Genomic DNA, 121,896 nt, shown 5'->3' on the forward strand with positions numbered 1-121,896 from the left:
GAGGGAGTCTGCTCGGCAGGGGCTGGGTTCTACCGCATCGGCGATGCGGGGACCCTTAGAAACCACGGCCACGGAGGCCGTGGACATGGAGACTCGGCTTGCACCGTTAGCGCCCTCCCGACTCGAGAAGGAGCCTTTTTAAAGGCTACGGATCGGGTGCCGGGGAGAAGCGTGGTGCCTTGAGTTCTCTGCTTCCCCTGCTGAGCGAAGCCGCATGCCATTCGGCGGAGAGCGCTGACTTCTTCCATTGAAAATTCGGACTTTTCAACAACAACCCGTGAGTAAATTTGGAAATCGGGTTCAAAAGGAGGAAAAAAAAATTTTTTTTTCGAATTGGATACGAGCGGGGGGGATCCAAAAAGGAAGTCAGTCCCCTCCCTATTGTAAACTTTCCAAAACAAGGACGGGGAAACCAAGACCCAAAAAGGCTTGCATTGCTGATAAAAATCCAAAATTTCACGATGGGGAACTACAAGAACTGTGCTGGAGGAGGAACTGGAGAAGGGAAACGCAACCCCCCCCCCTGGGAACCGGGGTGACTGAAGAGAGAGCCTGGTGAAAGGAGTCGGAGATCTTGACAGCTGTCAAAATAGCTGTCAAAGTCGAAAAGCGGAGTGGATTTTATTATGAGAACTTGGCTGGTTAAATTTGATACAATTTGCTACAACTTGTTAAAATTTGGATACAAAATGGCGAATATGGATAACAAATTGACTTTTGGATTAGAGGAAACAAAGATACAACAATCCCCCTTGAGGAGTTTCGGGACATTACAAGGATTGGGAAAGTGGAAAAACACCAATGGAACTTTACAGGACTGGTTATCTTCTGGGAAAGCTGCAAAACGGAAATAACATCTCGTCTTCAGGGTGTTTTCTTTTTTGTTTTTTTAAAGGAGACAATAGATTTTTCTATTGAAGAAAGGAAGGGACTGAACGTAAGGTTTTGCCCCTGAATAACAACCATCCCTGCAGACTTACCAAACTTTCGAACTACAACGTTTTAGCAGCGGAACAAAGGGAAATCAGACTACAACCTGGAAAGAACAATGGAGGGAGTTCTATTACAGTTTTATTAAAGACTGAAGTTAAAGTTTTGAAAAATAATGATAATAATAATAATTTTGATTTTCAAAAAAATTTATTTTTAATTTTAAAAAAGAAAAAGCCAGCAAGGAGTTGGGGAAAAGTTGTGATTTATGGTCTTAAGAATTCCAGGCAGACACCAGGGGTTGATGGTCAGGGGGAAATTAAACCGGGGACAGGGGGGGGAGAACTAAAACTCCAAAGGCTTGCCAACTTGGTTATTTTTTGCTGAATTGGTCTATTATTCATTATATTTTTTTTATTCTCTACCTTTTCTGTTTCTATTATCTGGGGTGCTTCTTTTATTAAAAAATGGAAATTGTGGAATGACATGGGGTGGGTCTTGGGGAAAGAACACTGGGTTTTTTTTTTTTTTTTTTTTCTTTTTTTTTACTGTAAAACAAATTAAGTTTCAATTTGAATGGGGAACTTGTTTGGCCAACAATATGAAAGGGGAATATGGTAGGGGTGGGGGAAGGGGGGAGTCCCGTAAAGTGATATTTTTTGTATTTTTGAAAAATTTTAATAAATATTATTTAAAAAAAAAAAATAAATAAATTATTTGTATAGAAAAACCAAGATGGCTTGCTTAAGTTTGGAGCATCCAGCTTAAATCTCCATACTGGTAAGGTTCACATGGTGGAATGGGAAGAACAAAGGCTTGATAACCCTTCCTTCCAAGGGCTAACCTAGCTAAGCCTGGCAGGACACCTTACTCTATGGTCTTAACCCCCCTCATGCATTAATTAGACTTAAGCATGTTGGTTATATGAAATTGCATATCCCACACAAACCTTACCAGGTCGTTGGCCAGTTAAAAGTGCACTCTATATGACAGCACATCAATCTTAGTTTCATCTTCTTACTTTATTTCTTACTGTTATTGCATGTTACTTTACCCTAATATGCAGATATGTTTTGGGCTAGAGATCTACACTGCAAAATTCAAAGAAGTGCAAATTTGTAGGACAGCTGTGTTTTGAGTTTGCATGAAACATGAAATAATTTTCATCAAGTGAGGATGGGGTAAGGCTTGTGTTAAAATCTGAACCAGAGTAAATTTCTATCCCATGCCTACTTATGACATAGCACTATACACCATTATACATGTACTTGGGCTATGTGTGGAGGAATTATTTTAATTAGTAACATTATGCTAATGAGTGGAAACCAAGCACTGAAAATTTTAACAAATCTATCTCCTCCTCGATAGCCATTGACTTGCCAGCATTTTTCCTCCTCCTGTCTCTCCTGATTCTAGTGATCTTCTGCATCGATGCAATCAAGGAAATTCTCCTCTGTTAATTAAAAAATAATTGCCATTTATCATAAATTGCCAAGTTTTCTTAGAACAGCACAGACTGCTTCCCACATCGAAGAGTCCCACAAACTCATGCACACAATAAAGGCATCAAATCCCTTGTAAGGCTTAGCAAATTGCGCACTCTGTCTCTCATTAGGTTTTTGGTGTTTTTTTACCTCCTCTTGTTCCAGAAAAGCTGTGTTCTTGAGTCAAATACAGCACATCAGTGGCTGAGACACACTAATTAAATTTCTGCAGTTGCAGTTGGGAATAGGAAGCCGAAGACTCCACATTAACTAATTCAGATCCAAAATGTGAAGAGATGCTAATTATTTTCGCTATTCACTATTCAAAAGGGATGATGAGCTACCTGGTATTTCTGAATTTGCTGTTTTGTTGATTATGCTTCAAGTGTGCTACACACATCAGTGACTGATGCAAACCTAATGAAGTCAAAAGGTGCCCAAGTAAATTGCAGTCACAAGATGAAAATCCAAATGCAAGTGTTCATCAGCGGAAATAAATATCCAATTCTGATTTGTCAAAACAACTTGTGACTTCCCTCTCTTTTCAGACTTCTCAACTGGTTTCCCTTGCTCATTGACCTCTTTCTGCCTAGCTGAAACTCCCTGGCCCCTCTCTGTTTCCCCTTCCCTCTCTGAATCCCACCCATTGGACTATAAAGCCTCGGAGCTTTGCTCTTTAACAGTGCCCCATTCATTGAGAGGGAGGAGGAGGGAAGTGAGCGGCAAAACAGACCATCTAGGAGATGTGCATCACTCTACCTGCAAGGTTGGCAAACACAAAGCCCTCTCCACAACAGCACACAGAGACATTTCCAGCTCCCCCCTTCTGCACATCACCAGCCATTGGTGCCAACTCCAGAGGGCCCAAGGTGCCTGGGCACCCACAAAATTTTCACTGTGGGTGCCCGGCCTTGGCTGCCACCTCCACCTGCCGCCTTACCTCTGGCTTCACAGTGGTGACTGGGCCGGGCCGGGGCCTCCACCGTGGGGTCTTTGTTGGAGCCCACTGCAGCCTCACCACCAACACAGGAGCAGAGAAGTGGCGGCGGAGAGCTGCTGGAGTTGGTGGATGAAATCCTGCCATTCTGAGTTCCTTGGGTCCTGGAGCTGAAGCCTGGATACACGGCGCGAGGCAGCAGTGCGGCAGGTGGTGGTGCTGCGGTGCTGTGTTTGGCGGTCAGCTCAGTGGGATCCCACCTTCGTCACCAGTGAAATATACTCAGAGTCGAGAGTGGATTTCATGCTCTTTATTCAGCTCATAGTGGTGAGGAGGAATGGAAGTTTCCCCAAAGTATCTGCTTTATATACATTATTTACACAAGGGGCTGCATGTGATTGGCTAATTCCGGAATTCTCCTGTAGGCCAATCAGGTTGTGGATTCACTTCCATCTGGAGCTGGATTGGGTGGCTCCTGCAGACCAATCATACTGCTGCATTGTTCTAGGACCAATTAGACTGCTGCATTTTGGATCCTATTCAACTCAGTACATAACACTGGATCTCTCCACTGCTTTGCCTGGCTTTGAACCTCTAAAGTGGCATCCTTGGCCCTACACAGAGATGCCTGCGGAGGGCCTCTGCCCATAGCTTCCCCTCTCAAGGCCCAGCAGGGCAGGACCGATCCATCCTAGAGAGGGAAGAGGCTCTGGCTTCGCTCACTTGCCAGGCCGAAATTGGGCAACCATGTAAGTAGCATCATCATCATCATCATCTTAATTTATTTCTACCCCACTGATCTGGCTGGGTTTCCCCAGCCACTCTGGGCGGCTCCCAACAGAATATTAAAAACACAATAAAACATCAAACATTAAAACTTCCCTAAACAGGGCTGCCTGCAGATGTCTTCTAAAAGTCAGGTGGTTGTTTATTTCCATGACATCTCATGGGAGGGCGTTCCACAGGGCAGGTGCCACTACCAAGAAGGCCCTCTGCCTGGTTCCCTGTAACCTCACTTCTTGCAGTGAGGGAACCGCCAGAAGGCCCTCGGAGCTGGACCTCAGTGTCCGGGCTGGAGGGTGGAGATGCTCCTTCAGGTATACTGGGCCGAGGCCCTTTAGTGCTTTAAAGCCTACAGGTTTGCTGAGGCGGATGGAGGGGTGGCAGGAGCCTTGGAGGGTCTCTCGGGAGGCGGCCTGACCTTTGGCTGGCAACCTCTGCACAGCAGCGGCGCACACATGTGATGTCACAACGTCACCGCATGCATGCACCACTGGGCACCCACTGGCTGAGGCCCAAGATGAAGTCCATGATGAAATGGCTCTGCCAAATAAATTCTCTGTTCCTCCTCACGTTCAGGAAAGGGTTGACAAGCCCCTTTTTCTGAGCCTTGGTTTGTGCAGGAGAAAACAGTGGAGGTTCCTAGTGAATTGTGGTCCATGCAAACCCCTTTGATTGGAGACTTTGCTGGGGGAGGGCAGGAAGAAAGCCCTCTTAGGACTGTTGAGAGCTCTGTTCCACCTTAAGGAACAGACATGGGATTGTTACGTGTCACATGTCTGTTTACATTCCAGCACAGCTTGCTGGGAATTTCCGTTTGTGTATAGCTTTTTGCTTTTAGCTGTTCTGTCTGAGACGATAAGAGAGAGAGAGAGACAACATGTTTCTTTGCCATGATTTATGATTAACAAATCTGTAGTTGTAGTATGCTTCCACAAGCCTCACGCCTATCTGCTGATGGTGTGCCCTGGCTGAATAAGCCCGGGTCATTGATTTATGTCGGTGATGGTCTTTGCAGCGGGAGGGCTGGAAGGAGATGGCCCAGCCGGGGCTAGCCAGCTGGCCTCCTGGCCCTCTGCATGTCAACAAGGACCTGAGTTTAACTTCCAAGCTGCCAGTGGTTCATCCCAATGCTAAGGCTCCTGCCCAAACCAGGACTGAGCGGCAGAAAGCATAATATACCCTGTCGATCTAGGCATGCTCTGCTAATGAGCTGAACCCTCTAGAGGCACAGTTAGAGCGCGACTTGTGGAAAATGTAAGCCACGTGACAGGCCCAATCAACCTCAGAGCTAGTCCGGGGAAAGCTGAGATTCCAGAGGGAGCCAATCACCAGGTTTCCATCATCACCAGCTTCCAGGAGGGATTCGATGCGGAATGAAAACAGTCCAATGGGAAACAACTGAAGAGCCTGTCGCACATCAGCATATCTATGTGGCAGGCAGCTTCCTCGAAGGCGACTCTCCACACCTGGCATCTCACACAGCTTTGCACATGACTCTTTTCCCTTTCAGTCATGCTGATCCATAGCTGGCAGATACCCTCCCTCTCTGGATGGCAAGCTGCTTTCATCACACAGACGCCATTCGCTGCTTCCCAGGAGCAGGCCCGCTCTTCCCTGTTCCTCACTGGACAATACAGTAATGGGGCAAAGACCTAACGAAGAAAATGGGGGGAAGAGAGTGCCTGCCTCTTCACTGAGTGCTCTAGAGCGGTGGTCAACCTGAGAGTAGCCTCGGTTATTTATTGGGAAGCAACCAAGTGCCCCACCTTACGTTCTTCAAACAAAAACATCTTGGAGATGCCAGGCCACAGAGAGGTTAGGCTGGCCTCAACCAGAGCCAGGGCTTTTTCGGCTGTGGATCCAATCTGGTGGAACGCTCTGTCACAAGAGACTAGGGCCCTGCGGGACTTGACATCTTTCCGCACGGCCTGCAAGACAGAGCTGTTCCGCCAGGCCTTTGGCCAGGGCACAGCCTGACTCCCTCCTTTGACAGTCCTCACAGAACTCTAGCCCAATGGTTGCCATTAATCTGATTTGAACTGATTTTATAATGAAATGATTTTAGAACGTTGTATTATTTTACTGTTGTTAGCCGCTCTGAGCCCAGCTTCGGCTGGGGAGGGCGGGATATAAATAAAATTTTATTATTACGATTATACTGTCCAACATTTCTCCGATGAAAATAGGGACATCTCATTCAATAAAAATAATAATTTTATTATTTATTCACTGCCCACCTGAGTGGGTTGCCACAGCCACCCTAGGTGGCTTCTAAAATATATTAAAACATAATAAAACATTAAAAAAGAAACTTCCCTATACAGAGCTGTCTTCAGATATCTTCTAAAGGTTGTTCAGTTACTTATCTCCTTGGCTCAAGGGTGGCATAACTCCATACCCTCCAACATGAACCAATGAGTCTCCATTCAGCTTGAAGCAGCTTGTTTCGTTCCTATGCTTGTTCTGCACATACTTACGTATCTACCAGGCTACCAGGCTGGGGCACAGAGCTGCTGCACAAAAGGATATATACACAACGGCTCCCGCTTTGCAAAGACCAGGCTGGATTAGAAGGGATGGTATTATTCTCTTGCCCGCTTTGGATCAGGTTTAACGTCTGGGGCTTTCAAATTGCAGGGCTCCTGCAGCCTGCCATTATCATGCAGCCGGAAGACTCTGGTTGACTGAAGCAGTGAAAATGCAGAAAAATTAAGCCCACCCTCCATCACTCGGAGGAATCGGAGGGAAGGCAGCAGGGCAGGAATGGGAAGAAAGAACCACCAAAGCACACTAACAGTGCAATCCTAATCAAGTCTACCCAGAAGTACTACTGAATTCAGTTGGGTTTGTTCTCAGGTTGGGATTGCAGCCTAAATGGATTCATTCAGCCCAACATGTTGTGTAGACATGTGTTCCATTGAAAGCTGGAGGCAAAGGGCAGCTGCAGGCGAGGGCTGGTGGCAGGCCTGGTGGCAGCACAGATTTATGGGGCAGGGAATGGGAGAGGATCTGGGGTGAGTTGGGGGAAATTTGCCTACGGCAGCAAATAACCAGCTCATAACCAGCCACGATGGCCATGACCAATGCAGTTGGTCAAGGATGCTTTAGTTCTTCTCCTGTAGTCACATATTGTCAAGGAGCTGTCAACGAGCCAAGTCAACCACAGGACAGGCACACGGGATGCAATGATGCAATGAGCTTTTTATTAGCAGAAAATAACGACAAAGTAGGGTACTCTGGTTTGTATTAATCCAGCTGAGATGTTGCTGAAACTGACTACTCCTACCTCCACCCTTCCTATGCTAGCCTTTCACTCTGGATCCCTGCCAAGCAGACAAAGGCTGTGTCAAGGGGGTGAGCTTCTCTGGGCCTGTGTGGCCCGTTGCTCAGCAACGTGCAGGACTCTCCTCGAGTGGGGTGTCAGATGGGGAGGAAAGCATGCAGGCCTGGGGCTGTCCTGCTGCTGTGTAGCAGGGGCAACCTCTGTCTGAATCTGCACTCACACTATGACTCTCAGCCTCTAACCCTGTTTTGAGAGCCAGTGTGGTGTAGTGGTTAAGAGCGGTAGACTCGTAATCTGGTGAACTGGGTTCATGTCTCTGCTCATCCACATGCAGCTGCTGGTTGACCTTGGGCTAGTCACACTTTTTAAAAGTCTCTCAGCCCCACTCACCTCACTGAGTGTTTGTGGTGGGGGAGGAAGGGAAAGGAGAATGTTAGCTGCTTTGAGACTCCTTCGGGTAGTGATAAAGCGGGATATCAAATCCAAACTCTTCTTCTTCTTCTTTTGGAAGGGCCTTGATCACTCAAACTCCCTGCGTCTAACACGTGGGTAGGCAAACTAAGGCCCGGGGGGCCAGATCCGGCCCTATCACCTTCTAAATCCGGCCCGCAGACGGTCCAGGAATCAGCGTGTTTCTACATGAGTAGATGTGTCCTTTTATTTAAAATGCATCTCTGGGTTATTTGTGGGGCCTGCCTCGTGTTTTTACATGAGTAGAATGTGTGCTTTTATTTAAAATACATCTCTGGGTTATTTGTGGGGCATTCATTCATTTCCCCCCCCCAAAAAAAATATAGTCTGGCCCCCATAAGGTCTGAGGGACAGTAGACTGGCCCCCTGCTGAAAAAGTTTGCTGACCCCTGTTCTAGCACCTCTCAGCTTGCCCCTTCTGCAGACTGCCCAGGATCCAGGATCTAAGTCATCTGTGCCCTCCCTGGGGGGCTCTTCAGTGGGTGGCTCCCATCACTCTTCCTTAGCCAGCCTGTCCCTGGGCATCTATGTAGTACTGGCTCCATCAAGTGAAAGTAGTTCAAGCTGCCACATCAAACCTCTTCCCAGGTGAGAGCTTATATAAAGCAAAGGCAGCAGCAGTGACAACAAAAACCTTCCATTGATTTATCCTTTATTAGCTCTCCTTTAGCAATAGCAAACAGGCACTCAGCTTAAATTCTGCAGGCCCGGTAATACAGGCTTACCCTATTTGAAGCACAGATGTGCGGTGGGGGGCGGGGAGCAGGGAGGAAGGGAAAGGGAAATATGGATTGCAGTTTTCCCCTCAATCAATATTGTTCCATACTGCCAAGACAGCATGAATAACATGTCTGCTGGGAAGCACAGGGGTTAATTATCACTGGAAATGTACGAACTTCCCCGAGACAACTGGTGGGCTTAGGGATGAGGGAGAAGAAGGATTTTTGTTAGTATTTTAATGAGAAACTACCTAAATCACACTTTTTGAAACAATACATGAGCCCAAAACAAAGCTCTCTTTCGAAATTTGCAGTTTACCACATTTTGTGACGCTGTTCTACAATCAAAGAATACATGCAAAAATTCTTATATTTGGGGGGAATGTGCATGAAAATGCCTGCATTTGTGAAAATAGCACACACATTGCATTATATATGGGGAAATTGCTTGCGAAAATGCCTGTTATGAGATACACACTATGAGATGCATAAATATGGAGAAGGAAGTGTGTCAGCTGTCTCACGAATGTCACGGCTACTGCAGCAACAGCACGCCAAGCAAGAAACTTGCAAATCACGTCAACTGGAGCTAAGTTTCACTATTCTGACATCTGACAGGCGTCATAAAAGGCACAAAACCAATCTTTTCCCATCACAGCAATTATAAGTAACTGGTGACTGGGAGTGGTCACAGGGACCATAGAACACCAGTCCTAAAGAATCTACATTGGCTCCCAGTGTGATCTGGTCATTTTGACACTTTGGCAGCCTATTTGCAAATTAACAATTCCAAAACACAGACGCGCTTTCACTTTCACAAGATTGAATATACTGCCTTCGGCTGTACTTGAGGGTTGATTTTTTTAAAAATCCACTGGAAAACGGATATGTCTCTGTGGAAATGGCAGTACAGTCGTACCCGGGATCCCACTCCTATGTTTTGGCTTCCAAACACCACAAACCCAGAAGTGAATGTTCCAGTTTTCAGTTACAGGTAGGTAGCCGTGTTGGTCTGCCATTGTTGTTGTTGTTTAGTCGTTTAGTCGTGTCCGACTCTTCGTGACCCCCTGGACCAGAGCACGCCAGGCACTCCTGTCTTCCACTGCCTCCTGCAGTTTGGTCAAACTCATGCTGGTAGCTTCGAGAACACTGTCCAACCATCTCGTCCTCTGCCGTCCCCTTCTCCTTGTGCCCTCCATCTTTCCCAACATCAGGGTCTTTTCCAGGGAGTCTTCTCTTTTTTTTATCATACCAACAACAAACTTAGTTGGTCTCCAAGATGCTACTGGAAGGAATTATTATTATTATTGTTGTTGTTGTTGTTGTTGTTGTTTGCAAACGTTCTTTGGAACCCGAATGTCTGGCTTGGTTTCCGAACGTTTTGGAAGTCAAACGGACTTCCGGAACTTATTCCATTTGACTTCCAAGGTACGATTGTATTGAGTCAGTGGCTCATGTGCTTCTGACTTGCACTCTTTATAAAGATTTGAGGAGTGAGGTTATTATCCCTCTATTATTGTCCATACCAGGTCACTCAACCATTGCTACTGTGTCCTTTCTTTTGAGCAGATCACGATGGTCAGGTGACAGCAAAAACTACAAGGTTTTAGCAGGGACAGTTAGAATAAGATCTATTATTTGATTTGATGTAAAACCCCAAAATGTACTTTCTATAGTTAAGTTTTTACCTCTATCTTTAGTACATTTTATTTTATTGCTATGGCTAGTGGCTGATGCAAATAAAGAGTCTTCTGATTCTGTTTCCTCTATGTTTCCGAGCGTGAGTTGCTGGGGACACTTGGGTTTTGCTGTTTGTAAGAGATTTTCCCCAAACTTTCTGCTTTTTAAAAAAAGATACGAAATAAAAATCTCTGTTATATTTCACTGCCGCTAGCAGCCTTGCGTTTGGGTGAGAGGAGGGGAGGGTTGTTCAAACCGGCATTGTTATTAAAAACTTGCTTGATGTTCAGCGTTCCCAGCTTCAGAACATGCTGTCTGAACAGCTCCTGCAGTATTTGAAGTTTGAAAAAAGAAAGAAAACAAGAATCAGCTTCCATTTCTGAAGCTTTGGCATTCTTTGCTAATTCCAGGTCCAGGCTGAGAAAATATGCATTAGTTAACATCACAAGGCAGGAAGATTCCCGAAAGTGCCTGTCACTCCTGGCAGCTGGCATTGTACCAAGCGGGATATTTATAGCTCATGTGTTTCCTATGCACGATTCATTTCTCTCTTAATAAAAAGGAATGCCAAAAGAGGGGAGGGAATAGAATGGGCGTTGGGTGCAAAAGCATCTCTCTCCCTACCCATGTATAATGTTCCCCACTGGTGTTTATGCTGTGCTGCCTTTTACTCCAGCAGTGAAGCACAAACCGCCTTTACGATTCCCATAGAGAAACTAATTGGAATATCCCAGGCTTCTCCAGCATGGTGCCCTCTACATGTTGCTAGATTCCCGATTTTCTTCATCCCCCACCAACGGTCATGCTGGTTGGGGCTGATGAGATTTGTAGTCCAACAACATCTAATAGGCACCCAGTTGGGAAACCCTGAATTAGACTATGTGCCCAAGGCAATGTGGTGTAATGGTTAGAGTGGTGGATTATGACCAATAAGCAGTGAATGTTTTTTTTTTAAGGCAAAACCAGGGTCCTTTATTTATTTTTTAAATAATTTTCATTGAGATTTAAGATCACCAACCAACACCCACCAACAAAACATCAAATCTTGTTACGTATGTCCTACTTTATGCTCCATAGAGCCGTTGACTTCCATCCTTCCCTTCCACCAGTTTTCCTATGTCATGAAGTAATGTTTAATTAAAGAAACTGTGAATTATAGTATGGAATCGGCAAAAACAGGGTCCTTTATGGCAGTCTGGTGGGAATGTTTTGTTGTTATTTAGTCGTTTAGTTGTGTCCGACTCTTCGTGACCCCATGGACCAGAGCACGCCAGGCACTCCTGTCTTCCACTGCCTCCCGCAGTTGGGTCAAACTCATGCTGGTAACTTTGAGAACACTGTCCCACCATCTCATCCTCTGTCGTCCCCTTCTCCTTGTGCCCTCCATCTTTCCCAACATCAGGGTCTTTTCCAGGGAGTCTTCTCTTCTCATGAGGTGGACAAAGTCTTGGAGCCTCAGCTTCAGGATCTGTCCTTCCAGTGAGCACTCAGGGCTGATTTCCTTCAGAGTGGACAGGTTTGATCTTCTTGCAGTCCATGGGGCTCTCAAGAGTCTCCTCCAGCACCATAATTCAAAAGCATCAATTCTTCGGCGATCAGCCTTCTTGATGGTCCAGCTCTCACTTCCATAAAAGCTCCAGCATCTATTGACCTCTGGGGTAAGGTAAAAGGTAAAGGACCCCTGAGTGGTTAAGTCCAGTCAAAGGTGACTATGGGGTTGTGGTGCTCATGTCGCTTTCAGGCCGGGGGAACCAGCATTTGTCCACAGACAGCTTTCCGGGTTATGTGGTCAGCATGACTAAACCACTTCTGGTGCAATGGGACACCGTGACGGAAACCAGAGCACATCTTCCCACCACAGTGGTACCTATTTATCTACTTGCACTGGCGTGCTTTCAAACTGCTAGGTTGGCGGGAGCTGGGACAGAGCAACAGGAGCTCACCCCGTTGCAGGGATTCGAACCGCCAACCTTCTGATTGGCAAGCCCAATAGGTTCAATGGTTTAGACCACAGGGCCAACCATGTCCCAGGTAAAACATGCTCTATACTCACCTCAGCCAGAAGAAATACAACCATAAAATCTTCCTCCTTATTTAACCCTCAACTTCTTAGTTGTCATCTTAACCATACTGATCTATTATATCCTTTATATAATAGTATAGCAATATTATGAGCAGCTGTTATTGCCTTGTGGTTGTTAATATATTTGCAAAATATTTCATTTGAAACTCTTAATAAAAAATAGTTTAAAACTATTTGTTGAAAACATGCCTTATTAAATCCACAAAGGGTTTTTTAAAAGAGGATTTTCACTTTTTTGTTGTTGTTGTTGGTTTTGGCCAGCAAATTCATTTCAGCTGTTCTGGGAGCCCACAGGGGCAAGCAAGGGCTTCTCTCAGCTGTTTACACTGGGGGGGGCTGCCCCCCTCAAATACTTTAGAATGTAAGAAGAGCCTGCTGGGTCAGGCAAATGAATGACCCATCTTTTTTTCTATAATTTTTATTAAATTTTCTGTTTTACCTTTTAAAATATTCATTTAAACAACCTTAAAATATCAGTGACTTCCCTTCTCTCCCTGGTTCATTTTGCATAACATAAATCCTTTTTTTTAAAAAAAAATTATTAAGTTTTCCATTTAACAATCCAATCATATCACATTAATTATTCCAAATTATACCAGTACATATCATAAAGTCCAAATATTTTGCCAAATTATAATTTTTTTGTTGGGGGTTCCCATGCTTCGAGTTCAGTAAACATGCAAGGATTTATGCATAACATTACATCCATCAAAACTTATTTACACTGTTGAATTTATCTTAATGCTGCCCACGTTTTCAAATATACACAATTTCCCCCCATATATTCAATAAACATTTTCCAGTCTTCTTTAAACGTATGTTCTTCTTGTTCTCTTATTCTATATGTTAGGTCCGCAAGTGCGCATATTCCCCCAGTTTAAGTTGCCATTCTTCTTTAGTTGGGACTTCACCCGTTTTCCATTTTGGGGCTAACAAAACACAGGCCGCTGTAGTTGCATACATAAACAACATTTTTTGACACCTGGGAATTTCCATCTGAATTATCCCCAACAAAAAGAACTCTGGGGGTTTTATGCTGGGGGGGGAGTACTTTTAAACATTTTTTTCAATTCCTTATGAATTATTTCCCAATACTCTTTTACCCTTTTACAAGTCCACCACATATGCATCTCCTGCACTTATCTGATTCAGTCTTATACATCTTAGCAAGTCCACTCAAAGTTAGATACCATCTGTAAATCATTTTCAGGTAGTTCTCCTTCAAGGAATAACATGCTGTAAATTTCAGATCCAAAGTTTCCCCCAGAGATTAAAAATCTATATTTTGTCCTATATCTATTGCCCAGTGTGTCATATCATAGAGGCTTTGACAAGCTGTCTTTTGTTTCCCCTGTCTAATCCAGGATCCTGTTCTCTCACAATGGCCATTCAGATGCCTGCAGGAAACCACATTTATCCAATTAAACTTTTTATTGCACTAGCCATAGGCCATGGCATCATTCAGAAGGAGAACAAAAAGAAAACAACAACAATCACCATAAAAATCATCGGGCACAGACATACAATAAAAACACGGTCACGGCTACTAAAATTATTTGTTGCATTAAATAGAATAGAATAGCAGAAGATTCTCAGGTAAGATTGTAGGGCCATAAGAAACACACACACACACCCACGGCCTTTCTGAGAAAGGAGAGGTCCGTCAGGAGAACAAGGCTGGCATTGATGGGCCTCTCAGATGTTTATTATTCAAGGTTGTAGAAGAAGAAGAAGAGTTTGGATTTGATATCCTGCCTTTCACTCCCTTTAAGGAGTCTCAAAGCGGCTAACATTCTCCTTTCCCTTCCTCCCCACAACAAACACTCTGTGAGGTAAGTGGGGCTGAGAGACTTCAGAGAAGTGTGACTGGCCCAAGGTCACCCAGCAGCTGCATGTGGAGGAACGGGGATGCGAACCTGGTTCCCCAGATCACGAGACTACCGCTCTTAACCACTACACCACACTGGCTCTCTTGTAAAGAGATAAGGAGGACTCAGGATTGCACGCTGCCGTGGTGTGGTGGGGCCATTGCAGGGATATGTCCATGTAAGGAAATAGAAACTTACTATAACTTCCGATTTCCCAGAAATCAGGTGGTTTAGAAGAAATCAGGTGGTATTGTATTCTGCAAATGAATAAAAAGCTGGCACGCTCAGAATTGGGTGTGCAGATTGCGTGCTTATTGCGCTGCACCTTTGCTTTGCATATGCATTTCAAATAAACCCTGTTGTATCCTGCAAGGTCGTTTGCCACTTTGTATGAATCTGTGCTCCGGGGACCCAATAGCACATATGGAACAGGTCCAACAAGATGTGCCAAATTAAATATTGCAGGCAACCCACAAGCAGGACCCGGGTGCAAGAGCACTCTCTGTTCCTGCAGTTCAAATAACCACACAAGCTTTTCCTTTGCATGTCAACATTTTGTGCCGTGAGATCTCCTTTTCTTTTGGAATTTGCCGCCCACCTTCTGCCTGAAGCACTGTGAAAACAAAAAGCACAAACACCATGCATAATTTGCAATCAACCCAAGCAGATCATGTTCTAGGTAAAGGGACCCCTGACGATTAGGCCCAGTTGTGACCGACTCTGGGGTTGAGGTGCTTATCTCGCTTTATTGGCCGAGGGAGCCGGCGTACACCTTCTGGGTCATGTGGCCAGCATGACTAAGCGGCTTCTGGAGAACCAGAGCAGTGCACGGAAACACCATTTACCTTCCCGCTAGAGCGGTACCCATTTATCTACTTGCACTTTGACGTGCTTCTGAACTGCTAGGTTGGCAGGAGCAGGGACCGAGCAATGGGAGCTCACCCCGTCGTGGGGATTTGAACCGCTGACCTTCTGATCGGCAAGTCCTAGGCTCTGTGGTTTAACCCACAGCGCCACCCGCGTCCCGCAGATCATGTTCCATTCCCCACCAAAAGAAACCATGTGCCATGTCCTCCATTGCACAAATGGCAGTAAATAAGATATTGAGAGAGCGAAGGATGGTCTAGGTAAGCAGAAAGGTTTAGGGCATTCGCTCCCAAAGTAATAGTGACATATCTTTTGGCATTTCTGCTAAATCCCTCTCTTGAGTTTTCATTTTCCTCTCCTGAGATGAAGCCGTGCTCTGGCAATGCAGGAAGAAGAACCAATTTTCCCACTTAACTGTTGTTTCAACTGAAGCTCTAGTAAGAAAAATGCTCCTGCGAGCTTCTTTTATGCATTCTCACAAAGAGGATCCAGTCTTCATTTGGACGGATTACATTTACATCCTGTCACATCCCGTTAGGTTGTTTACAGCCTTATGCAACTTTCTCACCTTAGCTGCCTGTATCACATCAGCATGAAATAATATAAGGCAACTATTAAAGGGGGGAGAGAATATTCTCTATAAATCAAACTCCCATCTAGGCAACAACTGAAGCAGCCTATTCACTTTTGTGAGGCTTAATATTCTGATAAATCACAGGCTCTACCTCTTTTATCCTACTTGCCAAGTATTCTCTTTTCTCCCTCAAGTCCCTCCTCAGATGTATTTTTTAAAAAAACCATTTGAAATCACAATGGGGGCGTGCAACAAAAGTGTTCCAGTTTAGGCTTCCGGCCAATCAACCATCCCCTTTTGCAGGATACTCTATTCCAGCTTTCCCCAAGGGAGTGCTGTCCGTATCAGTGATAGTACGGCTCATGCAACACTTGCATGATTAATATACACAGAACAATAATTATACATACTTTATCAACCTTCTGAGAAAAATGCAAAACATTAAACAAAGCCACAAAGACTTGCGAACTACCCAGCCTAAAATGAACTTATAATGTCTGGTTTCAATAGATTTTTCAAATGCTTAACTCAGTCTATTAGATAAATTCATGAAGATACCAACAAAAGGTAAGTTTGGTGATATTCACAATACCAAGAGATGCTAGTAGAGTTGTACATAGATGTTAATAAAGTTGTAGACAATGAAGTTGTAGACAATTGGTGCTGGTGTTTTGCACCCGTTTTGCCCTGGCAGTCCAAGTAACCAAAAGGCCGCTGTTCGCCTCCGATGGAGCCCTTTAACTGGGGCTTGCAGGTAGCACACCCCCAAGATAGTTTTCTGGGCTTCTTCAGTGGTCTAATCTCAAAGTCTAGATATGTATATTGATATTCACTGATAATAATTCAAACCAAATCTTATTAGAAATAGCTTAATGCACTGACTTCCGGGTTGGTGCCACTGTTTAATGGCGGATTCCCTCCGAGCTCCGGGGGGAATCGGCTCCGTAGCGTCTGGGTCTGGCCGCTGCGGCGAAGCGGGGACCCTTAAAATCACAGGCGCGGATGCCTGTGAACACAGAGACTCGGCGGGCACCATTTGCGCCCCCCCAATCCGCGACGGAGCCTTTTTAAAGGCTTCGGAACGGAGGCAGGGTAAGGCGTGGTGCTGAGAGTACTCCCTCGCCTACGGAGTGAAGCCGCAAGCCATTGACAGAGAGCGCCAACTTCTAAGAGTGATTGGATCCTAAAACATCAACCCGTGAGTAATACGGAGATTGGAACTTTAAAAAATTTCTTATCTTGGATTTGGAACGAGCGGGAAGGGGCTAAAAAGGAAGTCCACCCCCCCCTCTTTGTAAACAACTTAAAGCAAAGGACTGGGCAGCTAAGGTCGAGAGAATCTGTTTCTTGCTTTTTTTTTTTTTAACTAAAGATCCTGACCTCACGGTTTGGACATTATAAGAGGATATTCTGGAGGATAAAAAGAATTTTGGGAGCTGAAACTACACCCCCCCCTGGACCCGGGAACGTCCGATGAGAAAGCCTGTTGCATGGAAGATTTTGACAGCTGTCAAGTGAGCTGCTAGTCAGCTAGTTGTCAGCTGGAAAAAGAGAACATTGTTTCTGCTGTTTTTGCTGGTTTATTCGGGATAACTTGTTGAAAATAAGGTTGATACAAAATAACTGGACTTTTGGTTTTTGAGCTGAAAGGAAGATTAAGGAATTAAATCCCCCTAGAGGGGTAACAAGGATACTACATTACAAAAATGGCTGGAGTGTCTAAATTCCAAGCAGAATTGGACAGAGCACTGGTTCTCTTGGGAAACTTACAAGATGAGTACGATGCTTTGTCTACAGAGGTAGCGCTATTACACTGGACAGTAAACAACAGCTTGGAGTCTGATAAGGATTTGAAACAGGAAGCCTATTCAACTGAACAAATAAATGAAACCGAAAGCGTAGACACGATGGAGCAATATGTTCTTTTTGAAGAAAACGAAGGAGGAGATGGAGGCTTGCAGGAGTCAAAGGAGAGCTACAATATGAGGCCTGACATGAAAAAGGACAATAAAAACTGGATGCGGAAAGCCTGGTTTGATTGGGAATTTGGAAAATGGAGAGATCCTCTTTTGAGGAGATCTGAAGATCTGAGGATTATAAATTTGTTGAAGGTGGAAGCTGGAGCTGTGGGGACATTTGGATTTGAAAGAAATTTGAAACAAGAGTTGGAATACCCCATAGGCTTTGCTTTTGCTTTTAAGTATGGAGAACTGGCTAGAAGCAACACCGATTCTGTTGGGCCGGAGCCCCTCCGAGACCTGGGGCTTAACATCAAGGTCTATCAAAGAGACCGGCAGAAAGGAACTGAGAGAGACATAAGGGCCTCGGACCTGAGATCTCCAGGCTAAATAAATAATATAAAGACTGATGGATATTGGTTGGGGACTGGAACCGGGAGAAGGGTGGGTGGAGGTTGGGAATCCAAAGGGTACATAAGGATAATTTGCATTGCTTTGCTTGTTTTATATTTTGTTAGTGGTAAGGAAATTGGGTAAACCGTGGAAGGGAAATTTTGGTCGACCTTAGGAAAAAGGTTCAAGAATAAATTAATGAGGTATAAGTATTGATGTGTAATTTTAATAAGGTGAAATTGGTTTTTTTTTTTCTTTTTTTTTTAAACTAAGTGAGAATAAGGCTGTTAAAAATAAATGGAGGAAATGGAAAAAAGAAGTAAAGTAAAATAACAGTATGTTAGAATAAATGTTTAAGTTAAGGTGAAGAAATAAGTTAAGGACTTGCTGAATTGACAATTTAAATTGGAATACAAGAAGGGGAGGTGTGAGGAGGTCTGAGAAACAAGGTTGAGGAAAATAAGTATCAGAAACTGTATGTGTTTTTTCTATTTTTTTTGTTTAGTTTCGAATATTTTGTTGTTGTTTTTTTGTTTTTGTTTGTTGTGTGTTTTTTGAAAATACCAATAAATATTTAATAATAAAAAAAAGAAATAGCTTAATGCACTTCTAAATGATCAATTAAATCAAAAATACATATTCATTATACATAAAATCAAACTTACTACAGAAATTTATACATATCAGTGATGGCTGGTGCTCCTTGGAACCGGAAGGGAGGCAAGGAGCCCTAAAAGCAGATAGGAGCCAATGGCAGGTGGAGCCAACTAATTTTGGTTTTGTCCCCCTCCACCTCCCTTCTAAGTCTCCCAAAGGGAGACACTGAGACGGAGGAAGAGGACACTGTCCATGGTGCTGTCAGGAGTGGGAGTCAGGAGGAAGTTGGCAGTAAATCATCCGGCATCAATGAAGTTAACTCTTCATTCAAGGAAACAAGGAAGACTCGGGAGGCTAGGCCTAGTGAGCACAATAACTCGTCCCAGTAGATTTTGCTGCTGGGAGGCAGTTGTGAAGACTGAAGTGTCACTGAAATTCTACTCAGTATTGATCCAGAGTAGATTCCAATGTATAGTTAGCAGAGTAAAAACTTAAACACGTTGCAGGATTCCCCCCAAAATAGACCAGAGGCAATTGTCTTTCTTCCAGCAGAGCTTTACTGCTGCTGAAGGCAAATGAGCATAATGGTCACAAATCCAATACATTCGGGATTGGCACTGTCCATAACAAATCCAGTTGCAGCAGACTTAACTTAAACTGACAATATTTTATAATAAGTCTAAAACCTTACACTAAACATACAGAACACCACACCAGAAAGAAAAGAGAGAGAGAAAGAGAGAAAGAGAGAGAATGAAACCCAGGCTCCTTTTGGCCTCACTATTATAGTTAGCGTGACCTTGACAGAAAGAGATAAGAGAACCAGTTTAAACCAGCTGTACTCAGCTTCTCTGAAGGGTTAACTCAAACAATAACCCAAACATCATGAAGTTTCTTTCACACAGAGAAGCTTCCAGGACCCTCTTGAATTAAGTAGAATAGGAAAGATCTCTGCACATCGAATCAATAATTTCTGTACTAAGAAATGCAAACTGACATAAAGGCCCCCACCTTCCCACAGTTGCCCAAGTGTCGTCCTCACCTGGGTCCTTCCTAAGCAATCTGAGACTTGGTTGCCTTGCCTCTTTTTGCTCCGCCCTTTTCATACGTCTCCCTCCGGGAGACCAGGGGAAAGGAGCTGGTCACAGCAGGAGGGGGAGATCCCTTGGCTTCTTCACCAGCCAGACTCATCTCTGCCTCTTGGCCTCCCTCCTCTCCTGCTTCAGCTTCTGCCCCTGATTCTAGACTGCTCTCTGTCACAGACTCTCCCTTCTCACTAAGTCCTGTTACCTCTTCAGCTTCTGACACCTGCTCCTCACAGTCTTCTCCCTCTTCTCCCTCTGACCACTCATCATCATCCCACCACCCATTGCCACAGTGAGTCCGCTGTGTGGGTTCTGTGCCCTCCCCTCAGATTGGAGTAGGAGCAGCAAGATTGCTTTAAAAAATACAGGCTGGGAATTATAGGTACCGAGATTCCAAGGGACCAGAAAAGACTTTTTATGTATGCAAACAACAGCCGTGTGGGTGTTGCTAGCTCAGAGATGGAAGGAAGAAACAATTCCAACCAAGGAAGAATGGCAAACCAAGTTGATGGACTATGCTGAAATGGCAAAATTAACTGGGAAGCTCAGAAACCAAGAGGACAAGAACTTCAAAAAAGAATGGGGAAAATTTATAATATATTTAGGAGACCGTTGTAAGCCGATGAAAACATTAGCAGGATTTTAATCGCACTTGCAAGATAACAAAAAATATGGACAATTTAGATGGATTAAAAAAAAAATGGATAACAAACTGATATGCAGTCGTAAACATTGTCATCAGGACCCATGGAGGGGATGGCAGTGGGTCCTGAGATTCAGAGTAATCTCTTTATATGTTTTATAAAATTGTTTTTGTTATATGTTTATGTTTTCTTAAAGTCAAATAAAAATTATTTACAAAAATAAAAATAAATTTACAAAAATAAAAATACAGGCTAGCATATAAGCAAATCGGTTAGATGAGGAAAAAGTGTCCATAATTGTGGGTGGGGAATGCAATGTCTTGAAAGGGCATTGGGGAATGAGGCTTTTGGCTGAGGGCAATGTAATGATAGGGTTTATAATTTACAGATATTCCCTTAGAATCAATGCATGGGTAATTTGAAGACTTGCCTTGAGGTACCATCACCCAGGCAGCTCCAAAGGCCTAAAGGTTGTTGCCAGAAGTTGGTCTTGGAGGCCCTGGTGAATAAAGTTGCTTTGAGCCATTTCTCGATCCTCTAGTCTGTCTGCGGGCCTGGAATCATTACTGGTAGAATCTCCTATTTTATCCCTGACGGGGGCTGCGCTTCTAGAGGTGAGATGTTTTCCTAGCATGACACGCATTACGCATGCACAGGAAAAAAAATTATGAGGAAAATCTTCCACGGTTGCAAATACCACCGTCTCTCCCTTTCTCACACCCACCCACACACGAAAGCGTCTCTGTCAGTCCCCGAAGAGATCTCCGTTCAGCCAGCCAGTGTAATCTGCTTTGCTCACAAATCCCAACAGAGAAAACGGTTGGGAACGCTTTACGTGGTTTCCGCCAAGAAAGCTAAACACAAACAGAAGAGAGGTCTTTGCAATTAAGGCCTTATTAAAAGGAACATGCTGCTGCCACAGATCAGCCACAGGCTTAACAGAAAATGTACGGGAGACGAAAAAGGGTTTTGTTTTAGATTAAGCACTCAGGTAAGTCTTAAAAGGGTTGTGGGGAGGGGGGGATAATGCAGCAGTGTCAAAGACACAACTCTGTGTTACGGGTGCCACAATTCCTGTCCACAAATTTACATATATATATATATATATATATATATATATATATATATATATATTAATTACCCTACTTTTCAGATCTACTAATAATAAAAAGAAGCATGGAGGTGGTATCTGTTGATGACACGCAGCCAGAATTTGGGCTCTTGCTCAGTAGTCATGTGTAGGCTTCTTTATCTCCTCAGACTTATCCCACCCAACCTCTCAGTGGGAGCCCAGAAGTGCTAACCAGTGATTTTTTCTGGGGGGACGAAAGGGGACGCACACCGCTAAACATTTTGTGAATCTTTGTACTTTTGTTCATATACTGTACAGTGGTACCTCGGGTTAAGTACTTAATTTGTTCCGGAGGTCTGTTCCTAACCTGACACTGTTCTTAACCTGAAGCACCACTTTAGCTAATGGGGCCTCCTCCTGCTGCCGCACCGCCGGAGCACAATTTCTGTTCTCATCCTGAGAAGTTCTTAACCCGAGGTACTATTTCTGGGTTAGCGGAGTCTGTAACCTGAAGCATATGTAACCTGAAGCGTATGTAACCCGAGGTACCACTATTTATTATTCCCAATTTGAACTAGAAAATGGTGGTTTTCTTGAGTCAAAATGAGAGTACCCCTAAACATATTTTTTTTGATGGGGAAGCACTGGAGCTAACGATGCGGAGCATTACAATCACAAAAAACCCAGTTAAAATAAAAATATCGAATAAAAACCAGAATAAAACAACATCAGCAGGATGGGCAGAATCATCAGTTGTGTCCCAAAGGCCTTTCTGGACAAATAATCAAGTGTTTAAGGTAAAGATAAAGGGACCCCTGACCATTAGGTCCAGTCATGACCGACTCTGGGGTTGCAGCGCTCATCTCGCTTTATTGGCCGAGGGAGCTGGCGTACAGCTTCCGGGTCATGTGGCCAGCATGACTAAGCCGCTTCTGGCGAACCAGAGCAGCGCACGGAAATGCCATTTACCTTCCTGCCGGAGCGGTACCTATTTATCTACTTGCACTTTGACGTGCTTTCAAACTGCTAGGTGGGCAGGAGCAGGGACTGAGCAATGGGAGCTCACTCCGTCGTGGGGATTTGAACCGCCGACCTTCTGATCAGCAAGTCCTAGGCTCTGTGGTTTAACCCACAGCGCCACCCACGTCCCTTAATCAAATGTTTGTGCCTAAATGAGGCAGGGGAGGGGGCAATTCAGCATCACTTAGGAGTCCCATAATCCCATGGCTACCACTGAGATAACGGAGTCATATAATTGTAGAGTTGGAAGGGACCACAAGGATTATCCAAACCCCTGCAATGCAGGAATCTTCTGCCCGACATGGGCTTCGAACCCACAACCCTCAGATAGATGAAGAGTCTTGTGCTCTACTGACTGAGTTACCAAGGTGGATCACACAGGAGACAAGATGGAGCCTTCCACCACTTTGCAAGCAAACAGGGACTTTCAGAGACTAGGTCCCTGCATCCCTCTATGGCTTCATTTCCACACAGTGACCTACATTAGCTGCAAGGATGTTGCTTGCCTAGAGTTGGAAAAACACTAAGATCCCTACCATGGTGGACTGGCAGATTAAACTATTGGATTATGCAGAGATGGCAGGAATGACCAGGAAAATCAGAAACCAGGAGGATCAAAACTCCAATAAAGAATGGGAGAAAATTATATTATATTTGACAGACCACTGTAAACACTTGAACTTTTTGGCAGGTTTTAAATCACTCTTCTAATGTTACTTAGATTTTGGAGACAATGGAGGATTGAAAATTAGAAGGACTTATAGTATGCAGTTGGAAAAGTTAGTTAAAGAACCCACAAGGGGGAAAGTCCTAAGATTCAGAAAAATCTCGTGTAATTTTTATTATTTGTGATTTTGAGCGTGAATGAATCTGTAAAATCAGATAAAAATCTATTTTTTAAAAAAGATATAATGATTGCTGGTATCAAAATACAACTATTCATTCTCCTAACCCTTTTTGAAATGAGTTTAGCCCAGCTCATCTACTAAGGTGTCCACTAGAAGAGGAAGAATGTGCAATGGACCCCATAAACATTTATGCAAAAATTGAATATTTATTTATTTTATGTGCTTTGTTTGTTTGTGTGTTTATCGCTGCAATTCAATGCAAAATACAAAGGCTTAAGAACCAAACTAACAGCTAAAAGGGATCATACACTAGTTCTAAGAACAGGTCCTTCGACTGGTGTAGCAATAAAAGTACTAGGACCTTTGCAAAGCTAAGCAAGATCTGGTATGGTTTCAAATGGGATGGGGGAACTATGTGTTGAGATTCCTGCATTGCAAAGGGTTGGGCTAGATGACCCTCAGGGTCCCTTCCAGCTCTAAAGTTCTGTCAAGAAAACCCCCCTCCCTTCAGCAGCATCAGCTCAGCCACCAAAAATATGGAGGGTCTTGAAACATGCTGCCTTTTCTCAAAGTTATTATTCTGCCTCTGCCAGAAATTATTCTGCTGCCTGCTATTTTACATTTTCCCCTGGGAACAAAGGAATTTGATCGTTTTGACTCCCACTCCACACTGAACAGTTCCTAAATAAATGGTGGGAGACCACAACGCAAGGCACTTAAGGCAGATTTACGCATGCAGAGAAAATCAATCGCACGCTGCATGGTGTCTCTTTCCTGGAGCTGCAACACTGCAGAGAAAGGGGGGGGGGCGAATCTGGTGTCTGAATGTTTCCCTGTGTGGTTTTTAAAAACCTGCACCTTTACACAAGGGGAGAATGTCAAGGAGAAGACAAGGCTAAACTAGACCCCTTCTCTCCAACACAGTAGCTTGCCATGCGCAAGAAGTTGTTCTAACGATAATGAAGACTTCATAGCATAGTGTGTAACCACGTCGAGTCCAAAAGGGAGTGTGATGCTCCAGGCATCCCGCAGGGATCTTTCCAGGATTAATTAAATGATCACAGTGCTTCACTTACATCCATCCATTATCTCAGTCATGTTTACAATGGCCCTGCTAGTTTAGTCCAGTATTACAATTAGCTCTATTTTTCAGAGGGGAGGGAGGTTGTGAGGGGAGCTTTGCATGCAAAAGTTCCCACCATCTCCTGCCCCGCCACCCCCAAATCAGCTCTGGGGATTAGGAGTTCCTCTGAGGAACTCAAAGACAGTGGTAATTGAAGAATAGAAGGTCACGGCTAGCTGATCTGGTCTGAACAGCAGGCCAAGTTAAAATTGCAACTTTGCTTAAAGTTCCCCATTGCCATGGCATTGTTTAATGAAGGTAGGAGCATGCTTCCGTAACCGATGAAATGTACACATGTGCTGATCATGCCTCAAGCAGCTTATGCATATTCATAACTGTGGCTATCACACAGGGTCCCCAGACGTTTGATGGTCTATTGACCCTGTGCCACCACTGTAATTGCTTTCTTCGCTGCCAGCAACCCGTTTCGCACGGGTACACACGGAGTCCAGACAGTTGTTAACATTAACAAATAATCAAGTTTATTTTTATCAGCATGAACAAGCTTATGGTTTCAGTTAATTTTTCTTGTCTGTTTCTTAATCCTAGTTTCTTTACTGTCTTATATGTTCCTAACAACTTCAAACTGATTATCCCAACTATCTATCTGACTCCACCTAACAGTTCCTCTCACTCCCTCACAACTCGACCAACCCACAGACTATTCCTCCCTCTTCCTTCTCCAACTCCCAACTCTCAGCTGACTTCCACACAACTCCAACTCTCACTCTAACTCCTCCCCTCTGTTTCCACTGACCAATCACTTCACACTCATTTAACCCTTTCCTTACGACCCACCTAGGAGGAAAACGCCACAATAACACACAGTGTTCACGTGAAACTTTGCAGATAAAAATGAGCTTCGTGACTTTGTATGGTGCGCAGAATCCCGAAGTGTTAATTCTCTGTGCCTCTTTCTCGCTTAATCTTGAAATAAACTTTTTTTAAAAAATCTCTCCACCCCTGGAAGTGATTTTATCGGCTTTTAGGTCACCCAGGAACAGGGTCCTTTGACCCCCACTACAATATCCTTTCCCTGTCTATTTCTTTTTAAGAAACAACTTATTACATCCAATAGGCCCAACCCCACCAAAAGTTATTTCACACGGCACATATTTTTGACACTGCAGAATATGTGCATCGCTGCGCATTAACGCACATTCCTAATGAAAAGTTTATATGCAGAAGTGCCTTTATGCAAATTTAACTATGGCCCTCAATGCATCCTGAAGATTATTCTGGTGAGAGAAGAGTGTCAAAATGTTAGCAGCATAGGCGACTAAATGGCAGAGGGTCGCATTTATATTTCCTTTCCAGCTGTGTCACAATTCTGTGTTGCCCATGTGCAGATTGCGCATGAAGAAAGAGAGCTGGATGACGCCACATATGGCCAGTGAATCATTGATGAGACCGAAGCACCCAGCCTTCTTTACATCCAAAACCCAGAAGCTGGATGTTGTGATTCAAGGACCCACCACCCGCTTGGGGATAAGAAAGACACATGGACGCAGTGTATTATGTTAATGGGCTAAAAAAGGCCACAACTTTATTGATTACAGCATGTGAGAGGTATTGGCTTAGGCACTGCATAAAACAACAGAGCGTGACTCTATCCCCTGAGGGAGGGTGAGTCTAACAAGGGTTAACCACCAGTGGGAGGAGCCTGTTTATGCAAATACAACTGAAAATTCCCTCTGATGTCACCGGGGGTCGTGCCATGGCCCTAGCCACCAGCAAGGGCATCAGACAGGATCCACGACCGCTGGATTCCTTTACCGGAATACCCATAAAGTGGAGGGGTAGGTGATGGCCACACCCTGCCCTCCAATACACAAACATATTCCAATGCCTAACAGCCAATACCCAAAAGTTGTGAAGATTTGCTACGCGGTAGGTGAAAAACCAAGTGGCCGGTGCCAATTTGCCAGTTGGATAAAAATTCCTACCAGACTCCTTGGACAACCAAGGCGACCAACCACAGGTCCATAGCAAGATCAAGAACGAAGCAAAGAACTAAAGGGAGGGTGGGTGGGTGATCCGACGAAAACCAGCAGCAGAATGAAAGGGAAGTGCTGTCGCGGCCACATTTGAGTGGCTAAACCCCGCCCCCAAGCCTCCACCTGATTGGTTGGCTACCTGGGGGCATGGCACAGCAGCCAGGCCAGCTGGGGAGGGGCTGGAACGCCCCCTGCCAACGCGGGAAACGGCTCCTGCTCACAACTCCTCCCCTCTGTAAGGAGGAGAAGCTTTGTGATCAAAAAGAGAACTGAAAATATCAGGAGGACGATGCACAGGCTAAAATGCCCTTGACACCCATTTTGAGCAATTGTGCACAAAGGCCTTGGGTGATGCTGGCAACCCGGCTTTGCTTTGACCTTAAAACGCTCCATTATTTCTCCAGAGCAGGACCTGCCTCTGTCTGAAAGCCCCGAGGAAGGCTATCGATTCTCATCTTGGCACAAATCAGTGTGTTAAGTACAGAGAAATTGGGTCCAGCCTTCCATTTGACCTTGCCTTGCCGGTAATTACAAAATGGTTCCATAACACAGTCTCTTTCCTATCGATTCATGCCATGTAGACATAACCTTTAATCCCGGAACAGGGACCTTCTCCTTCTCCCTGCAAACTCTTATTAAGATACATGCCACTATAGCTGTTAGATAACTAGTCAAAACATGGGATGGTCGCTGCTTAAAACAGCTTGCACGTACCAAGCGGTAACCATTTTATTGCATGTCCTGGCTGGTGAAGATAACTTATTAATGTAATGAAAAGGACCTGTAGCTGAGAGGATGCCTTTGTAATCTTTCCGTGTAGTAGAGGACCTTCCAGATTTACCATCCAATTTGACAGAAAACCCATAGCAATATGAATTAGGCCCCAACGCAAAACTTCTGAATTTCCTTAAAGTAGGACAGGGATTATCCAGAGAACATACCTGAAGGAGTGTCTCCACCCCCATCGTTCTACCCAGACGCTGAGGTCCAGCACCGAGGGCCTTCTGGCGGTTCCCTCATTGCGAGAAGCAAAGATACAGGGAAAAAGGCAGAGGGCCTTCTTGGTAGTGGCGCCCGCCCTGTGGAACGCCCTCCCATCAGATGTCAAAGAGAAAAACAACTACCTGACATTCAGAAGAAATCTTAAGGCAGCCCTGTTCAGGGAAGTTTTTAATGTGTGACATCTTAGTGTATTTTTGGTCTTTGTGGAAGCCGCCCAGAGTGGCTGGGGAAACCCAGCCAGATGGGTGGGGTACAAATAATAAATTATTATTATTATTATTATTATTATTATTATTATTATTATTATTATTACATAACATCAGGCACATGTGAAACTATGCACAAAACCATGCACCAGTTTGAACTTAGTTCTCCCTAGTCCTAGTCTAATACTCTAACCATTACATCACAATGGCTCTCCAGTGGCGGAGAAAGGGGGTGCGGTGGGGGTAGTCCACCCCAGGTGTCATCCTTGAGGGGGGTGACAAAATCCCCCCATGGCGAATCACCGCTGCGCTGATATGGATGCCCATAGGGACGGGGCGTGCTGCGGGGCCTCAGCCGCCCTACAGCTGGGGGGGAGGCAGCGGGCGGACAGTGGGGGGATGTCCCTTTGGGCACCGCGTGCACTGTCCCTATGGGTGGTTCGCCCCGCTCCTGGGCACGCCACCCCAGGTGCCCGAAACGTTTCCTCTGCCACTGTGGCTTTCACCAGATATTACCAGAATATTCTGGACCAGTGATAGGTCCCCTAGAATGGACATGTTTATCGACTTGGGCATGAAAATAATGGCAGTCATTCTGGCTCCATTTACCCTTTCCTGTCCAAAGAACATCCCCACCACCACTGGGGGAAAATTGATATGTGGTCCCAAGGAAAGGGAAGCATACTTGATTGACAAAATGACCAGATGACATGAGGAAATGTACAACTGATGCGAAGCAATATGAAAAGGATCACAAGTTGGCATGTCATTTCTTCACCATTTAATTTAAAGCCATCAAAATGGAAAGTTATAGCCAAGATGGTGACAGCTGAGCTAATGAAATACAGATCAAGCAGGCTTGCTTTATAGTTATATAAACCTAACACAACCTGTTACTTTCCTTCCTTCCTTCCTTCCTTCCTTCCTTCCTTCCTTCCTTCCTCCCTCCCTCCCTTCCTTTCTTCCTTCCTTTTCTTCCTTCCTTCCTTTCCTTCCTTCCTTCTTTTTGGACCACCAGGGGCCTTGGGTGTCCCAAAGCAATAGCCTAACATGCTAAATATAGAAAACAGACTCATTGACCCAGCAGTATAACGTTTCCAGCACTTTCCACTCATTGTGTGGAGACCACCAAAGTCCCATCATAGGAGAGTACAGCATAAACATCCATTCCTTTAATTACTCCCACGGAGTGTTTCCTCAGAAACGCCACATCTCGTAAACAGAAACTATATTTTATACCAGTCATTCTCCTACCTAAAACCAGATCAGATTTCCCCCCAATACACCAGTCCCAGCAGCTGCCCAGAGGCACAATGCACTATCATTCTGCAAGAGAAAGGATAGCTGCAAACATTGATTCAGAAGAGGAAATTTCTGGTTTACCTGTAACAGAATTATTATTTTTGCTCTGCACCCTTGACACAAATCATACAATATGCCCGGCTGTCAGCAGCACTTAACAGCAGCAAACCACTAAAGGCTCGTTAGTCACACAAGCTTAAACCTTTGAGGTTTGGGGCCCCAGGAGAGCAAACGCAGGTTTGCCACCAAATACCCTCAATGGGGAGTCAATCAATCCTGAATCTCTGACAGTGACTGCACCTGTGGTGCACTTGCTTGTCAATCATACTCTTCTTTTTTAGGTGTGCACTTAAAAAAAAAAACTTAGGTGTACACCAAAAAAACACAATTTACGAAGAGAGCTCTTAATTTTCTTTCTTTTTTTTAAAAAAAATGTTTTATTAAATCTTTTATCACTGTTACAAAAGTACATACAGCATCTCTGCTTTCAGTTCATAGAGTTCTTTCCACAGATCAGTCATATTTGATGTGAGACACTAATGTTATGGACAGTATAAACATTAATGTTATAGACAGTAAACTTTCATTCTGCTACCTAGTGTATGTGTGAGGTTTTTGTGTCAGTGTCACATGGGTAAGTCCTGTTTCTATCCATTTAGTAGTTTTTTGTTAGCGGTGAGAGAAGATTGGGGGACCCAGGCCAAAGCTGGTTGCCTTTAGTTGACCGCAGTGTATTTTGTTTGCGTGTGTGAGGGGAAAGGGGTTGTTAGGTCAAGTTAGCCATATTGATTCATATGCTGTCTGTGGGTTCCTGTTGTCTTGTTGTTGGGCTGTGTATGTAATAAAGGGGATTCACACCGGGGTGAAGGTATCTTTCTTTCTTTGTCCCCATGCTGGCTTCAGTTAGTTTTTCTAACATTTTCTGAGTCAACCTATGATGAAACTGACCAGAGAAGGTTGTTCTCCTGTACTCAGTGATTTTTCCTGGGGGGACATAGGAAAAACATTTTGTGAATCTTTATACAGTGGTACCTCGGGTTACATACACTTCAGGTTACATACGCTTCAAGTTACAGACTCTGCTAACCCAGAAATAGTGCTTCAGGTTAAGAACTTTGCTTCAGGATGAGAACAGAAATCGTGCTCTGGCAGCAGGGCGGCAGCAGGAGGTCCCATTAGCTAAAGTGGTGCTTCAGGTTAAGAGCAGTTTCAGGTTAAGTACAGACTTCCGGAATGAATTAAGTACTTAACCCGAGGTACCACTGTACTTTTGTCCATTTACTGTATTTATTTTCCCCTATTTGAACTATAGAATGGTGGTTTTCTTGAGTCAAAATGAGAGTACCCCTAAACATATTTTAGAATGTTTAGAATTTTAGAAAAAAAGCACTGCCTATACTTATATTGGAGGATGCCCTCCCCCCCACTGCCCTGCAGAAAGTTCCCCAGGAGGAAATGCAGCCTCAAGAATGAAAATGAAACCTTAATACCAACCTCTGCTGCAAAGTCTCTGCCTCACCAGAGTGGTGCATGCTCTAGTTATCTCCCCCTTGGACTACCGCAATGCACTCTACGTGGGACTACCTTTGAAGGTGACCCAGAAACTACAATTAATCCAGAATGCAGCAGCTAGACTGGTGACTGGGAGTGGCCACCGAGACCACATAACACCAGTCCTGAAAGACCTACATTGGCTCCCAGTACATTTCTGAGCACAATTCAAACTGTTGGTGCTGACCTTTAAAGCCTTAAACGGCCTCAGCCCAGTATACCTGAAGGCGCCTCCACCTCCATCATTCTTCCCAGGCACTGAGGTCCAGCGCCGAGGGCCTTCTGGCGGTTCCCTCACTGCAAGGTTACAGGGAACCAGGCAAGAGGGCCTTCTTGGTAGTGGTGCCCACCCTGTGGAACACCCTCCCGTCAGATGTCAAGGAAATAAACAACTATCTGACTTTTAGAAGACATCTGAAGGGTGCCCTGTTTAGGGAAGTTTTTAATGTTTGATGTTTTATCGTGTTTTTAATATTCTGTTGGGAGCCACCCAGAGTGGCTCAGGAAACCCAGCCAGATGGGCAGGGTATAAATAATAACATTGATGATGATGATGATTAGGTAAGTCAGTATGCTTACTCCCCACCCAGTGTTGCAAACTGAGGATGAGGAAGAGTGGAAGCCCACTTGGGGAGTTGATGGCAGTGGTAAGATTCAGCCCAAACACTTTCGCATTAAATGCTGCAGTGGTGGAGACAGCCCATTGGCACTGGTAGGGCAGGAAGAGGGAGAAACCAGTGACAGGGGGAGCCAACTAATTATTGCTTCGTTCCCTCCTGCCTTCCACAAGGGGCTATACTGAGGCTAAAGAAGTGGAAAGCCACAGGGAGGGACACCCATTGGAAATGTTGTAAGTAATAAAGCAGGCAATTTGACGGGGCCTGGCAGAGAACAGGCTGAGGTGATGGGGCAGTTTGCCCTCGTGGACCAGCCTCCACTGCATAGCTCAGCCTCTCAACCACTGCACTCTCTTTGCTCTCAAGTGGAATACAAAGTGAGCAATTGCAGCCCAAATAATACAAATGCAATGCTTAACCACGATTTGCAAACAGTGCCTATGAGCATTTGGGGATAAATGTCTAGAACATACAGCATTATCTCGCACAAAGGCAGAAATCACCCACATCCGTATTAATTACTCAGTGACAAGGGACATTGTCAGCCAGGCGAGAGAGCTCTGCATGCTGCAGTTTCTTCTACGGAAGCAGGAATCATAATGTTTTGCTCTCGGTCCCTCCTTCTCCTTTGTGAAGGAGGCTTTCCTACATGAAGTTTCCTTTGCAGGCCAAAAGCAAACAAAACATCCATTCTTTTGGTAATTAGCAGTTCCGAAATAGTCACTTTCTCCCAGTGTGAGAATGCTTTGCTTAGGAACTGGCCATTTGGGGATTAATCAATAACATTACATCCCAAGTAACACAGTGGCTTTAAACCAGGATGAAGAAGGAGAGGTTGGGGTTGTGAGTCACAGTACCGACTGCAAGGAGATGACATTGTCTGTGGGGAAGGCAGCACCATCGGGTGAAAATTTCCCACTGTTTTAATGCAGGGTTCCAACAGAGATTTTCCGGAAGGCAACAAATGCCAGGAGAAAGAATCCTCACTTTTTCTTAAGGGTATAAATTGCACAATACAGAACTGGATGCCCCTCGCACTGTAATTGCTGTGTTCACACTTCTGTGCATTCACTGCAGTCATTGCATTTCCAGTGCTGGAAAATGTTCACACAACCACCTTATTTAAAATGCATTTGTGTCTTATACCTTGTTAGGAGATACTACTGTCTGATGTGTTGTTCCTCAAACCAGCTTCATACAGACCCTCCAAGTGTCCCTATTTTCCAGGGACGTCCCTGATTTAGAAAAGCCATCCCAGTTTCTGATTTGATCCCAGATTGTCCCGCTTTTCCTTAGGACGTCCCTATTGGAGCTATCCAACCCCCAAGCTGTCTGAAGGCAATCCTGTATAGGGAAGGTTTTTTTAATGTTTAATGTTTTTTTATTATGTTTTTATGTATATTGGAAGGGACACGGGTGGCGCTGTGGGTTAAACCACAGAGCCTAGGACTTTCCGATCAGAAGGTCAGCGGTTCGAATCCCCACGACGGGGTGAGCTCCCGTTGCTCAGTCCCTGCTCCTGCCAACCTAGCAGTTCAAAAGCACGTCAAAGTGCAAGTAGATAAAAAGGTACCGCTCCGGCAGGAAGGTAAACGGCGTTTCCGTGCATTGCTCTGGTTCGCCAGAAGTGGCTTAGTCATGCTGGCCACATGACCCAGAAGCTGTACGCCGGCTCCCTCGGCCAATAAAGCGAGAGGAGCGACGCAACCCCAAAGTCGGTCATGACTGGACCTAATGGTCAGGGGTCCCTTTACCTTTACCTATGTTGGAAGCTGCCCAGGGTGGCTGGGGCAACCCAGCAAGATGTGTGGGGTATAAATAGTAGAATTATCATTGTGAAATGGGACATCCCTATTTTCATCGGAGAACTGTTGGAGGGAACGGCTTCATACCAACTGGGGTCCTTACGCCATTCCTAATTCATCTCTAGCCAAGGTGAGAACACTTTTGCATGTTCAGTGCCCCCGGTGTGAACACAAACAGGAAACAACTGAAGCTAGGACCCTCAGGTAGCTCATGTAAGCCTGTGAAATGTCCTTGCTGAATGAGTTTTAAACTGCTTTTATTACTGTAGAAGAAGAAGAAGAAGAAGAAGAAGAAGAAGAAGAAGAAGAAGAAGAAGAAGAAGAAGAATTTGGAGGCAGAAAATCCCTCAAGCACCACTCCCTGGAAGTAAAAATAAAACCCTGTAACAATAAATTAAGTTATTCCATGACACATAATATCAGCTGCTGCCAAATGACAGGGCCATCTCTAACAACCCACCTCTGCCTCTCTCCCTCCACCCCACTAAGCAGAACTCAGTGGCATTCAAATCTCTATTTAATATTTTTTGCAGCTCCAATGTGCATGACAAACTTACTTGGAACACTGCCTTTGACTTATTAGAAGGGAAGCCACATGCTGAAGAGTACAATTCCTTGGCACGGTGGTTGCAGACGTGCCTCCCTTTGGCTCCTTGGAAGGGCTGCTGTTTCTTCCCCAGGCAAATGACAGAAGCTTAGGGTGAACCAAACCCATCAGATTTCGCTGAGCAGAGGCATTCAAGAGAATCCACACCATAGCCAAGCTAAATTGTTTTGCACAGCGATTCATGAATAAAACAAGCACAATCCACTTTGCCCCCCTTTCTTTTTGATCCTGCTTTCACTCCCTGAAATATATTTACCGGATTTACTTTCATTTCCTTTCCTTTGTTTCCCAGGAACCGACGTGGAGAAGATTACTGGGGCCAAAAGGGGGCCATGGCAGGGGGTGGGTGGGAGGAAGTCAACCCCAGCAGGGTAAAAAGTCTGGTGTTTCATCAGGCTGTTAGGGTGGCAGGTGCAGAACTAACAAACAAGGAAACTAAGGTGCTGGAGCAAAAGCCCACAAAAGAGAAAATCCAACAAAATGTTTAAAAATACGATTTGCAAAAAAAAAAAAAAATGTCATTCATAATTTTGCATGAAGGGAGAGAGACACCCACCTGAAGAGCTGCTGCCAGTCAGTGTAGACTGCACTGAGGTAGCTGGACCAATGGACTGACTTAGTATTGCATCTTGCTATGTTCCTAGCCAGCTAAAACACCCATGTGCCTATGGTGATCCCAACCCACTTGGATACCAGTTTCTTCACATGTACAGTGGTACCTCTGGTTATGAACTTCATTCATTCCAGAGGTCCGTTCTTAACCTGAAACCATTCTTAACCTGAGGTACCACTTTAGCTAATGGGGCCTCCTGCTGCTGCTGCTGCGCCGCCACCGCACGATTTCTGTTCTCATCCTGGGGCAAAGTTCTTAACCCGAGGTACTACTTCCAGGTTAGAGGAATCTGTAACCTAAAGTGTTAGTAACTCAAGGTGTTTGTAATTCAAGGTACCACTGTAGAGGTGTTTGTGTACAGTTGTTGATTTGTACAACTGAACTGTACCCAAACTGTACTCAGACTGTGAACTCCTTCAACATCCCATGCAAATATAGTTGTACGTGTGATGCAGATACACACAATGTTCTGTCATGGAACGCAACGTGTTAACCCCCCTTTTGTTGACAGTGGCCTAAGGAGGCAAAAAGGGGGTGGGGGGCAAGCCTGAGCAGCAATGAATGAGCAGCATAGTTTCTGACCCACTTGAAAGCTTTCTCCTTTCTTAACATCATAACAGTTGGTCCTAATAAAAGGTATGTGACACAAAGAGAGCCAGAGCTTCAGTTTGGGAATGTGTTTGTGTCAGTGCTTCCTCCTGAAGGCTACAGAATTGGTATGCTTGCCGCGCAGCATTTTCTATCTTTCTCTCAGGCAAAAACTGGGACCTTTCAAGTGTTCATGATAAATACAGAGAATTATTTATAAATCATTTGAAAATAAACGCTGGGGAAATAATTGCACTCGCCGCTTCGCAGTCTTTTCAAATATTATGAACGTGCCCAAGAGACTTTCGCTTTTGTGCCATTGTGATTCAAAATAACTTCAGTTCAGAGAGTGCTGACAGATGCAATGCAGAGAGGGCTTCCCGTATGAAAATTAATAGCCCAACGTTGCGTTGTTTTCGGCGCCTGATTACATTGCATAATTGCTTCAAGCAGCGAAGGCTGACGTGACCAAACTGTTGAAATACCCTGGACAACAGAGTCCTTCGGATCTTTACAATGTTTCTTTTAAAACAAATCCTTAAAATCAGCTTGTACATTGAAATCAGATTCGGCACATTTTTTAAAGGGTTCAGTGGGTGCAGGAATCTGAACAAAATATTGCACCATTTCAGATCCTTCAGAAGACTTGCAAGCAAGACTAGCGTCATCAAGAGACACCCTTCATCAACATCTGCCAGGCCCCACCACAGACAGCTGCCCTTTTAAGAAAGTTTTCCCCACAATGCCTTCGATATAGTGTAGAGGTTGTAAAAACAACCCCTCTGCAGTGCCACAAATCCAGCTCAAAGTTGCAGTGTTGGAAAATGTTGACCACTTATCCTACCTGGCAGTTATCTTTCCCCAAGGGCCGACATTGATGCCGAAATCCAGCATCGCCTGAGCTCTGCGAGTGCAGCTTTCTCCCAGTTGAAGTGCAGAGTGTTTGAGGACTGGGACTTTCACAGGGAAACCAAAATGCTTGTTTACAAAGCTATTGTACTACCAACCTTACTGTATGCTTGTGGACCACTTATAAACGCCATCTCCAACTCCTCAAAAGATTCCATCAACAGTGTCTCCGAAAAATGTTACACATCACTTGGGAAGACAGGTGAACTAATGCCAGTGTACTGGAAGAAGCAAAGACCACCAGTGTCGAAGCAATGATTCTTCAACATCAACTTCATTGGACTGGTCATGTTGTGCAGATGCCTGATTATCATCTTCCAAAGCAATCACTCTATTCTGAACTTAAAAATGAAAGGCGTAATGCTGGTGGTCAACAAAAGAGGTTTATAGACTCTCTCAAGGCAAATATTTAAAAATGTAGTATAAACACCGACAACTGGGAAACACTGGCCGGTGAGCACTCCAATTGGAGAACAGCCTTTACCAAAGGTATCATGGGCTTTGAAGATGCTCAAACTCAGGACAAAAGGGAGAAACATGCTAAGAGGAAGACACGTTTGGCAAACCCTCACCATAATCAGCTCCTGCCCAGAAATCTTATGTCCCCACTGTGGAAGGACGTGTGGATCCAGAATTGGCTTCCATAGTCACTTACGGGCTCACTTTTAAAACTGTGTTCATGGAAGACAATCTTACTCGGCTACAAGTGATCACCAAAGAAGAAGAAGAGGTTGTAGCTCCAGGGCAGAGAACATGCAGAACATCCCATGGCCCTCAGCCTGGGACCCTAGTGGGCTGCTGTGAGCCAAAGTAGACAATGTGGGGAGATGGATCAAGAGCTTGCTGCAGTGTGAGCCTGCTTAACATGTCATTGAGAACTGTGCCTGTTCTGGGTTTTTAGAACACACACACAAAGTGTCTAGCCCTTACGGCTGAAAATTTTGTTTGAAAGTGTATAAGCCATTGGTTAAGGGACGCGGGTGGCATTGTGGGTTAAACCACAGAGCCTAGGACTTGCCGATCAGAAGGTTGGTGGTTCAAATCCCTGCAACAGGGTGAGCTCCCGTTGCTCGGTCTCTGCTCCTGCCAACTTAGCAGTTCGAAAGCACGTCAAAGTGCAAGTAGATAAATAGGTACCACTCCAGCAGGAAGGTAAACGGTGTTTCCGTGTGCTGCTCTGGTTTGCCAGAAGCGGCTTAGTCATGCTGGCCACATGACCCGGAAGCTGTATGTCGGCTCCCTCGGCCAATAAAGCGAGATGAGCGCCGCAACCCCAGAGTCGGTCACGACTGGACCTCATGGTCAGGGGTCCCTTTACCTTTACCTTTTAAGCCATTGGTACTCAAAGGGTGTGACACACCAAACTGGTGTGGCAGGAGAAGATGGCAAGTGTGGTGGGAAGATTCAAGGACAGTGAAAGAAACATTTAAACATTTCAGGGTAGTATAGTCAGGGATTTTTTCAGCCGGAACTCACTGGAACTCAATTCTGGCACCTCTCAGGTGGGTGCCATTGCCATTATAAGAGAACAAGGGAGGCGTTCGTGGTGAGTTCTGGCACTTCTTTTTCTAGAAAAATAGCACTGAGTACAGTACAGTATATATACTAACATATTTATTTTGCAGGAAATGGCTAGATATATTTTCAAAATGAGAGCAAGGGCATCACATGGTAGCATCTGGCAGGGCTGAGCCTAACTACGCCTAATTTTGGGGTAGCCTTTTCAGCTATGCCCCCAAAAAGATCTTCAACTCCTTACTTCCTTCCCTGAACAATTTACAAAAATGTTTGCCTGTTGACTGATATTTCCTGACACTGCCGACTCTAGCTTTCTCTCAGCCAGCTGCTTCAATTGCTCTGTTAGTGCCATGCAGTCAGACTGATTGGTTATATAGTTTTACCACAATATTACAGGGTTCTTTGTTGGCTGGGATCGCCCGTGTAGCTAATTGAGAAAGAAGAAGGAGCAACTACTGGGGGGGGGGAGGGCATGAAACACCAGCAGTTGGAAGAACCAAAATGGATTATTTTTTTAAAGAGTATTCTCACAAAATGCTGCAGTAAATATTTTTACACCACTAGCTGAAATGGCTTTCTTCGAGCTCAAAGCTCAAGTTGGTGAATGCGCTCCACAGCCGTAACACTAACACAGTTTGTGATTTTCATCCAGTGATGGTGTTGCATGGTAACCTGAGGACCTTGTTCTGGGTGGACTCAAAGATCACGAACGCAGCAGTTGGAGAAATAGAAAGTAAGTTTTATTGCTGACAGCAATAGACCCAGTGGAGTTGTCTCCTAAAAACTGGGCAATAGTCTGCTGGGCTTATATACCTTTTTCCAACCAGCTTTAGGTATTGCATATTCATATATTGCAGCAAAATTAAACCAATAAGCTTGGACATCGCCCTTCCTAAATCCTCCTATGTCCGTATAAAGATTACTTCTGCTTTCCATATAAATGCTCATTATATTAGTAATTACTCATATACTGTTATCAGCAAGCAAAGCCAAAAATCCTCTTTTGGCAGGCGAAGCCCAAAACCCCTCTTGTTATCAGACATCCTGTGTCCCATGTGGAAAGCACCCAACTTGGACATCCTCTTTCACTGAACATCGGGTTATGATGACCGTCCCATGACTATGATGGATGCCTTCCTTACAAACTGCAAACACAGCTAAATCCATATATGTTTTCCGCTAACACAGCAGTAAGCAATAAGGCACAGTGAAAGACACAGAATTTGGATCTTAGAATCAGGCACAATGGCACAATGTAAAATAAGGCATAACAAGGCAATATACTTTCAGGTGGTATTTCAGTTGGCCTTGACACAGTGGAAATGAATTTCTGTCATTGCCAAATTACTAATAGTATGGAATTATTGCCAGTTATTACCAAGATATCCAGACCCTGACACCAGTCACTTAAAACAGATACTGTGTTGCTTTTTACTGCTTCTGTTTCAACTACCTGGCATAAGGGTGATTGCATCTCACATTAGAAATCTGGATACCTTGGTAATAATAAGCTAGTGCTTAAATAATTATTAGCTGGCAGAAAGATCAAAGCGTATTAATTAGAAACTCACACATGGGAGGAATCTCTTATGAGGAATTAAAGGAATCAATCTAAGCAGCACGCAACGCTTAAACATCCACATCTATTCGGAAATGGATAGGGTGGGGAAACAAGCCCCTTCGCTTCAATTTATTGACATCTGGAGTCGCCGATCTCAGCCAAGGGCAAAAGGAAATGCAACTGATGTCGTGGTTCCAAAACCAATAGAAAAATGACAAGACTTCCAAAACCAAAAGGCGGACAGTTCTAAGCCCTTTAAACCAATGAGTGGCAACAGCGCATACAAACCAGAGTTCGAGGAGGGAAGATGGCGACGGAGATAGCAGCACAGTCAGGTTCGCCTGCTTTCAATTAAGATTTTAAGTAGTTTTTTATTCTTCCTGGACTCTAATTTTATAGTTTTAATGATTTATTGGCTGCCTTATCACCTCACCACTGCCTCTGTTTTTCTTAGTTAACGTTTTATGCCTTGTTATCTTGATGTCCGGAGGGTTTGCTCCCCGCGCTGCTACGCTCCTCAAGTTTGACCGACAATAAGGAAAACGGGCGACGGCTGATCTATTGCCAACTTCGTGTTATGCCCTGAACTACAAGCTATCAAATTATTACAAACTATAAACAGCTATCCCAAATCTTGCCTCAACTTGGATCTTAGCCTATAGCTGGGTGGAGCTTCCGACTTCCTAAGAGACATAGTTTTTGAAATAGGAAGAATAACCCTGATTGGTAACAAAGATTTACAAATGGTACTTACTAGAAAGAAATGTAGGGACCTGGGGATAGTGACAAGCCCATTGTTCCAGGAGTGTTATGAGAAACAGAGTAAAATCACGCAATACTTTCTACATACAAGGGACAATGAGAATGGAAATGGAAATGGGCAAAAGATGGCTGAGATGGTTGAGTCGAAGCAGGATGAGGCTCTTCTTTTTCCCTCTGCTGCTCAAGATCACTCAACCTCCTCTAGAGGAATACAGGACACGGAGAATAACAACCAAAATAGAAACACAATGAGCCTGGCCCACGAAATAGTCTTGGCTGAGATATTATCTTCAGAACTACAGGAAGAATCCCGAAACTCCCAGAAATCCCAGACTTCATCTATGGGCTCCCAGACGGAAAACAATGACTGCTATCCTCAGGACTGGCTGCTCTCTATAAATCTGGATCTGGCAGCTATGAAAAAATACTTAACAATAACAAATGGGCTGCTCCTGACATTAGTGGAAAATTATCCCCTTCAAGCTAAAGGCTCAGAATTTCATGGTGCCGATCTACCAACCACCCTTCAAGAGCCAGAATATACAAAGCAACCAGCAACCAGCAAGTGCACACAAGGATCAGCAGCGGAAAATCATTTACACCAAGGAAAGGACATAGGGTTGTATGTACCTGTCCCTAAAACTGAATTTCCTATCGAAGTAAATCAAAAGAGGCGAGGCATCAGTAAGAGATCCCATAAGAAGAAAGCTGAAACTAAAAAGAAAAGTAAGAACATAAAAATTGCAAGGAAATCTGTTATAAATCGACGTGCATGTAAAGTATGCTGGAAAAGACTATATAAGCTGATCCCAACAAAATCAAAAACAAACTCTAACAAACCTGCTATACATGGTAGCAGAGAGAACAACAGTGTGGATTCAGGAAAAAAGATCCAGCTGAAGTCTTTGAAAGAAACATCATCGCTGCCTAACAAAACAAGTGAGGAAACGGAATCACAACCCGGGTGCTCTATGCTGAAACCCCAAGGATCCATAAATATTAAAGAAGACTCACCCCATACCATTGATCATGGCAGATCTCAAGTTGAGCCAGTATGGAAACTGATGTTGGCAGATAGGAAGTTAGCATTTCTTAACTACCCGAAGCCAAAGGGCTTCCTTACACAGGAAGAACGCTCGGTGCATTTTGTGAATACTTTAGATGACATGCTGCCAGGGAAAATAAAATTAAAGGACATTACCTCAGTAGATTTCATATTCTACAATGGATACTCTCTGCGAGTGATTGCCTCCTTCAAAGATCAAAACTTGGCTAAATATATATATAGATCAAGACATTTGCTGTTAAAGAAAAGGATAACGGTAACAAGATTCTTTGAAAACAGCACATGTTTGAAATTGTTTCCCGATGAGTTTACGACAGCTGAGATAAGATTTTCTTGTAAACCAAAGGTGGAGAGAGGACACTCAAAAGACAAACTGGAACATACTGAGCAAGGGTCCTTGAAACTAAGACAGGAGATGAGACTGCCTAATGAGGGGACGGATAACTTCTATCCAGAAGAAAAGGCATTAATAAATCAGTTTGGATTGTTGCCTTTCCCTGCCCAATCTGAGATCTTGAGAAGATTGGAGACCCTTAGAAATAAGCTAACAGAGATGAATGCTCCGGAAAAAGAAAGAGAGAAAGAACCGGCAACGGACCAATTAAAGAAAGAGAACCTCTCTGAAAAAGCCAAGACAGACCCCATGAAAGATTACTCTTATAATACCTCTGCATCTGCAGAGATAAACCTGTTAACAACAGATCTAACACAGTGCGCAAGGGACAAACTACCATCTAAGAAGGAAACCATCCCTATGGCAACCATGAAAGACTACCTTTATAATACCTCTACAGTTGCAGAGATAAACCTGACAGCAACAGATCTAACACAGTGCGTAAGGGACAGCAACAATCTACCATCTAAGAAGGAAACCATCCCTATGACAATCACAACGCGCTCTTGGACCAGCATGAGATACCTGGATGAGGATGAACTTGGTACCAGTCAAATAGAACACCTCAAGGTAGATTCGCCAAAAAAAGGAGTACTGATCACTAATGTTAGCACGCTGCACCCTTCAATTGATTCCATTGAGTACCTGGGCGACAATACATCTATGGACATTGCCAAAATGAATGAAATCCAATTAACAGATAAAAAGATAGGCCCAAAAAATCTTTTAAAGGCAAATTGACTAAGATCAATGTTTGGCAAGACAGCGTGCAACCTTGCCTTGCTAACTTGGAATATTGCAGGTTGGCAAAAGAGGGTTTCTGACCAATCCTTTGCTAAATACATCCAGAGACATGACATTGTGTTCCTCCAGGAGACCTGGAGCACAAGTGAAGTGGAGCTAAATGGTTTTTCTGCGTTCTCCCTCCCAGGTCTTTTAAGTACTAGAGGGGGGCGAGTTAAAGGTGGGTTAGTTACCCTAATTTCAACAAGGCTAAGGGCCATATTTAAAGAACTAGACCCACTAGACCATCTGGCCACAGCTGTGCATGTACAGTGGAGAACCCACAGCTTGTTGCTGATTAACGTATACCTACCCCCACAAAGAGAGAAAAGATTGATAAGAAACACTTGGGCTCAGTTAGAACAGTATCTTGACAAACTATCAAATCAATTTCCTGATGCCTCTGTAGTGGTGGCAGGCGACCTAAATGCCAGAACTGGACAATCTGATGAGGCTTTGTATGCCCATTTCCACGAAACAGTCCCCATTATAGAGGAAACCCACCCAATACCAGCTAGAGTCTCAAAGGATAAAGGCTGCAATTATGCCGGCTTATGCCTACTACACTTGGTCAACAACTTGGACTTGGTTATACTAAATGGCCGTACAGAGGGGGAGAAGGTTGGAGAATTCACATTTATATCTAATAATGGCGCCTCCACAATTGACTATATAATCGTGTCGTATGATTTTCAAAACAAAGTTCTGGAATGTAAAGTGGAGGAGCGCTTAGACAGTGACCATCTGCCATTAAGTGCTCTCGTAGCTGCGGGAAAGGATTTATCCTGCGCTGAGAAAATCGAGCATTCGAGTCCTACAGCTCTGGAGCTCAGATATTCGCGTATCAGATGGACAGATGAACTGCATAAGGAAATTTCAAGTAGGCTATGCTCAAAGGAATTCCTCACTAAGAGAGAAAACCTTATAACTTCCTCTAGACATGAACTAAAGATAAATTTATTTCAGGAGTTAATTTCACTCCTTCAAGATTCCCTGAAGGAAAAAAGGAACAGGCCAAGTAGGCAATCTTCAGCATATAAAAACTCCAAACCCTGGTTTGATCAAGAATGTCAGGACATGAAGCTAAACTTACTGAAAAAATACAAGAATTATAGATCTGCCAATTTACCCCAACTCCCCACGGGCTGGTTTGAAGATAAACGAAACTATAAAATTCTGATCAAAAACAAAAAACTCCTGGCACAGAAAAGAGAATGGAAATGCCTAATAGATGCATCCAGAGAGAGAGATTCAGCCACCTTCTGGAGACTGGTAGCAAATGGAGTGCGATCTACTTCCTCAGAAGTGGAGTATACAATACCTGCAGGGACTTGGGAGGCATTTTTTCAATCTTTATATTCAGCTCTGCCTTTGACACAGCCACTAATACAGTGTGCGGCAGGTGATGAGTGGCCTCCGGTGTCGGTTGCGGAGATTAGGAGGCTTATTCAGGCACTCAAACATAGAAAAGCCCCGGGAGCAGATAATATCTCTCCTGAGCTTCTCAAAGCTAATATTGACTGGTGGGCCCCAGTCCTTGCCACCCTTTTCACCAGCATAGATCAAACAGCAATAATACCAGAGGACTGGGGACTGGCAATCATCGTTCCCATATTCAAGAAAGGCTGTAAACTTGATCCAGCCAATTACAGACCAATCAGTCTCTTAAGCATCATTAGCAAACTTTATGCAACTCACTTACGTGAAAAGTTTGCGGACTGGCTGGAACAGGAGCACATCCTAAAGGAAGCCCAGGCTGGTTTCAGGGCACATAGATCAACTCTAGACCAAGGACTGGTATTGCAACATCTAGTGGAGAAATACACCTCAAAGAAAGGAGGCTCTCTCTATGTAGCCTTTATAGATTTCAAATCAGCTTTCGATTCGATACCCCGGCATAGACTTTGGGAAAAATTAAATGCCACAAACATCGATAGACGTCTTTTGCTTCTTATCCGTAGACTACATGAAAATACTCGGATCCGTGTTAGATGCGACCGTTATGGGAACCTATCAAAGGAAATCCAAAGTTTCCATGGTGTCAAGCAAGGCTGTGTCCTTGCCCCTATTCTATTCAACTTCTATATAAACTCCTTAGTCGGAAAGATGGAGGAAGCAAGTACTCACTCCCCAAACCTAAACAATATACCAATCCCAGTCCTTTTGTACGCAGATGATGCGGCACTTATTTCCTTCTCTTGTGTGGGTCTAAGAAAACTTTTACGAGCTCTTACAGAGTATTGCGAAGCTGAACACCTAATAATAAATTACACTAAATCAAAAATTATGGTGTTCCCCAAGAGAAAACTCCGACATAAATGGAAAATCAATAACCAACCTATTGAGCAAGTAACATCTTTTAGATATCTTGGAATAATTTTTGATGAGAAGGGATCTTGGTGCCATCAGATTAAGAATTCCATTGCAAATGCGCAAAGATCTTTTAGAGCTATCATAAGATTCTTTTACAGAAAAGGAGGTCAATATGTTCCTGCCGCCTCCCAGGTCTTTGTTGCAAAAATACTTCCACAACTGATGTATGGCACCCAGATATTTAACTGCCAAAAACTTAAGTCCCTGGAATCTGTACAAACTAAATTTTACCGCTCCCTACTAGGGTTACCTACCTGTGTCTCCAACACTGCCATTAGGCTGGAGGTAGGTCAACTCCCTATTAATGCCAGGATATGGATCCTGAAGATTCACTTCTGGCTAAAACTCATATTTTTCCCAGTGGGAGTGGCTCCATTGACTTTATTAGACCCGTTTCAGTCTAAATGGAGATTGTCGCTTTATGAAAAATTGAAGGGCCTGGGGCTTTCCCTACAAGAACTTATAGCCGCAGGTTTTGAAAAGGCTAAAATGATGGTGAGCCAGCGAATAGGAGATGTAGAGCTTCAGGACCATATGAGCAAGATAGATAAATACCCAGCTATCCAAGATTATGGGAAAGGGTTTAATTTAACCCCATATTTGCTGGATCTACAAATCGCAAAATATAGGCGGGCGTTTACCCTTACCAGATTTGATGTACTGCCATCTGCCTTACTAAAGGGCAGATACGAGGGCACACCCTATGCCGAACGAGTTTGCCCATGTGGTCTGAAGGAGGTGGAAACGGCTTCACATGTGTTGTTACACTGCGACCTCTACGGGGATATCAGGTCACTGTTTATCTCTCCTATCGTTCAGAAATTTCCAGGTCGATCTGAATCTCAGCGGCTGAAAATCCTACTAGGAGATAAAAACCCAGAAGTAACACTGAAAGTGGCCAAGTTTTCTGCGGCCGCGATCAAGCGGAGGGCATTAGTTGTAAAAAAGTAAAAGATCTGACCCTTGGACAAGCCCCCCCCCTTTTTTTTTTTTTTTTTTTTTTGTGTGTGGGTGTGAGTGCACATGTGTATTGTTTTTATGTATAATTTTACAACTTTTAATTGACACCATCATTCCCTCGTAAACTACTGTTGTCTTTATGTTTTTTCCTTCTGGTCTATGACCGTAATAAACTTATTCATTCATTCATTCAAACCAGAGTTCAGCCAAAGGGAAGACAATGAAATTTCCTCCTCCCCAAGTGTGAAAATCAACAGTGGCTTTGGAGTAATAATCCTTTGCTTCACACCCTTCAGTAATTAACCCTGATGATGTTTAACGCTCTTCCTTACAAGCAATGAAGGCAACAAAACAGAACAGAGTAGCTGATTCACATGTCTGGAACAACCCGTCTTGATTACTGCAACTTGCTTTACATGGGGCAGCCCTGGAAGACGATTCAGAAGCTGCTGTACACCTTAAGAGAGGCACTGGAAGGTGCGACTATTCTGTAGGCACAACTGCAAAGTTTGGAAATCCTCATGCCTCAGAGAATCTCCCCACTCCCTTCTTAAGCTCCAGGCAGTAGGTTTTGTTGGTTGTGCCACCTTGGCACCAAATACAAATAATGACAGCTCAGAGCAGGGCTTTTCTGGCGGCTGCTCTGAAGCTCAGGAACCAGCAGAGGTTGGGACAGCTGCATCTTGCTGTCTTTCCTTAAGAGCTGGCATGTGGTTGAAGTCTTTGGTGGTTGCATCGTTTTGTCATTGGATTGTCTTGTTGTTTGTTTGTTTTATCTGTATTATTAAGAGTTGCTTGTCTTAAACCACCTTGAACAACTCGGAAAGCAATATATGTTAAGTTATTAAACAAATGTTGATCTTGGGCCTAGTCCTTCAGCCTTCGGAAGCCTTTTACTTGCCATAGATATTGCCATTCTGATATTGTGTCAAGTGCACTCTGATCTTTTTTCCCCTTTGTCTGTTTTCTTCTAAAAGTTCTATGCTACTGTTTAGTCCCCAGGATAGAATTGCACCCACTTGATATTGTAGCACAATCTTGGAATGGTCATCTTTTAAAACATTATTTGTAAAATAGTGTTGATTTAAAAATAAAATAAAATACAGCACTCGCAAAGAAATTTGTACAGACTTGTACAGACTTTGTACAAAGGGTGTGTGTGTGTGTGTGTGTGTGTGTGTGTGTCAAAAGGAGGGAGGGTGTTTGTAGATTTTAAAAGTAACATTAAAATAGAAATAAAAAACATGAAGCCCCAAAGAGAGATCAAAGGGGAAACATATTAAAATTAATCTTCCCGAAGTCAGCTCAGTTATATAAAATTTAAGTGAAATGCAATTTAATGATTCAGAGTTTTTCCATTTTTCAGCAACATTAAAATCCCCACTCCAGAAATGAAATAATCACTTTAAGAGAGTCGGCCTGAGAAGATTCATTTGCTGATCGAGATCAAAGGCATCCAAGTGCACGATGACAAACTTAATTTCAAAATGAGCTGTTAGATCGCAAGCTGTTATGGTGAGTTTTATCCAAATGAAGATACCTATGGCTTGACCAGCAACATGTCCATTATTATGATGGGGCAAAGAGGAGATGGGTCTGCAGATTGCAAGGACCTCTTCTGGGGGGGGGGCGTGGCAGTTTGTGTCTGCGCAACTACACACAAAGACACATTGCATTGAGACATCGGTCTCAGGGCCAAACTAGGCATGGTGGGCATCCACATCAGGAAATCTTAACATTTTAATACCAGGCATGCGGAGCAGTTTTCATTGGAATCACATGGGAGGGGAGATTTAACCCTTCCCTCCCCAGCTATCATCCTGAGATGGGTCTCCCCTGCCCCCCCCTGTCCATCCTGAGATGGGTCTCCCCTGCCCAACCTGTGCTGCAGGTAACCCTAGGAGCATTTCGCAAGCATTTCCAACCACAACAGACTAAAAATGACAGCATCGTGACAGCCAGGGCCAGCCCACCTATAAGGCAAGGTGAGGCAACTACCTCAGATGGCAAGATCCACAGGGGCAGCAAATTCCAATGTGGATCTTTATTCCCCACCCCCCTTGTTGCTGCTCAGGACTGCTCAGAACTGCAATACCTCAAGGACCTCCATATTTACCTACCCAGATCCAGAGATCATCCTTTGAGGTCCAATAATAATAATAATAATAATAATAATAATAATAATAATAATAATAATAATAGTTGTTGTTGTTGTTGTTGTTGTTGTTGTTTATACCCCGCCCATCTGGCTGAGTCTCCCCAGCCACTCTGGGCGGCTCCCAATCAAATGTTGAAAACAGTACTGCATTACATATTAAAAACTTCCCTAAACAGGGCTGCCATCAGATGTCTTTTAAAGATAGGACAGCTGCTTCTTTCCTTCACATCTGAAGGGAGGGTGTTCCACAGAGTGGGCGCCACTACCGAGAAGGCCCTTTGTCTGGTTCCCTGTAACCTCACTTCTCGCACTGAGGGAACCGCCAGAAGGCCCTCGGCGCTGGACCTCAGTGTCCGGGCTGAACGATGGGGGTGGAGACGCTCCTTCAGGTATACAGGGCTGAGGCCGTTTAGGGCTTTAAAGGTCAGCACCAACACTTTGAACTGTGCTTGGAAACGTACTGGGAGCCAATGCAGATCTCTCAGGACCGGTGTTATGTGGTCCTGGTGGCCAGTCCCAGTCACCAATCTAACTGCCGCATTCTGGATTAATTGCAGTTTCCGGGTCACCTTCAAAGGTAGTCCCACGTAGAGCGCATTGCAGTAGTCCAAGCGGGAGATAACTAGAGCATGCACCACTCTGGTGAGACAGTCCGCGGGCAGGTATGGTCTTAGCCTGCGTACCAGGTGGAGCTGGTAGACAGCCACCCTGGACACAAAATTAACCTGCACCTCCATGGACAGCTGTGAGTCCAAAATGACTCCCAGGCTGCTCACCTGGTCCTTCAGGGGCACAGTTACCCCATTCAGGACCAGGGAATCCCCCACATCCGCCCGCCGGATCGAATCCCCACGATGGGGTGAGCTCCTGCTCCTCCAACCTAGCAGTTCGAAAGCACGTCAAAGTGCAAGTAGATAGATAGGTACCGCTCCCGTGGGAAGGTAAACGGTGTTTCCGTGCGCTGCTCTGGTTTGCCAGAAGCGGCTTAGTCATGCTGGCCACATGACCCGGAAGGTGTACGCCGGCTCCCTTGGCCAATAAAGCGAGATGAGCACAGCAACCCCAGAGTTGTCTGTGACTGGACCTAATGGTCAGGGGTTCCTTTACCTTTATTCCACAGAGCTATGGTTCTCAAATGTGGTTAACAGTCAATCCCTTTTCCCAGAAAACTCTGGGAAGTGTAGTTCTGGGTGGGAAATAGCCCCCCAGCAGCACCTCTCAGGATCCACAACAAACTCCAGCTCCCATAATTCTTGGGGAGGGGAGAGTCATGACTGTTTCGTGAGGTATCGTATTGTTCTAAAGGTCCAGTGCGAATGTAGCCTGAGTAGAAAAGAATAATTGAAGACTGAGAACTTTTCTCACACACACAAATCAAATAGGTAGAAGGAATAATTACGATTTTATTTTATTTTTTGAAAAAAATATGAAGTTGCCATTCATTGAAGACACACGTATTTCACAGCTTCACAGCTAATAAGAATGCGAGTCATTCCATGTTTTGAGGGTTAAACTAAATTACCAGAAGCACCTGCATTATATGGCTATAGAGCGTGACTTCATTTAATTTCATAATACAAAGTTAGAAAGAGAAAGATACAATTACTGGAAAACTGAATACACATATAAAAATGGGGAAAGGACAAAACCAGCAATTAGTGCTTTCCTACGCTAATTATGTTGAAAGATACCATAATTTACATAAAAAAGGAAACAAGCTGAGAATAATGCACAACTGCTCTCTGTTTAAATTATATATAAATATATATATGTGTGTGTGTGTGTGTGCTCCGATGCGCCAGCAATGTCTTGGCACTGCGGCATACCTTCAGCTAGGAGGGTGGCGCCTGGGTTTTTGCTAGTAGAGAAGAGGGAGGAAATATTCTTGTTGCTTCTGTTCCTAAGCGGAGGAGCGTTTGCTGCACAGCACAATGTCTCATAGCCGATTCGCACATTACCTTGCTAGTGAAGGAACACACATGTATGTCTGAGGGCCCTTCCAGTCTAGGGTGTGGTCTATTCTGCCACATACAATTGGAAGGCCCTCGGCGCTGGACCTCAGTGTCTGGGCTGAACGATAGGGATGGAGACACTCCTTCAGGTATACAGAGCCAAGGCCATTTCGGGCTTTAAACATCAGCACCAACACTTTGAATTGTGCTCAGAAATATCCTGGTAGTCAGAATGTTTTTTAAAAAATGTTTGGAGGTTTTGAGGGTCATCTCACACCCCCAGGAGCGATATCTATCTATCTATCTATCTATCTATCTATCTATCTATCTATCTATGACCAGAAGTGTTCCACCTAATGCAAGTATTCAGCACAGTCCTGGAAATAACGGTTATGGCACCAGCGAAATAGCAAACGAAAAGTAACAAATGTGCATTTAAACAGATTAGGAGTTTTCTTTTGGAAGCTCATCTATCAACATTTATTCCACATAAGAATCTGTGCTACATAAAACTCGGCACCGCACAAACACACACGCCGTATTTCAGGCAAGTGCCATTGTAATGATTAATTGCAGTGCATCACCATGGAGAGCTCCGCAGCTCGCAAAGACCTGTTGTGGCCCATTTCACAACTGCACTTCTCAACTGTTCCACACAGAGAGAGAGAGAGAAAAAAATAACAGCCAAAGAACTACTGAGCCTATTGCAATTTTTCGCCTTTTGGGTTCACTTTGGACTATGAAGCTTTAGAAGTCCAAATGACCTCCAGCACTGGTTTTAGAACTTTGCAGGGGTGCGTTGTTTGTGCCCAGGTGCTGCAAAGGAGACTGCCCTTAGCAAGGGCAATTTCTCTGCCCAAGCTATTCTAGCTAGAAATGTCAAAGCAATTGCCTTTTCACGCAAAGGCAAACATTACGTAGGCGGGTTTGTGATCAAAATCCACCACCCACCCTGATTGCTCTCCTCCACTCCCTGCCCGCTTTGGGTTAAAACAGGAGTCCCCAAACTAAGGCCCGCAAGCCAGATAAGGCCCAAGGGACTCGTTTATCTGGCTCACAGGGACCCCCGCTGCCCGCTGCCGCCGCCCACTCTTACCAGCGCTGCACTGTGCGGCTGCCCACTTCTAGGTCGGAGGAGCACCAGAAATAGCTTGTGCGCATGTGCAAGCATTATTTGTGCATGCACAGGCATTATTGGCGGTGCACATCTGGCCCAGAGGAGGTCCGTGCTCATGTGTACAAGCTATTTCTGGTGCTCCTCTGACCCGGAGGTGCAGCAGAAATGGTGTGTGCGCACGCTATGGGCACACTCTCCCCCGCCTGCGGCCCACCATGCAATCGGAGCTGGAGACACCGGCCCGAGGCGCAGTAAGTTTGCTGACCCCTAGGTTAAAAGCAGAGACATCACCTTGCCAACAAAGGTCCGTATAGTTAAAGCTATGCTTTTCCCAGTAGTGATGTATGGAAGTGAGAGCTGGAGCATAAAGAAGGCTGATCGCTGAAGAATTGATGCTTTTGAATTATGGTGCTGGAGGAGACTCTTGAGAGTCCCATGGACTGCAAGAAGATCAAACCTCTCCATTCTGAAGGAAATCAGCCCTGAGTTCTCACTGGAAGGACAGATCGTGAAGCTGAGGCTCCAAGACTTTGGCCACCTCGTGACAAGAGAAGACTCCCTGGAAAAGAACCTGATGTTGGGAAAGATGGAGGGCAGAAGGAGAAGGGGACGACAGAGGACGAGATGGTTGGACAGTGTTCTCGAAGCTACGAACATGAGTTTGACCAAACCGCGGGAGGCAGTGGAAGACAGGAGGGCCTGGCGTGCTCTGGTCCATGGGGTCACGAAGAGGCGGACACGACTAAACAACAACAACAAAAATGATGGCATTAGTGAAATGCAACACACACAAACGACATATAAAAGGAAACAGCTTTGCAAGAATGAGTATGCAAGGCAAAATTGCATATAAAAATGTGTACATTAGGCTAAATCCACACTAACATGCTGATGAATTTTCATGAGGGTTTATTTTCAAAGAATCGCAAGCTGATATGTAAATGTGGTGAACTGAACTTAAAAGACTGGGGAAAGCTGAAACTGAAGAGAAACCAAAACCGACAGATTGCCTATCTAAATTACAGAGGCTGTTAATCAGAGGTGTTGGGATCTCTCATGTATAATAATAATAATAATAATAATAATAATAATAATAATAATAATTTATTACTTTGCCCTTCCTTGGCCCAAAAGGCTGATGAGGCTGTAGCAGGTTCCATTTCTTTCTGAGGAATAAGGCAGAATATTACCTGCATGCTTTGTTGGCAAAGTTCTTACCTTAGCTCCAGCTGGTACCTGTTGAAGTAAATTAGAGTCCATTTCAATAAAGGCTCGGGTGAGTGACAGCAGATTATCAATGGAAGACCAGCTGTGATGACCTCGTTTGTAGTCAGAATATGTTGGCGCAACCTGGGATCATTCCACCTAACCTGCAAAGGGCTTCTGGGATTACCATCTTAACCAACTGCAGCTGGATTTCATATCATGCCCTCTAAAAATTGCAACTTTTTACTTAGTTTTTGTTTCACATCAAGACAAAGCAGGGGAGGAGGAAGCCCACGGCTTTGCAGTGTTCACTTGGCCGCTAGTAAAGGTTTTACAAGACTGCCTCTGGACAGGCTTTAAATCAAATATTTCCATGGTAAGGTTCTATTCTAAAATGGTTGGAACAGCCATGGGAAGGAGCTGCAGAAAGGGATATGCAAACCAATGCATGGAATGAATGGTTCATAGTTCGTTTGTTCTCTCAAAAAGCTTTTGGGTGGAGCCAGGGAGGGGTCATTTGGGAACCTGTGGGTGCATTTGCAAACTGGGGCAATGTGTCATGAGCAACACACAACACTCCCACACTCTGGGCGGCTTCCAACATAATAGTAAAGGTAAAGGGACCCCTGACCATTAAGTCCAGTCATGAATGACTCTGGGGTTGCACGCTCATCTCTCTTTATTGGCCGAGGGAGCCGGCGTACAGCTTCCGGGTCATGTGGCTAGCATGACTAAGCCGCTTCTGGCGAACCAGAGCAGCACACGGAAACGCCATTTACCTTTCCGCCGGAGCGGTCCCTATTTATCTACTTGCACATGACGTGCTTTCAAACTGCTAGGTTGGCAGGATCCAACATAATAGACATTATTCAAAAAACTTCCCTATACAGGGCTGCCTTCATATGTCTTCTGAAGATTGTACAGTGGTACCTCGGGTTAAGAACTTAATTCATTCTGGAGGTCCGTTCTTTACCTGAAGCTGTTCTTAACCTGAAGCACCACCTTAGCTAATGGGGCTCCCGCTGCCGCCGTGCCACTGGAGCACAATTTCTGTTCTCATCCTGAAGCAAAGTTCTTAACGCGAGGTACTATTTATGGGTTAGCGGAGTCTGTAACCTGAAGCGTCTGCAACCCAAGGTACCACTGTATAGTTACTTATCTCCTTGGCTCAGGGATCACATGACCCTCCAACATTTATCCAGTGAAAATAGGGACATCTTAAGGAAAAGTGGGACATTCTGGGAACAAATTGGAAACTGGGACTACCCTTGGAAAATAGGGACAATTGTAGGGTCTGTGTTTCCCTTGGAACACACACACAGGCATACCCACTAAGATTTGCAGCAAGAGAGAGAGAAGGATAATCTAGGTCAAAGCATAATTCAGAGTGCTGTGTGCTGTCTCTGAGCAAATCAGCCATCAGCCTATAGCTGGATGAAAATACAATAAAGCGCTCCAGACATGAAATGACCCTTTGATCTGGTTGCATTACAGATGCAGGAAGAACAATATTTTCCGCAGATAGGTTCCTTATGCAGAGCATAATTGATTCTTCTCTTCCCAAGTGCACTTCCATTGGACAGGAGCTCAGGTGCTTCCATTCTGTATTTTGCCCTAATTGCCAAAATACTTTATTACAAAAACGCTCATTTCCTTTCAGGACGTTCATTGGATACTTTCCCCAAGACAGGAAGTTTAATGGAATTTGCAACGAACTACCGTATTTTTCGCTCTATAACACGCACCCGACCATAACACGCACGTAGTTTTTAGAGGAGGGAAATCCGTAGGCATGCCACCCGTAGGCATTCCATCCATAACACGCACAGGCATTTCCCCTTACTTTCTAGGAGGAAAAAAGTGAGTGTTACGGTGCAAAAAATACAGTAGATTATTTCTCTGAAGAGCAGTATGACTGAGTTTGTATAAAGAGCGGGGTGGGGGGTTGTTGTGGAGTAGGGGGTATTAGGACAAGGAATAGAAAATACCAAATTACTTTTAGTGACTGAAGTTATTTAAAACATTTTCACAACCGTGAGAAGCATAGTAGTGGAAACTACAGTCAAGACGAGGCAAAATTCATCGAAATTCATCGAAAGGCTCGGGGTGAAGGAAAACCTCCTATCCTACCCCTTCATAATATTTTTTGGGTCAATTTTAAAGAAATGCTCCATCAACCAGTGGAAAACATGTGAGGCTGTGTACATGCAGCCATTTTTAGAATGTTAAAATTTCACTAAGCAGCTGCCTGAAAAGCTAATCAAGGCCCATAGCCTCCCACTGAGCCATCATTTGTCAGATTTCGGCTTTTTACAAAGGGACACCCTTGAGCAAAACACAGTGGATAAAGACTCTCAAGAGCAGAGTTAGAGAACCCATGACTCTTCAGCTTCTGGTGGACTACATATCCCATCATCCCTGACCATTGATTGACTGGACTACATATCCCATCATCCCCGACCATTGATTGACCATGGCAGCTCAGGCTCACTGGCATAGCATGACTGGGGCTCTGGGGGCAGCAGCCTTGGGCGCATGATTCTGAGGGCGCGAGAGGCCACAACCAGGCATTCCCATGGCAAGCAAGCACCCTGAAGGGAGGCAAGCTGCGCCACCGCCTGCCCGTCTGTCTTCCTGGCACGCGCAGAGGGGGAAGCCCAGCTGGCTGATGTGGAGCCACTGTCCCAGCCCCAAAGGCGTGGCCCTGGCGTGGTTTGCCTCCCCTTGAATACAAGAAGCTACTAGAAACTTCTCTGTGTGAAAGAAGCAGACAGAAGGGTTAATGATTGTTGGGGTTATACCTTCTGGGATGCTGGTTTGAACTGGTTCTATTATCTCTATTCTATTCTATAAATATAGGCCAGAAGGCGCCTGGCTCTTTACTTTTTCTCTTCCTATCTCTCTTCCTTCTGGCGTGGTGTTTCTGTTTGGGTATGCTATAGCATTAAGGTTTAGTCTTGTTTTACGTTTATAAGTTTTCTTAGTGCTGCAACTCTGTATGGACTGAGCCAATCCTGGTTGTATTGGATTTGATAACCATTACACTCATTTGCCTTCGGCACAAGTAAAACTCTACTGGATGCAATATTGCCTCTGGTCTATTTTGGGGGACTCTGCTGAACACTGTGACGTGTTAAAAGTTTTTTCCTCCACACGTATGACAGCATGGTTGAGCCATCTCGCGCCCTCTCAGAATCTGGTGGCATTGGTGTTGGAGAGCTCCATAATAATAATAATAATAATAATAATTATTATTATTATTTATTTATTTATTTATTTATTTATTTATACCCCGCCCATCAGGCTGGATTTCCCCAGCCACTCTGGGTGGCGTCCAATCAAATATTAAAAACACTACAGCATTAGACATTAAAAACTTCCCTAAAAAGGGCCACCTTCAGTTGTCTTCTAAAAGTCAGATAGTTGTTTATTTCCTTGACATCTGGTGGGAGGGCGTTCCGCAGGGCAGGCGCCACTGCCAAGAAGGCCCTCTGCCTGGTTCCCTGTAACCTCACTTCTTGCAGTGAGGCAACTGCCAGAAGGCCCTCAGTGCTGGACCTCAGTGTCTGGGCTGGATGATGGGGGTGGAGACATTCCTTCAGGTATATTGGACCGAGGCCATTTAGGGCTTTAAAGGTCAGCACCAACACTTTGAATTGTGCTCAGAAACATACTGGGAGCTAATGAAGATCTTTCAGGACAGGTGTTATATGGTATCAACGGCCACTCCCAGTCACCAGTCTAGCTGCTGCATTCTGGATTAATTGCAGTTTCTGGGTCACCTTCAAAGGTAGACCCATGTAGAGCGCACTGCAGTAGTCCAAGCGGGAGATAACCAGAGCATGCACCACTCTGGTGAGACAGTCTGTGGGCAGGTAGGGTCTCAACCTGCATACCAGATGGAGCTGGTAGACAGCTGCCCTGGACACAGAACTGACCTGCGCCTCCATGGACAGTTGTGAGTCCAAAATGACTCCCAGGCTGCGCAGCTGGTCCTTCAGGGGCACAGTTACCCCATTCAGGATCAGGGAGTCCCCCACACCCGCCCGTCCCCTGTCCCCCAAAAACAGTACTTCTGCCTTGTCAGGATCCATTCCCCTGGATTCTGCAATTGCAGAAGTGCAGCCAAAATGGAAGGGAATAAGGCAGCCTGTTCCTAACTCCCTTGCTCTTCTGCCCCTTGGAACGAAAAGCGTTTGCAGTGCTTGGGTAAAAACTGGGGGAGACAAAGGTGGAACTGATCAAAATGAGAAGAAGCTGAAGACGGACACAGATCTGACAAAACCTCTGAGCAGTCATCTCCACTGTATATACAGACACATGCACAGACTGGAGTGCATTCAATTGCAATTGGTTTTCCCTTATTCCAAAAGAAGCATTTACAGCTCTTGAAGAAAAGGCAATAAGCAGGAATAGACTTCTTTGCCATCACTGATTCATCTCACTATTGATTCCGCTCTACTTGGGATACAAACATTGGTTAGAGACTTAATCTACTTTGCTCCATTGTTTTTATATTGCCTCTAGATCGGGGTTCTTTTATGATGAATCACAACAACAGCTCAGACTAATGCTTTAAAAGCTTTTGCAAGCATTACGCGGCATCTTTCTTGGCCTACTTCTTTCCGAGACAAGGAGGGAAAAATATTTTGAGTGTCTTGTCCTCCCCGATGTGTTGTGAAACATGGTTAACATTTGCAGAGGATCCCAACGTTAGACTTCCTCAGAAGAGGATGCTGTGAAATAAGCAGGGCCAGCCCAAGACGTTTTTGCCACCTGAGGCGAAGACAAGATCAATGCCATCGGTATATAGAAGCTGGCTGGACTGGCAGTAGAAACTTCAGTACTGACAACAGGACTGTGTACTGTTAAGGGGTGATATAATAGCCATGTTCAAATATATAAAAGGATGTCACATAGAGGAGGGAGAAAGGTTGTTTTCTGCTGCTCCAGAGAAGCGGACACGGAGCAATGGATCCAAACTACAAGAAAGAAGATTCCACCTAAACATTAGGAAGAACTTCCTGACAGTAAGAGCTGTTCGACAGTGGAATTTGCTGCCAAGGAGTGTGGTGGAGTCTCCTTCTTTGGAGGTCTTTAAGCAGAGGCTTGACAACCATATGTCAGGAGTGCTCTGATGGTGTTTCCTGCTTGGCAGGGGGTTGGACTCGATGGCCCTTGTGGTCTCTTCCAATTCTATGATTCTATGATACTCCGCAGCAAAGTCCAGATGGGACACTTTCAGCTCTGCCCGCCAACAGAAGGGTACAGCCAGGAGTTCAGGAGGATGGACACACACACAAACACACACACACACCTGTATTTGCTGCTGAGGCGGTTGCCTCATCCCGGCTAATGGTAGGGCCGGGAACAAGGAATCCCACACGCGACCAACCTTCACCCCACCCCATGCAGAAACATTGGGGGGGTATTGGGATGTTCAAGTTTTTGTTTTTATTATGTATTTCGTGTTTTTTATACTGTGATTTTATGCTGTGAACTGGCCTAAGACCTGTGGATATATGGCAGTATGCAAAATTATTATTATTATTATTATTATTATTATTATTATTATTACCAGCAACAACAACAACAAAAGATCTTGCCTGCCAACAATGCAGAAGCTTCTAATCCAGATGTGCTCATATCCACTCTTTACTTATTTGCAGTAATAATAATACTAATAATAATTTATTATTTATATCCTGCCCATCTGGCTGGGTTTCCCCAGCCACTCTGGCTGGCTTCCAACAAAACACTAAAATACAATAACCTATTAAACATTAAAAGCTTCCCTAAACAGGGCTGCCTTTTGTTGTTGTTATTGTTGTTTAGTCGTTTAGTTGTGTCCGACTCTTGGTGACCCCCTGGACCAGAGCAAGCCAGGCACTCCTGTCTTCCACTGCCTCCCACAGTTTGGTCAAACTCATGCTGGTAGCTTCGAGAACACTGTCCCACCATCTCGTCCTCTGCCGTCCCCTTCTCCTTGTGCCCTCCATCTTTCCCAGCATCAGGGTCTTTTCCAGGGAGTCTTCTCTTCTCATGAGGTGGACAAAGTCTTGGAGCCTCAGCTTCAGGATCTGTCCTTCCAGTGAGCACTCAGGGCTGGTTTCCTTAAGAATGGAGAGGTTTGATCTTCTTGCAGTCCGTGGGACTCTCAGGAGTCTCCTCCAGCACCATAATTCAAAAGCATCAATTCTTCGGCGATCAGCCTTCTTTATGCTCCAGCTCTCACATCCATACATCACTACTGGGAAAACCATGGCTTTAACTATACGGGCTGCCTTTAGATGTCTTTTAAAAGTTCGGTAGTTATTTTTCTCTTTGACATCTGGTGGGAGGGTGTTCCACAGGGCGGGTGCCACCACTGAGAAGGCCCTCTGCCAGGTTCCCTGTAACTTGGCTTCTCGCAGCGAGGGAACCGCCAGAAGGCCCTTGGCGCTGGACCTCAGTGTCCGGGCAGAACGATGGAGGTACTTCACATTCACAGTACTTTACATTCCCCCTTGATAGTGCTGAGAGGCTCTCAAAAGAACGTACAAAATAATTCTCACACTTAAAAAAGGATACCCAAGGCTGGCATCGGGAACAGAAACGTCCTGATGTCACGATTATCCGGGTGGCATTTTTCACCTTCAACCATAGTTTCTTTTGGCGAAGCTGGCAGGTCTCAACTCAGTGCATGAGGGAATCAAGCTTCCCCTCACAGGCAGTTGGCATTGCCATCAATAGTGGGACCAGCAACTTTGCATTTAAGGGCAAACCTGCCTAATTCGCACTCACCAGCGCAATACATGAATTGAAACACAGCTGCCCTTCCAAATCTGCACTTCTCAGAAATTTGCAATGCCAAGTAACATGAAAATACATATATTAGGGTAAAGGGTGCTTTGAAATGCATGTGTCTGTGAAAATAGCATAAAAATGCACTATGTAGAGGGGAAGTTGCTTTGGGGCAATGTGTTTATGATGGGAAATTCGCACTCAAATGCTGGTGTGGAGACGCCGAGAGCTGAATTTAAGACTGGAAAAACGAGGAACAGAGGAAATCCAGAGAGATCTGCCCATCCCTGCAACCAAGTGTTGCAATGCGATGCCAAACCCAGGAGAGTGAATGTTCAGAGTTTCATCCAGACTGGAAAATAAGCTTTGTAATGCTATCGAGGTCTTTGGGAAGGGATTGAAAGAGGAGGAAAGGAACGCCATTTTCCTCCCCACCCGCCAGACAACCATTCTGCCCTAGCCAGCTCCTGAGGTGCTTAGGGGCTCATATTTGAGGGTGGTTCAGTCCCATATCTGAACATTTTATTGCTCTGTAACAAGAGGGGTGGAACTTCTGGGCAGTGACAAGGATGAAATGTCTCCTTGTTCTTCTCCTTCGCCTAAAGATGCCTCCATATTGCACTGGGAGCAGAGGAGTTTTTCCTACCCTCATCGTGGCACTCATCTTCCTCAGCCCTAAAGGTAAAGGTAAAGGGACCCCTGATCATTAGGTCCAGTTGTGGCCGACTCTGGGGTTGCGGCGCTCATCTCGCTTTATTGGCCGAGGGAGCCGGCATACACCTTCCGGGTCATGTGGCCAGCATGACTAAGCCGCTTCTGGCGAACCAGAGCAGCGCACGGAAACACCGTTTACCTTCCCGCTGGAGTGGTACCTATTTATCTACTTGCACTTTGAGTGCTTTCTAACTGCTAGGTTGGCAAGAGCAGGGACTGAGCAAGGGGAGCTCACCCCGTCACGGGGATTCGAACCGCCGACCTTCTGATCAATGAGTCCTAGGCTCTGTGGTTTAACCCACAGCGCCACCAACGTCCTCAGCCCTAATCTCCCTCAAATTCATTGGATGATCTCTTTTATTATAATGGTTTTTAATTTTTTTAAAAAAAACCTTCTCCCCTCCTCTCTCGCCATACCATTCAGTATTTTATTAATCTCTGTAATATCTACCCCACTCCACAATTGCCATCATTCTTCTAACCTCAATTCCCATCTCTGTCTCTTCCAGCCTTTAAGCTGTAGCTGGTTTTTTTGGAATGAATTTAATTGGGTTGCTGAAATCAGCAGTGCTGTTTTGCTATAATGTTTAAGTTCTCCAGGGGACGGTTGCTGCTTTAATGTATTTGCTGGCTATTTACTATATTTATTCAATTTATTACTATAGTTTTAAAGTATGTTAACCATACGTATTTAGCCAAAGATTAATGCCTTTTACATGTGATTGCATTACAACCGTTTCACCTGGGTGCCATGTGAGAAAGTTCGTTTTTAAATAATGTTTTAAAGTAACTTCTGAGACATGCCTACAGGCCCAACCAATCCTCTGTGCTGGACAATAGGTGTGGTGTGAATAACACGCCCACAGGAAAATTTAAACCAACAACCAATTTTGCTTTTCCTAAAGGTGTTGTTTTTTTTGTAAGGTAGTCATTTATACATTTATTATAAAGATATTAAAGGGGGGGCTAAAACAGTTTGAACAATTAACCATAAGAGCAAATGAAAATAGCCTAAGAAAACATGTCCAGCTACACTGTTTGAGAGCCCATGCACTAACTGTTAGTTTCTGTTTTGCCACTGAGCAGCTGCGTGGAGTCACAGGACTCTGTTTACATTCCTGGGATTCCATACTATTGGAGTCTCACAGGAAAGGAGACGGGATGTGACGTTAGTGGTTTCCTGTTTCCTTTGTTCCTTTGTTCAGTTGCTCTCTGCTCTCTGAGAGAGAGGATGTATATTTCTTTGCTCTCTGTGTAGCTAGAAAATAAAGCATAGCTATATAGCTCATACTGTCTCATCCTTCCCTGTGCTGGGAACTCTGCTGGGAAGACGTGCCTTGGAGCCTCATCAAAGGCTCAAGGTCGTTAAACACGTTGGGAGGCGATTCCGAAGATGAGCCTTATCAGCTTGGCCGAGCTGAGATTCCGACACTAACTCCCCCGGGAGCCAGCCCGTAAATAAAGAGACATGACAACGATGTATGGGATAAAAATAGGCCACAACTTTATTGATTTCCGATGTCTGAAACCTTGGCCTAGGAATTGTTGGGTCTGAGGATGTGCAGGGCAGACAGGTGTTGTGAAGGGGACTGCAAAACGAGAATTTACACAGCATGCCCCCTCCACTTCATCCGACGTAGGGAGTTTGACCGAACGCCACCACTCAGGGCCAGTGACTCCTGCAATCAACCCTTTAAAGGGCCCTGCAATGGCGCCATATGAGAGTGCATAATAATGCTACCCCCCATTCCAAAGATAGACCATAGGATACCGTCCAAGGCCTAAAACAGCCAAAGTTGTGACAATTGCTACGGGGAAGGCAAAACCTGCAGAGCAGGGAAAATTCCTTCCCGGCTCTGGGAAACAGCAACCACTGTGCCACCGTAGCAACGGCCGCAGACCTGGGAAGGAAAAGGTTAGCCTGCAAGAAAAAGCACATTTAGGTTAGAGGGAGAGGTGGGTGGGTCGGTGGGTGACGCTCCAAAGACCGGATGGGTGAAAGGGCGACTGGAGCCCTACTTACCTGGCTCTCGTTCCACCCCCCCAGCCTGCAGCCGATTGGCTAGCCGGGGAGGGAGCCGAGTGACGGCCAGCACACAGAGGGGTTTCACCCTGGCACAGGAAGCCCACGCCAGGTTGCAAACCCCGGCCACTGCTTGATGTGAGCGGTAATTCCCTACTTGAGCCATTTCCAGCCCTTTCCAGTAAGCTTCTGTCACCTGGGTCCACTGCAGCCCTCTGGCCTCGTTCCTCTGATTTCCTTTTCTCTTTCTCCATTAGGTCCAGTCGTGGCCGACTCTGGGGTTGCGGCGCTCATCTCGCTTTATTGGCCGAGGCAGCCGGCGTACAGCTTCCAGGTCATGTGGCCAGCATGACTAAGCCGCTTCTGGCTAACCAGAGCAGTGCACGGAAACGTCGTTTACCTTCCCGCTGGAGCGGTACCTTATTTATCTACTTGCACTTTGACGTGCTTTCGACCTGCTAGGTTGGCAGGAGCAGGGACCAAGCAACGGGAGCTCACCCCGTCACCGGGATTCGAACCGCTGACCTTCTGATCGGCAAGTCCTAGGCTCTGTGGTTTAACCCACAGCACCACCCGTGTCCCTTCTCCAACCATATTCTAACTCTAATCCTATTGGCCAGCTTTATTCAGAGATATTATTTTCACTCTCCCTCCCACTTAAGACAGGGGCGGGTATCCTGTGGCCGTCCAGATGTTATTCAACTCCCATCATCCCAAGTCATGACGAACAATGGTCAGGGATGGTAAGAATTGGAGCCTAATGACATCTGAAAGACCGCAGGTCCCACATCCACCCTCTTGGTCAATCAGAAGGGCACTAGCGTGCCATTTCCTTTTCTCAAATCGCTTTGGATTCTTTATCTCCCTTTTTAAACTTCAGGTTTCAATGCCCCCTCAAGTGTCACACGCCCATCGTAGGCCGAACTTTTGACTTTCCCGTGCAAGGCAGTCTCCCGTGCTCTGAGAGCCAGTGTGGTATAGTGGTTAAGAGCGGTGGACTCGTAATCTGGTGAACCGGGTTCGCGTCTCCGCTCCTCCACATTCAGCTGCTGGGTGACCTTGGGCTAGTCACACTTCTCTGAAGTCTCTCAGCCCCACTCACCTCACAGTGTGTTTGTTGTGGGGGAAGAAGGGAAAGGAGATTGTTAGCCGCTTTGAGACTCCTTAGGGTAGTGATAAAGCGGGATATCAAATCCAAACTCTTCTTCTCAACCAAAAGCTACCATTCTTCAACAAAAAACAAATCTCAAAATGGTGGAACAAGTTCCTCCAACACCAAGCGACAGCAACTTGCCAAGCTCTCGGACAGAGGGTCTTTCTCATGTATGGAATCTGGAATCCTTTAACTGGATATACTAATGACTGGAACTGGGATCTTTGGTATGCAATTCATGCCCTCTGCTACTGAGCAATGGCCTCACCCTGATGCTTCTGAACCTTCCACAATCCATTCATAGCAGGAGCACTATTGGTCAATGAAGTGCTGAGTGCTCTCAAAAAAACGAATGTATTAATGTTACTTCTACGTTTATTAAAGTGTACATCGCTACCAAGTTTACCAGCGAGCTTATTTGAGCCCTCTTTGCCTATCAAACAATTGCTTTGGCATATCAGTCTTTCCAAACTAATGCTTACCTGCCCCTCCTCTTAATTTGAAATACTTTGTAAGTACCAACTTCACTACACCCTCTATAATAGGCTACAGAAATTGTTTTTGTCAATTGCCATCTTGCAGACTACTTAGAAAATATACAGGAGATTTATTCAGGCTGAAGCAGCATGAAAATGTCATAGAATATAAATTATACCCTGCATTGTTCAAGTAATTTAATTGGGTGTGATTCAGTTGGACTAAAATAGCTTGATTTGTGGGTGAACGTACACGACAAATAATCTATAACAAAGGAGAGTGACATACAAGATAAATAAATAAATTATAAATCCAGGTCTCCTGTGCAGTTCTAAAGACTAATTATGGAATGAGGCAAACGGAAACATGTTTGAAATGGACCGGATTACACACCTGCATTTACGGATGTAAGAGATTGAATTTTGCATATCCATATTAGAAAGTTGCCGCAGAAGGACAATCATGCACTATAATCCCAGGAAAGTGAGCATTACTGGTAGCCCACTAGCGCCACCATTTGGGAAAATCAAATATCACCAAATATTGCTACATAAATGCAGAGATTCCCAAAACACATGCCAGGCACACGAGCGTGCAACCAGAGGGGCTGAGGTGTTCATTTGCATAATTTTTAGGTTTCATAGAATTAGGGACCCCCTTGCCACCCTCAGATAGTAAGCAGATGTTTGATTTATTACCTGCCCTCCAGCATTAGTTGCAGCAACTTAAAAATACAATATTAAACAGTTTAAAAGCCCAGAGTGGCTGGGGAAGCCCAGCCAGATGGGCGGGGTATAAATAAATTATTATTATTATTATTATTATTATTATTATTATTATTATTATTATTATTATTATGAAGTTACTAGCTCATGGAGTACTGCGGCCAAGTTGTCTCTTGTCTAAAAGGTGCTTGAAGCTGGTGAACCAGTCAGAGATGGAAATAGCCCCTTCTGTCCACCGAGACCATATTAACCTCCAGGGACAACACTGAATGCAGGAGGAGCCCCCAAGCTAGGACCTGCTCCTTCTAAAGAAGTGCAACTTCATCCATAACATCTCCATCTTTTCAGGATTCGGTTTCATTTTATCGGCTCACATCCAGCCCATCCCTGACTCTGGTCCAGCACCTCAACCTCTCCTGATTCAGATGAAACAGAAAGATTGAGCAGAGTGTCTCCTGCATTTTGGTGACACCTCACTCCAAATCTCCTGAGGACCCTTCCCAGCAGCTTCAGGTAGATGTTGAATAGCATGGGGGACGAGGTGGAACCCTGTGGACGCTACAGGACAGTATCCACGGTGCTGAACAGGAGCCTCCTCCATACAGTGGTGCCTTGGTTTAAGAACAGTTTATGAACAACTTGGATTAAGAACGCTGCAAAGCCGAAAGTAGGTGTTTTGGTTTGTGAACTTTGCTTTGGAAGCAGAACATGTTTCACTTTCTGTTGAGTGTGTTCCATTTGAGTCCCCCGCTGCTATGGGAAAGCACAACTTGGTATAAGAACGCTTTGGTTTAAGAACGAACTTCCGTAACAGATTAAGTTCGTAAACAAAGATACCACTGTAACTACTTTCTGGAAACAGTCCTGGGGGTAGAAATGGAACCAATGAAGTATGGTGCCCCCAGCCTCTACCTCCCTGAGCTGCTCTATGAGAATACCATAGTCAATTACAGTGGTACCTCGGGTTAAGTACTTAATTCCTTCTGGAGGTCCGTTCTTAAACTGAAACTGTTCTTAACCTGAAGCACCACTTTAGCTTAATGGGGCCTCCCGCTGCTGCCGCACCACCAGAGCACAATTTCTGTTCTCATCCTGAAGCAAAGTTCTTAACCCGAGGTACTATTTCTGGGTTAGTGGAGTCTGTAACCTGAAGCGCATGTAACCCGAGGTACCACTGTATATTGCAATTCACCCAGAGGTGGAGCACACTCTCTGCGATCTCCCCATCTCTCTCTTGACAGATGTCTTCAGCCAGGATGACCAAGGTGGTTTTAGTGCCATGACTGGGTCTGAAGCCAGAGTGAAATGGATCTAGATATTATCCTCCCAAGGATGCCTCAAAGTAGACTGCCAGTACTCTCTCAAGCACCTTGTCCAAAAAGGGCATATTTGCCACTGGGCAACAACGATGATGATGATGATGATGATGATATTATTTATACCCCGTCATTTGGCTTGGTTTCCCCAGCCACTCTGGGCGGCTCCCAACAGAATATTTTAAAAAAAACGATAAAACATCAAACGTTAAAAACTTCCCTAAACAGGGCTGCCTTCAGATGTCTTCTAAAAGTCAGATAGTTACTTATTCCCTTGACATCTGACAGGAGGGGGTTCCACAGGGCAGGCACCACTACCAAGAAGGCCCTCTGCCTGGTTCCCTGTAACCTCACTTCTCACAGTGAGGGAAATGCCAGAAGGCCCTTGGCACTGGACCTCGGTGTCTGGGCTGAACGATGGGGGTGGAGACGCTCCTTCAGGTATCCTGGGCTGAGGCCGTTTAAGGCTTTAAAGGTCGGCACCAACACTTTGAATTGTGCTCGGAAACGCAATAGTTGCTTAACATTTCAGAGTCTAGGGGGGTCCTCTTGAGGGGATGCACCACCAGCTCTTTCACAGCGAACGGTAACTCCCCTTCCTCTCTGGACCCTGGGAGACCTTCAACCTTCCCTGGTCCACAATTTGGGAATCTCTGGTCTCGTTGAAGGTCTGTATGGCCATTCAGAAAATCTTGTCTCACCAGATATTGCTCCTAAAATCTAAAAGATGTAATATTGCTAATGGTGTTGATAGGTTTATTTGTGGACTGCACTGCTGACAATAACACACTTTTCCAGCTTTGATTGTGAAAAGATGAAAGGAGTCTGAAGAGCAGCATGCGGAGAGAAAAACCAAGCGGAGTCAAGAACGTTCTTTGCTCCAGGATAAGATATTTTGTGCTACATCTATGCACTGATGTAAGGCACAGCAATCAGATCCCTCAAAAAATGAGTGTTTGCCATAGAAGATACATAGAGGTCAGCAAAAATCTGTTCTATTAGGAGATGAACTTCTCAGTAAGGCTGTACAACTTGCAACACACCAAGCCAAACACGATTCATCAGTTGTGGATGGCGGCCGCGCGAGCCCTTAGCAATTCCCCCAGGATAGGTAACCTAGAATCCTTCAGATGTCATCTTCCTAACTCCCATCAGCTCTGGTCACCATGGCCAATGGTGGCCAATGGCCAATAGTCCAACATCATCTGGAGAACCACAGGTTCCCTGCACCTGGCCTTCCCTCTCATTCAGGAATTTGTTGTTGCTCATCTGCTGTAGCAGAGAGAGGAGATCAATGCAGAATGCACAGAATGCACAAATCTCATTTCTTGTGTTCCAGGAAAGAAGCAAAATTAGGCAGAACAGTAAGCTTCTGTGGGCCTCCACCCATTGCTAATGTCCTGCATTCAGCTTGGTAGCTATGCTCATAGACTCATAGAAGAATTTGAAGGGACCCTGAGGGTCATCTAGCGCAGCCCCCGGCAATGCAGGAATCTCAACTAAAGCATCCATGACAGGTGACCATCCAACCTCTGCTTAAAAACCTCCAAAGAAGGAGAGTCCCAAAGGAGTCCATTCCACTGTTGAACAGCTCTTACTGACAGAAAGTTCTTCCTGATGTTTAGTCGAAATCTCCTTTCTTGTAACTTGAATCAATTGGTTTGAGTCCTACCCTCCAGAACAGGATAAAACAACATACCCAACGGCCTGAACCATTCCTCTTGGTTTCCAGACCCTTCCTTGATCATCTTGGTTGCTCTCCTCTGCAAGCATATTAAACTATGGTGCTGAGAACTGGACACATGCAGTGATGTTGGGACGAGGGGCAAAATACCTCGGTTTTTTAATGTCTCCATTGCTGAACATTTTGGTTTTCGAACGCTGTAAACCTGGAAGTAAATGCTTCAGTTTTTGAACATGCCTCGGAAGTTGAACATGCCACACAGCTTCCACTGAGTGCAACAACCTGAATGCCAGCTGTCGGCTATTGAGTTTTCGGTTTTCGAAATAGCTGTCAGCTATTGAGTTTTTGGTCTAGTTTCTACATACATTCGCCTCTGTCCTCCAGCCTGACTGGCAAGGGACATTATCAGAGCTTACTGAACACAAAACTGGCAATAGTCACACAAGCCCAGCTTGCTTTCATTCTCAGGGGTGTGGATTTATCCTTCTGCGAGCTAAACATTCACGTTCTTGAAAAGCAGGCCAAAAAAAATAGCCTTTTTTTTTTTTGCTTTTATTACAAGCATATAATATTAATTGGCAGAACACTGAATACAAGCTTCACTATCATAAAATCAAAACATTAAGCAATAATCCCCCAAAAGGCTTATCCAGACAAAAACTAGCCACCAATAGTACAAAAGTTACACAGCAACACAAAGCGTAAAAAAAATTGTAAACTTTCAAATGAAACCAAGCCAAAAAATATGATTTATTTGTTTTTAATACGGCAAGAATTTTCAGTAACTTAATTATGCCACAAAGTGAGGATAAAGGCTTAAACGGTTGCACTGGCTTATTGTCCCGTAACCCTAAATTTATCTCGTTGCAAGCGAATGGTATTCTTGACACTTGCCCTGTCACTTGGCTATTATCGCTGCCTTTTTAAATAGGGCATTTTGCAATACCCGAAGCCCAGCGGGTGTGCACAGTGCACCTTAGGTAACTTTCCTCACCCAAGTAAATGTGCCCATTCACACAAAACATTAGGAGGAGGAGGAACCATTCGTAGCTTTGACAGGTTCAATGCTCATGGGCATTCACAGAACTCCAGACAGGTGCAGTGGTCAGAACAACGCATTCAGCAACAGAACAAGGCCTGGAACCGAGATCTGCCACAGAGCTGCAAAACAGTAGGGTTAAGGGAACCAACTGCAGCAGAGGAGTAGGGTGGGAGAAAGTGCTTAACATTTCCTGCACCATTTTCCTCCTGCAATCTCCACTTCACCCCAGCCAGGGTTCCAGAAGCATGTTTGTAGGATTGTGGAGGCAAGTGGTCTGTAAGGGAAATGGTTAAGCAACACACACCAACACCCTGCTTCCTCCGCTGCAGATCTCCATCTTCTCTGCCAATTTGCAGCTGCTCAGCAGAAACCCTGGATCGCAAGGACCTGGTAACCCTGGCCTTTGTGAGTCACCTCCAGGGCACAATTTGTGCTCAACAAAGAGGGGAGGAATTCAAACGGCAGCAGCCAGTTTTTAGGGTTAGAAACCAATTCCTGGAGAATGTGCATTCAGCCACCACTTCCACTTAAAGCGGAAACTGCGTTTCTAAGCCAGCGGTATGCATCTTGCTAAAAAGGTTGCATTTCCTGTGCACATTTTGACTATAAGGTGAATACGTCCACTTGCAATTCTGGCATGCAATGGGGTCTGCCTGCACACCTCATCTTTTTACATTTGAAATTGGAGGGCACGTGTATATATGTTAAGTTAAGGTATCACGTGAAGTGTTTAAAACTGGAGCAATTACCTGAGGAAATACAGAAACAGATTTTTTTCTGTAAAATACAGTTTTAACCGTCTGCAGTAAATGCATTTCTTATGTACTGGTTAAAATATAAAGTTATCAAAGTTATTGTGTAGATGTACAAACTGGTTGGCTTTCTCCTGTTGCATTTAAATTTACAGCTCAGTTTCAAATCATTGCAAATAGGCTATGCTAATAGAGTTGTCATCCACTGGAAAAGAAACAGGACAGTGAATCTCCCAAGACTAATTAGATTGTTATGAAAACAATAAGAGCCAGATAAGCTTTCAAAAGGCTCAAATCCTACTGAGGGGGGGAAAAAATAGCACCATCATATTTTGAAGTCTGATATTTTAAAATGATTGCATTTCCCCTCCAAGGTTACAGTTTGCATCTGGAGCATTGCACAACCACTGAGAAATAAATATTTCCAGGTTAAATGGTATACAAATAAGAGAGCAATACCAGACATATTAATGGCACACAAAAAAAGATTCGGATAGGTTGCAAGTCTTGCCAATTTCTTCCACATTTTACATTTAAGAGTTTTTTGCCAAATCTTTTCGTTAAAAAATATTGCTGACAGGTAGTTCTTTCACACAGACACAACTCCCAAATGTCACTCTTAAAAATCCCAGGAAGGAAGGAAAAACAAAAAACAGAAGAGCCCATTTGAATGTACACTTAAACCCACCTACATTCCTTTTCAGATCTGTGGTTAGTAGATGCTACATTTAAAATCTTAAAGTTATGCCTAACAGAAGCATGTTTCAAACCTATTGCACAAAAAGCATAAAGTAATGCTCTTTATCCATACAAAACAAAAACATACTTAAAAAAAAAAAATCAAAGAAGGGGCCAAACTAAATATTACGCTAAATATGCAGCTGCTGTCATACATTATCACAGCTGTATCCTCCCTCTTTACTGCTCCGAAATATCTAGTACAACTTACCTGTGCCTCATGTAAGAGCATTCACCATTTCTCATATCATTGTCTGCCTCCGGAAGGGTGCAAAGAGATGCGAAATGGCAGGAGAGCACAAATAAGTAATCATAAACATTACAGAGGTGGGGAGAAGACTTGACACACGGCTGCCATTTTTGGTTGCAGCCACCCATTCAGCACAACATCCAGCCTGGCCCTCACAAAAAGAAGGAAGAAGCTTGTAAAAAACATCTCACAATTTCATTTTATATGCCCATAAATAAAGCTGGACCATCAAAACCAAAAAAATACTTAGATGGTAAAAAGTAAGATAGAATGCTTAAAATAGAATAAATAATTTTATAAAGTTAACTTTTAACCCCCCCTGCCCCAATCTTATTTAAAATTCAATATTATATATTCTGATTTCTCTATTTTAAAAGAAAATTATACCAAGCGAGAACATGAACCTGCGTTATGCTCGTCTCTTTTGTTGCTGAGGATAATGCAACAAGATAATTTTACTGCATTTATTTACCAGCGGTAAGCAGTCGTTTGAAAAAAAACAACAACAAAAAAAAAACCTCGAAAACCAACTTCACAGTAACTTTTATAGATCACTTATTCAACCAAATTGTGTGGCCTGAGCCACTCAAGCTGAAAATGATTCTAAGACCTAAAGCCAGAAGATCAACAGAATGTTTTGCCAACATAATCATTGTGCAACCTGCCCCTTAAAAACTTCACAGAAGAGAGACAATTTCTATCACAAGGATCTGCTCTGTTGGTATTCACTGTGGTTGTGTTTTTTTCTGATAAAACAAGTCAGCTAGGTCTTTGGAACAAACACACCCCAAGGAACTGAGTTTCCACAGAAAAAAAATGTATTCTAAGAAGCTGTTGAGAAAGAAAGAAAAACCCAAACATTTTCTGCCAAGGTTGTTTTCATCAGGCTGTTATAAAAGCAGAGATAAATACTCGCTGAAGAGCAGCAAAACCAGCTTAGGTGTCAACTGCTGGCTTTGGTTCCATGCACCTGCCTAGATATATATTTAAATATATTTATATAGCACCGTATCAAATTCAAGTGATTCAAAAATTTGCTAGAAACTTAGCAATACAGATTCTGTAGACTGCTGCAGTCAAGAGTTGTGGGGTTGTAGTTTGCATCTTGATACTATTTAATCCCTCAGTTTTAAGTTACACAGGATAACATTTATATTCCGTATTTTAAGATGGCATTGGTCATACAATTCAGCTGTGTATCTAGTCTGAGGTAGACTGAATAGTTGTATATGGTCATTTAACCCTCTAAAAGATTAATTGAATCAAGTGGGTATTGGACAAGGCTCCAAGCTTAAGGCTCACTAAGCAATGTTAGCCAATATGTTTTCAGATAGCACCATACGGCCTGTGAAATTGGGGAAAACCTTAAAGTTAAGACTCTTCTTTTTCCAGGGGCCTCACACAGTCCCATATAGTCCTCCACACTCCGCAAATCCATAGTCTTCCATTAACCAGTGCTTTCATTTTTAATATTGGAAGATACTTTCTGAACAATGGCAAGCAATAGCTTAACGTGAAATGGGAAATTGCTTTTCACAGAAGTATGGCCTTATTAAGAAGTAGAAGCTACAAATTTAAGGGAAATTATCCAGTGGAAAATTCTCCTGTGAACAGGATAAGTGCCCTAAATGTTTAGTGTAGTCTTTTGTGGTGCCCATTCATTTCAACAGGGCTTGCCCTGGAAGACCTTCCACAGAAAGAGTGTCCAGTGCCGTCTACTGCTAAGCCAAATCTCATCTAGTCATCTCAACATTTCCTACTTGCTCCCATTTCCACTTCGTTCCTCTAATTGACTCCTTTGACTTCCACCTATTCAGATTTGCCATGATAAAATCTGAGGTAACAAAGGCCACACTGCTCACCTTGGAAAGCTGGGCTCCTATCACACTGACGGGAGGAGCCAAAGGCATAGAGGAGGACAATGGCTGAAAGAAGCTGGGTGATGAATTTTAATTCTAGTTGATGACAGTAGAAAAATCAGGACTAGGGAAGGAAATGACTTAATTCCTAACTGAAGAGGTGGGGGAGGTCTAGCGGTGCGAGAATCATCCATTCAAGAAGATGAGAACAGTATTTTAACTTGAGTGTATGCTATTAACATAGATACTTGATCTCAATGTTATCCAGCAACTACCTGTTTTGGACTTCCGTTTGGTAAGGATTTGTTAAATGGTCCACATGTCATAATACACCACCCCCTTGTTGCACCCTATCTGGGCTTCTTCCACAAAGGAAAGTCATTAACCTGCACCCATTAATACAGAGCAAGAATGCTCAGAAAAACAAGTAGCAAAGATGGGCAAATTGCTATGGGCTAAGCATATTGGCTACTCAAGCATGTCTCCCTAAGTGGGGGAAACATCATCTCCCCCTCGACCTTCTTGCCGGTCTCTCTGAAACTCACCGCCTGTACATGACACTTATTCATTTGGCCGTTCTGTGCTTCTAGTCAAGCCCAAATCCCACCAGTAGCGGATTTTGAAGCAACAGAGATAGGAGAAACCTAACTCAAGGCAGCGTACTGCAAAACGGCAAAACATCATGGAAAGTGATGTACCCTCTTCCCTACCAGTCCCTGGGACAAATACAAGTCCCAGCCAAGCTGGTGCCTGATGGAGGAAAGGCAGGTTTCTGTACATGCAAAGAATACACATGGCTCTGTGCATGTATGTGCATGTGGGAGAGGGAAAACATGCCAGTACGTAGAGTTACGTGCAACAATGAGAGTATGCACACATGTTACTGGGTGCAGCCCAGACTGGACCATTTAAATGGCCCCCGATGAAAGGGCCTCACGTGCCCTTGACCAATGAAGGCTAGCATGCAGTTTATCACACACCCACTTTGTGCGTGGTGCAAACTTGCAGAAGTCACATCCGAACGCAAACTTTAAAAAAAAATAAATCTCAAGTTGCTTAAAGTGGAGCAGCATTTATCCTTTTTTAAGCTGTTCAATCCTCTATTGAGAGAGACAGTACTTACATAGTTTAGAGGGGCTAATGCATTCCTAGGGGCCTGGATTAAAAAATAAATAAAGATTTATAATTAAGGCCAGGAAGTACCACATTGCCATCTAAATCTGACCCCCATAAAGTTAATTGAGCAGAGAGTCAGGTGGACAGAACTGACTTACTAGGGAAACCAGAAACCAGAAAGAAAGTCAATGTACTAACGCATGTCGCCAAAGTGTGCTGTAGCATTAGTATTAGAGTGTTGTTCAAAAGGAACAAGACTGGAGTTCAAGTAGTTAAGGCTGCCAATGGCTTATTTCATTTACTGAAAGGCAAATCCCTCAGTCCAATATCAGCCCCAGCTCCGCAAGATCTATGTTCTAAATGCTCAGCACTTTTGATGTGACTGATAAAACCACGAATGGAAACAACTGAAAGTCTTCCGATAACCTCATCCAATGCATCAGCAAAGGAACCAAGGAGAACAGTCTAGAACAGTGAAACATAGGAGATTCACTGCCAGCCATTAGATCTTTGTCAATGTTAAATAATCTAGGAATGGCTTACTAACAGACAAGATGGCCGTGAGGTATAAAGAGACGGAAAATCTTGCAAAAAAAATTTGCCACATTTAAGTTACGTTGTGAAGCAACACAAAAGTGGCTTGGGGCAACAAATTCGAAATTCATCTCCTTCACAACACTTTAAACCTATTTTGCGTCTTTGCAAGATGATGACCAAGAACTGAGCTACACACAGGGAACTGTGAAGTGTTTTCAATGTCTGTAAACTTCGTGCTGGTAGTGTCCTCTCGAGTTGCGATATCCTTTTTTTTTTTTTGTAGAAAAAAGTATAAATATTTTTCTGTCCAGAAAGTCAGGTTAATGCATCCCTCAGAGAAAGATTCAGGGTGGTTGAACAGGAGAGCACTACTGTTCTCGGGAATGATTTCTGCTGGTCTGTGTCACGGGTCAATTGCGTGATGCACTAAGAAGGTGCCCGATGATAGTCTCTGCAAAAAACCGTCCAGAAGGACAAAATAGTTCTTACAGCAAGTCCATTTTGGGTCTGTAATGTAGCAGTAGAGGTGCTTTCTGAAAGATAAAATAATACACCTGCTTTTAGTAAATAGCTAATGCAATCAAAGTTTAGTGTAGAATGTAAGCAATTTATGTATCAAAATGGAAATTAATTTAAACCAATCATGGTCAACTTCTTTTGCATGTGTGTGTAGGGAGGTGGGTTTCCTCCCCAGTAAGTTTGTTTGGAGGCTTTAATCTCAAAAGTTAAATGCATCAAGTTAACCACAAATATAGCATACCTTAAATCTCCATCTCGTAACAACTACAAATTTGAGAGTGTGGTCCTTGCCCAGAATTTCTTCATTGCATAATATATCCAGCTAATAAAAACAGAAGTATTTCATTTACTTATCAAACACAAATTGGCACAAATCCTGACACAATTTTAAACAGTAAAATTAAAGAAAATGGCGGTTTAAATGTAAACTGTAATCCCTTTATAGGCAAAATAGATGTTGCTTCAAAGAATCCCTATAAGGATCTTCAGAAGACAATTTGGAAGTCTTTTCCAATACAGTAAACCCATTTAGAGCTCAAACTCTAGGCCACAGGACAAATTACATAACAAGGATATGTCTCTATCTGTCTCTATCACTGAGCTTGCCAGGCAGCGCAGGGATAATATTTGGGCACCCACTGGGGTTGCATGACTCAGGGCATGAACTGCATTCTATAGTCTCTGTTGGTGTGCAGAACAATAAAGGGATAGGTCACAATCTGTGTTGTGCTCTACAGCAGACCAGAAGCTCTGCCCTTGTGGAAAATAAACAAAAGCCAGAGTGTGTGGAAGTTATCAAAATGAGCATGTGCAAAGTTATGAGCGTGCCTGCTTGAAGCAACTGTGAAAGGAAGGGATGAGGGAGGTCTGAATGAAAAAGCAGATAAAAAGAGTGTCATTTTAGCTCCCAGACAGGATTCACTAGGAACAAAAAAGAAGTTTGCAGAAGTCACCAGTAAATACCCAATTGTCCAGGGGCAAACTAGACCATTACTAAGCATTTAACCCTATGTATGAAGCAGTTGATAAGAAACAGCAATAAAAAAGGGAGGGGGAGGAAAATGGCAAATTGTGCCTCATTAGATATTTGATGGCCAATTTTGATTGTCTGGCTGCCTTCATCAGAATCAGAGCGTCTCATACATCCATATCATGAATATTAAGGTGTAAACTATTATATGGTCCCAAAACATCCAGCTTTAGATGTCTCAACATAGGTCTGGTTATACCTTCTACTTTATCCTTCTGTCTGTCACTTTTGTCTAGACCTGCAAGACCAGACACACAGGGCGTGCACACAATTTATATAGAGACCACCTCAGAAGTAGCCACCCAGCCGCGGGGAAAATCTTGTTCAACAGGTTTATCCAATGTGAAGCAGGAAATCCATTCCCACACCCTAGGAGCTGATTGGACAAGCTCAGCCACGCACTTTCCCCTTGTCAGGTTACCTGCACCTCTCACACCTGATCTTGACTCTGCCCTTAGAGCAGATGGCTCTCAAGGGATGTCCAGAGCACTGCCTAGTCCTGTTCTGTTGGATGAGTTTTGGTTGTTAAGGCTCAAGGATGTGGACAAGATGCTTGGACTGGTCTGGGTGACCGCTTGCGCTCTGGACCCTTGCCCCTTGTGGCTGATAAAATCTAGCAGAGAAGGGGAAGCTGGCTGGACCAGGGAAGTGATTAATGCCTCCTTATGAGAGAAGGTGATCCCTGCCTGCCTGAAGGAGGCAGTGGCAAGACCACTCCTTAAAAAGCCCTCCCTGGATTCAAAAATCTATGCAATTACCGGCTAGTTGCCAATCTCCCCTTCCTGGGCAAGGTTCTTGAGCGGGTGGTTGCGGACCAGATCCAGGCACTTTTGGAGGAAACTGATTTTCTAGATCCATTTCAATTGGGGTTTAGGCCCGATTTTGTCACAGAAACTGCTTTGGTCGCCCTGGATGATGACTTCTGTCAGGAGAGAGACAGGGGAAATGTGTCCTCTTAATTCTCCCCAACCTCTCAGCAGCTTTCGATACCATCGAGCATGGTATCCTTCTGGAGCGACTGTCCAAGTTGGTGATGGGTGGTAGCACTGCTTTGCAGTGGTTCTGGTTCCCTCGCTGCGAGAAGTGAGGTTACAGGGCCTTCTCGGTAGTGGCGCCTGCCCTGTGGAACGCCCTCCCAGCAGATGTCAAGGCAATAAACAACTATTTTACTTTTAAAAGACAACTGAAGGCGGCCCTGTCTAGGGAAGTTTTTAATGTCTGATGCTGTATTGTTTTTAATATTCAGTTGAAAGCCACCCAGAGTGGCTGGGGAAACCCAGTCAGATGGGCAGGGTATAAATAATAAATTATTATAATATTATTATTATTCTGGTCCTACTTGGATGGTCACTGCTAGAGGGGGGTGCTTGGAGAGTGCTCTTTGGCCCTGTAGACCCTTCAATGTGGGGTTCATCAGAGTTCAATTTTATCCCCTATGCTGTTTAACATGAAACCACTGAGTGGAGTTATCCAGAGTTTTAGAGTCCACTGTCGACAATATGCTGATGACACATGGCTCTGTTCTTCCTTTGCATCTGTAGGTGGGGCAGTGAATGTGCTGGACCCTCGTCTTGCCTTGGCAATGGACTGGATGAGAGCCAACAAACTGAGGCTCAATCCAAAAAAGACTGACACACTGTTAGTGGTTGTATCTCTAGGCCAGATGGATGGGAGGTGGCCTGCTCCTGATGGGCTTACACACCCTCTGAAGGAACAGGTATGTAGTTGTCATTTGAGGCTCAGGTGGTCTCGGTGGTGCGGAGTGGCTTCCATTAGCTTCGGTTGGTGACCCAACTGCTCCCCTACCTGGACAGGGATAGTCTAACTTCTGTGGTCTATGCTCTTGTAACATCTAGGTTAGATGAGTGCAACACAGTAGGGCTGCCTCTGAAGAAAGTTCAGAAACTTCAGCTGGTGCAGAATTCGGTGGCCTGGTTGCTCAGTGAAGCAAGACGGTTTGAGCGTATTACACCGACTGCAATGGTTGCCAATTAGTTTCCCGGCCCAATGCAAAGTGCAGGTTTTGATCTATGAAGCCTTAAACTGCTCAGGACTACAATAGCTCAAGGACACCTCTCCCCATATGAACCAACTCGGACCCTGCCATCACCATGAGGCCGTTCTTTGAATGCCCCCTCCACAAGAGATCTGGAGGGCAGCAACACAAGAATGGGCCTTTTCTGCGGTGGCTCCCCATTTGTGGAATGTTTTCCCCAGAGAGGCTCCATGGCCTTTTAAATGTGTTTGTGGGAGGAGGGTTATTGGTTTGGTTTTGTTCTTATTTTATTACGTATTTTGTCTTTTCGTGTATTTTTATGTTGCGAGCCACCTCGTGAACTTCGGATGAAGGTTGGTAAACAAATTTAATAAATAATAATTATAACAAGCTACAAAGCCACCTAAATTCTAGAGGGTGAGGTATCAAATTGTGGCATTCAGCTTGCACAACAGACTTCCACTCATGCAAACATTACTTCCCTTCTCCCCACCCCCCACAGCACTCTGTGTGCCCCTAAAATCTGCTCCACAAGTTTAGGGGACCTGCTGGAGCTGATTTTTTTGTTTTTAAAGCACATTTCTAAGCTGCACAGTATGAATGAAAGCCTGAGGTTATCTCCGCTGTTTTTGCTTAAAAAAAACTTGAAAAAGTAGAAGGCCTAGGACTTCAACAGTCAGGACAGGTTGTCACTTAGTACAAACCTCTACCCCAAACCTCTTAACAGCCAAGTCTCCCTATAGATGCTAAAAAGAATGGTTCAAATGGAAATAGCAGGTGAAGGAAGAATAGTGAAATATGACTAATACCGAAAAGCTTCAGAACCAATTCTAAGAGAAAATCTCATTTGTTATACCTATAGGAACTATTTCAAGATACCAACACTTTCTATTCATCAAGCTATTTCTGTCTCAGAAAGAAAAGAAAAACCTATCATTTGTAAAGTGATGTTCTATTTTTTCAAAAAAAAAGAGTTGCAAGATCATTTTAAGAACACAACACAATCGTATGTTTGTTCTTTGTATGGATAATTTTTTATAAAGTTTACCTCATTAAAAGAAGAAAGATTAAGCTTTTTGGCAATGAACTTCTTTAGATGTAAGACTGTAGCTTGTGCAGAGCAGCGAATCCATTTTCTCTTCAATCCACGCAATTTGCTGCTGTTGCATTCTAAGCAGATGCTTACCTTTGCGGGGGGGAAACAAGCAGCCAACACAAGTTAATAGGGGTTCCCTTCTAAGTCCCCCTTTTTTCAGTGGCAAAAAGGTTGAGAAACTGAACTAAGCAAGGATTCATTTTACATAAAATGAAGGTACAAATAAATCAGCTGTAGAGCACATTCTTGGAACACAGGAGAGGTCCCAGTTTCAACCACTGACATCTCTTGCTTTAGAAGAGTCAGGGAGCAGGTGACGACAGAGAGCTCAGTCTGAGAGCATGGAGAACCACAGCAAGGTGGAGTAGTGAATACTGGGATAGATGGAGAAGCAGTCCAACCTCCCTATGTTCCTAGGGAGCAGCTACATCATGGGTACCAACTGACAGGTACCGATGGAAGCATGCAACTTCCACATATCAAAGAGTCATGCAAGAGATCTATACCTTCCAAGACCAGAACTGCTGTTCACCACCAAACTGGGACAGGTATGTGTTTTTGTTGGTGGAGGCTCCGCATACTGGAGGCAGCTTCACATGGTGATGTTGTTCAGGTGGTTCGGTGAAGACCGTGCTGGCCTCCTACCTAGGTAAAGCACTGCATCTTTAGTTTTCCTCTACAGAAACCAAGTAGTTTCTTACACTGGGATGTGCAAACTCCAGGACCAGCTCCTCTACATTTGCCCACTCCCCTACGGTGTGCTGCTAAATCCATGTCCGTTTGGATCTGTAACTCTTCCCAGGATTTATAGCTGTCTTGTACATCTAAACAAAAAAACAAACACGAAATGGCCCTTCCAGTTCTACCTCTATGATCCATGGAGTCGAGGGATTTGGCTTTCAGCAAAACCCTGAGCATATGAGGCTGCCTTATGATACCAGACTACTGCTCTATCTAGTCAACTGTTGTCTGTTCTGAGCAGCAGAGGTTATCCAAGGTCTCAGAAGGCTATCCTTCCTGCACCTGCTGCCCAAGGATCTATTTCAGCAGGAGACGCAGGGGATTAAACTCAAGACTTCCTGTGTGCAAAATGTGCTCTACTGCTGAGGTATGGCCTCTCCCAATTTCAAACATCAGAGATACTCGAAACAGTCACATCATTGCCTTCTTCAAAACGAACTCAAACAGCAAAATTATGAAATGCTTAAACAAAAAGATTCATTGTTTTTCCTTGCAGTAGGAAATGCTGAATTTCATTAACAAGAAATGAAAGTTAGGGATGAAATAACAGTTTATCTAAGTAGCTACATTTCCACAGCTGCTGAAGCCAGGTGACAGACCAGCTGGCAGGAATAAACTACACGTGTAGAAACAGTCCTAAAAGGCAGTGATTTGAAAAGCCAACTTCTCCAGAGCAGAAACAGAAGCAAAGTGTACAAAGAAGATTGCATCAATTATTCAACTGGTATATGGAGTTTTCGGAGCCACAACCAACCACACTAGGATGACAGGAAACAAAACCTGGCTACAGGTGATTGCAGCGAAGGGTTCAACACTTTCAAAGAATCATAATACCCAGCAAGCATAGCCTGCTTTCGTTTTAGAAACTGAGTACTCACTCGATGAGAAACTTTTGAAACTCTGGGCAGTATCCAAATAAGTGCTCCACTAGCAAAAGGATTAATGTGTCTGCAATGGAACTTCGCCTCCTCTCCCCACATGCCTTCCTGTGCCCTTCCCAAATTTGCTCTGGAAGATTGGGGGGGGGAACCCGGAATACATGCAGGGGACACACTGAGCAGATGGAAAGGTAGGGGAAATTCTACTGCGCAGCATCTTGTTGGACACCACTCTCTCTTAACAATGAACACACCCATCGTAGCATCTCTAGCTACTCACACAAATGCCTTCTTTGAAAAGGTACAATGTTATCTCCTAGCTGGTTCTATCCTGAAACCAAAAGCTAAACATCTACTTAATTGAAAGGATGTATTTAAACAGTACCTGCTCATCACTTCTATGATAATCATTATCTTCTTCCTGTTTCTCTTCCGACGTTTCTTTGTTTGTACTCTCATCTGCTTTTGTTTCCCCTTATGAAAAAAGCAGAGAGCATCTGTGACAAAGTTGAAGACTCTAAAGATATCAAATTCACATATGAAATAAATGCAAGAAGTCCTCAGCCCTTTCAGATGTAGCTCTAGCAGCTACAATAAATTCATTGAAAGTTTTTTTTAAAAAAAAACTCTCAAGATTCTGATAGGTTATAAGATCTTTAGATAATTCCACCAACAACCTGATTGTGCTCTTGCTGCTTTTAATGAAAACTGTTTACCAGCAAAGCCACCAAAACTCAGACTTTTCATCCCAACATAACATTTACACATTCTTCTCATTGCAACACCTCGGATATTTCAAAAGATCAGGCTAAACTGCACACAATTTCCATTTCCTGTTTCTGACTGAAACATCTGGAGATTTAAAATTAGAGTATACCAGAAAGAGAGAACAGGAAGCCAGAAAACAAATCTGGCCACACTTTGCCCCTGATCATAACCACTATCAGCTAATTTGTCCCCAGCAGAGATGTAGGGAAAGGGTTCTTTATTCTGCTCCTCTTCAGAGTCAGAGGCTGTGTAAGAGTTCTCTCCTTACACTCAAGCCCTTCATGAAGCTAAATCGTTTGGGGCGGCATATTTACCTGCAAAGCCATGAAGGTCCTTGCAACACTGGCGTTCTGTTTTGACAAGCTGTACTGGAGCAGCACAATCAACCCCAAACACAAGGTTATATGGCACAGCCAATTTTACATTAGATTTATTTTAGAGCTTCCCAGTTAGTGAGATGCGGACAGCCAACTCTGCCCAACTGCCAGGAACCACACACACACCTGGCCCCTAATGCCTTGAACTTGTGTCGCATAAGAACATCCCACAAGGTGAACACAGAGAGGAACTCCACTATGCCCACATCAGATCTTTCTGCAGTCCTGTCCTCAGATGCATCAAGAGCATGTGGCATCCACTGGCACTAGGGCACTAATGGACACCCCCACACTACTGTCAAGACTAATATTAGGATACCACTTGTGTCTTTGAACCAGTAACACATTCCTTGCTCTGGATCCTAGGCGTTTTATTTCTTTAAATAAATTTCTGCATTCTTGGCTGATGCATCTGAAGTAGGTTCTTAACTACAGTGGCTCATGTCACAATTATGCCACTTAAGGACTGTAAAGTTCATTCTGCAACAGCAGAAAAACGTGCGCCACTCAAATTCGCTTTGATGACAGCAGCTCGCAGTGAAGTGTTGTTTTATTGCCTCTAAAGACTTAAAAATTGGCTACTGATCCGGCATCCTTAGTCAAAGCTGTAGTCATCTTTATAAATCACTAGGCATTCTGAATGCCTGCACCACAGAACCCATATATGTGCAGGTGATGGGTCCACTTCCTACATTACACGAACAGGTGGACCATACAATAGCCAGTAGGGAAGATCATAGGTACCATCAATTGTGGAAAATGGCATGAATGTAAAATTTGTTGCAAATATATAGGTCAGCAGGCTATAGCCTTCCAGCTGCTTACTTGTGGGAAAATATATATTTGTCCCACATTTCACAAGCAACAGCGTACATATTCTTTAGGAAACAGAATATATTGGTAATAAACATACTATAAATCAATAAAGAATGTTCAAACAATTTCCTTTCGCAAGCACAGGTGTAGCAAATACATGCAATGTCTATTTACCATTACGGTGGGAATCTAAATGTTGCTTGGCTGAGCACGTCTCCCCTTTGATGTCACCTGGTACTTCCATGCCCAATTTGTGGTAGAAATCCCTCTGCTTTCTCATTTCCGCTGTTTAACATTTTAAAACAGTGTCTTTAGCTAAGATCAGTGGACTTCATCAACTTAAGCAAACAATTTACTCCTCTCACACTTTCAGCAAAATGTATCAAGAGCACCCTCTAATGTCCGACAGCTTTTCTGTGACTCATTACACATCATCTTAATACGATGAGAAATTTCTTAAACGATTGAATGCTACTTTTGGATTTCAGTTTCTACTTTAAAATGGCCCAGCACTTGTTTCATGCACTTGTTAGTGACTCTAGGCAAGATTTAGGATTGAGGCGGGCACTCATGTTTTACAAACTGTGAAATAAAGTTGTACCCACCCCCCATGCCTGATTCATTTATGAAATAATTTTCAGTCAGAAGTAATGATGGTATTACTGTACACACATCGTATGTATAAAGTATCCATATTAGTGAAACAGGCAACAGCAAAATCTAGGCCTGCAAATTGCAGCACATCCACAAGGAATTTTATGTTAGTATGCATTGCAGGAAATGTAAGCAACTATGTGGATATGGACATTTACTGGTAACTTAGGAAGCCCGCTGGGAAATGTTAGAAATGCCTGAATCATGAGACTTGTTCCTGAAATTTACTCATGTGCTTCTTAGGTAAGTGTCCTTTATCAGTTACATGATAGAAATGAGGGTGACATTTAGACATTTAGGTGCCAGGCAAAAACATTCCTCTATAACCAGGCCTTTGGCTGATTAAAAAAAATCTATGGTCTTCCAGATGTGTTTGTGGGAGGGGGACTATTGGTTTGCTTTTGTTTTTGGTTATATATTTTGTGTTACATATTTTCAGGTGAAGGGTGTGAGATACACACACACACACACACACACACACACACACACACACACACACAATAAATTTCCCAAAGGCATTTAGTTATCCTGTCATTTCTCTCTGGGCCCATTCAAATATCAGTAAATACCAGTAAACATCCCCACTTGCTATAATTTCTCACATTCACATGTGCAAATATGAGGCACCCACACTGCAATGAATTTTCCTGCCTGCAGTATCTTGAGGGCCAAACTACATATTACATTGGTGCCTCATGTCTGGAGCTCCCAACATAACTTTCTGTAAAATCAACCAAGAGATTAGTTTTCTCTTCTACAGGCTAACAGCAGCTCTGCAGAAGTGATCTGACTTGGGGCCACAGTACCAGGGGGACCTCCCCTCTCTCCCAGTCCAAACTTGAAACCACCAAAACCATCCCAGTAACTTTTACAAGCATGGAGCTCCACTGTAACATGCCAATTGGCCCTTAGTTGCCAAAGCAACCCCATAAAAACAACCTAGAACTACATCATGCCATCCATTATTTCATGTTACTTTATTTTTAAAAATCGAACCATTACATCCAAACACCACATTGAAAAGTTTTAATCGTATGTAAATGTTTACCGAAGAGTATATTGTTCACTTACCTTCCTGAAGACCTGGAACAAGTTTGTAAACAATATCCTGCATTGTTCTGTCATGACTGGCCAAAAAGAGAGAGAAAATAACAAGAAGTAAATTTCACTATGAAGCACTTCCATGCTGAATTTGTATCACTTAACACTGGAATGGTGGGATGAGCATTGAAATTTCCCTTGGGATGAGTGCTGAAACATCAACTCATCCCTCACATAAAAGTAAAGTTAATGAAGGAAGGCTGGATGGCTCCCCATAATTTTCATTGTGCTATGCAATCAAGTGATGTGCAGCCAAATTATGGACATGCATTTCTAAACCAGCCCACTGATGGAAAAGGCATCTCTGTACATATTACCTTAAAACGATACTTACCCAATATATTGTAGTGGATGGCTCTGGTGTATAACTATCCTGCATGTGGGACAGGTGTTATTTTCTTCCAAATACTTTACCAAGCAACTCCTGCAGACTGTTTATAGAAAGATTTGGTTACTACCGTCCTAAGAATAAACGTGGCTGTTGCATATTTAACACTGTTCACTTAAACCAGGGGTGGAGAACCTGCCCTCCACCCAGCCAGAGGGCCACATTCCCTTCGGGGTGACCTGCTGGGGGCCACATAGAGGATGTGGGTGGGCCAAGGCAAAAGTGAACAGAGCCATAAATGTGAACATCACCTTTGCCTAGTTTCTTCACACTCACACATTCCTCTCTATCCTCCATCCAAGCAAGTAAGCAGCATTATTGGGGTTCACTGGACACTTTCCAGCCAGTCAAAAAAACACTCAAGGGGGGGTGCAAAGCTGGGCCAGGGGCATGGATCTCCAGGGTTTGTGACCTAGAGAGATTTATGAGGGCCAGAAAGCCCTGGAAGGCTCCAAGCATTTGGCCTCCAAGCCTGAGGTTTTCCATCTCTGACTAGAACATTTCATTCTTTGCAAAACTGCTTTCTCAATACAAAAAAAGTTAAATGTAATCTAAATGCATTATATATTTTAGCATCTATTTGTATTCACTTTCCAGCTTTAACTAAATAATGCCCAATAAGGATGTATTGTCTAACATACAAATGTTAAGGCATAAATTCAGGCACTTCCATTCATCTTCAGAGGGTAAAATTCAGAAAGTAAAATATAGATAAGAAAGATCAGAAGAGCAGCAATATAAAACTCGGAGGGGTTTTGTTTGCTTGCTTTTCTGGCATGTGTTTAGAATTCTAAACTGATTTAAATTTTAAAGTACACATTTATTTTTAGGTTGTTTGAATGCAGATTATGAAGTTATGAAAAGTTCTTTCCTGCTTAAGAACAACATGGTGTTTAGAGCCAAACTGAGGTCTGTATACATAGGATGTTCCTTATAAACATATATTTATTACATATCTGACAGTGTGCCATCATTGATTTAGGGTTGTCTAAAGTTGAAATTGAGGTTATTTCAGTGACGTTAACAGCAGAGTGGTAGGTACAGCAAAAGGATACCTAGAACACCATCCGCTTGCATATAGCCAACTGCCCTACAATGGCTTTGAAACCTTGGCAATACTGGTGCCTGGCTTCTGCAGTTAAACAGTGCCATCTACATCTCACAAAAAATGATGCACATTTTAGCAGAAACAAGCTCAAGGTAGTGCTTAATAACAGCCAGGATGAGGCACTGTGAGCCTTTAGAGGGAAGCCTGGTTTGCAAGGAGGGAGGGCAGAGAGATATATGCAAAGCAATGAGGACCAATTGACATAACAAAGATTCACACCCACATGATTGCATTAAAAGTCAACAGAAAGCATATGACTAAAACCATGGAAGAGGGACAGCGAGGTGACAGTCCAGATAGACCAAGATGATGGTTCAGTTTTATTGTTTATTAAAATAATTATTGCTCTCTTGCAAAGAGTAGAAGTTCCTTTGGAGGGAAAGGAAATGGGGAAAGAAGAGGAGCTTCTGAGTAGAATAGGGGGGAAAGTTCAGTGTTTTGGAAGAACTCTATAAATGGCAAATTCTATGAAGTTTAAATGCACTTATAAGCCATCACCTATCAAAGGGGGGGGGTCTTTCAAATGTCATAAGGACCTTAGCGCTGAAATGGAATAAGCCACAAGCACCCAAACTGGGAATGATTGTGACCTAACAAGGGGCAGGTGGCTACATGAGCAAGAGCTACAAACCTATTTTGTCTCCCTCTTGTCCAGAGTTATGCCTTGTACAGTTTCACACAACAGTTCCTGAAAGTCTTCAGTTTAGGTTTCAATTAGGAGTATTAATCTAAGGCTTACAAATCGGCACAGCAATCAACTCATAATTTAGTACGTATCACATGAACTAAATCTCCATGTTTCATTTTCTTTCAAATACCACTTGCAAAATATTAACAACCCCCCCCATCCTTCCTTTTAGATCTTCACTACTGGTTTGTATGAGGGAAAGAAAACCCTGATTTATTACCAGCAATAAACCTTGGATTATGTGCTGCTTCAAACATCACCACCATCATTAATTCTCCAATACACCTTATCTTTCAAAACAATCCCACTTCTTAGCATTCCTAAAAGCCTACCATAATATACCATTGCCCTCACCTTCAAAGTAAAGCAGAAGATTACTTGGCATCATTCATTTACACTCTCCCCTACCACTAAAAGAAGGACCATGGCATATGCTTTGTATTCACATGAGAGTTAGCCTCGGGCTTATGGGGACCCCTGCTATGTCCTTCCCAGCAGAAAGTAACATCTGATCCAGCCAGAATATGGATTTTATCTGTAATCAGAATCTGTCTTCACTCACGATCTGATCCTGGATGGGGGCATGGGTGGAGAGTAGCTTGGTATTTGACATTTGACTCTGAAACATTACAAAGCTAGAAGAAGCAGACAGAGAGGATGTATCGAACAATGAAAAATACCCAACCCACTAATCTTACATCTGATGAAACATCACTATGGGTAGATATATTAATACTCACAGGTATGCAAGCATTCCGTTACAGTGGTAGCATCAATAAGATAACCATTGCAAAGGCGGCAGGTTATATGGGCATTGATGTCCCAAAGCTTAATCTTCCTCGTCAGCATCTTTGGTGTCTGCAAGAAAAACAGGGCCATCAGTTTTTCAAAGTGTGGATGTAAGTGGCCTTTGCAAATTTAAATATTTGACGTTCATGATAAGCCTGCAATACAGAGAGTGATTAGGTTTTTCAATGTAGCTTTCTTCCTAACAATATTTTACTTGAAAAGAAGGGTCCTGCTTTAAGAAAATGAGAATGAATATCCACTGAACTGTCCAATCCAATTACTAAAGGCAAGTTCAACATTTGGTATTCTAGACCTAATGCTGCAATATTTATTCGCAACTAAGTTTGTGACATTCTACACAATCAGGTTTAACTGGGGCCTAGTTCTCAGAAGTAGCAGGTAAGGTTACTGGACTGCACCACTTCAGATTGCAGTTGGGGGCAGTGATGGAAGTATGGATTGTAGGATCCCAAATTAGAATGAATTACTAGCATAAATTTCAAAAACTTCCAAAAATCCCCACGTTACTGGGTAGAGTCTCACATGATTCTATCACACAAACACAAACCTGTATTTAACCCTGGAGAGTCACTGGCAGTCACAGTAGACAATTCTGAGTTAGGTGGGTCATGATGTTGTAATGGAGCTTACCTCTGAGTAGGAATGTATACGATTGAACTGTAAAAGTTCATCTGTTGTTGAAATGACCTTAGACTGATATAACCTGCAGCTGACTTCAGGTCAGTTAAAAAGCAGCATGATAGGAATCCAGTATCTAGGAATTTGGAGTCGCTGGGTCTGCAAGGAATTGTTGAAAGTCTGCCTCAGGGGACAGATGTTACATATTTTATTATCTATGAATCAAAAGTCTGTGTAACTTTGGGGGTGGGGACTAATGTGTATGTTGGTAGCGTAAGACAATAAGGAATGGTTAGTCATCTTCCTTCTTTCAACTGGGGCCTTGGAACAGAAGTTAAACAATCTCCATGTAATATGTGTGTACTGCATGCATGTGCGCTTTCATCAAGAATAAATCCCTGAACCCTAAATTTGGAAGGGCAGGGGTAGAGGGGACCCTGACAAAAGAAACTGTAAAAATCTCTCAAGAATGTTATGAAAACACCCAAATTTGATGAGCAAGTTTGGCTCATGAAAAATATACAAACTCAAAGTTCCCAGAAAGCAGTTGAAGTATGACATACTAAAACTTATAAGTATGATAAAAACACCTGCTCACATTTCCTCACTGGGAAAATCTGCACTGAAAAAGAGGAGTATAGCATTAAATAATTAAAAATGGGGGGGGGAGCTAGTTTTACCATCTGTTGCAATGGTATCCTACGCAGCAGGTGTCACCAAATTAACATGCTTTTCAGTAAGAACTGCTGAGACACTTTGGCTCAGAAAACATTTTAATTAATTTTTATTTTGGAACACATTTCATAATTTCATTGCAGTAAGGGTAATTCAATGTACTTGCGTCTTCAGATTACAGTGGTACCTCGGGTTAAGTACTTAATTCGTCCGGAGGTCCGTTCTTAACCTGAAACTGTTCTTAACCTGAAGCACCCCTTTAGCTAATGGGACCTGCTGCTGCTGCCGCGCCGCTGGAGCACGATTTCTGTTCTTATCCTGAAGCAAAGTTCTTAACCTGAAGCACTATTTCTGGGTTAGCAGAGTCTGTAATCTGAAGCGTATGTAACCCGAGATACCACTATACTTTAAGATAATTCTTCACTGACCATTTTCCTTTGCTTTCCTGATCAATGTACATGTCATTCAATAAAACTAGCTAGCAAGAGCCAAACTCAAGATTCTTAGGGGAGGGGGGAAATTCTTTTTTTTATGATTAACTATTCTCTCCCCTTAAGAGGCCTTCTACAAATTATTGTGTAGATTGTTAGAAATGAATCATTCATATGTTTTTATGTCCGATGAAGTTACTGCATATCCATCAAAGCCAAACTTTCCAAGAAAAATCAGCATAGGCAATTCTCCATATTACAGGTCCTTAACGCTGGGGGAGGGGGTGTTGTATGCCACAAAGTATGACTGATTCAACCGTTTCCTATGTCTTTCACCACCCCACTTTGCTATATATTAATACTGTGTCTTGCCTGAACTGTATTGCTTCCTCCCCACCCACCCCCATAGCCAGAGTAGCAAGAAACAGTCTCTTCCGTACAAGGCATCTATTTGTTGGTGAAGAAGAATAGGTAAACTATTTGTTGGTGAAGAAGAAGAAGAAGAGGCGGAGAAGAAGGAGGAGAGTGGATTTGACATCCCGCTTTATCACTACCCTAAGGAGTCTCAAAGCGGCTGACATTCTCCTTTCCCTTCCTCCCTCACAACAAACACTCTGTGAGGTGAGTGAAGCTGAGACTTCAGAGAAGTGTGACTAGCCCAAGGTCACCCAGCAGCTGCATGTGGAGGAGCGGGGAATCGAACCCGGTTCAGCAGATTAGGAGTCAACTGCTCTTAACCACTACACCACACTTGCTCTCCATTCCATACACTGATACTGCTGGTCAAACACTTCTGTCTTGCTGGATCACAGCCTGGACACATGGATCAAGACAAGCTCTTTGAGCACACACACAGTTCCACTGCAAACTCCCATGAAACAAGGAGAAGGATGGCTCTCCCCCATGGCGGCACTCAGTCTTCTCTTACAAACAGCAACTGTGCTTGAGGAGATGCAGGTACTATAGTCTGGCCGCAGATGCCTCTTGCTCTCCATGGGCCACTGCCCACAGGTACCAAGCTTTCATGGGGCGGGCTTTCCCCACGGCCTACAAGGAATGGGGTATCCATTCCACGTAGGCCCTAAGGAAGAGCACCCCATGACCAGCAATCAGAATGCCCCTGCCTGTTCCCGGCCTACTTCTTCCAGCCACTCTTTGTTCGCAGTATCAACATGAAGTTGTGAGCCATGAGGGGCACCACAGCAGTTACCTTGCTACTGAGCAACTGTCCAAGGCACAGCAGCAGCCCTCCTGGAGTAACTGGTTATGACACAGACCTTTCTTTTCAGGCTCTTTCTTCCACCCCAGGTGCTATTCACTACCATTTGGCTGCAATCCTAACCCCCTTTCCTCAGGGAAAGCCCCACTGAATTCAGGGAAAGCCCCACTGAATTCAATCAGACTGACATCTGGTCAAGATTGTGCACTTATGCTCTTTTACTGCCAGGAAGCAGTAAATCCCTCTCCCTGGTATGATCTACTTTCAGACCCCCTCCATGAGATTGCCACTTGTTCCGCCAGGCTTCATCTGCAACCTATGTGCTTCTGGCACATGTGACTGGGTCTCAACGCTGAGGGAAACCAATGTGTCACGACGCATCTGTTTCCTGTCTGCTGCCAATAGGGAACTAATGAGTAGTGTCTCTGGTGTTGCTCATCTTCTCCCTATTCCCCCTGGTGAGGTTCAAACTCCACTTTCCCTACCTTGTGCCCTATACAGTGAGCGGTTGCAGTTTCCTTTGTCCTTTATCCTGGTACTTCCCTTTCCCTGCTTGGCAAAAGACACTTCTACTCCTTCAGTGAGTCTTGAGCTCTTGTCTCAAAGAGGGCTCTATGCTCTCGTCTCTGCAGGCCTCCTCCCAAGGAAGCTCTCAGGGCTCTGTGTTATATGGCCCCTCCTTCCTTCTCTTTACATGCTGCAATCAAAAACGTACTTGCAAGGAGTATGTGCTGCCAGGGCAAACTGTACTTCCGAGTGCAAGGATGCCAACAGCTTTTGGTTGCTGGTGTCTTCCTGCTCCCATGGTGGAAGATGCTGCCTTTACCAAAGGTATCATGGACTTTGTAGACACTCGAACTCAGGAAAAAAGGGAGAAACGTGCTAAGAGGAAGGCACGTTTGGCAAACCCTCACTATCATCAGCTCCCATCTGGAAACCTATGTCCCCACTGCGGAAGGACGTGTGGATCCAGAATTGGCCTCCACAGTCACTTACGTACTCACTGTTAAGACTGTGTTCATGAAAGACAATCTTACTCGGCTACACGTGATCACCAAAGAAAGAAGAAGAAGTTTTCATTATGTCTGATACGCTGAATCTGGGGTGAGTTGAGAGAATGTGTAATGGGGCACATCTGTGTCAGCGTAAGTAGCCCCCCATCACAGTATCCAGCTCAAACATCCATTTCAGCAACTTATCATCTCCACAACATTGCCAAAGTGGCCAGCCATGACAGCTTGTGGTAGGGGGTGCTAGTTTTGCTCCTTTCTGCACTTTTTAGAGCAGTGTGTTTCTCCCTTCTACTCCAGGCTGGACGAGTGTAAAATATGGTAAATATTACAATAGTATAATAGCAGTTTATCTCTCCCCTTGGTGTATTTGAGTGTATTTGCCCATGGAGGATACTTTCTAAATCACGTAATGGCCACATCTGTACATCACACTAAGCCAAACCATGCTGAGAACATGACAATAGCCAAAGTTCAGTCCTTTCACAGCTCTGAAAGTTGTACACTATCTCCTCCTTAACAACAATTCTGGGTTCAGACAACACAATAAGCAAAACTTTGGCTTATCTCCTGTCTTGTGCTGACCTAAAAAAGCCTGGGAAGGAGCAAGGTGGATGTGGGACTCAAAACATTCATGGTAAGCCATACTCTGGCACCATATAAAGCAGTGCCCCAGAGATCTGAGATATCAGATGCCGAGAAGTAATGCTAAACAAACCCATCTAATCCTCAAAATAAACAGCATAATCTTAGCTAATAAATGCAAACAGAAAATTCATGTGCTTCAGGGGAAGTGGGCACTAACTGTGGTTAGAAGAATGAACAGCAGCTGCAACAACCAGGACTGCAATCTTCTGCAGTTCCATACCTGGGGAATCCTACACAGAATATGACATTTGTCAAAGGGTTTGCATGACAGAAGATCCGCGAGAGGACATCCAGTATACATACTTTTACAGTTTAACAACAGTTGCAGGGGTACATTGGGAAATTTGATTGGAACTGCAGTGGGGTGGGTATGTTAAACCCTTTACTCTGTGCTGTTGTTTAAGTGAAAATCATCTTCTGAAGCTATTAATAATATGGATACCTGTATGCTTTGTTTTCTCTTGCAGGGCAAATAGCAGCCTAATAGGAAAATGTTACAGAGAGAACAGGGTTAACACATTGCCTCAAACGGATGCCTACACTTCTAATTATATTTAAATTGTTATTTTTAATTAATAAATAAATAAACAGTGGGAGAGCTAATACTTACTCTCCCCTGGTCATATCTAGTTTGGCCCCAAGATAACCTCAAGCTTTTCTGCTTCTGAAAACAGCAATTTCCTAGCTCCCATGGCATAGTGCTTTGTGTTGGTATCCATCTGTCTCGAGAGACAATGGAATGCATCTCTGGGGGTGAAGTCAAGCTATTGCACTAGCAGCACTGAAGTGACCACCCCGAGGTGTAAGCCTGGGCAGTGTGTATGGAGGTCCTGGGCTGCCCAGAAGACAAGACACCACCACCCCAGCCTCACTGATGGGGTTTCAAAGGAAAGCAGAGCAATATGTCTGGCACCAACTTGGTGGCAGGAGTTGCCAGAAGGAGGCGTACAAGTCACTATCCAACTGTCTTAGGGTCTCCACTCTGGATTTGTGTTGGGTTTATTCCGAGTTCCTTAGCAGTGCTATTTTTCAAAAAAAAAGACATGCCAAAACTCACCATGAAAACCTCCCTCATTCTCTTAGAATGGCAATAGCACCCACTTGAAAGGTGCTGAAACTGACTTCTGGCAAGTTCCGGCTGAGAAAAAGCCCTGCTCCTTAGCCTTTTCTTCTCCTGAAGATATTCCACAAAGCAGCAGAGATTTAGCATCAGATTCTTCCTTCTCCTCGGTGGGCTACCTTTCCAGGTGGATGAGCCCCATCTGCCCCTCACTTCCCTCCACAGCATGTACAGAAACCATCTTCTTGACTGCTGGACCCAATACGAGTCTTGTCTGCTCAATCTGCAGGAGTCTGTTTTCACATGCTAGGGAAGTCCCTAACTCACCAAGGGTTGAGTCCCATCGGCTACCCTCACCTGGTTTAGCCAACTAGCCAAAGCCGTTCCCAGGGTGTGGTCGCTGTTGCATGCTGACAGCTTCTAGGATTCACAGGTGAGAGATGAGTGCAGGGTAGTGGACAAACTACCCCAGAAGAAGCAGGGTTAGCTTAGAGTTTGGGTGACTCTCAGTAGCCTTGCAAGGATAACTTAACCATTCAAAGACTCTTCTGTGACATTCCAAAACTTTGAACACATTAAACATTTCTTGTGGCAGGAATCAGAGCATGAAGGAGTTCTTGCCACTGACAGGAATTCCCTGGTTCCAGTTAGGAGGGTAAGTTCAAATATTTTATAGTGATGCAATTCAAATAGATTTGGGGATCTCCATTGACATTTTTATGTGAAAGAGTGCGGAGATATTTCAGTTGAATAAAAAAGTATTCCTACATTTAAAAAACCCTCAAGATTAAAACAGTTACCATCCTCCCTGAGCTTCTACACAACTGTCACGCCACAAGACTAAAGGCTAACATTAAAAGCAACTTATACTGGACCCATAACAAATGTGATGTTGAGACTAAAACAGGTTCTATCTGGTGGGACAGCAGCAATTTTATTGTTTACAGTAAAACTAAGTGTTTTGCAAATTTTAATTATGACTAGAACTTCAAAAGCACCAATTTCAAGTTGGGTGTGCTTGTTGTTTTCAATCCCTGTTTCCCCTTTCATCTATTTAAAGTGAGAAGCGAGAAGTCCAATTCCATCAGTAAAGTGCTCTTTCCCCAAATAATTCTGGAAGCACATGTGGTCAACATACCTCTTAAAACTGCATTTCTTTTCAGAGTCTGCCATCCAGAGACCTGAAAAGAGAGAAGAAAACAATCTGTTAGGTAACACTACGATTGCCAGAACAAATACCAGAGATTTAAGGAATACAGGTAAATATTTCAATGCATATATGGGATGGGGCTGACATTAAATGATGGGTACCTGTCACAGTGCAGAGAAGAAAAATTAGACATATGAGGCTAATAAGAGATACGTGAACTGAAACAAAGTGCAGATGTCATTTTCCCCTGCCACCACAGGGTGACAGAAATGAGAAGTATTTCTGATCCTTTTCCGGTGAACTTATTTCTGTCAGCATAAAATAGTCAAGCTATCAAAAGGCTAACTGCTTTCCTGCTTAAAATAGGTCACTGGATAAACTTCCTAGATCCACAAGATCTAGTAGAGCAGGTACAAGAGTGTAACCTTTGACAGAGTTAAACCCACTAGTCTGTTTTACTTTTGCTGTTTCTGCTGCCCTGGGCTCCTTTGATAGGAGTGGCCGAATAATTATGATATTTATATCATAATTATAATAAATGGATGGCAGCACCAGCCAGCTCTGCTCACTTCTTGTTTCTTAATCCCCAGTTTTTCTGGGACAAAACTGGACACAGGCTTCAAAACTTGATTCCTAATACATGTATTACCTGTCTTGCGATCCACATGCAATCTGCTATTGAGTCTTTCTTCATCTACTATTCTGTGCCAAATTTCATGATAAGATCCAAATCTATTCTATTTCTACACATGTAGATGAATGCCTTTTTTCATTATTTTCCTGCCAGAGGATAAAAAGCATTTTCTTGCTATAAGAACAAAAAAGAGATGGCCACGTGGGAATTCATTTTAAAAAGGAACAAGTTCAATAAATCCAAAAGGCACTAATTCCAGCTCACCACCATCTAGTTCACAGTTCAATTCAAGTTCAGCTGAATCACTGTTTCCCAACCCATAAGTGGGTCGGGATCTGAATAAACACATGTCTCTGAACATCCGGATGGCTCAGGTCTTACACTGTAACACTTGGGAACTGCTGTCTGCTCGCAGATCCAGTGACAGTTCACCACAAGGCGCTCCTTTGGCAGCTGTGCATCACAGATGAGCTGTAATAATCACTCAGAGAAACTCCCTGTACAAGTGAACCATCACTGAACCTGCTGCCAAGGTTAGTTAAGTCAATGGTAATTTGAAGTCTGCTTAGAAACTGAGAAGGTTGAGTGGGTGCAAAACCCATTTGCAACTGATGTCATGAAGTCCTCATTGTGCAAAAAGAACAGCTCCTTCAATTGTCATGTGATAGGACCCTCTAAGATAACTTTTGTAAATGAGGTGCTCTGAATTTTGCTTTCATGTTGCCACAGAGTATCTAGAGTTTGCTGATGAAGAAATATCTGTGCTGCTTGCCATTTGGTACCAAATATCTTTTTGATACAGATTTTTCAGGAATGGCTGCTATGAAGCCAAAATACAAAAACAGGTTATGTATCCATAATGATATGAGAACCATGTCTGACAACCATTAAAGCCTACATTGAACTACTCTTTGGCAAAGTGCTAGTTTAGCAATTCCACTGTTATTTGCCAAAATGGACTTCATTTAGAATAAAAATATTTAAACTATTAATATGTTGTTAGATATAACATGGCTTGTGTAATTGTATGTTTTAAAAACAAATTACAACAGCTTATGGAGGAATATCCTGCAATCATATGGTTGGTGTTCTTACATTCCCATAAACAAAACTATGGGTAACTTTTTAAGTACTATAAACAATTCAACAACTTCCACATTAATAAGGACATTAAGTAAATTGTTGCTTGGATGCCTCAAGGTAATAAAATACACAAACATGCAATTAAAATGCACAAAACCAATGCCTGCCAATGACCTGAAGTCCCAAAAAAGCCTGATAAATTTATGGGTCACTATACCAAGTAAAAAGGTTGGGAACCACTGACGCAAACGATTGCAAACGAAAATTCAGCATTCACCAGCTGTTGTGCTGAAGAATAAAACATACTTAAGAAGACTAAGAAAACATCAAAACACACACAATGGGATGTGAATTGTTTAATTTCCACACACACCACTCAACAATTATGATCTTTAAGCATAAAGGCTCAAAGGGTCTAAAGAGTACAAAACCCATGTAAGAGAATAAACCTGAACTAGAAATTGTTCAATGTTATACCCCAAATGAACTTAATCCATATGCAGTGCACCTGACAATTATGGGCACTACTTTCAGGTGTAGTTCAGAGATTTTTGAATTTAATTAGCATTTCTTGCAAACTGCTTTGAAATGTTGTTGCAGTTACTCTACCTCCCACCCCGTGGGCACCAACATGCAAAGGAGGAAGCAGAAATGAACTCATTTGGGACAGCTCCTCCTGCATGTACAGGGTGAGTCTTTTAAAAGAGGCCCCGTGGAACATGTGTACTCTTTATCCACGGGGCCTCTTTTAAAGGACTCACCCTGTACATGCTGAAATTCCTGAAGGCCTCCACATCCTGGGGGCTGAATGTCTCCAGTGGGACACCTGCTCTACTTGACTAGATGTTCTATGCAAGCTAGAGTCCTCAGCTGTAAATTGCCTCCAACACATGGACAGTAGAAATGACCACGGAAACATAAAGTGGGGGGAAGGGCTAATGGGCTCACCCCGACTCTCCCTCTTGCACAGTGGTAACTGCACTGAGGGGATAATGACTGAATAAGACTTAAGAATATGATTTTTCTGAAACAATGAATAACCGACACCTATGGTACAGTGAACCACTGCTGTTACACATATAGCTGAAAATTAACTACTGTACAACCAAATACTAATTGGCAACCCTTCCAAAAATCCTTCAGCTTCCAGAGATGAATTACCACTCCTAAATTAGAAAAATCAGTTTAATCTTCCAAGATTAGCAAGCTTAAATATCTTAGTCAACAATTCATGCCTTTGAGCTCAAGTAGCTCTAGAAGCATGTTCTCAAGTCAGAAGAGGAATGCAGTATTACTGGTGTCTTAAGCCCTCTGTTCACACAACACAAAGGCAGGGGCTGCTCCACTCACATATGCGCTTACTTGCACACCTCTCACACACTACATTTTGTAGTTGTATATACATAACATACATACATCTAAACATGTAGTGTAAAAATATTTCAGGACTCATGTATCATACAGATACACTCAGCAAGGAACCAGGACTGGCTGCAGCTCCCTGTTGCAAACCCAGGTTTGCTGTGAGTAGATGTTTCTGTGCGCTGCTCTGGTTCGCCAGAAGCAGTTTAGTCATGCTGGCCACATGACCCGGAAGCTGTCTACAGACAAACGCCGGCTCCCTCGGCCTATAGAGCGAGATGAGCACGCAACCCCAGAGTCGTCCATGACTGGACCTAACAGTCAGGGGTACCTTTACCTCTATGAGATAAAGGACCACCACTTACAGAACATTGCAACCAAAATGATCAAGAGGTTGAAGCATCTTTCCCTTGAGAAAAAGGTAAAACTAATGGCAGCTTCCTGTGCATACATTGCACATAAGTATGAAGTCTGACTATTTTCTGGGCATACTTATTTTTAAGAGAGTATTTTAGACTTCTTTGCACAAGATTATTTGCTAAAACAGCTACTGATTAAGCGGTGGTTGCTGTAAAAGAAAATCAGTTCTCTGATCAGTGTTTTGGCAGGTTCAGTTTACAGTGAGCTTTATACTACAGACCAATTAAATGTAAATTTTTGAAGGTATTAAGACTGAATATTAGACAATCACCAGTGACAAATTAAGCATCATTCATTCAAACACTCATAAGTGTGAGCAATTTCTTTCACCTTCCTCCTCAACGTCATTTAATGAACAGATGGCACAAAAGGAATGAATCAGAACTTTCTAGTTAATGAAGTTGGGTGCAGAAGTCCAGTCGTAACTTGCTGGTAATCATGCAATGAGAAGGGGGAAGCATGCACTATTCTAGTCCATTCCTGCCTCCTTCACAGACTTCAAATTGTCATATGATTCAAGGCACTGCATTTGGCTGCTAACCTCTCCCTGTTTTAGATTAAGAGAAGAAACAAGCTCACATGCAAGACTGGGGATGATTATCACAATGTTTTTGTACACTAAGATGCTCAACTCATTGCACAATGACTCAAAGCTAGTGGGAAATTTGATAAAATAATGTAGACCAAGGGTGGGAAACCCTCTGTATGTTGTTGAATTTTAGTTCCCATCAGATCCAGATAGCACAGGCAAAGGTCAGGGATGAAAGGAAATAGAAAATCTAGAGAGTCAAGGTTCCCCACCCAATGCAAACTTTATCCAAAAAATTTGGTAACAAGCTAAATTCAAAGAATGGCCTTTGACTATGTTACACTCAAGAGAAGACCCACTAAAATCAATGAATTTAAGTTAATCATAATTAATTTAAGTCCATTCATTTCAATGGATCTACTGTCAATATGACTATGTCAAAGGGCACTTAGGACACATAGATAGCATTATAGAGTTAACTGAAAGGTTATGATCTGGGGATTTCCTATCCATAGTGTCTCTGTCTGGTCACAGTTTATATGCTCTCATTCAGCCTATGAAGGCATCTAGGGCTTCTAGGCACCAGTTTAGGACATACACAGCCTCTCCTGGTTCAGATGCTACAAAGAAATATAGAAGGGTATCATCAGCATACTAGTGACACTTTGCCCCAAATCTCCCAGTGACTGCCCCCACTGGCTTCATATAAATATTAAATCATTTCGGGAGGAAATTGTTGCCTGTGGCTCCCACAAATCACTTGCCAGGGAGCTGAGACACAGCCATCCAATACTATTTTCTGGAACCAACCCCACAAGTAGGAGCAAAACCACTGTGAAATGGTGTCCCCAACCTACAAAGATGGTCCAGGAGTATAATGTGGTGAATGGTATCAATCGTCACAGAGAGATCCAAGCAATCTCAGCATGGTTGCACTTCCCCATCCCAAAGCTCATCTATCAGGGTGGGTGAGACCAACTCTGCCCCAAAACCAGACCAGACTAGAAAAGCATCCATAACTGAACCAGCACCACCCTATCTCAAAAAAGGTGTGTTGAAAGTAGTTTGCATGCAATAATTGGCATAAACCTCTGCTCCCAAAGTGATTTTTTCCCCTTGCATGGCCACACTACCACCTCCTCCAAAGCAGCAGGGACCATCCTGTCATGCCACAAAGCATTCATCACACCTTGGAGCTGCCCAGTAAAGCTTCAAGGGCTGGCACTAATCAGCCAGGATAAATATGAATCAAGAGAGCATGTAACAGGCTGTGAAGTTGCAAGCATCTTGACCACATCCTCAGGCTTCATTAACTTTGCATTTCTGCTAAAAGGCCACCATCTCCATGATGCCTAGATCTCCATACAGTGACAGCTTACATTACTTCAGTACTCAAAGCAATGGCAGGCCTTGCATTCATGAAAGCTATAGAAAGATCCAAACCAATTTGATTTTGAAAAATTACCAATACTATTTTTGAAATGTAAGGAAATTTCCGCATTCTGTTTTAGAGCCCCATTGCACTAAAAAAAAAAAACCAACAACGTTCCCAAAAGAGTAATGAATACAAAATATGAAGTACACAGAGCCATCAAACAACAACAGAAGCAAATGCAGTACTGAGAATGCTAGAGAGATTTTAACAACAAAAAGAAAAGCTTCAGTATGAAAGTAGTCTTAAAGTATTTCTGAACTCCAGGGGACCTAGCTGTAAGGGGACAAGTATGCCTATGAGCCAAAGCAAAATTCCACCAAACCCAAATATCTTAACAATGGACCTATATTAGGCACACATAAGAGGTTTCTAGGATATAAAAAGACTAAAGCTTGCAGAGCTTTTAGAAACCATCCTAACAGTCTTGAACTAAATCTGAACTTTATTAGCAACTGCTATTGTCAGGGAACTGCCATCGGAGCCAGAGGCGGAGGCAAGGCTCCCAAGCGATGCTGGAGAAGGGCCCAGCAGGGAGAGAGGCAGCTCATCGGCTGGGGAAGGAAATCAGCGTAACACCAGGGATAAAGGGGGGCAGATGGGGGAATCGGCGAGGGGGCTCCAGGACTCCTCGCCGGAGACCAGCGGGGAGAGCACGGGTCCTCCGCTACCCACACCCACCCTGCGCAGAAGACTTCCACGCAGGGAGAGTAGACGGAGACTTGGCGTCAAAGAACTTCTGTGCTGGAAGAGGTTCAAGAAACGCCCACTGACGGATTCTGCTAGCGACTGAAACAGCCACGAAGTGAAGGGCTGTCCAGACAGAAAAGGTTTAACCAGGCAACCTAGCCAGGAGTGGCGGCAACTTACGCACGAGCAACCCCTATAACCATTACAGCTATAAACTGCAGACAACGGGCATACTACACCCGGGAGCCCACATCTCAGATGTCTCATCAAGTTTTGAATCAACTATTTGTTCAGGGGAACCGGAAGCACAAAATTTGGCACCTCTCACCATTAGAAGTTAAAATTCAAGGTTAGGGGGATCTGATTCCTACCCTAAGCAACAGCTCACAAATGTATCTCACAGTAATCAGAATAAAACAGTAGTCTAAAAGAAAAAGGTAGCGCAAGCAGAACAAAGTGGTATCGATACTTATGGGCCTTCCCATAAACTCATAAGCTCAGACATAAACTTCAATCCATGGTTTATTGTGATGTCCAGGCCACCATCATCTAACAACCATTGTTTGCAAACCCAGATCCGAAATTATACTATGAGACCATTAATTTGGGCAAGCTGTGACTTGGCATTACTGTACATCCAAATCAGCAAAGCACGGCTGGGAATGTTGCTCCAACTTCAGTGGCTGCTTTTTTGATAACCTAGAGATTCTCAGACAACATGGATGAAGAGGGTAACAGCACAACCCAGAGATGTAGTTTTCTAGAATGTAGGTACATGAGCAGCAGCTGCACATCGTGACTTCCATCACTAGATGCAGAAACAAATGAAAAGCTTTATTATTCACTTAAACTGCAATCCTATGCACACTTACCTGGCGATTAAGTCCCATTTAACACAGTAGGGCTTACTTCCGAGCAAACATGATTAGCAACTGCACTGTTAGTATATTTATATCCCGCTCAACCAAGATTGGTTCCCAAAGCAGCTTAGAGCAGTTAAATGCTTCACAAAATCCAAGGGTTAGTACACAGCAAGAGTACTAATTAAGAATCACAAGCCAATTATACTAAACTCACAGAAAAAAATAATTTGAGTGCAATAAACAATAAAACTCAGTATCTCCAGAATGTCTCCCCAACTCTGTTCTACTCAGCATAGAGGCAAAAGGGAGGCAGGAGTGGGTGGCAGTGTTCAATTTTTAAAATAAATAAAAAAATTATTGAATTTATATACCGCCTCATACTCTGAGGTCTCAGGGCAGTTCCATGTCTTCATCTCATTCCTCCTGGCATTCCAGCTGCTGCTACAACTTTTGCTTCTACTTCTGTCCACTGACTTGCCTGGAGCTGTCAAGGTGCCCACATTTTTTAAAATCAGAAGTTGTTAGTCCTGTCAGCACACGAACCCATGTAGCCAGGGTTAACTGCATTTCCCCCCTTTTAGCCCTGATTAAATTCCTTAAAACCCTGAAAATAAAGAAAAGCTTATGGGCTAAGCACCTGCTTTGGGGAGAAAGCTCCTGCCTGACAGGTCACTCGTTTTCTATACTGAAAAACCACTGAAGTCAAGAATCTGTAGGCACCAGAGGCAAAATCAGCTTGAGGGGAACACAATTTAAGCATGCATTAAGTGTAGAATAGACCGCCCTCTCGGCCATTAATGAAATCCACCTTTGCACAGTTTGACCTTTCAAGGCCCAGCTGGTAACAGGTAGAGTTCCCTTTGCTGCTTACCTGATAACCCACACATACGAACATCCTTTTCAAAGTTCAGTGCTAATTAAACCTCTGGCAAACTGATTCTGAGAATAAAGAATGCCCAAACTGGATGATGAGTCACTAATACAGTAATCATGAAATAAGATTTCAGTGACTCTGCTCTCTGCTTCCTTCAAAATTAGCATTTTAGAAAACAATGTGGCAAGTTTGGGCTTCTAATTACTCTTAATAATAGCAACAACCTATGATACGAACAAGGTGCTGTGCATGAACACAGCACATCATTAGAGCGTAGCTTGGTTCCTTAGACGAGGTGCGGGGGCATTCTCCCCCCCCCCCCCCGATGTTGCTCAACTACAACTGTCATCAGCCCTGGCCATGAGCCATACTTGCTGGGGATGATGGGAGTTGTAGATCGGGAACATCTGAAGATTCAAAGGTTCCCCACACCTGACCAAACCAACCATCTCTGCCTTGAGAAGAGAAGTTTTATCGGTTTTGAACTTTGCATTTATAGTGCAGGCTGTGACTTCCCAACAGTGGAAAATTGCCCTCCAGTGGGGAGATAAAACACTCAAAGCCCTAATTTGGAGTAAGCTCAAGCTTGGATAATAACGCCCAGTTGCAGGCTTCTCAAGAACAGCCCTTTTAATTTCTTCAGCATTTTGAAACTGTCTCTAAATGCCCACTTCACACTTCCTACAGAGACAACTTGAAATATAACTGGAGAAGCTTTAGTTTTAATGGCAAATATACCACAAATGCCTTTTATACAGCCTTTAAAAACATTATTTCTTTCATTTGCATGAAAATATGCAAGGCATGCTTTAAGCTATGGAAAAAATAAAGTACTGACTCATGCAAGACTCAGTATTAAGCTGGTTATTAATACCCTACAACTGGAATCTTTTAGTGTTGGATGGGGATTCCCAGTCAGTGTTTTGTTTTGTTTTTGAACAGGCAAACCATTAAGTTAGAACTTTGGAAGAGAAGTAGGAGCAGGATTTGTATTTTTAATTCACTGGAATGGTGCTTTGTTTTGTTTTTCTAAGTTATTCCCCCAACCATTAGCTGTTTCATATGCTGACTTCTCAGCATTTACGTATCTAAACTCTGATACGTATCTAAGCTCTATTCCCCTTTTGCTGCCCCTAATGCCTAGAATGTAGTTGCACAAGTAAGTAAGTAAGTAAGTAAGTAAGTAAATTTTTATTTATACCCCGCCCTCCCCGGCCAAGACCGGGCTCAGGACGGCTAACATCAAATATCAAATACATTAAAACACAAGTTACATCTGCATGCGGCTCCCCCTCAGGGCCTCTTCAAACTCCCCTCTTCTGTTGCTCCTAAATCCTAATCCCCAGTGAAATAAAACCTAAGCACCTCTAACTGCATTTCATTTGGACTCAGCCCTCGGTTCCCCTGCCACCTCCTGTGTTTCTTTCCTGCATGTCCCCACATTTAGACTGCAATCTCTTCTGAATCAGTGCAGGGACCAGCATGTCATCCATATTATTCTGTAAATTCTGAACAACACATCAGAGGCACAGACAATAAAAATAATGTTGAGGACAGCTCAGTTGGTTAGAGCATGGTGCTGACAACACCAAGGTTGCAAACGCAGTCCCTGTATGGGACAGCTGTATATTCCTGCATTGCAGGGGGTTGAACTAGATGATCCTCTACAATTCTATGATTCTACCATTCTATGAGATCCCAAAACGTATCTGTCAGAGCTGCCCTAGGTCCCAGCTCACAAAGGACCAACGCCACTTCGTTGTTAAATACGAAAGTCTTTATTGAAGTTCAGTTTCACTTCCAGAGCCGCAGCGTGCAGCTCTACGTCTCAACATTTAGACCGCTGATGCTCCGTCTGAGTCTCCTCCCCCCAGACACCAGTTTAAGACTCTAGCCTTACTCCACCTCTTCCTCTGTTCTTTCCGCCTCTGGCTCCGCCTGTCCTTTGGGGTCTCACCCTTTCTAGACTCTTCTGACGCTGAATCCCCTGAGCCTTCCCCCTCCCTCCGGCGGGCTTTAGGAGCTGGTTCCCCATCCGGGTCTCCTGCTGTCCCCCGCGCCTGTACATTTGAACTTGGCGCGCGCGCCCAGCCGGCAACTTTCCTCCTGACCGTTTCACTGCTGCTGTCACTGCTTCCCCCTTCGGGGAGGCTAGCTGCAACTGACCTCCCCTCCGTTCCCCCACTCTCCGATGGAGGCGTGGTCAGCCCTGACTCACCTTCTCCCCCCGCTGGAGGAGACGCTGGCCCTGACACATGTGACTCTTCCCCCCCACTACGCTCTGGTGGGGAAACTGGTCCTGATCCCCCGCTGCTGCTTCGGGGTTCCCCGCTGGCTCCTTGTTTCTGGTGCGCCCCCCCTGGGACCCCCCTTGCCCTGACCATCGGTGCCCCCTTCTGGGAATCTTCTGATTCGCTGGAGAAGCTCATGGAATCTCTCGGGTCACTGTCATACTCCCCTACGCTGCCCTCGGATTCTTCCCCTTTGCTCTCCATTTCCTCTCTCCCCTGTGCTCCTGCTCCTGAGCCCCTGACAGTATCCAAAATATTCTGTACAAATATCTCACTGGGTACGGCAGGGGGGCAGGATTCCATGAAACCAAGACACCATTTTGGCTCTAATTAAGAAGAAGAAGAAGAAGAAGAAGAAGAAGAAGAAGAAGAAGAGGAGGAGGAGGAGGAGTTTGGATTTGATATCCCGCCTTTCACTCCCCTTCAGGAGTCTCAAAGCGGCTAACAACCTCCTTTCCCTTCCACCCCCACAACAAACACTCTGTGAGGTGAGTGGGGCTGAGAGACTTCAAAGAAGTGTGACTAGCCCAAGGTCACCCAGCAGCTGCATGTGGAGGAGCGGAGATGTGAATCCGGTTCCCCAGATTACGTGACTACCGCTCTTAACCACTACACCACGCTGGCTCTAATTAAGGACTGTCCCTTTAAGGGTTGCTCTCATATCAATTTTGCCTACCTGAACATAAGCTTACTGAAGACTAGTGCCAAGCTGTCTCCCTGCCATGCAGTGGTCAGAGACATCATTTCACTTATTAGTCTTCCAAATCAACACACAAGTCGTAGTTGAGATCCCTACATGGAACTAGCTCACCGAACGCAGCCCCAGAGACCCTGAAAGTAGGTGGGCATTAATGCAGCCTTGTCACAGGGACCAATAAATAAATGGGAAACTCCGAATATGTGTTCAAATGAAATTAAAAGTTATGCAGTTTGCTCTACAAGTGAATAAAAGTACAGTATAAAGAAAGAGGAAGCTGCCAGTGTCTTCAGTTTCTTGAAGCTGACAAAATATAGGAAGCATTGCCACATAAGCCTTTTGCTCAAGCTGCCTAAATTAAGAAATCTGACACTAGCTCTCATGTAACCTTGCAGAAGCGCAACCACAAAAATGTACTAGCCCTTCCTCCAAGTGGCACACCTACTCACACTTGGGAGCTCTCACACACACTCAGTGGTAAAGTACCTGCTACGGAGAACATTCGTATCATGAACCTACCGTATTTTTCGCTCTATAACACGCACCCGACCATAACACGCACACAGTTTTTAGAGGAGGAAAACAAGGAAAAAAATATTCTAAACAAAACAGTGGATGTATGATTTTTGTGGTTCATGCTGTGGCCACAGACATGTGATCTGACAGTGAGTTTGGAGTAGCCCAATGCAAAAATCCTGAGGATCCTTGTGGATCCATGCTTTGTAACCACGTTTTTGCACCACTGCGGCCCCAGGCAACAGTGGGTGCATGATTTTTTTGGTGCAAGATGCAGCCATGGACATGCTATGTGATCTGATGGTGAATTTGGGGTGACCCAGTGCAAAAATCCTGAGGATCCATGTGGATCCGTGCTTTGTAACCACGTTTTAAGTGGGGAGGGAAGGAAAAGCACTCAAGGCACAAGGAGCATGCATGGGGTGTGTGGAGAAGGATGCTGCTAATAATGCAGAAGAGGGGTTTAAGGGGAGAAGAAGCACGCGTGGGATGGGTGGAGAAGGATGCTGCTAATAATGAAGAAGAGGCGTATAAGGAGAGAAGGCTCCTCTCCTCTCCCGCTTTGCTCCTTTAAAGCAAGCAGGCTCTGCTTTTCTCCCTCCTCCCCGCTCACCCCCAGCTTAGCGAGCTGAAAAACTTTGCTGCTATGTAGCGAGCTGAGTGGGGAGGAGAGAGGGACAGAGAGCCTGCTTGCTTTAAAGGAACCAACCGGACAGGAGCCGCTTACACTCGTGTAAGCGGCTCCTCTCCTCTCCCGCTTTGCTCCTTTAAAGAAGCAGGCTCTCTGTCCCTCTCTCCTCCCCACTCAGCGGCTCTTCTCCCGCTTTGCTGTTTCAAAGCGAGCCACAGAGGAGGGAAGGAAGGGGAACCATGAATCCTCTGCTCACGACTGCAGCAGATCCCCCCCCCCCGCCACCCGTAGGCATTCCCTCCATAACACGCACAGACATTTCCCCTTACTTTCTAGGAGGAAAAAAGTGAGTGTTATGGTGCAAAAAATACGGTATTTAGAGTTATTTGAGAGTGTCAACAAAAGCATACAGATAGAGGTGATCTGGTTGACGTAGTGTACATGGAGCTTCAAAAAGCTTTCAACAAAGTACCTCACCAAAGACTCCTGAATAAACTTAGCAGCCAAGGTATAAGAGGTTTAGGCCCTCTTGCAAACCAGGAATTGATTAAGCTGCAGGAGGCAAAGAGTAGGGATAAATGAACAGTTTTCCGAATGAAGGTATAGAAAGTGGAGTCCCTCAAGGATCAGCATTGGGACCTGTGCTTTTTAACGCGTTCATAAACAATTTATAGAGTTAGCAATGAGCAGTGAGGTGGCCATGTTTGCTGGTGGTCACTACAACAAAGAGAGATTGTGAAGAGCTCCAAAGGGAACTCTCCAAACTGAGTGAACGGGTGGTAAAATGGCAAAAAACATGAATTAGAAGTGTATTTGGGGGGGGGGGGATTCTCATGATTTTTACAAAAGTTTCTCCCCCCATACCTCAGGCAAATCACAGGTAACCTCAGATATATTATGTGACATGATGGTTTTATTGACATAACTAAAAATCATGATAATTCATCAGGATCGATGTCATGGGTTCATCTTTTTGTGTGTGTCATGCAACTGCCATCAAGTGCTGGATCCATGATTTTTAGCATGCAGTCTATAGACACCAATGTAAAATCTCATTTGGTTGTTGTTCTGGGTGGATCTCATTTTATAAACCATGTAATAAGATCTGTTTTCTGATTTTAGAGGAGCTGACTTTTACCCAGATCCTGTGGAAAGGCAAAGTGTGAATGAATGGGAGCCCTTTCTGGGGGGGGGAGTATTTAAATCATGCAAATTCAAGAAGATCTGTTTTAATTCTGTTGTATCTGACTTTTACTAAATGGAAAAGCAGTGTGGTGTGGGAGCAGCGGGGTGGGAATCTAGCAGAAAAGTCAGTATTCCTTGGCACTGTTTCAAAATTCCACAATGTCCCCATAAGTTTGAGAATCCCCACCTGCGAGTTTAGCTGGAACATCGACTAATGAACGTTTGAAACTCATTGCAGGCATTTTAGGATGCTGTAAATCAAATCCGGGCAAAATGTAGCTAAATTTAATTAAGGTAGTAAACATTTTATAAATGTCCAAAAGCCCTCTTTTTTTAACTTTTACAATTTCAGCTTTAAGTAAAGTCCCAATACTGAATATGTGGTTCTAACAATTCTACAAGAATAACGGCATTAGGACCGAATTATGGCTTCACAGGGGAAATACCTTAGATTAAACAAGCCTCAGTGAAAACTTCAAAAGCAGCCAAACTCAGAAGTCGCTAAATCTTACAACAAAACCAGCAAGGTCAACTTGCATACTGAAAAAAACTGAGTGAGATTCTACCCAAGGATTTCTAGCCCTAATGCAGTTATCTTGGCACTTTCCATATTCAACTGAACATGATCATTTGGGTCATGCTTTAATGCCAGGCAAATAAGGTTTACTCCACACAGATGTGGCAGTACAAAGTCTCCCCATCTGTATCATGGTCCTACCATTGAAATGGCAGTGTTCAAACTGTGTCACTCCAAACTTGTTTTTTAGCTCTGATTCTACCTGAATTTCATTTTGAGACAGAAACTAGGTCCCTAGAAATGATGAGACACCTTCAATGAAAACTGGAAAAAAAAGAAAAAAGAAACATACACCAGCTGGGGTTTTTTGCACCAGGTGAAGCTTCCAAATTGTCAAAGGTAGGCCTACTTAAAGTACATTGTTGTTGCTGTTTAGTTGTTTAGTCGTGTCCGACTCTTCGTGACCCCATGGACCAGAGCACGCCAGGCACTCCTGTCTTCCACTAAAGTACATTACAGTAGTGTAACCTTGAAATTATAAAAGCATAAACAATAGTTGCTTCCTGTGTGAAGTTGTTTTAGGTTGCAGAATAAAATGTAACTGCTCTGGATATTTCAACTACTCTTAGCAAACATGTATTTTATACATGCAACATTTGTTAACCCCACTTTCCAGACTGGCAACTTCTTTTACTAGGAATCCTGGGCTTAGTGGTTGTTGTTGTTTAACTGAAATGGGATGGATGAAGGGGGATAAACGTCACAGCCTTTGTAGGACTGATTAAGTTGCCAACAGAACTACAAGCAGAACCTGTAGGGTGGAAGGTTTTCCAGTGTTTATTTTTTCCACCGAAACAATGAATGGTGCCAACTGCAAATAAATATTAGGTAAGTTTGGCAGTTTCAAAGTTTTTAGCTTTATTTACTAAATACAAATAAAATAAGCATGCTAAATAAGATCGCTCTCTAGGGCATCATAATTTTTTCCATTGCAACTTACCCTATTTTTTTGGGGGGGGGGTTAAGAAAAAATACCAATTCAAAACATTCCAGAAAACTGACACCACAGCCTATCGGCAATTTGATCAAATTGGGAGTGGGAGAAATACAAAAGAGGAACATTTCAGATAAATATGCATGTTGCTAAACAAAACACGAGAAGGAACAAATCCAGTAAATCAGTTATCCACAGATGAGCAATTGGGGTTTCTCAGACCTGTCTGATCTTACAGTCTGGGCTGGAATGCAGCTAGAGGCCTCAGTCTCTGTCACTCGCCTGGCAATAAACTGTGGCTGGATTAAAGCTGAGTCAGGGCAGAAGACTGCTCTTCCGGTCATCTGAAGGTACTTCAGTTTAGTTCACTATCTCTGCCATCTCCTCAGTATTTTTTCCTCATAAACTCTTGGCTCTCCCTCTCAACCTCTTCACCATTCCTTCTCTCAATCTCCTTGGAGGAGAAGACAAAAAAATTCAGTCCCCCTTGGCACAGGTTTTTTTGGGAGGGGTTAACGACAAACCCCAGTTTGATTACTCAGTTTGACCGGGGGGGGGCTGCAAAACGTGAGGTTTGCTCTGCAAAACCCTGCAAAACAACTGCAAAACTGTGGCACAGGTTTGGAGGGGATCCCAGATTTCGGGCTTAATGAAGTTCCTCTGCAGCAAAAATGTTTTCATTCTCAGCATCCCACGGGGGTAACTTTGGTGACAAACCATTTGATGAGAGTCTGAAAAACTTACTGCAGGCTGACCTAACAATATCCGCGCAAGTATCCGCCTGATGACAGCTAGGAATAACCTCTAGGTGACCAAGTTAAAGAAATGTGTATATTGAGGCATTCAGGTATAGGTATAGGTGGGCTAGTAAAATTGTATGCAGATTCATAATTTCATAGACTTATATGCAAGGCTATTGGGGGGGATGCTTTTGAATTGATGCTTTTGAATTATGGTGCTGGAGGAGACTCTTGAGAGTCCCATGGACTGCAAGAAGATCAAACCTATCCATTCTGAAGGAAATTAGCCCTGGGTTCTCACTGATAGACAGATCCTGAAGCTGAGGCTCCAAGACTTTGGCCACCTCATGAGAAGAGAAGACTCCTTGGAAAAGACCCGGATGTTGGGAAGGATGGGGGCACAAGGAGAAGGGGACGACAGAGGACGAGATGGTTGGACAGTGTTCTCGAAGCTACAAACATGAGTCTGACCAAACTGCAGGAGGCAGTGGAAGACAGAAGTGCCTGGCGTGCTCTGGTCCATGGGGTCACGAAGAGTCGGACACGACTAAACAACAACAACAACATTGGGGGGGCGGGAGGAAGCTGTTGAAATCAGCACTAGCAACTTCCTAATCAGTGCTAGTTGACTAAAATTGAGAGAAGTGGGTTACTTGTATCTAGTCTGAAAACTTATCACAGAAATGATATTGAAATTAATATAATGCATTTAGAACATGGGTATCAGGCTGCCTAATACCCAGTGGGGGAATGTGTTAATTTTGCTCTTTCGTTTTTCTCAGGAGCAAAGGGGAAAGGATGTATTTTCAACTTCTAGTTGACTTGTCAACTTCAAATGAAATGTCCAAATTAATATTTATGTCACAAACAACTTTGCTATAGGTAAACAAGGATTCACATCTGACATTTAGCCTTCTGCATGTTTGCTAAAGGAAACAAACAAAAAGCTCAACTTCTGTGCAAAATGTGCAGTTGTCTTTAACCGTGGGGGCTTCACAGTGTTCCCTACTTTCACCCTCAAGGATGTTTTCCTGTATTGTGGCTCCTCACCTAGTGCAGTGAAAACCTCTTTCTGACTCCTCTACAAACCAAAGATGTGAACCAGCCACGCTTCTCCCATCCCTCTCTGAGTGATCTCCTTCCCACACCCAATTGCCCATTGTTGCATTATAATCCTTTGCTTTCTGTTCATCATCAAACTGAAGAGACAGAAGATGCAAGTGTACCCACTTGCCTCACCAAAGGTTCTGAAATAGGTTGAGAGCTGTTAAGATCTTTTGTTTTTGTTTTTTCTATGATCAGTTTAGTCTTCAGGACTATCACTCTCTCCATCTTGACAAGAGGATCTTTGTCCTTTTAACTGCTTCACAGAAAAAAAGAAATTCAACTTGCCAGAAAATTTTCACTTGTTGAATTTCTGCTTCTAGTGCAAATGCAAAGCTCTTCTGTTAAGAGAAAAAGCAACAATCCTAGAGGCTGAACAAAAAAGAGTGTTCCTAGCCATATTGACGAGATACAGGGTGAGTCCTTTAAAAGAGGCCCCATGGATACAGAGTACACATGTTCCACGGGGCCTCTTTTAAAAGACTCACCCTGTACAAGAGGTACTATGGCACTTCCAGCTCTAGCCTATTATGAAAACCAGATTTAAAAGGCTGCAATCCTAAATACCCTAGCAAGGGAGTAAGTCCCACTGAACAAAGAGGAACTTACTTCTGAGTAGACATGTACAGATCACAATGGAAGGCCAGAATCAGATGCAAGACCATGAAATGAGTTTTTTCCCTTGTCTCCCCTTAATATCTTATGGAAATACATGACAGAATGACATCGCACTGTGCATTCCTCTACCACCTCTCAACAATACTAAAGGTAAAGGGACCCCTGACCATTAGGTCCAGTCGTGACCGACTCTGGGGTTGCGGCGCTCATCTCGCTTTATTGGCCAAGGGAGCCGGCGTTTGTCCTCAGACAGCTTCCGGGTCATGTGGCCAGCATGACTAAGCCGCTTCTAGCGAACCAGAGCAGCGCACGGAAACGCCGTTTACCTTCCCGCTAGAGCGGTACCTATTTATCTACTTGCACTTTGACGCGCTTTTGAACTGCTAGGTTGGCAGGAGCAGGGACCGAGCAACAGGAGCTCACCCCGTCGCGGGGATCTGAACCGCCGACCTTCTGATCGGCAAGTCCTAGGCTCTGTGGTTTAACCCACAGCGCCACCCACGTCCCTGGTGGGTGCCTGGACCTGGGGCAAGAAGAAGAATACATAACATAATATGCTTCCATAAGTCTATCTATATTAAGCAATTAACAAAAATGTATCTTTTAAACATTTGTTTCTAAACTGCTGTGCATATATTTATATCTATTATACATTCTGTTTATTGTACACAGCTGTGCAAACATTTGTTGAGAAGGAAATTTGTGTATTCTTAAATATAATATTATTGAGAAGAGGAGGGTGAACTTGTCACAGACTCTGTGTATTTAGCAGCAACCTATGTTTGGCATGACATTTAGTTCTGTCTCAATCCTAGGACCATTTTTTTCTCATGCACCATTTACAGGCTCAGATTCTGAGTGAAAGACTCTGGCACCCTTCAAATATGGATTGTTAGCTTTTTCATAATGTCAGTGAAACCTTGATTCACAAACTGTCAATCCAGATTAATATCCAGTATTACCGGTAGTTGACTACCAACCTAATAAACTGTGTTAGTAGAAAATCTGAATGAGCTTCAACCACTGTGATGCTATGAACCTTCGATCACTTCACATCACTTCACACCTAATTAGGAACGTGTTAAAAACACTGAGATTTGAAGTGCTATTGTGCAGAGTTACTGTTAGCATGCCACATTATTTGCTGCCAAATCAAATACATGGTTGGCACATTTATAAGGATATTCACTCCATGTTTCAAATATTCTGTTTAAATTATCTGAAGAACCCACAGGAATCGTTCATTATACAAATTGGCTTATTTAACTGGTGTTTTAGATTTCTAATAGGACCTGAAAAAACAATTAGCAGAAACCAGAGAATTGTTAGATTTGGCAGTAGAGAGGACCCATCAGCCTAGGAGGCCTGAACCTCTTTCCTTTTTTACGTAAAATACTGAACGAAGCTTGTGTTTGGCAAACAAACATCCAGGTTTCTGACTCTACTCAAATCTAAGTAAACTGGGCTTTCTTAAAGGGCCGGCCTTCCAGACAGGCACTTTTGCATTCTATGGTGTGTTACCTTCACCTTGAAATGGCAAGATACTGTGGGTGGCAGTATCATGTTCCTCTGGTTGAGGGATCCAGTTCTATGGACTCTGGTGCTGTAACATCAGAGAGACCTCTTTGCCATCCTCTGGTTCAAGGATACTGCCAGGGCTTTTCTTCAGCTGCAACTCACCGGAACACAGTTCCGGCACCTCTCAGGTAGCCGCTATTGCCATTATAAGAGAACAAGGGAGGAGTTCATGCACCTCTTTTTCTAGAAAAATTGAACTGGGTACCGTCATTCACAGCATGAGGCTCCGAGTAAGGAACCAGATCTTACTCTAGCCTCCGACTTGGTGCCTTGGTAAATGCTAGACTGTGGGGTCATGACATGAATGTGTGGTTCCACCTCAGAGAACCCCTAGGTAAGAGGGTAACTACTGCAGAACTTCTCATACTTTCCATCTAAAAAAGCTGAACAGTAGACCTAAAAATTAGGTTTCCACTAGTAAAATGCATTAGAAATATGGTAAATTAGCATAAATCCAGAATTCCTGAGAGTGTAAAGATATTTTCAGAAGACAAAAATCATCCCAATTTAGCTACACCCTCATTAAATGGAGCTGCTCCAGGCAGCCTGCTTTCTTAAAGCTCATTTCTCCCTTGATGTTAATCACCACAGAACAATGCTAAGCAATTGTCCAGGTTTGTAAAAACCTAGCTGTTTCACAAAGGATGAATTTGGTTCACAGTCATCCTTGTTTAGCAAGAAGGCAATACAATCTGGCCAATTATTAAATGGCAGAAAGTGAACGAGAATCTTATATTAAACTAATAAGGAATAAGAGAATAAAGAAACTGAAGGTTGTAATAGCGCTTTCAGACAAATACTGTATTCTGGAATGGTGATGGTTTGAAGGCAAATGACACAGTTCTATAGCTCCTAAGTTGCTTGGATGGGAGACCACCTGGAAATGGCATTTGAGCTATGCTCACATATGCCAGGAAGACATACTATGAATTATTGTTTCCAAAATCACATGTATAATTGACGCAATACCAACTTAAGCAAGCTACTTAAGAAGTTTATAAGAAACTGACCCCCTGATTTAAAATTTGGACACAAATGGAAAGTTCTATTGTACTTAAATTCCAGTTTGTGGCATTTAGTTGGTCACTGTGAGAACAGAACACTGGACTAGATAGCCCTTTCGTCTTATCCAGCAGGGCTCTTCTTACATTCTTAAGGCTGCAATCCTACATCCACTTACTTGGAAATAAGCCCCACTGAACTCCATGAGGCTTACTCCTGCATGGTACAGTGGTTAGAGTGTCAGATTAGGACCTGGGAGACCAGGGTTCAAATCCCCACAGGCCATGAAGCTCACAATGCACCTTGGGCCAATCACTGCCCCTCAGCCTAGCCTACCTGACAATGTTGTTGTATAGATTAAATGAGGAGGGGGAGAACAATGTGTGCAACCTTGCACTCCGGGGGGGGGGGGAGAGGTGGAAGAAATAAAAACAAAGCACAGGTTTAAAGCTGATTTTAAAAGGAAATATTCAGTTTGTCCAGAAAAAAAGAGAGGCCCTATTCTCCTGCAGATATAGAGATTTCAATGAGGCTTCAAGAAACAAAAGGCTTGCAAATGGCCTTGCACCAAGGGCGCAACCCACCAGGAAGCTCTCCTGTGTAGCTGCCATTTATTTTAATCACTTAATGAGTCTTGTGCAAGACAATTTTCCAGGAAAGCGTATTCTAAGAGCAGTGTTATAAACTCAGATATATAAGCTAGGCGCCAATTGCCAAAACGAATGTCTAGTTCTCATTTTGGGGCCAGGCGGCTTGAAGGTCGATTTTTTCAATACAACTTCATGGTTCTTAAAATTTGTTCTGATTGTGCAGATAAAATATCACAGACTTCTACAGGATGTGTTTTAAGTGTGTGAAAACAGGCAAGATCCAAGGATCACCAGGCATGCACCTCCAGATAGTGGAGACATCAGGCGCCATCCTGGCGGCAGGGCATCTTCACTTGATCGCAAGTGGCGCTGGTGGGACCTGGTGCCTGGTAAATTTCAAACACTGCCTACAAGAAATCCAAATTATCTCATGCTGGACCTAAGCATCTACCACGCCTTTTGCATACTGGGTCTACCTCATGAATAGACACCAATTCTTTCCACCAGCCAAACCATCTTTAAAAGATAAATGTGCATCCCAGGCAAACTAAGCACCAATGAAGAGGTAGGCCTACCATACAAACAATGCCATATGTAATCGAAGGAGTATGTGGGTACATCATCAATTAGCATATTTTCAGAGTGCAACATTTCAGCATTCACACTATCATAGGGCTATGACAACTAACACCACCTGTTGCTTGCTAGGACATCTCAAACTCAAATGGCTATCACTGAGTACTTTTTTTTTTTTGTATCCTGTAGCATCTCTGGAGAACGCAATAGCTTTGTTTGCACACATAACACTTTTTCAACCCTGAAGTTTGAGATCAATTAACATATCTGGCACTTGCATGTGGGTAAAACCACCTAACCCTGAATAAACATACTCTCCAAAAACAATGGCACATGCTAAACGATCAGCAGCAAGTTACTCAAAAAGTAGCATTCATACTTACGAAGAATGAAACTGAGCAATGCACTTAAAACATGTAGGTTTCTATAGTGTATTCAGAAATCTTATCTTGGCAACCGAAATTTTTAACTATTGCAGATCAAAATATTTTTGAGCTGAAAAGTAACACTCATGCACTTTCCTAAAGATGAAAGAGCAGTTTGCATTAGTTCTGAATTATATATCACTGCTATTAATAAGTAGGTAAAGCAGAATGCTCTGTTTGGTTTTACCAATTGACCTGATATGAACCCATGCATATGGATATATGGCAACCTACTCACCCGAATTAAATATTTCTGATCCTAGGATTGAGCAATGGGTGTTAAAAGTAGCTGCAACAGAAAAAAACTGTCAATTTTTTTGTATTTGATTTTAGAATGTGATTTGCCAGGTAAGCCTCCATCAAATAGTGCTTAATTGGGGGGGGTTCCCCTAAAAGCTGACGACTTGGAAGTAGATTACTGGGGTGCAGATGTGGTCAACATCAATATTTGCTGTGGCACACAGAAAGGCAACCATTTTCAGGCGGAAGAGGAATAAAGAAGACTATATTTCAGCCTCAAGCACTATGTTATAATGCATAGGTTTTGAATCAAGCCCTTAGGGTAGCTTCCCATGAATCCCTCCCACCTCTGGAAAGTATCAAGAACATACAGTATTGACCAACCCATGCACTCAAAAACTGCATCTTACTAATTCGTCAATACCCTTGGCAACAGTTTCTACTTCAGAGTCCTTCTATTCACAGCTCCCAATGTGGACTGAAGCGTTCAGATTTGGAGTACGTGGCTCCAGATTTCACACCATCAGACACACGTAAATAGAAACAATTGCACAGCTTTGGAACAGCAGCAGATAGAAGCAGATTTGTGTGCATTTGAACTGTCTGATGACTCTTAAGAACAGCAAAATGTCGGGGGGTATTTGGTTTGAAGGATATGTCTTCCAACATGGTGTAACAGTAGAAGGCTTTCACATGCATTTAACCGGTACAGCAGTTTCATTCTTGGTAGGTTTTATAGCCCTCAGCATTTATGTTTATGCAGAACCACCCTGAGAAAGCGCCTTGAGGGCAACTCTCTATACAAGTGTTTCCCTAACTTGGGTCTCCTGCTGTTTTTTGAACTACAACTCCCATCATCCTAGCTAGCAAAACCAGTGGTCAGGGATAGGGGGAATTGTAGTCTGGAAACAGCTGGAGATCTAAGTTTGGGAAAACACTGCTCTGAACCAAAGTCCACTGCCAAGACTAATGGGTTCTTCTCTTTCACCTATGAGACTAGTCTGGATGACCTTGGCTGCTCATCCCTACTTTATAGTCATTATAACATCATTATAAAAGTTCAGGTAACATACAGCATACTAGTAATTTATTGCTGAAGTTTCCTGTCCTTTATTGTGACTAACCCATTGGTAGTCAACTTGTGGAGCGGCACGATCAGCTTGGAACTGTGGCACTCTTGGATAGGAGCAAGTCATCTCATGCAACCAGCTGTGGCACAGATATATTTGATTAATATCTAAACTAATAAAAAGATAAAAACGGAGTCAGTCCCGCACTTCTGCCAGCTCCCAAAATCAGTAGATGCAGCAGCATCTCAAGGTACATGGGAGGGAGGCTGTATATGTACTTTGGTGCGTAGCAGAGTGGTACCATTTTGATCTTGACTTGCCACACTATTGCCAAAAAGGTTGACAATCCATGAAAGCACTAAAAGCTCAAGGCCACTACAAACAGGACAAGAGTCCTACATGAGAAGCACTTCAATCCTGGAAATAGAATGCAACCTGGGTATATTTCACTACACACATTTGTGGCATATATACCTATGAAGTTGATCAAACAGTGTCAAACCTTTTTGGTAACTCTCTCTACAAACAAGTTCAAAAGTACAAGAAAACTCTACTGTGTGCAAAACTACACATGCTACACGTACAGCCATACACTTTGTGTACGTCAAGTTGACCCATCAAGCTAGGGAACTGACAGGAGTCCATGCATGATAGTTGCATGTTGTTTCATATTTGGCAATGTTTCTCACGTAGAAAATTTCTCACATTTGATGTGACTCCTGCTTTCTGACTATACCTGGTGAGATGACAACATTTGTTCTACTTCCATGAATGACAAATAATTACAGTGACAAATGACACATCTGTGAGTGGCACCTTACTTAACACCACCACTTCATTCCCACTGAACATTAAATTCATTTAAAATAAACTGGAGGTGGACAAAAACTTCCTTAAAAATAATCTCAAGTGGAATAAAGCTTCTCAAGCATTTTTTTAAAGAATAAAACTCTCTGATAAGAACTTCCCAAAGCGTAATCGCTGTTATATTCCAAACTCACAGAATTTTTAAAAGCTGGTGTTGCTGTTAGAAGGTTGATCTTAACTTTATAAACACTGGAATCAAGGGCCATTCACAAGGGTCATATCGGAGGGGATAATAAAAGGTATCTGTTCACAGCAGCTCAACCACATATCTAAGAGAGGAGCATTCATCCTTGTCAAAGCAGTGACAGGGTTTTTTTAAAAAAATATATATGATGACAGGGTTAAGGACATCAGAAAGGAAAAAGTTGCAACTGTCTGGGGATTGGTTCTGGGAGTGAGAAATTATACTCTACTTTTCTCTCAGTTTATTTGAAGAATGAAGGCGCAAGCCAGAAGTAAGTTTTACCACTTCATTCTGCTGATGGCTTACATTATTCCATCAACAGAGAATTGCTGAGGAAAGTGGTGCTAAGATCACTTGTTGGAATGGGGAAAGTTATATGACATGGAGGGAAATGTTCTACCAGAAGAGGTGCTCTGCTATGGGGTGTTCATATACATGTACAAAAGTATTTGTATTGTGAGCACATGGGAAACAGTGGCTCATTTTTAAATTTACTTTTTACATGTAATAGCTGGAAAACCTGTCTTACTCAGAATTTGAGGGAGAAAAGTGAATAAATATGCTTAATTTCTTCCCTCGATCATTTTTATATATATAAAAAAAACAAGACAGGGCATTCTTCAATATTTCTATTCAATCCAAAAGCCTTTTCATTTTAATGTCACAATATTCTCAAAGTGAACCAACCTGCTTCACAGAAAAGGAGTGCCTTGCAGTCCAGTCCTATGAATAACTGAGCTCTGGCAAGCAGCTTCAACATCAGGTAGAATTTGGTGGCACCAGCAAGACTTTACACCCAAGGAGTTTGGCCACTGGCTACCGTCGGCCAATCCAAGACACTATGGCAGAGGGGCAGCCTAACAACAATGCACTAAACAACCATTCCTTAAGACCAGGGGTCAGCAAACTTTTTCAGCAGGGGGCCGGTCCACTGTCCCTCAGACCTTGTGGGGGGCCAGACTATATTCTTTTTTGGGGGGGGGGGATGAACGAATTCCTATGCCCCACAAATAACCCAGAGATGCAGTTTAAATAAAAGCACGCATTCTACTCATGTAAAAACACGCTGATTCCTGGACCGTCCACGGGCCAGATTTAGAAGGCGATTGGGCCGGATCCGGCCCCCGGGCCTTAGTTTGCCTACCCATGCTTAAGACACTATGCAGCAGCTTCATGCAAATGCCTTTCACAGGTGAAATGTGGTTGAATCTGGACCACAGCAGAGGTAGGATGCATATAAAATTCAGAAGATTTTACTCGTACAGTCCCCTGTCTGCCTTTGGGGCTACCACAGAGCCAGCTATAGCTGAATAAGCCTGAGTGCCTGAAATATGATAGTAACTGGCTGTAATGGGAGTTCAGCTGACAGGCAATGTTACAAGACAGACCTGCCCTACTTCCCTCACCTAGGATGGATGTCACTAAGGCTGCATCAGTCCAACCCACTTTCTGCACCAATCACAGCTACACAGAACCGAAGTGCTAGAACGTAACAAAAACCAGCATGACAATCACATTTTCAAGCATGCGATGCATGGGTGTGCTTAAGACTTGCACTTTTAATTTCACTAGTTGAAGCCACGAAGTTCTTTGTATTAAATCTATCTGAGCCACTTGCCACTCCAAAGCCAGATTGCCATGGCTAATATCAAACAGCTCTATTTCAAACAACTATTTGTTTGTTTATTAAATGTGTATACCTCTCTTCATCCGTAAATCTCAGGGCGGCTCACAACATAAAATATACAATATAAAAAATATATAATAAGAACAAGAACAAAAATAAACCAATAATCCTCCTTCCCACAACACGTTTAAAAGTGTATTGGATGTTTATCAGCCCAAGGCCTGGCAGAAGAGGAACGTTTTTGACTGGCACCTAAAGGTGTATAATGCAGGTGCCAGCACATAAATGGTACCTGAAAATGAAGTTAGCATAAAGACTTGCAATGCTAAGTTGAAAGTATTTTCACACTAAGATTTGGCTATTTGGGGTAAAATTGGTCAAAAGTGAACTTTGATCTTTTCTATCACAAAGCAAGCGCACATAGGCTATTATTACTACGTATATAGATTAAATCAATGGTTTCATAGGCTTATCAGAGATTCTTTAATCAGAAGATCAGCAATGACAGGTCAGTTTGCTTAAATAAACAACTTGCCCACTACTGCCAATCTTCCCCTCTAATGTGCAGACACAGAACCCTCTGCTAAGAAGTATTCTCTGTTTGCAGAGAATTATGATGAAGCCCAACAGCCCTAACCAACGCTCTTGAAGAACAGATTGTTAACACCAAACACGCCCCAGAATCTTTTGCAAACCAACAGTGGCTCCCTAGTAGACATGTTGACATTGAAATGGTAGAAAACTTGAAAACTCTTGGCTAAGGTGACTTCTGGCATCACTACAGTATATGTTAGCTCCATTTCTACCCTTGATAAATTTTAGCAGCCTTAAGATCACTTTGCAAGACATTACAGAAAGAGGCGCAGGTTCTGCAGTGTATGTATGGAGAAAAATCACACACATAATGTTCCCAAACATTATGGAGAAGAAGCAGATATGTACAAAAGTTAACACATACCAGCTTCTGTTATGTGAAGCAGCTGTCAGTATATTTAAATAAGATCTCTCTTAGGTGTAAAGTTTGGCTATGACCTAGCAAAAAGCTTCTTAAGTGTCAGTAATGTCTTCCGCACGGTAAATACCTTTGTGAAACAGGTCATCACAGGTTAGAAGCAAAATAGAGCTTCTGAATCAGGGGTAACAGAAAGCCTGAATTACAGTTTTAGGCTGCGGCTCAGCAAAAGAGCAGGGACCAAAGATGTTGTAACGGCATCATCCAATGCCCTCCCCCCAGGCTCTGCTGGCAGAGTGGAAGTGAATGCCATCCACTTCCAAGCTTTTTAAAAATGTGACTTTTTTCATTGCCCTCCCACTATTTTCAAAGAGAGGGAGAGGTTCAGACACACTCAGAAACATGTCTAGCTTTCCCCTGGGTTTGGGGGTTTAGCAGGAGACCAGGATGACTTAGGATCTTTTGGATATCAGCAACTTCCCAGAATCCCCCCTATTTGGTCCTTTCCATGTCAGAGCTTTCATCAGTTGGGCCAGAGCATCAGAGAGGAGGCTCAGACGTCTGCTCTCCCCACCTGACATCAGGTAGAGCTAATCCATCCTTCAGCCCCTGAGACACCGTCCCAGGACCGTAGGAATGCACAGAAAGATACTATGAAAATATAATCAGATAACAAGGAGAAATATATATATGGATAACTTCAAAGATAAGCAGACATATAAAGTTGAACACTGCTAGAAAAGTGGTATAAAAATACATTTGGAGTCTAGATTTAAAAGTGTAGCTTTACCTTGAAAGCACACATTTTCACACACCATTGCATTTATTAAATAATATAGCAAGCATTTTAAACTAGAAATACCAATTCTTGTAGGAAGATTTAGGGCAATTTATGTGGAGCATATGAAAATCTAGAGCCCACTTGTAATTAGTTACGAAGATGTATCTATTTATCACCAAATCCTAATCACATTCCCACAGCATTTACAAAACTGAAATTCCAACATGATAAAGTGATTTTAACAAATCCAAGTTAAACTGAACTTCAAGCCACAAAAGTGTGTTTCTTCAATTACACCCCATCACTAGAAGCACAGATCTCAAGTTCACAACACACTAGCCTGAGGTAAATCATGTTTGCATCACATTTACTAACACATTATCTCCTACTTTTTTTTGACAGTGCACCCATCCCAGAATAGCAGAGCCACTCAGAATAATTTCTGAAACAAATTTTTTTAGTTATCAATAGCACTATAGATAGTTCATCTCAACTACGGATTTGATCACCTCTCCTATCTCTTCCATCAAAGGAGGTCTTAAAACTATTTACTATGTGAGAACATTTGGCTAAATTGCTGGACATGAACTTCCTTAATGGCAAAATCAAGAAGCACTCTGAGAAGTATCAAATAGTGGAGTGGCGAATTCAGAAACAAACAAAAACAATACTTCATTACAGCAAATAACACTCATATAGACACCTGAGGCCATGAACACCTCGAGAGCCCAGGGTGTTCCGATGTGGGCAAGCTTCAAGTTAGTTACTTGCTGATACCAAGCCCAGACTTCCACAGATCAACTTGAGAGACTCACAACTATGCAGTAACCTTAAATTGAGCCAGGGCGAAATCCCCAATAAAACACAGCAAACCACACTTTTCCCCTTCTTTTTGTACACCATCAAACCCATGTGGCAGCCTTCCAGTTTAAACTGCACTTGGGCTATGGGAACCACCATAGTACAAGCGAGGCGCCGGTGTGAACCAGCCCTTAGTCACCAACACAAGCAGAGACTACTCCTTGGCACAACTTGGGGGCGGGGAGGTGGGTTGAGAAAGCAGATAAAATCAATGGTAGCTTTTCAATGCGAGGGATTTAAATCCTTTTAAAAGAGTGTGTGTAAGGGGAGTTACACATTTCTGAAAGATCTAAGGACCCCTTCCACTTTTGGAGGGGTGGGTGGGGAGGCAAATCGCCATGGGGAAGAAGACTTCTTCTTATTATTATTATTAAAACCAGCTTATGATTTGTGGGGAGGGGGGAGTGGGGTAGAAGGAGAAAGTCTCCAACTCTGGATCAGGAAGACCACCACCACCACCCTTTCCCTGGAGGGCATTTGCTGCAGTCGCAGAAAGTTAAGGACGCGCGTACCCTTCAAACCCACCTCCCCAATTCCCTCTCCTTTTCTTCAACCAACACCTCCCCTTGACATAGACACCCCCCCAATAAAAAAAACCCCAAACCCACAAAATCCCAGCGGTGTGTGGCGAGGAGGGAGCAGGAGCTTTTGGCCCTCCGCACCTCTGGCACATCCACCTGCCCCCCTCCCCACCTGCCCCCCTCCCCAATAACAACCCCCCTTCCTGTCGCGGGAAGCAGGGGGCGGCCCCGCCACCCGAGGCATGTTTTGGGGGGGGCGAGGGCGAGGGGGGTGGTCTCCCCTCACGGCCGCCCCCCAAAACACCTTTGGCCCTCACAGGCGTGAGGGAGGGAGGGAGCCCTCGGCGGGGGCCTCCGCCGCAACTCCGGGCAGGGAAAGGAGGCGAGAAGGGGGAGAAGACACTGACCTGGCTGGGGGGAGAAGGAGGAAGAGGAGGAGGAGGAGGCAGCAGCAGCAGCAGCAACGAGGACGGCGCCGGCCACGCGGGTGGGGTGGTGGGGGAGGGAGCCCGCTCCCCTCAGACACACTCGCCGGTGGGGGATATTTTTATTTTATTTTTAATATATATATATATATATATATGCAGATATGGAGACAGACGCGTGTATATGTGTATCTATCTATATATATATATATATAAACAGAACCCGGAGAAGGTTAGAATGGGGGTGGGGGGGGGAATTATTCCGGTCGGGAGTTAGTACAACAAAGAGGCGGAAATAGCCGAGCGGAGCCGAGCGCGCCCGAGCGGGGGCGCCGCGAGCCCCGGAGCATGCGCGCTCGGGCCCGGACCGAGCGCGCGCCGCCTCACCACCACCAGCAGCAGCGCGACTGGTTGCCGGTCGGCGGCCAAGTCCCTCAGACCTGGGCGAAGGGAACCTTCGGCAGGATGAGGGGAAAGGGGCGGGGCCTGGCAGGGGCTGGCGACGCCCCCGTGAGGGGAGGGGGAGTCGGAGGGCGAGAGGACCTTTAACGCACACGCCCCCCCTCCCCACGCGCGTGTGTGCGCGCGCACGCACACCTTC

The 121,896-nt window shown here is 43.8% G+C and overlaps 1 protein-coding gene across 9 annotated transcripts; it reads right to left on the minus strand.

Moving 5' to 3' along the window:
- Nucleotides 1–67,087: 67,087 nt before the first annotated feature.
- Nucleotides 67,088–121,567, minus strand: PCGF3 (polycomb group ring finger 3). 9 transcript variants are annotated; one of them, XM_083593965.1, is made up of 13 exons: nt 121,278–121,567; nt 92,405–92,447; nt 91,264–91,380; nt 90,649–90,686; nt 86,293–86,403; nt 85,536–85,653; nt 82,946–83,042; nt 82,582–82,637; nt 81,031–81,141; nt 79,281–79,369; nt 77,229–77,366; nt 73,396–73,476; nt 67,088–73,168 (listed from the first exon to the last, which is right to left on the minus strand). In XM_083593965.1, the coding sequence occupies exons 6-13, from the start codon at nt 85,642–85,644 to the stop codon at nt 73,121–73,123; spliced, it is 729 nt and encodes a 242-aa protein (XP_083450091.1). In that variant the 5' UTR covers nt 85,645–85,653; nt 86,293–86,403; nt 90,649–90,686; nt 91,264–91,380; nt 92,405–92,447; nt 121,278–121,567; the 3' UTR covers nt 67,088–73,120. The 9 variants fall into 9 exon arrangements, 8 of the variants coding, with proteins under 8 accessions (XP_083450091.1, XP_083450086.1, XP_083450087.1 ...); XM_083593960.1 differs by having other exon boundaries at nt 86,236–86,403; XM_083593961.1 differs by lacking the exon at nt 91,264–91,380 and having other exon boundaries at nt 86,236–86,403.
- Nucleotides 121,568–121,896: the final 329 nt, after the last annotated feature.

Source organism: Podarcis filfolensis (assembly GCF_964270895.1).
Source record: "Podarcis filfolensis genome assembly, chromosome: 17".
Classification (NCBI taxonomy): domain Eukaryota; kingdom Metazoa; phylum Chordata; class Lepidosauria; order Squamata; family Lacertidae; genus Podarcis; species Podarcis filfolensis.

What these genes read in the sequence shown, in the direction of transcription:
- PCGF3 (XM_083593959.1), bottom strand. Translation starts at nt 85,674, where the DNA reads ATGGCCCTGTTTTTCTTGCAGACACCAAAGATGCTGACGAGGAAGATT. An exon ending in CATCCACTACAATATATTGG is followed by an intron (nt 82,638 to 82,945) that starts GTAAGTATCGTT and finishes CTTTTTGGCCAG; the next exon opens with TCATGACAGAACAATGCAGG. An exon ending in TTACGAGATGGAGATTTAAG is followed by an intron (nt 73,169 to 73,395) that starts GTATGCTATATT and finishes TTTATCTTTCAG; the next exon opens with AAAGCACCTCTACTGCTACA.